The sequence below is a fragment of the Aotus nancymaae genome, unplaced genomic scaffold (genome assembly GCF_030222135.1).
Source record: "Aotus nancymaae isolate 86718 unplaced genomic scaffold, 86718_ANA_hifiasm-v0.15.2.pri h1tg000019l, whole genome shotgun sequence".
Taxonomy (NCBI): Eukaryota; Metazoa; Chordata; class Mammalia; order Primates; family Aotidae; genus Aotus; species Aotus nancymaae.
In genome coordinates this window covers 35,741,020-35,880,490 of record NW_026988431.1, presented here as the reverse complement: position 1 = coordinate 35,880,490, position 139,471 = coordinate 35,741,020, and the positions used below count along the sequence as shown (strand labels likewise).

Here is a 139,471-nt window from a genome sequence, read left to right as displayed (position 1 = left end):
CAATGACATCATTTTAATCCCAGGAACCAGCTGTACCTAAAGCCATGTAATTTTTTGGTTAAATTGATTTGCCTTAGGTTATTTTCACTTGTAACTAAAAGAGTCCTGACTAATCCAACTAGTGAACACACGCCCTGGTTTGGAGACACAGGCCTAGTGAAAAGAATGTTGGGACTTCGGGAGGGGATCAGACGGCAGATGGGTCCTAGCTTGCCCACAAACCTGGTATGTGATTTTAGAAGTTGGGTTAGGTAGTCACCAGGGTTTCTTCCAACTTTAAGATTCTGTGCCTAAAAATCTTGTAGAGCTGAGGGCAGTGGCTGTAATCCCAGCTACTCGGGAGGCTAAAGTGGGTGGGAGAACTGCTCTAGCCAAGGAGTTTGAGTTCAGCCTGGGCAACATAGTGGGACCTTGTCTTTAAAAACGAACACAAACAAACCACCCCTCTCCACAAACAACAATAAAACAAAACAAAAAACTCTGTAAAATTGAAAAGTAAATTGACTGTAGGCTTGGGGAGAGATTCCTAGGCTGAAAATCTGAAAATTCTCTGTATCTGGGCAGGGCTTAGAGATCTGTATTTTTAACACAATGTCCAGGTAATTTTGATTCATAGCCAGGTTTGGAAACGACTCAAATTCTTAAATTCTTCCTGAAGCAGCCATTTAAAGTCCTCCAGTAAGAATTTATTGAACACCTACTATGCGTCAGTGGCTCCGTTCTCTGACAATGGCCTCCTTGTTGGGTGGGGGGAGTGACCTCTGTACTCATGCTGGACTTTCTATAAAATCCCAAAGGTAGCTCTGAGAAAAACATACATTACTGGCAGCATACTTCCTCCAGTCATTCACTTGCTTCATAAACGGCATTTAAAGCTTTTATTTATGAATAAGCTATTCAATGTCCAGTTGGTTCATTTATAAATAGCAAGTAGATTAACATGTGCATTTATGTTGCTTTTGCTGTTGATGTCTCATTTAAAACCTTAACGAGACTGTGCCCTAGCAACTGTAACTCACACATTACTAGAATTTAAATGGCTTATTATCAAGATAAACATTTATTATATTAAGGTATGCAATATTAGTGTCATATTTTATACACGGTTACTTGTAGCATAGTTCAGCTTGGGGCCAACACCATATTGAATTATTTAAAGCCATTTCTCCCAGGGTTATTAAAAAGTTCAGTAAAATATATATTAGTGTATAAAATTTTAATGCATAGTTCACATTGCAGTGTTTGCAAGCTCTTGGCCTCTAGAAGAGGGAAGCCAGGGAAGCAGAGCTCCAAACAGACCCTGTCTTTGAGAAAGTGCTCACAGCGCTACCAAACACAACCTCCACTTTGTCTCAGCGATGACTTCAAGCCCTGCAAAACTCTCTTTATAGAAGTTACAGGCGAGGAGGCCAGAATAAGGTGAAGCCACCACTCATGGCTCTGGGAGAACTTTGGGTCCTCAATCTCAGTGACTTTGACTCCTGCTGACTTGAATACAGGGAGGGAAACCACCAATTGTCTCTGCTCTCCAGGGCCCCCATATGGACTGCGTTACTCAGGTGGGCAACTAATTTGGTATTTGGCACACTGTTATTAACCCATTGTGTGAGTGTTCGCTGTAGCTTCTCTGAATTGCACCTTCCCTAGAAGGGCTGGGTGGAGCTGAAGTACATGGTTTTGAAAACTCAGCCCTAGAGAAGCCCTGTTTGGGTCCTGTCAAATGTAGGGCCAACTACTGCCAAAGTCCCCTCCTTGCCATCCAGAGCCCCCTATATCAGGGCAAGAGACCCTGCTGGCCAATGCGTGGTCACACCAGGGTTGGATCAGGTGACCTTCAGCTTGAGCAAGTCACTGCATTCCCTTGAACCCTAATTTTCCCAACAAATGCCTGAGGATGTGAATATAGAACATGTGCCCCAGACTAGGTGCTCCGCTATTGTTCATTCCCACACCAAGAATGTTGATTTTCTTCTCCTGAGATCTGGGTCGTCAGCACCTTCTCATTTTTCTTCTTTATCCCCCAGATGGCTGTGGGCCAGGCTGGCCTCACAGCAGGTGCTCAGTAAATAATTGTTTTATGGTGGTAAAATGTATTGCATTGTTCATTTCTCTTATCCTCTTTGTGGAAGAGACTCCAGAAGGAGGAAAAAGTCATTTTTCTTTCTTCTCTTTTCTTTTTTAACAGATATGGGCAGACTAGATCTGGACTCCTTTGCCTCTGGAGCTGTTGATAGCTTTTGGGTTTCAGAGCCCAGAACTGAAGCTACCAGGGCTCCTGGGTTGGGGTTCCCTGAAGCAGACCTCAGGTCAAGAGTTTGGGGGCAATCTGGGAAGTGGTGAAGTGGAGAAGTGAGATTAGGCATGGAGGGCAGCTAACACAGGGTGTGCTAACCAGCAGGTTACTGCTGAGAGCACCTCGGGTTTCATCCCACTTGGATGTCTGGGAGATTGTGTGAAACGTGCTCCCTGTGTGCTTCCACCATAGGGGCCAGGAGCTGACGCATTTATCCTCAAGTCATTGACTGAGGTTGCTTCCAGGTCATTAACTTCCAGGCACTTCTGGCTTGCACAGTGAGCTAAGAGCACCCCTGTTACTATGAAAGCCCTTAAGCAGAGGCTTAGGAGCTTGTAGGCAGAAGCCGTTGGCATCCCCAGAAAGGTGAGTTCTGGGGTTAGCAGCAGACGCCTAGAGTGACTGCTACACCTGGTACCCAGAAGACAGCCCTTTCACACTAGGGGCTCAAACTTGGTTCTGCCTGAGGAGGAGGTGGAAGCAGTGCTTGGTGCTTGGGGTGACTCCTGGAGGTGGAGGAGAAGAAGGTGATGGTGAGGTCCGTGCATGGTGACAATGGCTCCTCACCTTCGGGTCAAGGCCTCCAGGGGATGATACACAGTTGTCAGTGATTGGGCCCTTCAGGATGTGATTTTGGGAGCAGCAGCTAACAAACACTGCACCCTATATAGACAGTAAAATGTGACACCACCCATTTTAAATAGACAACCTGGGCAATGCGAATCTTAGCGGTAGGTTGAAGACCAGAGAGGTGCTTCCCCAAGTTTTCAAGACTATGTGAGACTCACTGGCTTCTTGGTGGCCCTGGGGAAGAAAAAGTATCCCCAGTAGTGAGTTATGCTTGGCATCTCACTGCCTAGGGACGTAGGGACTGAGAGCCAGATGGAACTTGAATTAGGAAACAAGAAAGCGATGCAATATTTCTTGCTCTTGAGTGTTGTGGTACAAGTGCAAATCTATTTCAGTAGTTGGAGTGAATACAGTGAATCAGAGATGAGGGAACCCTGAAATGTGAGGCCACAATCCCGATGTCAAGCACAGGCACACAACAAGAGGGGTCGTCTCCTTTGCAGTGAGAAAAAATAGCATCAAGAAACTAGAGCAACAGCAGGGGATAATTTTTAAGTAACAGAGACAAAAAAGGTGCCTCTTTCATCCTTAGAGACTTACAAAGTGTGTGAAATAATGGAGGAGATGCAGAATAGGACTTGGATCTCATGGCAAAAATCTAGACACTCGGGGGAACTTTAAAACACAGAGAAGGAAATCCTATTTCCCCAAGGGCAACCCTGTCACTTTGAGAGATAGCACAGGCTGGATATGGAGACAGGTTCGAGAAGGGGTAGGAGGAATTCACAACTGGCAAAGGCAGGCACGTTACTTGAAGAATAAAGTTTGGGGCACCTGTCTCTGATTGAAGGACATTTATGATCCTCACAAAACCACCACAGCCAGTGGAGTCATAAGAAAGGGCAGGCCAGTGGGTCTGAGGTGACAATCTATAAGGACCTCTAAGACAGCAGAAGAAATGGAAAACATGGTATTAGTTAACCCAGATGTCTGCACTCAACTCCACACAAATGTGGCAAAATCTGTACCATGGTCCACTTCTGTTGAGACAGAAAACATACTGGGGGAAATTAAAATATTCATTGAGAACACTCATCTGACACATATGGAACAAATATTGTTAAGCTATGGAAGGGGCCTCACATTCCTTACCCTGTCTGAGACATGCACATGTCTCAGGCAAACCCTGAGATAATATAACTATTGGCCAGGCATGGTGGCTCATACCTGTAATCCCAGCACTTTGGGAGGCTGAGGAGGGTGGATCACCTAAGGTCAGGAGTTCGAGACCAGCCTGGCTAACATGGTGAAAACCCATTTCTACTAAAAACACAAAAATTAGCCAGGTGTGGTGACAGGTGCCTGTAGTCCCAGCTGCTTGGAGACTCACTTTAAGTGAGGCAGGAGAATCACTTAAACCTGGGAGGTAGAGGTTGCAGTGAGCCGAGATCATGCCGTTGCACTCCAGCCTGGGTGACAGACAAGACTATGTCTCAATAACAAGAAAAAAAATTCTAACTCTTGGATGATCACGGTGGCCAGACATGTCTACCTGAAAGCAGAGTCTTCCTGAGAATGGGTGGGAAAGGCATCTATATCTCCACCAAAGAGAGAGAGTCTGGTGGGAGGAATCATCCACCTGCCCATGCAGGTCAGTGAGTTCTCATACCTGTATGGGGCACCCATAGTTCACCAGGTCTGGAACCTCAGGAGGTAGATCCTTCAGCCATGCCATCTAGCAGAGGGGACCCTTCCCTCTGCCTACCCAACACAGGTGGCTAGTTTGAAGAATTTATTTCTTTTAGAGGAGATAATGAATGTAAAGTGCTTTGCATAGTGCCTGGCACAGCATGTTAACAGCAAAACCAGATAAGAGCCATTACAAGAAAAGACAGCTACAGACTAGTATTCCTCACAAACATAAATACAAAACTTTAAAACAAAATGTTAGCAAATTAAATAAAAATGTGTAAAAAGAGACAACAAATTATTACCAAGTAGGGTTTATCTCAGGAATGCAAGGTTAGTTTAACATGTCACAATTGATTAATGCAATATTTTCCATTAATAAACTAACAAAACCAGATGTGGTGGCTCATGCCTGTATTCCCAAAATTTGGGGAGATTGAAGCCAGGAGTTCAAGACTAGCCTATACAGCATAGTGAGACTCTAGGTCTACAAAGAAATTTTAAAAGTAGCTGGACGTGTGGTATGCATCTGTAGTCCTGGTTACTGGGGTGGCCTAGGTGGGAGGAGCTCTTGAGCCCGGGAATATGAGGCTGCACTGAGCTATAATCCTGTCATTGCACTCCAACCTAGGCAACAGAATGAGAGTCTATCTCGATAAACAAACTAACTAACTAACTAAACAAAGCAAAACCATATAATTATCTCAGTACATGCAGAAAAACATTTGATAAAATCCAATATCCACTCCAGATCAAAACTCACAACAAACTAGCATTTCGTCTAAAGGGATCTTTCTCAGCTTGTTAAAAGCCATCGATGAAAAACAGCTAACATCTCATTTAACAGTGAAAGACTGAATACTTATGTCACTAAAATCAGGTATGAAACAAGAATGTCCTTCACTGCTTCTATTCAACATTGTGCTGGAGGATCTGGCCGATGCCATAAGGCAAGGAAAAGAAACCAAAAGTGTCTTGATTGGTAATGAAGAAGTAGAGCTGTCCTTATTTGCAGACACCATGATCAATTACGTAGAAAAACTAGTGAAATCTACAAAAAGACAATGGAACTAATAAGTAAAAATTTTCTACTGTGGCAATGTTGGCAGGATACAAGATCAATATACAAAAATAAATTGGTTTTCTATATGTCAGCAACTAAGAATCCAAAGCAGAAAATTACCTAACAATTTACGATGACATCAACGAATATTAGCTTGGTGCAAAAGTAATTACGGTTTTTAAAACGTAATGGCAAAAACTGCAATTACTTTTACACCAATTTAATATTAAATAATAGGGGGTGAATCTTTCAAAAGAAGTGCAAGGCTTTCCACTAAAACTACCAAACACTTTTGGAAGAAATTAAAAAAGACCTAAATAAATGGAAAGGTATATTTTTTTCACAAAGTAAAAGACTCAATAATGTTAAGATGTCAGTTCTTCCCACAACTAATCTATAGATGCAATGCAATTTCTATTGAAATCCAAGTAAGTTTTCTTTTTGGGAGATATTGACAAGCTGATTCTACGGTTTACATGGAAATACAACAGACTTAGAATAGTCAAAATGACTTTCGTAAAGAACAGGGTTGGAGGATTAATACTATCGATTTCAAGACCTATTATAAAGCTACCGTAGTCAAGACAGCATAGTATTGGAATCAGGAAAGACAAATAGATCAATAGAACAGAATAAAGAGTCCAGAAAAAGACCATACACATAGGTACAACTACGTCTTTACAAAGATGCAAAAGCAGTTGGGTGGAGAAAGGATAGTCTTTTCAACAAATAGTGCTGGAACATTGGGATATATGCACTCAATAAAATGACTTGGATCAATTCCTCTAAGGTAAAATACACAAAAATTTACTTGAAGTGGATCAAATACCTAAATATGAAACCTAAATCTGTAAAATTTCTGGGAGAAAATACAGATGAAAGTTTTGGAATCATGAGTTAGGCAAAGCTTTCTTTAATAAGACACCGAAAGCATAGTCTATAAAAGAACAAATTAATGATTTGGACCTTATCAAAGTAAAAAACTTCTGTTCTTGAAAGACACTGTTAAGAGAATGAAAAGACAAGACACACACTGGGAGAAAATAAAGCAGTATCTTATAAAGAATATGCATCCAGAATATGTAAAGAACTCTCAAAACTTAATTAAAAACACACAATTAAAAATGGGAAAAAGATTTAAACAGCTAGTTCAGCAAAAAAAAAAAAAAAAAAAGATGTATGAGTGGTAAATAAACATATGAAAAGATGCTCAACATCATTAGTTATTAAGGATCTGCAAATTAAAAACTCAATGAAATACCACTTCATACTTAAAACTACAAAGTCTGATCACATCAAATGCTGGCAAAGACGTGAGGGAACTAAAACCCTCGTACACTGTTGGTGGGAATGTAAAATGACACAGCTCTGGGAAGCAGTTTGGCAGCTTCCTCAAAAGTTAAGCATACACCTCCCATATGAGCCAGCCATTCCAGTCCTAGGTATTTGTCCAAGAGAAAAGAAAGTCTGTGTCAGAACATTAATGCTCACAGTTGCCTTATTTGAAATGGCCCCAAACCAGAAGCAACCCAAATGCCCATCAACGGTGAGCAGACGAACTGTAGTATATCCCTCCAATTAAACACTACTTAGCAACAAAAAGCAGTAACTATTGCTACACATTTAAAAACATGGATAAATCTTAAAATAATTATGCTGTTATTTATCTGCAAGAATTCAGGTAAAAAAGAGTACAGAAGAACTAGTATGTTCTTTAGGAATCAATAATGAAAACCAGATATTAAACTCAAAGCTTGGACACCAGTTAGTGCAGAACAATTGACAGCAGAAAATAATTAGGGACTTGGGTATCAAATCAGGGAATCTTATTCTCATTTTCCAAACTTGATGAGAAATTGCAAGTTGATTTAATCAGTCAGAATCTCCTCGATTATAAACTCATGTAATCATATGTAAATGCTCAACCTTCCAAATCAACTCACCTGCAGAGAATTCCTTTATTATAATTATTATTGTGGGGAATTTCAAACAAGATTAGAACAAAGAGTATAATAAACCCATGTTCTCATTACCCAGCTTCAACAATTTTCAATTCATTGACAATTGTGGTTTTGTTTTGTCTCGTTTTTTCTTGAGACAGAGTCTCGCTCTGTCTCCCAGCCTGGAGTATAGTGGCACCTCTGCTCACTGCAACCTCCGCCTCTTGGGTTCAAGCGATTCTCCTGCCTCAGCCTCCTGGGTAGCTGGGATTACAGGTGCCTGCCATGATGCCTGGCTAATTTTTGTATTTTTAATAGAGACAGGGTTTCACCATGTTGGCCAGGCTAGGCAGATCTCGAACTCCTGACCTCAAGTGATCTGCCTGCCTTGGCCTCCCAAAGTGCTAGGATTATAAGTGTGAGCCACTGTGCCCGGCCTTGAAAATTCTGTTTCATCTTTATATCCCCATCCATTCTTCTTGCCCCTAGTCCCAAATATCATGCCATTTCATCTGAAAATATTTGTTTGTATTTCTACAAGAAAGTGATTTTTTTTTGGTCCCTGTTTTATATTTCTAATAATTCAAATCCAGTCCTGGCAACTTCAACTGAAAATTTCGGAGCAATTGGTGAGGAATATGGGACTGCCTACATGTTGAGAAAAGAGAATTGATTTACCTGCCAGGAGAAAAAAAAAGAAAAGAAAAGTCTTATCTTCTTTGTTTACAAAAGAAAAAAAAAAAGACTGATTTTTCTCTAGCTAGTGGGCAGTGATATCCTGTTTAGCTCTTTGGGAAAATCCCAGAGGCTGTTGTGTAACATGATCATTATCCAGGAAAAGAATGTGCATTTTAGATGGAAATTTGCAATTCTAGAACCTATGGCCTGTGTGCAGTCGGGCTCCTGAGGGCACCTACACTTGCTTTATAGGAGGTCACTTGATCCAGGGAGTCACTGCACAGATGTTCAATTCCTGTGAGTGCTTCTAGGACGTCAGCTCTGGGAGTTGTTTTCACTGGACAATAGGATTCTTTGTTCTTCAAAACCTTCAAGTCTCTCAGATGCCTTTCATTTTTCTGCTATGGAACCATCTCCTTGCTCAGATGCAGTTACTGCCAAGGGAAACACTGCGTTGAATCCAAAGAATTTCCAGTGGGAAGGTAGTAACTTTTTAAAAACAGAAGTTTGCAGATATTACTCCTCCCTCCTCCTTAAAAAAAACTCAGGTGTACTATACTAAACAAAGTACACGAATCCTAAATACATAGTTTGATACATTTTTACATATGTATGTAGTCATATAATCATTACCCAGATAGAAATGTGAAACTTTTCTAGGACCCCAGCAAGCTCCCTTAAGCTCATTCCCAAAATCATAACATGCCTCTCTCCCTCCAAAGTAACACTATTTTGGGTTCCGTGATCACAGAGAGCTTTAACCTGTTGTTGAATTCACCTAAGTGGAATCATGTAATCTTTCCTGTGTAGCTTCTTTTAGTCAACATTCCATGAGCTTCATCTATGCTGTGTGTAGCTATAGTGTGTTTCTTTTGTTGAAAATTGTTGTATAGTATTCCATTGTATGAATATGCTACTATTTTTCTTTATTACTAATGATGCCATTTGGATTATCTCCAATTTGGGCGTGTTAAGAATACTTGCTTTTATCACTTATGTATACTGCAACTATCTTTCTCTCAGACTGTGCCTGGCCTTTCATTCTCTTACTGTATGTACTTCTTAATGAAAAGGAGTTATTAATTTTAATGAAGTTCACTATGCTAGTCTTTTTCTTTATTGTTACTGCATTATCAAGCCCGGGTATTAAGGCTGGTACCCAATCTGGGCTTATTCTGTTGATAGTTTCTTTTGCTGTGCAGAAGCTCTTAAGTTTAATTAAATCTCATTCATCAGTGTTTGCTTTTGCTGTGATTGCTTTCAATGTCTTTGTCATGAAATCTTTGCCCATTCTTATGTCCTGACTGGTATTGCCTAGCTTGTCTTCCTGGGTTTTTATAGGTGTTTTTTAGGTTTTGGGGCACATGTGAAGAACATGCAAGATTGCTGCATAGGTTTCCTTGATTAGTCCCAAGGCAAGTATCTGGATGTTTCAGTTGAAGGTGTTGTATGTACTCATGCCTTCTGTTCCTCTCCATGACAGCCACACACACTAGCTGCTTCTAGTCGCCCATCTTGGCCTGCCACTGTTTTCCTTTTCTAATATTGTTACAGCTATTTTAGGCCCTTTGCATTTCCAAATGAATTTAGAATCAACTTGTCAATTCCATAGCAAACCTCAGAAAATTTTTATTATTATTGTATTGACTCTACAGATTACTTCAGGTAGAACTGACATTTTAAACAATATTGAATTATCTAATTGACATGGTAGATTAGAGCCTTCTATTTCTTTAGTTCTTTCATGTCTTTTGCCAGTGTTTTATAATTTTCGTTGTAAAGGTTTTGCACATTTTTCTTTAGATTTTTCTATTTTTGTTACTATAAATGGCATTGCTTTACATTTCATATTCTAACTGTTGCTAATATGTAGAAATACAACTTCTACAATGTTGGCCTTGTATCCATATTTTCTAAATTTCTTTATAAACTCTCCTAGTTTCCTATACATTTTACTCCTATGTATACAATGATGCCATTTGAAAATGATGGTGGTTTTATTTCTTTCCTTCCAATTGTTATACCTTCTAATTTCTTATTTTTGGCTTATTAAACTGCATAGGGTTTCCAATACAATATTGTGCAGAAGTGGTAATAATGGACAACTTTTCTTGCTTCTCATCTCAAAAGGAAGCATTCGACAATTTATCATTTAATATGATATTAGCTGTAGGTATTAGCTGTAGGTATCTCAGATATCCTTTATTAGCTTAAGTAAATGTATCTCATCCTAGTTTTATGAAAGGTTTTTTTCAAAATCACAAACAGGTATTGAATTTTAGCAAATAATTTTTCTACATCTATTGAGATGAGAATTTAAAAAATTTGGACAATATGATTGTATCACTTTTTGATTATTAATCCAAACTTGTACTCATATAATAAACCCACTTTGATCATGAGGAGCCTATATATATATACCCCTAGGTTTGATTTGCTAACATTTTAAGATCTTCGCATCTCTTTTTTGAAACAGTGTCGCTGGTAATGTTAAGTGCATGCTGGGTGCCCAGGAATAGTCAGAGGTATAAACTCTCATGCCTGGGTCAGAGTCCGTGTAGGTCATTGCTGTGAAAGCTTTGTCGAGGCTTGGTTTCCCTCACTCTCATCTACTCTAAGCCAGCTTATCTTCATCACTCATCAAGGGACATGTCAGGAAAGGGGCCGTGGTAATGTTAGGCCGAGTGAAATGTGCTCAGACTTGGTAGAGCCCCCAAACAAGGTCAGAATGATATGTGGTAATCCCAATCTCAGAAACTTAGTAGTATACAGGAGCCAGCTCATACTGGCTTGCAAAAGCTGATGGTTAAAACTTTGGAAATCGTTCAAACTGGCTATGGATTACAGTCATTAAAAAAAATTAAATTCTATAAACTTACAATTAAATAAATTACATTAAAAACAACTAATAAATACTTAAAACTCATCACTTTGTAGTTATTTGACTACGTTTCATTATTATCTTTGCTCTTGAGATAATTTACATCTACCCTATCTGTATGATTGGAAACACTCTATGATAGTTGGCTACTGATCATCTTTTCCCAATCTGCATTCAGTGGCATCACGTTGGAGCTTAAAATTGGCTGTGGTGGGAGTATTTACATTACGGAAAACAGCAAACTCTACAAATCAGGGCTTTTTACTTATCCCCAGTGAGATGGTTGTTAAACATTTACAAGAACTCCACTGTGGCAACCCAGCCATCTGCTCTCTCTACTCTTCCCGGCTTAGCATGCACGTGGGATACTTTACATTTGCCAGGTTACCTGTCCAGTTCCTTTCCTACTAGACTCTCCTGCTAGAGTATAAGCTCTCTGAGGGTGCAGATTTTATATTTGTTTTCTTTATTGTAGTATCCTCTGCATCAACAGCAGTGCCTCACACATAGCAGGCCCCCAATAAGTGTACTGTGAACAAGTGAGTGAATGGATTATGAGTGTCCTCACTTCTTTTCTTGCCAGAATCCTATATGTACCAAGTCACTAATCTCTGTGGACTTGGCCTGTTTGCACCAGCTCTCTCTCCTAGCCACTACTTCCAAGGACTTTATGCCTTCATTCAGGCCCTCCTTCTCTCCCTAGCACCAACAGCCTTAAAACGTCAGGTTCAGTAGCTCACGCTTGTAATCCCAGCACTTTGGGAGGCCAAGGCGGGTGGATCACGAGGTCAGGAGTTTGAGACCAGCCTGATCAACATGGAGAAACCCTGTCTCTACTAAAAATACAAAAAATTAGACAGGTGTGGTGGCACATACCTGTAATCCTCGCTACTCCGGAGGCTGAGGCACCTGGGAGGGGGAGGTTACAGTGAGCCAAGGTTGTGCCATTGTACTCCAGCCTAGGCAACAAGAGTGAAACTCCATCTCAAAAAAAAAAAAGTTTTTCACTTCATCTCCTTGCTTGTAAAAAAAAAGAACCAACAGTCTTTCCCTCAATTTCTTTTTTTTTTGAGATGGAGTCTCACTCCATCACCCTGGCTGTAGTGCAATGGCACAATCTTGGCTCGTTGCAACCTCTGCCTCCCAGGTTCAGGCAATTCTCCTGCCTCAGCCTCCCAGGTAGCTGGGGTTAGAGGTGTGGGCCACCACACCCAGCTAATTTTTGTATTTTTAGTAGAGTCGGGCTTTCTCTATGTTGGCCGGGCTGGTCTCAAACTCCTTACCTCAAGTGATCTGCCCTCCTCAGCCTCGCGGTAGTGGGGTTACAGCCATGAGCCACCATGCCCACTGCCCACCTCTACTCCTGCTGACTTGCTAACCCTCATCCAAAGCCCCTGAAGGAAGGCTGTACAAAAACACAGAGTGGACCTCATCATTCCTACTTCAAATCCTCTGTCGCTCTTGCAACAGCATTTACAGAAACTAGTTCTAGGCTCTGGACCTGCCGCTTTGTGTCATACATTTGGGTTGTGCTTCGGAAATTATGTAATTTTGATGATAACCTAAGGCTCTTTGGAGATGCAGCAGGCGTTTAGCATCTGATGTTCAGGTGAGAGAGGCACGGGAGTGGGGTTCAAAAGTCCCCCACCCACATTTGAAACAAATGAGCTTTTCTTTATGCACTCAAGTTTTGCGTTTTTGCAGTTTTGTTTGTTTATCCTGTAGATAAAGTCTGCTGCACATTGTCTTCTCTTGATACTCATCCACTCTTCCTCCTCCTCTGTGTGTAGAAAACTGACCTCTGTGGATGACACCCATCAGGTTCCCTTGTCTGCTGTGCTCCTGAGTTTCAACCAGTGGGAGGCACAGACAGGCGATAGGAGGAAGAGCAAGGGCAAGTGAGAATATTTATGCCCTGCTTCCTCCTTGCCAGGCTGTGGCTGGCAGTGGCTGTGTTCCTCCATCTGAGCTGTAACTCCTGTAGGGTGGCTGTCTCCTACTGCTACGGTTTGTTCTTTTACCAGTCACTGCTCCCTTTTCCTGGCCCTCTGAGCCTAGGGATGGTAATGGTTTTTCCTCCCGGTGTTGCCCACCCAGGGTTCCTTACGCTCAGCTGCTGGTTTCCCTGAACTCTGCCCATGCCTCCGTAAATAGTCCCTTTCTTATTGAACTCTCTTCAGTCTACCATTTCAGCGTGCTAGATGTTTCCTCCGAGAACCTTGACCCGTACTGTTATGGACTGACTGTGTCCTTCCAAAATTCATAGTTTGAAATCCTAACCCTCAACATAATGGTGCTAGGAGGTGGGACCTAATTAAGTTGTGAGGGTGGAACCTTATGAATAGGATTGGTGCCCTTATAAAAGAGGCCCTAGGGAGCCCTCTTGTTCTCTGCCACGTGAAGACACAATGAGAAGTCAGCAGTCAGCAACCCGGAAAAGGGCCTTTGCAGAAATTGACCATGCTGCCACCCTGATCTTGGACTTCCAGCCCCTAAAACTGTGAGGAATATTTACATTCCTGTTGTTTGCAAGCTATACAGTCTGTGGTACTTTGTCATAGCAACCCCTTATTCCTGAGTGTGATTTGCAAGGCCCCACCCTTCATAACTGCATACCCCCTCACACCATGTAGCTTCGCCTCTGTTGTCTGGGACTCCTCAACACTCCCCATCACACTCTAGGCCCTCCACACTCCAGCACTTGCTTCTGTCATGCCTTCTCTCCACTGGCCGGCCCTGTTGCCCACCCTGTCGGGTCGGCAGGCAATTGACACCTATTTGCCTGTCAGTCTCCCTGAGGTGTTGGGGTGCTCTCGGGCAGCAGGAGTGTTCTTGAGCTTGCGCAGAGCTTGGTACAGAGCCATTTGTTGAATCAGAGTGGCAAGTAAGACACCTCTTTTTTTCGAATGCCATCACTGTGCAGCAAATCATCAACATATTATCTCCCTTGGATGGAAATCCCCAGGCACAGGAACAGTGTTGCCGAGGCCCCTGGGGCCGGTTGGAAGAAGGGAAATGGCCTACCCTGATCCTCCTTCCTGGGCTAACTGGGCTGCACTCACCCAGTAGCAGGCCTCCTCCCAGGAAAAGAGCCCGGCTTGCTGAAGAGCCAAAGCAGCTGGGGACACTGCCGCCAAGCCAGGCTTGGCTCGTTCCTGGCTCATTTTACTCCAAAACCTAGAAGTGTGTGTGAAGGGCATAATTTTATAATTATAACTATATAATTTATACATACAAATATAAACATAAATTATAAATATAATTATAATAATAAGCATATAATTTATAATTTTTATAATTTGTTATTGGGCAAATGTGTTACTTGGCCTTAAGGAAACAAGGTTTTGGAAACGCTGGGAACCAAACCATTCGCTCTCTCAAATTCTCATAATCTCAAATTCTTCTATTCAAAGTAGCACAGTGAAGACCAAGCCATTCTCAGTCTGCCCTTCGCTTCTGAGTCTAAGGTTATTCTGATTGCTTGGGACAATGCTCTCCGGGAAGATAGCCCCACACCATGGGCCTCACAGGGAGTGAGTGAGGTTGGAGTCAATTTGTCAAGAATTGTGTGGGTTGTTGTTGCTTGTCCTTTCTCCCCCATGCTCAAGAGCACCCAGCTCAGCATTGCTGGAAAGGGGAAAGAAGGGCTGGGAGGGACTCCCTAGCTTTGGCCACACTGGGGACCCCCACCACTCAGCATCCCCTCGGCTATGGGAACGCAGGCAGCCTGGGCCAAGGTTTTCTGGTCTAGGATGTGTATTCTCACAAACATCAACCACCTCTTCAAGGAGATGACTTAATTAAGTGCCTTATCCAGGGGTTCTCAGCCCTAGGTGAACATTAGAACCATCTAGGATTTAAAAACTGCCATGGTCCGGCCCTACCCGCAGCGGTCCTGACTTAGTTGGACTGAAGAAGGACCTGGGCACTGGGAGATTCTAACGTGCAGCCAGGCTGTCTAATCGTGTCACTCAGCTCATCACAAATAGGCCCTGAGAATTCTTGCCCTTGTCCTCTAGGAGTTCACCATCTAGCCAGGAACATATGGGTTTCTCTGGTAGCTGAGTAAAGATCCTGGGTGTCTGTGAGCTTGAATATTGGTGGCTGAGGCTGGAGAGACTTCAAAGGCAAGTGCAGAGCTAGCAGACGCTCCCCTCCTGAGCCCTCCCTTGATCGAGTGTGTGTGTGTGTGTGTGTGTGTGCGCGTGTGTGCATGTGTGCATGTATGTGTGTGTGTGCCTATATGTGGGTACTTATCACCCACTGATGTATCTTACACCAATAGTCCAGCGAAGCAAACTCAGAAGCCTTAGCCCAGATGCAGGGAGTGAACCCCCTTGAGGGTGGCGGCAGCGAGAGGGCCCAATGCTGTGTTACGGGAGGGCTGGACCACAGAACACAGGTCTCTTCTTAAGAGGCCGCCACCACTCAGCTTTGGCCAACCTCACCATGAAGGAATGTGGACCTGGCTTTATCACATCTTCCCGTTTCTCAAGAGAAGTCTGAAATTTGGACTTTTCTGTTAAATTACTTGATTTTTCTTTATTAGGCTCAATTTTATTAAAACACACACACACACAGAGAGTAGCATAACAGAACAAATCTGTAGGCTGGAACAAGATCCGAGCATCCACAACTAGAGGCAAGGGTGGACCAATTTTCTTGTGTTTTGGACTAAAATTGGGCATTTCCACTGCTTGTTAGGGACCTGAAGAGTAATGCTATGTGGTTCCCTGTTCCTCCGCCTTGGCACATATGTGCCCCCTGTTCAGAAGCTGTGGCTGGGACCAAGGCCCTGGGAACAGAGACAGCTGCCCTGGCACAAATCAACTGCCATATAACGGGTTATTTGCTGCCACTTCTGTGACACCGTGAGGGTGAGATCTTTGTTTCCTAGTGAAAGATAACCCACACAGGAGCCAGCTGCTAGTGCAGATGACAGAGGAGGGAAGCAAGGGAAGGCGGGTGGCTTTACTCAGAAGGTGGGAATGTCAGATGGGGTAGAGTGAGCCGGGGCACTTATGGGGATCATCAGATCTGTGGGGGACGGTGCCACTGTATGCTCCATTCATAGACAAGTGCAAAGTGACTAGCAGGGCTGCCTTGGCAAGTACCCCTGCTGGAAATGGGTCGTGGAGAGGCCAAACTTTAGAGAATGTGCCAAACATAGGGAGGGGGCTGGGCCTGGGTTATGATGGACACTGGCACTGGGGGGTGGTCATGAGCTCCCAGGATGTCTGCTGGGAGAGGCCCTTGGTTGTGTGTGTGTGTGTGTGTGTGTGTGTATGTGTGTGTGTGTGTGTAGATGCATGCCTGCAGGGAGCACAATTGCACAGCAAGGCTGGCGGTATGTGGGGCTCACATACACAGGGACGCTGAGCTGGAGCTTGGGCGGGACTGGCAGCACAGTGGCTCCCTTTCCTCACCTCAACTCACTGGGACTCAGGAGTTTCCTCTTTGAGAAGATTGGGAGAGCCAGAAGTCCCCCTCGACCTGGAGCTCCATGCCCTTTCAGGTGTTCAGCTCCCTCTCATTTCTTCAGTATTCAGCATCTTCCCAGAGGGCCCCCCCATCACACTCAATTATTGCGTCCCTTCTGCTCCCTGGCTCTAGCCCACCCCCTGCTCATCTCCACCCTCTGACATCATCCGTTTCTTTTCTTGTGTGCCCTGTCTCTCCCTTAGAATGTGAGCTCTGATAGGGCAGGGCCAGCTTTCCTTATTCATGTTCTCATTATAGTGCTGAGTGCATGAAAAGTGCCTCATAAGTACTTGGGAAAAGGTGAGGGAATGAAAGGGCAAGAGATCCGGGAGGCCTCAAGGCCAGGTTCTTGGCTCTGGGAGGATCCTCCCCTCTGCTCCTCCTTGCAGTTTCCCGTGATCATCTCAGCTGCAGGGCAATTCCACCCGCCCCTCCATCTTTGCTGAGCCCATGTGTCTGGTCTGAGCCGTGTGGGAAGGAGCAGGCAGAGGCCCTGCCCGTCAAAGGTCCATAGCTCCCTGGGCGGATGAGACCACAGGCAGAGGAACTCAAGTCCCAGTGCTCAGGAGAGGGTCCTGAGCCCCAGATGTGGCATCCTCAGGCTGTGATACGAAGAGCTGAATTCTCAGAGCAGGCAGAGATGGGGGAAGTGGTTAAGGAGGGCTTCCTGGAGGAGGGCCACTCTAAACCAGATCCTGGAGAGGGTAAAGATGGGGAGGACATTGTTGGGGTGAGGGAAACCACATAAGTGAGGCTTGGAAGCCAAGGTAAGACAGATGCATCCAAGCTGGAAAGCTGGTGCTGAGACGTGGACTCCATGAGCTGGGAGAGGAGGAGTCCCCAGTCACTGGCTACCTGGCTCAGCCAGACAGTGTGCACTGGAAGAAGCAACTTTCCCAAAGTCACAGCACGTAAGCGATGAAGCTAGGACTCAAACCCAGGCTTTCTACACACAAAGCCTCCCTGCCTCTGCAGGAAGCGGCCTCTGGCAAACGAAATGACTGAAAGCTGCCTGAGGCAGAGCCCAGCCCTGAGGTCAGAGCAGGGAACATTACCCCTGGGGGCAGGTGCCGCAAGTCTGGTCCTTTTGGTGATCCTTGGGAAGGTTGTCTGCCCTTAAAATAACAAGAGGGAAGCCTTCCCTTTATACTCTATTCTCATCCACCCCACTTCAAGAGCTCCTTCTCACTTTATTATGCTGTACTACGTATCTCTGGGGATAAGACCCACCAGCCTGGGCTCTGGGTCCCTGGAAATTGCCATCGTGCGTGCTGTTGGCTGGTCTGCTAAGTGAATGCTATGCCAGTCCTTACACAGACCCTATCTGGACTCCAACTCCTGAACCGCCACCAGCCCTGAGCTTGGCCTTACTTCACCCTCACCCCTCAGCAATTTGCACTGCTCCTTGGTGACAACATGCATTTGCCACAGTCACATCCGGCCCCACCTCCAGTCCACTTGGAAACTGGTGTTGCATAGGGTTTGCCCTGCCTGGCCCTAAGTGCCTTTGCAGAGCTGCCCCTTGACTCTGGCACCAGGAGGCTGAGTTGTTTTTCCACCATTAAGGTCAGCTTTGCAAGCAGGACCCAGGCACAATCTCTCTTCCAGGGCAGGCCTTTGCAAAATAGCTGGAGTTTGGGCACAGGCAGGGACCACAAGTCAGACGAGACAAGAAGAGTCTGAAGAGGGATTCATGCACCTGGCTTCTATGGGTCTGAGGACAGACCGACTAGTTTGATGGAAGAAGCTTTCTGGGTCCCTCCCCAAACATTTAATACGCAGCTGAAGGACTGAATGACAAACTTTATTAGAAACGCTCCTCATTCATCAGTCAAATTCACATTAAAGTGGGGGCGGGGGGCGGGGAGGGAGAGGCAGTGCTGTCTGGGGCTCTGATATCCCACTGCTGTGATGATTTCCAGTTAAAAAATGAGTGTGGGCGGAGAGTGTCTGAAACACACATGAGGTGGCGGCAGCGGTGGTGGCGGCGGCATTCCTGCGAGAGGACCAGGCTTGGAGCAGGTGCAGAATGCATCCCCCACATCCACCCTTCTAGTTACAAGGCTGCCCCCATGGACCTCAAGCTGATAAATAAACAGCACATCACACACACATTTGAAGCAGGAAACAAACTCGTAGAAGTCTCCTAAAGTGAAAAAATAATTTGCTCAAATAAAGCTTTGTGACAGCCATGCTGCACCCGGAATGGACATTGCCCAGAGACCCTGGCCACTGCAGGAAGGCCCCCCCAACCCAGGACACATCAGACTTGGGTGTCACAATGCCTCTAGTTCCCCCGTTAGCACCTGTGGACTAAGCACTGTCCTCTCCACATTCCTCCTTTAAAATACAAATGCTACTTAAAATAATGGTAAGGATATACTCTTCCCTGGGGTGAACCAGTCAGACTCATCTTCCCCGAAGACAGGTGTCTGGGCATCCAGAGAACGGTGAGCCAGTGACTGGGAAGGGGGGAACGTGGAAAGGGGCAAGTAAACAATGTTCATTCAAAGAGGTAAGCCGGAAGGTGTCTCCACACTGCGCTGTCCACTCGCCAGGTGTGTGGTTGGGCCTCCTGGAAACAGTCTCTTCAAGTGGCCCAAAGTCCTAAAACAGCATGACAATCCTGCTGCCCTGGCAAGGGGTGTGGGCCAGGAGGGGCACGGCGTCAGGCTGCTTTCATCATTCATTATTCAGAGGCAATTTTCTCCCTGCACAGGCTAATTTCTCCCTGGCCCTGTCTGCAACAAGGCACACAATAGAAAGTCTCCTGCCCAAATGTTTTATTCATTCTCTTGAATAAGGAAACAGGCTCTCTGATCAATACGGTGGCTGCTGTGTCCCGGTTGGTGGCAGGATTTCCAGCAGGTGCAGGCTCCAGGCTCTCTGTGGCTCTGAAGGAGGTGTCTGACTTGGGAGGGCTGCCTTGAGGGCAGTAAATCTTTTGGTACAGACCTTTACTTTCCAAAGTTGGTACCGTGTCCTGGCTTTGAAAGAACGCAGTGTCCTGGGGAGCCGGGGGAAGGGTAGATCCTTTCCCCTATGTGCCATGAGACTGTGAATATGACAGGCGGGCTGGGCCCTGCAGTGTGTGTCTGTGCTGCCCCTCAGGCCTGGCTCACTGGTACTGCAGATAGTTTTTGAGAGACTGAGGCAGGGGCAGGGAGTTGATGTCCCGCAGGCGCTGGCGGCCCAGAGCTGAGCGGACGGATCTCCGGCACAGGTCCATCAGTGGCAGGGGCTCGGCTGCAATGAGAGGGAAGCAGTTAGAGTGTGGCCTGCGCCATCCTGGCACCTTCTCATCCCGCCCCCACTGCACACCGCCTGCCTGCCTGATCCTCGGAGCTGACCTTCAGGGTCCATGGCTTCTCCTCTGAGAAGATACCTCTGGTTACATAACCTGAAGACCTAGAGCAGTGTTCATCAGACTGTGGAATGCAACCAGTGAGACGAGAGTCACGAAATCAATTCAACGGGTGGTGACCAGCAATGTATTTTTTTTTAAAAGAAAGAGAAAATGAGAGCAATACCCATAGCAAGGATAAACATTATTTCATGAAGTCCTTGTCTCTGATGTAGGTGTTTAGTGTGTTTTAACGTGAAAAGTACTTCTCACTGCAGGTAGTGATGGAAAATGTTTAAAAGCTGCTGGACCTGCAGTGGGGTTTCCTCTTGCAAACAGGTTAGATGCTGAGAGGCTGTCTAAATGCCTGTGAACCCTGAAACTTCCCCCATAGTTTTCTTTGATGGTCTGCAGAGGGTTGCAGTTTCTTCCAGCATCTAGTTCTGGAAAAATTTGTAAGTTAAAATCCATAAATAATGGAAACTTTGGACCCAGGGCCAGTTAAACCGAGTTTAACTAGGTTTATTGCAGACACCGTTATTAAGCTCTTATTCTTGTCCAGGCCCTCTGATTAGCCTTGGGGATACAGGGATAACTAGAGGCAGCTCTGGAAAGGGGTGAAGGGGCTCATGGTCTGGGATTTTAAATAGGTCAATCATTTTAATAGAGTGTAATATATGCAATAATTCCTAAATACACAAAAGTTACAGAAACTGGAAATTTCTTATATAGAAGAGCTGTTTGAAAGCTTCAAAGAGAGGACACCTGATGGGGGTTTTGAAGTGCGACTAGGAGTGTTAAAGGCACATGAGGGTGGGGAAGGTATCCTAGGCAGAGAGAACAGGCAAAGGCAAAAGCGGAATAAAACAGGATAGGCTGGAGGTTTGAGGGGAGAGGAACAGTGCTGATCAGCTGGCATCAGCTGGAAGGAAGATGATGATGGTGGTCACAGGCCATCTTGTATGGCTTGTACAGGTCTGCTTTCCCCAATCCTACAGTAATACGCTAGAGGCCTGAACCTGCATCTTTTTTTTTTTTTTTTTTTGAGACAGAGGTTTGCTCTTATTGCCCAGGCTGGAGTGCAATGGTGTGATCTTGGTTTACCGCAACCTCCGCCTCCTGGGTTCTCCTGCCTCAGCCTCCCGACTAGCTGGGATTACAGGCATGTGCCACCACATCTGGCTAATTTTTTGTATTTTTAGTAGAAACGGGGCTTCTCCATATTGGTCAGGCCAGTCTCGAACTCCGGACCTCAGGTGATGCACCCGCCTCGGCCTCTTAAAGTGCTGGGATTACAGGCATGAGCCACTGTGCCCAGCTTGAACCTGCATCTTAATACGTTTTTTGGTAATAGAATAAATGATATTTAATAAACATCCTATAATGTACTAAGATACAATAAAACCGTTGAGTGGCGAATACTAACACAAGAACTGTGACAGGAATAATACCACAGAGGAAGGCCCTCTGCAGATCCACCCGAGGCCTGCAGCTTTCCAACATTTTTTATCACGACCTGCAGTGAGAAGTACTTTTTACATGGGAATGTAGTCCAGAGTCAAGAATATGTTCTGCAGAAATTTTTATTTACCTGAGCTGCAGAGTTAATAAAGGGAGCCATTAAAATTAAGGTGGGACTCGGGGGCACGTTCTTTGAAGCTGTGCACAGGAGTACATCCAGCTCTTCTTCACTTGAGGTAAGATCCCAAGACTATTGGAAGGGAGCATTAATGGCTTCAAATACTGACCTCCGTATCCTCTTTTTTATAATCTTTTTAAAAAAGATTTAATATTTTTTATTTTTATTGTATAATTTTACTTGTACAAAATCTCCAGAATAGTCAGATATGGAGAGTATATTGATCCTCATACAAAACGAGGCTGGACAGGGAAAGCCAAGCCATGCCTTATTTCCCAGGCACAGAAGGCTGATCAATCACCTCCAGTTGCCCAATCACTGTGCCTAGGCCAGCATTTGACAACCCTCCCTTAGCGTGTCCCCATCTCCTCCAGCAACACCCTTGTACCCAGCTCTCGCACTCCTTGTCCCCCATCTTGCTTCAGGAAAACTGAGCTGCTAAAGTTTCAAAATCTCTAGCAGACCTTAAGAGATTTTCTTATCACTTTAATGCCCTAAGCACATAATAGGAATCCAACATCCAAAACCCAAAACGCTTAGCCTTGTCAGCAAACCCAACTCCCTGTGTGTTCCCTGCCCAATTAGGAGCTGAAGAGGACAGAATGCCTTTTATCTTCATCTCTCTGCAGGCATTGAAATCAATCTTAAGCCTAAATTCCAAAGGAAGAAAGAAAAGGAGTTCAGAGCACGTTGCTAGCTCTAAATGTGAAATCAAATCATCTCTCCTCACTTCTGAGGGGAGAGTAAACTCACAGTCCCAAAGGGCACAGAGAAAGTCCTTGGGTTGCTGCCCCCACTGTGGAACGTTAAGAGCTCGGAGAATGCCCAGAGTTGGCTGTGCCCATTCCCTCGGCCCTTCTTTCTCACCTTCCCTGGCTTTGAGGCTTTCCTTAGAACTACCAAATATCAAAGCTTGGAAATAACCACCTAGATAGGAAGGGAAGCACAGAATTTTCCAGTATGGGAGCTATTCTTAGAACTATGTTTTTGACGAAAGATAAAACTGAAAAAGAACTATTGTTCACAAAGGTGAATACCCAAGTTGCCAATAAACATATGTAAAAGTGCTCAACTTCATGAATCATCAGGAAAGTAGAAATTCATACCATAATATGCCTCTACTACATGCCAACAACAAAGACTAAAGTGATGATTTCCTCTTTCCTGCGATGCCTGGGACTGAAGTCTGAAGTGATGAAGACCTCTCATAGGATCTGCTTAGAAGTTGTCAAATATTTAGCCAAAATTCATACCCAGAGTTAACTGTATGGCCTGTCCTCCAAACAGCTGTGGTGACTCAAAGGTAGTCTATGAAGACTCAACTGACAAACAAATAAATGTCCTGACACTGTTAGGAGCTATTCATTTTATCTTTTCTAAAAATAGACATTTCCTCTACTTTTTATTGTCTACTTATATTTAATTTATATATTAACGTAAAAGTGAGGGCTCATATATTGGTCTATTTCTAAATTTTTATTCTGTCTGTAACCCTCAGGCATAATTAAAATAACCTAATGGAAAGAAGTGGCAGGCCACTGCAAATTCTGTGAGACAGGCAAAAAACTCCTGTGCTCTCTTGAAAGCGCCACCTCCTGGCTGGAGGCCAACCAACTCAGGACATTATAGCAATTCACGATAGAACAACCTGGCTCCAAGGAAGGAGAAAACAGGCGCTAATTCCACTGCCTGCCAAATCCTGGCTAACCAGTGGTCCCAAGTCTGTCCATATCACAGCTTCACTGCTAGCATAACCAGCACTCAAGAATGCCAGCACACTAAACATCTATAACCAAAGACTCTCACAGAGTCTATTTTATTCTCTTGCTACCTCCACCAGAGTGGGTACTGGTATCCATGGCTGGGAGACCTGAAAACAGATCACATCACAGGACTCCTTGCAAACATTTTCCAGCATCAGTCCAGAGTCTGGTAGCCCTCCTGCATGGTTAGACCCAGAAGAGCAAAAGCAATCATGGCAGTCCAGCTCTCAGGTAGCCCTGTCCCTAGGGAAGCAGGAGAGCACTACATAAACGTGGATAAAAATCCACCAACCAAGTATCTGCTGTCTTCAAGAGACTCACCTAGCACATAAGGACTCACATAAACTTAAGGTAAAGAGGGAAAAGAGATATTCCATCAAATGGAAACCAGAAGCAAGCAGGAGTAGCTATTCTTATATGAGACAAAACAGGCTTTAAAGCAACAACAGGTTAAAAAGACAAAGAGAGGGCCAGGTGCAGTGGCTCATGCCTGTAATCCCAGCATTTTGGGAGGCTGAGGCAGATGGATCACCTGAGGTTGGGAGTTTCAGACCAGCCTGACCAATATGGAGAAACCCTGTCTCTACTAAAAATACAAAATTAGCCGGGCATGGTGGTGCATGCCTGTAATCCCAGCTAGTCGAGAGGCTGAGGCAGGAGAATTGCTTGAACCCAGGAAGTGGAGGTTGTGGTGAGCCAAGATTGCGCACTGCACTCCAGCCTGGGAAACAAGAGTGAAACCCTGTCAAAAAAAAAAAAAAAAAAAAAGACAAAATGGAACATTATATCATGATTAAAAGATCAGTCCAAGAGGAAAATATCACAATCTTAAATATATATGCACCTAACACATGAGCTCCCAAATTTATAAAACAATTATGACTAGACATAAGAAATGAGATAGAAAGCAACATAACAATAGTGGAGGGCTTTGATACTCCACTGACAGCACTAGACAGTTCACCAAGATGGCGTCAACAAAGAAAAAATGAACTTCAACTATACCCTAGAAAAAATGGAATTGACAAATATTTATAGAACATTCTACCCAACAACTGCAGAATATACAGTCTTTTCTTAAGCACATGGAATATTCTCCAAGATAGATTATATGATAGGCCACAGAACAAGTCTCAATAAGTTTAAGAATATCAGAATTATATCAAGTATCCTCTCAGACCACAGTGGAATAAAATTGGAAATTAACTCCAGAAGGAACCCTCAAACCTACACAACTACATGGAAATTAAATAATCTGTTCCTGAATGATCTTTGGGTCAACAATGAAATCAAGATGGATATTTAAAAATTCTTTGAATTGAATGATAATAGTGACACAACTTATAAAAACCTCTGGGATACAGCCAAAGCAGTGCTAAGAGGAAAGTTCATAGCATTAAATGCCTACATCAAAAAGCTGAAAGAGCATAAATAGACAATCTAAGGTCACAACTCAAGTAACTAGAGAAACAAGAACAAAATAAACTCAAACTTAGAAGAAAAAAAAAATAACAACAATCAGAGCAGAACTAAATGAAATTGAAACAAAAAATACAAAAGATAAGTAAAACAAAAAGCTAGTTCTTTGAAAAGATAAACAAAATCAATAGACCATTAATGAGAATAACCAAGAAAAGACAAGAGAAGATCCAAATAAATTCAATTAGAAACAAAACAGAAGATATTACAACAGATACCACAGAAATACAAAAGGTCATTCAAGGGGATTATGAACATTTGTACATGCACAAATAGGTATATTACATGTACAAATAGAAATATTTCAAGAAATTCATTTATCTCCTCCAGAGGTTGAAATATACAACCTTCCTAGATTCAATCAGGAAAAAATAGAGACTCTGAACAGACCAGTAACAAAGTAGTGAGATTGAAATGGTAATAAAAAAATTGCCACCAAAAAAAAGTCAAGGACCAGATGGATTCACAGCTGAGTTCTATCAGGTACTCAGAGAAGAATTGGTACCAATCTTTCTGAAACTATTCCAAAAGATTGTGAAAGAGGAAATCCTCCTTAAATCATTCTATGAAGCCAGTATCACCCTAATACCAAAACCAGTAAAGGACATAACAAAAAAAAAACTACAGACCAATATTCCAGATGAACATATATGCAAAAATCTTCAACAAAATACTAGCTAACCCAATCCAACAGTATATCAAAAAGATAATACACCATGATCAAGTGGGTTTCACACCAGACATGCAGGGATGGTTTAACATATGCAAGTCAATAAATGTGATACATCACATAAACAGAATTAAAAGCAAAAATCATATGAGCATCTCAATAGATGCAGAAAAAGCATGTGAGAAAATGCAGCATCCTTTATAATTAAAACTCTCAGAAAAATTGGCAGAGAAGGGACATACTTTAAGGTAGTAAAAGCCAGCCGGCGTTATACTGAATGGAGAAAAGTTGAAAGCATTCCCCCTGAGAACTAGAACAAGACAAGAATGCCCACTTTCACCACTGCTATTCAACAGTGTACTGGAAGTCCTAGCCAGAACAATCAGACAAGAGAAAGAAATAAAGGGCATCCAAATCTGTAAAGAGGAAGTCAAACTGTTGCTATTCACCGATGATATGACTATATACCTAGAAAACCCTAAAGACTCATCCAAAAAGCTCCTCAATCTGATAAGTAAATTCATTTAAGTTTCAAGAAACAAAATCAATGTACACAAATCAGCAGCGCTGCTATACATCAACAGTGACCCAGCTGAGAATCAAATCAAGAACTCAACCCCTTTTACAACAGCTGCAAAAAAAAAAAAAGAATGAAGTTGGATCCTTATCTCTTATCTTATACAAAAATCAACTCAAGATGTATCAAAAACTTAAATCTAAGATCTGAAACCATAAAAATTCTAGAATATAACATAGGAAAAACGCTTCTAAACATTGGCTTAGGCAAAAAGTTCATAACTAAGAACCTAAAAGTAAATGCAATAAAAACAAAGATAAATAGATGGGACCTAATTAAACTAAAAAGCTTCTATAGAGCAAATGAAATCATCAGCAGATTAACACAGAGTGGGAGAAAGTATTCATAAACTATGCATCTGACAAAGGGCTAATACCCAGAATTTACAAGGAACTCCAGCAAATCAGCAAGAAAACAAACACAAAAACAATCCATCAAAAAGTAGACAAAGGATATAACGAGAAAATTCTCAAAAGAAGATATGCAAATGGCCAACAAACATACGAAAAAATGCTCAACATCACGAATTATCAAGGAAATGCAAATTAAAATAACAATGAAATACTCCTGCAAGAATGACCATAATTTAAAAAAATAACAGATGTCAAAAATAACAGATGTTAGTGTGGATGTGGTGAAAAGGGAACACTTTTACACTGCTGGTAGGAATGTAAACCAGTACAACCATTATGGAAAACAGTGTGGAGATTCCTTAAAGAATTAAAAGTAGAACTACTGTTTGATCTAACAATCTCACTACTAGGTATCTATTCAGAGGAAAATCATTATATGAAAAAGACACTTGCACATGCATGTTCATAGCAGCACAATTCACATTTGTAAAAATATGGAAACAGCCTAAATGCCTATCAACAAATGAATGGAGAAATAAAATTATATATATATATATAAAGTCACATGTTGTTATATACACACACTTTGGAATACTATTCAGCCATAAAAAGGAACAAAATGATGGCGTTCAAAGCAACCTGGATGAATTTGGAGACCATTATTCTAAGTGAAGTAACCCAGGAATGGAAAATCAAACATCTATGTTCTCACTTATAAATGGGAGCTAAGGTATGAGGAGGCAAAGTCATAAGGATGATCTAATGGACTTTGGAGACTTGGGGAGAAGGATGGGAGGGGGTTGAGGGATAAAAGACCACAGATTGAGTAGTGTATCAAAATTTCAGAAATCACCACTAAAGGCTTTTTCCATGCAACCAAAAACCATCTGTTCCCCCAAAACTATTGAAATTAAGAAAGAAAAAAAGAATGACTAAGATGAAAAAGATAGTATTAAATGCTGACGAAGATGTAGAGCAACTGGAATGCTCACAATGCTTTACTGCACAACCACTTTGGAAAACTAGGCACATCAGCTAAAACTGCTGAATCTCCTGGGTAAACACCTAACAGTAAAGCATATACACATTCACCAAAATGTGCATTCACAAACGCTCATAGGAGCATTACTTGTAACAGCACCAAATTGGAAGTAACAATCTTACTGTCCATAAATAGTGGAATGTAAAAATAAATCGTGTGATTTCATATAGAACACTAATCAGCCACGAGAATGAAGGAACCACAATTACACGTAAAAGCGTGGAGGAATCTTTCAACATAATTTTGAGTGAAAGAAAGTACATTTTGTGTGACTCCTTCTGAACAGAAGCAAAAGCAAGGTGATGGAGTTAGGGCAGAGGTGACCTTAAGGGAGCAGTGATGGGGATGAGGAGGCATGAGGGACTCCTGGGCAGGGGTTGGGGGCGCTGGTATTTCCTGCTGCTTAAATTGAGTTCTGGTTCTACTAGTGTGTTGTTTGTAAACATCAAGCAGCACCCTTAAGATTTGTATGCTGTATACTTATATTTTATACTTCAAAAACAAGTTTACATTAAAAAGAAATAAAAAATCATGGACAGAAGTACCTGGTGAGACACAACACAAGTGAAGCATCTGCCTTGCCTGCCCTAATGGGAAAAAGTAGGGGGAAGGAGCTGGCTTGGAATCCTAGCTTCTGCTCCCACCACCCATTTAATAGAGGAGAAAAACGTGGTGCCACATTTTTGTCATCTGTAAAATGGGAATAGCAACACCTCCACCTACGGGCTGTTGTGATGATGGTATGACAAAACAGGCCCCTTACCTTAAAGGGCTCTCTCTAAAGTGTGTCTTATCTCAGGCCATCAGCCCAAGAAGTACCTTTAAAAATAGTCATAATTTACTTATTGTGGTTCTAAAAATGCCTCAGTACATCATCCTAATTGACAACAATGTTCTGCTCTTGATGAAGATTTGCTGGAGCCAGGGCTGGATGTCTGATTCTGTGCTAAAAACATCACAAGGCAATCATTTCAAAAGTTCTCCAGTGACCTGAATAGTCCTTAATTTTCTATTACTAACCTCCTGCACAACCCTAGGTGAACCATAGGACTTCCCAGGAACTCTGTTTAGCTATCAATAACATGGGGGAAGTTTGAACATCCAGTTATGACGGTCTGTGTGATGAAAATGGGTGGAGATCTTGGCACAGAGACTGGTGGCTTAAGCTGCTCCCCTAGACCCTCTGAAGTCTTCTCTGCCTGCAGTGGGAAGATGCCAAGGCACGAGTCACTACCCTACCCCAACCCTGTATTTATATTTTGAAAAAAGATCAATACCTTAGGGTCAAGATGTTAAATTCTCTTGTAATTTTAGACAACGGTCAGCAGATGGGGGAGGGTTTGAGTGACAGCCCTGAAAGCTGAACTCAAATGGAACTGGACACTGTTTGTTTTCAGGGAATGAAACGAGGAGGAGCCACACACATATGCAGGCACACACACACTGTTTGGCAGACATGGTGCTCATCAGTCATCCACAGACTATGGTTTTGGTGTCTGAAGCCTCAGAATTGCTTTCATGCCTCTGAGCCTCCCCTCAGGCTGCTCCTTTTGCCTAGAAGACCATTCCTTGTACTTCCTGCCAGGAGCATGTCTCATCTTTCAGGACTCAAATCAAGTGTCACCTCTTCCCCAATGGCTTGGCTCCTCTGTCCTCAGAGTTTGCACCCATTAGGTATAAATCCACTTACTTACTCATGCAAATTGTCAAGTGTATCATTATCTATAGTAATGCTACTTCTAAAATGTGGCATCCCTGTACCGACTTGGCCCCGACACGGCCAACAGAGACCTCAGCTCCCATCTAGGAAGCATTTGGAATCTGGAGAATTTGCTGTTGACAAGCTTCACTGTTTCCCCAGCAAAAAGGGTTGTGACTACAGCTGGGACACAAGCAGCATCTTCAGATGAACTCTGCGCCAACAAGCGTCATCGGCACAGATGGTCCCCACAGCCCAGGTGGGGCTCTCATTTTTCCCTGGAATAGGGAGCGATCAAGTTACTTCTTGTGCACAGAGGAGTGTTGCACAGGAAAATAGTCCTAAATAATGCATGGCCTTCCCTAGCAACGCTGCAAAGCAAGGACATGAGAAACCTCCAAAGGGGACAACTCAGAACAGGGAGTGCTTGAAAAATTCCATTCGAATGTTGCAGCTGAACTGTGTGGGGCTGGCTGTTCAAAAGATGGAGGCAGTGTGCTCGGGGGGCAGCCTGGGCCCACACACTGCACGCCTCCCACCCATCATCTCTCTGAAATGATGGAAGATTCGCTCATGTGTGCATGTGTGAGCACGAGGGACAGGATAAGAGTGCTGGAAAACAAGAAAGGCCATCAGCAACCAGACATTACGGTAAATACCAGGAAGACAGGAAGCAGGTGCGACAGAATGGTGGAGAAATCAAGCAGCGAGACCAGTAGCCCTGTACACCAGGGATGAGCAAGGCTCTCATCAAAAGAGTCCCAGAGAAACCCCAAGCTCCAAGGAGCAAACATAGGGTAATCCTTAAAGAACTGTAATCCCAACATCTGGGTCAGTTGTGTTCCTGTCTCTGCCCCAGCTGCAGAGCCCAATCCAGCTCAGTTCGAGCAGGGCAGCCTTTGGGAGAGGCTCCTGGCGATGTCAAGGTCGAATAGAGAAGCTGAATAGAGCATGGGCAAAACCTCCACAGCAGAGGTGGGCAGGACTTGTGGAAAAGACACCTCCACTTAGATGACGAACTCAAGGGTCTGGCCTTCCCATCAGCTCCCTGACTCAGTACTGACAGGAGTGTGTCTGGCAAAATATTTTTCAACCAAAGACTCCTCATCCTCCCAGGCTAAGGGGAGCTACACTGTTGCAGAGCAAACAGCAGCTATCTTTTTGGATGTGTGCAGTGGCTCTGAAAGAAGAGCTTTTGTGCACCTAGTCTGAAAGTTACTCAAGGAGGCACTCCAGAAAAATGAAAAAGAAGCCCTGGAAACAGGATGGCACCACCTCCAGAAAAAGAGGAGAGGGAACGCAACACTGAAGTGAAGGAAGTAGAATGGAACGATGTGAACCACACGGGAAGGGGGATTTCTCACAACCAGAAGGTGGCGGGGAGGTTTGTACGTGGCAGGGGAGCCAGGAGGGGACCTGCCCTGCCTCCACGACTGAGTGAGCATGCAGCCCCCAGAGAAGGCGGAGGGGCAGCGGGTACTGGGACAGAGTGCTTGGTTCAATTAAGGCAGTGCGAGGAGCTCTCAGAGAAGAAGCTGGGGTTGCAGTTTTCTGTGTGGGGAGTGGCAGTTCCAGAGGGCACAGTGGAAGATTTGAGTGGTGGGGAAACTGAGGGCTGGAGTCAGAGGTAAGAGGGCACAGAGTGTCATGGGGGGATGGCTCTTTAGCAAAGTCAGCTGCTAGAAAGAGGTTCCACTAGGTATTAAGAGCCAATAGAACTTCACATAGTTCCATTCCCCCTTCCCTTGTGGTTCACACCACTTGGTTCAGTCCTCACCTCACTCCTTGATGCTGTCATCCACTGACCGCTGACCCCGGGTTTGTCAGGGCTTTGGCCTGGCCTCCCACACCCCCTCTCCACCCACACCTGCCACTCCTGATGACTCCTCCACAGGGATCACTTTCTTATCACTAGGAACTAGGAAATGAGCTGGGAACAAAGAGCATCTGGAATTCAGTTCAGTTCTCAGTTCTTAGATCTCAGTTCTACCGCAGGGCCTAAGAGAGGAGTTGTCCTCCTTTCCCTGACCTGCCATGCAGCTGAGCAGCTGAGCAGCTGGGAGCCCTGGCCGCCTGGCCAGCCTCAGCCACCAGCTGGCAGACTGGCCTCGCCTTCCTTCTCTGGCCTCAGTGTCTCCATCAGAGTGGCAAATGGCTTGGCATGGTGGCGGAGGCTCCTCTCCACTGGGTGACATTTGGCAGAACAGCAGTGGAAGGGCCCTGACTGTACCAAACCAAATTAGATTTGATAGAAAAAAATGCACATGAAAAAGTGAATGGCAAGGCAAGTGGTGCCTGTGAGATAAATATCAGAGGAGCCTTGCAGACCTGCGGATGTGGCTTCTGAGCTCCAGGCAGAGGCCAGGCAGGCTTCCTCGGGGAGGTGGGGCTGAACCAGGCCCAAAGGCAGAGCTGGCTCTAAGTTGCTATTATTATCACAGGCAGGACTGGCTGAACTGAGGCCTCACTCAGCTTTACAGGTGAGGCTCATTTTAGCCATGGGCTTACACTAGCATTGTCAAAGGAACAAGGGGTCTGGAGACCTAGACCCCTCTCTGGGGGCCTTCCTTTCACAGGCCTATACCTTTCTGGCCAAGACCTCAGCAGGGCTCAGCTGCCTGTCCACTGCTGGCTCGCTGCTGCACCCCAGCCCTGCTGAGCCACATGGGTGTTCACTACTGACCCTCTCCCAGCTGTGAGGAAGAATGACTGGCTCCAGGCTGGCGCTGGAGACTCAGGTCCTCCTGGGGGTTTGTGTCCTGGGCCCCTGTTGGGTATTCTTGACCTTGAAGCATTCACATCTTGGAGAAACCTCTGTGTGTTTGGGTTGGGTGGAGAGTGAAGAGGTGGAAGAAGGTCCCATCCCTTGCCCAGCCTTTGAGAGCCCGGACTGGGGCCTGGGGGGCTGTATTGGAGGCGAATCCTAGCTCAGCCCGCACCGTAGTGCAAGGCCCAAGCCAGACTCTTTCAGTAGCCGCCTACCATCTAAAGCAGAGGCAGATCCATCACTAATGCAGGATCTCGGGCCCCACCCTGACCTGCTGCATCAGAAGCAACATTTGAACATGATCTGAGTGATTCTGATATAATACCTTATGCTTACAAGGTCCCTCAGGCAGACAGAATTAATAACAAACTGCATCAGTTCTTGGTCTGGTAGAGGATGCTGCTAACTCAGCTGAAAAATCTTCCCAGAAAATCTGTGTTTAACTTGGAGCCTGCCCCGGAGAGCTGCACAATGGACACGCTGGCCTCGGATGGGACAGCCCTTGTCACAGGGGGAGAGTCGGAAGTGGGGGTGCCTCTGGGCTGGCATGCACCCCGCTCCACAGCTCTTCCCAACCTCTGCAGTGTTCCCTGTCACTGCAGCACTGGAACAACCCAGCCGCCCCTACAGGAACTGAAAGAAACATGTCCGACATGGGAGACCGGGCGGGGGAAGCAGGAGGATGCTTGCAGAGACAGTCAGTGCTAATTTCATCCAGGGCAGGGTGGAGTCCTCAGGAGTAGGTCCCCGATTCCCTGTGGCATCCCCTTCTAAAAAGGAATGAGGAGTGTGGGGACAGCAGGACTCGCCTGCCAGATATCAGGTTACTTGACGCTGTAGCAATGACACTGTGTGGTACTGGCATAGAAGTAAGCCATTTAGGAAGTTGCAGAACAACCAAAATGAAACCAGGCATTGTTGAGGCACACATCTATGTACAAAATGTCTATAAGGAAAAGAGCAAAGGAATAGTAAACAAAATTCTAAGCGTGGTTGCCTTGCAGCAAGGGTACAGATTGGCAGGGGCGACACGAGGGGCACAGAGGGGCTAGATTATCAGTGCTCTGGGCGTGGTGGATTCATGGGTGTGCATTAAACCATAAAGGGGTAAATACATGAATATAAATATAATAGGGGACATTAGCATTAAAGAGGGCTGTGCATGGGACCAAAGATGACAGTGTATTACAGCTAAGGATTATGTCTAAGCCAATTCTGTGTATCAGAAGTTCAGTTAAAAACAGAGAGAGAACAAAAGTGAATGAGTACGTTATGAGGCAGCCCCGACCAAACTCATAGGACTTGGCCATAAGATGAATTATAGTTAAATTCTAGCTAAGGAGTAATCATGGAGTCACTCTTGCCTGCTTAGAACTTAGCGTGGCTGGGCGAAGGCAGCGCTGGAAGAAAGAATCAGCCCAGGCCTGGACTTAGAAGATCTAGAGTCAAGTTCTGGCTTTATAGGGCAGGCTGCTTCCCCTGTAAAATGGGAACATCACCTGCCTCATGGGGAAGTGCTGGAAGGATTAGAAGAAGGACAGAGTCAAGGTGCCCAGCATAGGCCCTATCCTTTGTGGGCAATCAGTCAATGACAGCTATTAATATTTCAGAGAAGTTAGTGCTCTTTGGGACAAGGTAAAAAAAAAAAAAATAGGCAGCTGGTGTGGGGAGCTGAGGACTGGACACCTAGGTAGGATGCCTCTACATCAGTAACCACAGATAATTCCAAACGGAGGCCTGCTCAGGACACAACATCTGATGCATCTGTGAGCCGGAGCTCAGATCCGGGGCTCGGAGCCAGCTCCAGGTGACCCGCAGCTCCTACCACATCCATCAGCCTGCTCCACTCCTCAGGATCCTCCTTCCAATCTTCTCATCAGAAGCAGAGGCCTTGGGAAACTCATGAGTGTTGACATATGTTCAAAGCCCATCCGAGTGCTCTTACTGGACTCTTCAGCTGATTTTCTGGCAATAGTAATAGTAACATTATAGTTGTAACAAGGACTTACACAGCACTTCCTCTGTCATGAGACGCTCTAAGCACTTTCTTTGTCCTACTGTATTTAATCCTCACAATGACCCAATGAGGTAGTTACTATTATGAATGCCCAGCTACAGACTGGAGGAAACTGAGGCAGCTGAGAGGATAGGCACTTGCTCAAGGCCACAGTTAAGTGGTGAGAATGGGATTGGAACTGGGGCAACATGGTCTGGGGTGCACTCTCTGTTGCCAACTCCCCTGAAGAAGCGGGATGATGGTCACTGCAAAAGAGACCTCTCTGCCGGCCCCACCGTTCTGTTCCTGAGTCCCGGGGGCCCCACGGCCCTGACCCTCAGCCCGGCTCCATGTGCTGGTGCTAGCTGGTTTTCCAAGCTCAGCTATAGTGAGGGACCCTGCCTAGTCGGGGGCAGCAACTAACGGGTTCAATCCACCTAATTCCAACTGGGATTTGGCCTGAAGAATTTGGAAAGGGAAAGGAAGCTGACACAGACTCCACGAGGATAATTAGTGATAGTCACCTCCAGTCCCAGCCACCAGAACCACCACCATCAAGCTCCCTTCCTGAAGCAGGCTGGGGCTATGCTTCACAACCCCTGAGACTACCTGGCACAGTTGACTCCTGTTTTCTAGCAAATAGCTATGCTTGAGCAAACTTCCTCTACTCAGAAACGCCATCCCTTAGCCTCTTGCTAAATAGTGTAAGCCCCAGGGGCTTAATATGAAGGCCTTCTAATGGATTTATTGTGTTTATTTGACCTTTCCAAGTGTGAGCTCAGAAACAGGCCCAGAGGAGGATGGTGGAAGCTTGTTTTTCTTCAGTTAAGCAAAACTGATGAGTAAACTGAATTCTTGGATGGAGTTCGCCCAGTTTTCTCACCCGAGCTTCCCTCCTCCTTTAGTCAAATGATCCAATTAGGCCCAAGAGGAACCCAATACTTATGAGATACTCCAGAAGAGGAAAATTGTGTCTAAGAAGTGGTAAATGATGAAGTCTGAAATAAATGTTTTCAGTTTATAAACAGCCATGACACAAAATAATAGTTGGCAAATTTTTAAACAGCTACTTCCAATTCTAGTTTCAAGGCAAATGATTTTCTGTTTTAGATAAACTTTTAAAAAGTTAATCAGTGCGTTAATGAAAACTATCTCAAGTGCCACAAATACGTTTGCAATTTAGAGCAGAGGCTGCAAACTCCAGCGTCCATGGTGCCAGGCAGGTAACCTAAGTGAATAGTGGGGAGCAGGTTTAAACTATGGACAATGGGCATTTCTTGCTCTTTCCAGAAAACTCCAAAATTCAGGTTTTCATTTAATTTAGTATGGCCAAACAAAACATTTCTAGGCCCACATCCAGCCCTGAACTGATAGCATCCCTTCTATTGTAGAGTAAAGCTAATCCACAACCTTATGGGATGTCAGTACCTGCCAACTCTACGTGGGGACAGCTTGTCCCTCAATAAACTGTCAGAGATCGGATGCAACCGCAGAGCCCCAAACACAGTTGGATCTGGGAATCTGACCATTCTTCGTCCATACCTCAACCAACTCTAGCTCTGATGTCCGTAACTATGTAAAAAACCGGAACTGCATTTAAACCCCATTTGGTGTCTCAGTGTCCAGACTGGGAAGTTCACTTTGCACCGATGCCGGCCGAGCACTTGACCTACAGTAACTCACTCAGTCCTCCTCACGCCCTATGAGGAAACTCAGGCACAGAGAGGTCACGTGATTTCCAAGGTCACGCAGGCAGCATCGGCTGGGCGGCTGGCCTCACCGGACACTGCCCAACGCCCAGAACATTCACATATTTGATGTACAGTGCCTACGATATCTACCTTTTCCATCAATCAGACGCTTCCTTTCTTATTGTAACCGTAGACAAGGGGTAGCAGACATTAGAGGTTTATGGACAAAAACGTATCGGTAGAGAAAAATGACAGAGAAAATGAACTTTTTTTGAATTGGAAAAAGGCAGAAAAATACCTTAGTCCAGGCAGTGGCAAAAGCAGTTTCTCAAAAGACCACAGACCAAGATGCCCTTGACCTTGGATAACAATGATAATCACTTAAGACCAGCAGCAGCTGCCCTCTGCTGAGCCCTGCCAGCGTGCCCAGCCTGGCCATGGTGGTTTATATCCATCCCGTTGCTGGGCCGGCACAGTGGGTCCAGACTTGGCCTCATCATCGTCCCATGTTACTTCACAGTGAGGAAAACTAAGTGCTGAGATTAAGCTTCTAGCACAATATCGGAGCGCCAGTGAGTGGACAGGCGTGCTGTGCATGTACCGTGTTTCGTCAGTTACCCACAGGAGTTAGTTCCAAATCTCTTAAGGATCTGTCATGTCCCAGATCAGGTGCAGGGGAGCTGGGAATGAGTCAGATGCCCCCAGCTGGAGGAGTGCAGTTTCCTGGGGTCATGGGGAATGAAGGGTGCTCCCCCAGGGCCATGCTCAGGGCAATTGACTGAGTTCACCCTGGGATTTTCCACATGAACACAACTGCTCTGTTGACTGAATTCTTGTGACTTCTTGCACCCAATTTATTTATCATTTTTAAATTGAGGTGAAATTTACATAAAGTAAAATTGATCATTTTTTTTGAGACAGTCTCACTCTGTCACTCAGGCTGGAGTGCAGTGGTGTGATCATAACTCACTGTAACCTCAAATTCCTGGGCTCAAGGAATCCTCCCACCTGGGCCTGCTGAGTAGCCAGGATCACAGGCATGCGCCACCACGCCTGGCTAATTTTTTATAGAGACGGGGTTTCACCATGTTGACCAGGCTGGTCTCGAACTCCTGGACCCAAGCGATCTGCCCGCCTTGGCCTCCCAAAATGCTGGGATTACAGTCATGAGCCACCATGCTTGGCCAAAATTATCTATTTTAAAGTATACAATTCAGTGGCATTTAATGCATTCACAGTGCTATGCAACAATCACTTCTGCCGAGTTCCAAACCATTTTTATTACTTCCAAAGGAAGCCCTGCATCCATTAAGCAGTCATGTCATCCTCCCTCCCCCAGCCCCTGGAAACCACTAATCTACCCTCTGTCTCTATGTATTTATCTACTGTGGATATTCCATACCCAGAATATGAATATGGAATATTATATGATTATATGGAATCATATGAGAGCTTTTGTATCTGGTTTCTTTCACTTAGCACAATGTTTTCAAAGTTCATCCATGTTGTAGCATGTATCCGAACTTCATACATTTTCATGGCTAAATAATATTCCATTATATCAACATGCTACATTTTGTTTGCCCATTCATCTACTGGCGGACATTTTGGGCTGTTTGCATCTTTTGGCTACTGTGAATCGTGCTGCTGTGGGTATTCATGCATACATACTTGTTTGAATACCTGTTTTCATTCCTCTTGGGTATATACCTAAGAATGGAATTGCTGGGTCATATGGCGATTCTATGTTTAACTTTTTGAGGGACTGCCAAACTCTTTTCCACAGCATCTGCATCGTTTTACATTCTCAACAGGAATTCCTCCAAATCTTCCCCATTTGTTATTTTCTGTTCCGCTTGTTTGCTTTTTAATTATAACCATCCTAGTGGGTATGAAGTGGCATCTCACTGTGGTTTGGATCTTTGCACTGAATTTAAAGCACTGCTTCCTAACCTTTTGCTCAGCATGAGATACAAAGAAGATGGGTGAACAGCTGGGGTAACCTGGAGGGGCTCTGTCCAGGCATCTGTCCAAGACGTGGTCAAATAATTCACTTGCCTGTTGTCCTAGCTACCTAAAGGGGCCTTGGAGGCCCCTGTCAGAACCCCTCTCTTGGGCCACTTGCTGAGAGGCCCTGGAAAGACTCCTTGAGGCCAGAAGGGGTCCGTCCATGGACTCTACTGCCCCATGCTTTGCCTGGCCACTCTGAGGACTGAGAGGAGCAGGGTCTGGCACCCAATAACTCATCCAGGGTCATGATGGGACGGCCCAGTCAGCAGGCTGAGGGCAAATCCATGAATTTAGTTGAACAAGATTCCTCCTCTCTTTTGGTAGAAGGCTCAGATACTGGCTCTACCACAAACTCACTGTGAGAAAATACTAGTAACAGCCAGCATCGCTAGTGTGTTCACTGCACGAGGCACTGTTCTAAGAACTTCTTGTAAATTAGCTCATTTAATCCTCAGAATGACCCTTGACATCTTCATTTACAGGTGAAGAAAGTGAATCACAGGGAGGTGGCCACCGCCCTAAAGGCATCCTGGAGCCAGTGAGTGGTCAGTCGGGATCCCACCACGGTCCCAGCCCAGGTTCTGCCTGTGACGCATGGTGCCTCCCTGGGCTGCAGTTCTCCAGCTGGGAGGAGAAGGACGGGGTTTTCTCCAAACAGCGGATCCCTTTGCCAGATGAGATTTACACAGAAGTCCAGTCTATTTAGCAGAGAGAAGGGAAGCTGTTCAGAGCGGAGGGTGAGGTCTCAGGTTCCAATCGTAAGGCAGGGCTTCAAGGTCTTCTGAGGAACAAGGTTTTGGGTTTCATGCTTCTGAGAAGTGAATATGACAAAACCCTAGATTCTGGCCCAATGGAAAGGGCAAGTCACATTTAATAAGTGAGAAAACAATACCTTATACTTACAAAGCACTTTGTCTGTTTCCAAGGACCCAAACACTCCAGTTGCTCTCAGAGTGAATCATTCCAAAACACTGTAGAGGATTAATAGGGCCCTAGAGAACGTCTATTTCCTAGGACAGAATACTCAGGAAACCGAGAGACCCGCTGATGTGGGTTCTGTGCAAACTGGAGCGTTCCCACTCTTCCTTGCTGTGGTTTCAGCTCGTGTGGCAGTCTCTTGCAGCCCAGGAACCGAAAATAACCACCAAGCATGGAGCACTCACTATGTGCTGGGCCCTGTGCTCAGAATTTTTGACATTATCATTTCCCTTAATCCTTATGATGACCCTAGGAGGGAGTTACTACAAGACCATCATCCCTCATCCAAAAAAAAGAAAAGAAAGTTCCAGAGTTTAGGTTGCATATGCCATGTACTGTATAATGTATTGTATAACATCTCAGCAGACTGCAATCAAACACTTTAATATTTCTACAGTGAAACCTATGAATATTCATACCAAGTGAAATAAGAAATGACTATAAATAGTCTCACCCCAGTTCAAGTTGAGTGTGGCTGCCAAACAAGTTTGCCCCAAACTTATGAATAAAGTTTTGGTTTTCAGAACATAGTCCTGCACTAGTGTCTTCCTTTAACAAATCAACAGGGCTCTGAGAAGTTAAATGACTTACTAGCTAGGATAACATAGCTGGTGAAGACTGGAGGCAGAGTTCAAGCCAGAAGTATGACGTTACAGCCCAAGGCTACAACCACTTTGTTACATGCACAGTTTTCTGGGGGAAACAGCTGACGGTTCAAATGCCTGCTCTGTCACTTCAGAGCCGTGGGATCTGGGCAAATCGCTTCACCTCTGGGACTCTCAGCTTCTGTGGAGGTCATTGTGGTTGTTCTCAAATATTCTGGCTCTTGCCCTCTGAGCACATGAGCAGCTTACCCTTCCCTACTTGCTTGACGTTAGGTGTGGCCATAAGACTTGCTTTGGCTAAGGAAATGGCAACAGAAGTGATGTATGTCACTTTTGGAAGCTTTAGGAGCCAGTGTGAGCTTTGCTGCCTTCACTTTTCCATTAGTCACCACCAGGGGCTGTTCCTTCTGCCCCGGACCCCAAGTGAGGACACGCTTTGTGGAATAAGGCCTCCTGCTGAACAGCAATGGGCACACAGTATGGGCAAAAACAAACCTTTGTTGTTTGAAGTCAGTGAGGTTTGGGGACTGTGTTACTGCAGCAAAACCTGGCCTATCCTGACTGGCGTAGGTTCCTTCTCTATAAAACAAATGGTGTGAAGGTTGAATGAGATGGTACATATAAAGCTCCAAGGCAGTGTGTGGCAATGGGTATCTGCTAATTCCCTCTCCCATTCTCAGCCTCAACGTCCCCAACTGTAAGAAACAGTTAACTTCCTCTGTTTTAAGGAGTGAAACTGCTTGTTAACCTATGAGATGTTAATGGAAAGAATTTTTGGATCACCCACAGAAACCTGGATACATTGTCTTACACGTCCCTCTTACCACTCCGGCTTTGATGGGGATGCTGAGATGAGGTGGTGGGAGGATGGGGACAGAATCCCAGCCCTGGGGTGGGCACCCTCCTGAGGACTCTGGGTTCCTGACTGAAGCATCAGCTGTGGACCAAATATCCCCAAAGACAGGGCTGCAAAGGGCAGGAGTGCGTCAGGAAGAGGTCAGAAGGGCCACCTGCCTGCTGACAGCTGCTGAGCACAGAGGAGGCACCGTTTCCTCCTCAGGCCAACAGATGGAGGGAGTGAGGCTGTGGGGCAGAGACTCTCTGTGATGAAAATGTGCAGTTGCCACAGGACGTGCATTAAAGCCCCATTTAGCAACACCGATTAAGGAGCTATAAATAGCACCAGGGCTCTCTCACAGGCCATAAAACACTCTTCTCTGCACTGCTCCCAGCCTGCAGCCTGCCCTGCTTAATTGGGGCTCAAAATAAAATACCTGGAAGGCCGCTTTTTGATGGAAGGCCCTTGTTGCCATGGTGACCAGTTGCTGGGACCAGGATGTGGCAGAGGCTTGATACAAGGCTGCTGAGAGGTAAGGTGGTGAGGAAGAGGAGGAGGAATAGGGGAGAGAAAGGGGAAGTGAGAAAACATTGATAAAGATGACTGTGGAAGTCTAAAATCACACATCACAAGGCTGATGGGAAACACCAGCCTCCGCCCATAATGGCTACAAAAAATGGCAGCCTCACCCAGCGGATGGGCTAGCAAATGCAGATCGCCGTACCGGCCAGGAAGTGGACCTGGCTGGCCCAGGGCGGGTATGGAAGGCAGAGGAGTGAGTTTCAGGCCTGGCTCAGTCCCAGAACATCCGGTGAGCTGGAGCTGCTCCCCGCCTTCTCTGGGCCTTTCCACTGTTAAGACTAGGGGCTGAATGAGAAGGTCTCTAAGCTAGGACTAACAACTAAATTCCCACCATTGTCAAGAAGGTGGAAGCGCTCACGTGCTGAATAACCTCTGCTCACGTGCTGAATCACCTCCCAGATACATGAAGTGATGGAAGCAAGGTGCACATCAGGGTGCGAGTGGACTGCTGCTGTTTGTGTATTTGTGGGAGATACCTCAGAATACACAGGAGTCTGACAGCATTGGTTGCCTCTGGGAAGGGTGGCTGGAAACATGGATGGGCAGGAGACTGATCACGGTCATGTTGTAATAAAACCTTATTAAATGTATTCAAAATAAATATAATCTGAATTTTAAAAACTGGACTCCAAGAGGCGCAGCTTCAGTGAATGAATAAATACCAGATAGAGCAGTGGGGTCACCCTCTATGACCTGGTCTCTTTGCTGACTGCTCTCTACCTCATATGCACCTTAAACTTCTTGCAACCTCCTGAACGCCGCTGTGCAATTAAAAGCTGCTGTGCCTTCACACGTGCTGTACCCTCCCCTGAAAGGCCATTTTTGGTCTTCTCCATCTAGGGAAAGGGATATATGAGTCTTTAAATCTCAACCGAAATATTTCTCCTCTGTTTGCACTTCCTTGATGCCACCGCTGACCCAAATACTTGATATTCTCTCTCCTGCACGCCTCCTGTACTGCCCAGAGCCCTTTATTAACGCTCATCTCCTTGAATTCTCATTATTGTTATTTGTGTGGCTATTTGATAAACTATGGACTCTCTGAGGCAGAGCCTGGGTCTGATCCTAGGGAAGTACCCCAGGCCCTAACACAGAATGCTGCTCAGTAAATACTCTGCACTTCTGAGAGACCAAATGCACACAGAACATCTATCCCAGGTGGCTCCCTAGTGGTCTGTCCACCAAAAATCAAGTCTTTTCTCTCATTCCACCTCCCGTTTGGCCTCATTTGAATGCTGGGAAAGTTCATTTTCAGAATTAGCCTGAGCAAAATATAATTAGGAAGGGAAGCCCTGCAGCAAGAAGCGATCTCGGTAGATGCACCCGGTAGCGCGCAGGGAAGGGCCTGCCCCGCTGCTCTGCCCACTGCGGTAATTGATTTGGTGAGTTATTCATAGCAAAGCTGTCATCTGGGCCTTCACCTTGGCTGCCTCTCTATCTGCCTTCTTGGGAACCCTGTGGCAACGAGACACCCATGAGAAGGGGCTGCCAGGCAGAGGCTCCTGGGCTTGGGGATTTACCTAGCTCTGTGAACTCAGTAAGACCCTGACCCTCGCTGGCCCCCATTCACAGCAGAGGGGGCTTGCACCAGAGTCCCTAAGGCCCTGCCCACATGGACACTCTATCTGGAATTTTAAACATTAGCCCAAGCAGGACAGAACAGCGGAAGATGCCACTACAGAGAAACAAATAAAAATCTTATTTATTTATATATTGCGACTAAGTCTCCCTCTGTTGGCCAGGCTGGACTGCAATGGCACGATGTTGGTTCACTGCAACCTCCACCTCCCGGGTTCAAGCGATTCTCGTGCCTCAGCCTCCTGAGTAGCTGGGACTACAGGCATACGCCACCACGACTTTTTAGTAGAGATGGGGTTTCACCGTGTTGCCCAGGCTGGTCTTGAACTCCTAACCTCAGGTGATCCACCCATCTCGGCCTCCCAAAGTGCTGAATTACAGGCATGAACCACCGTGCCCAGTCAAAAGGGGATGTAAGGCCATCCCACTAGTTATAGGATCATATTCACATGCAAGATAGACTCCCAAGGGGAAATCCAGAAACCAAAGGAAATATCTCTCTTCTTAGGACTCTGAGTTGAAGGCACTGTTGAAACATGCCTTCACCAACACTGTCCACGCCCTGGATGGAGGCGTAGTGGAGATGACAGGATGTAGGCCAGGCTCAACTCTTGTTTCCTCTGTCACTGAACAGACTTCTCTTTTCTTGTTTATTTATTTGTTCCTAAGTCTTCTGCATTCCTAAGAACACACCTTTCCAGTGGGTGAATCAACATTACCATGAAGATTGTCTTATCACTCTGATTTACTCAAAAGATAAATCATTTATGAACTTCCATTCTACGAACCTTTATGTCAGTTACTAATAGATTTCGGATGGTTTTGCCTCTAGCATCCTCCACCTACCCGTTAGGTAAAACATTTCAGTTCCCTTGGGGAGATCCCTGAGGCTTTGCCCCATCCCAACCCCAGGCGTGGAGCCTCTGACCAGGCTGAGCCAATCAGCACATTCCAGTCCAGTGGCCACCGTGATTGGTTCAGGGGTGGGCCTGAGACCCAAGTGGGGCCCATGAGAACGCATTCCAGGACTTGTGCTGAGCAAGGCCTGCAGGAACAAAGAGCAACAGGTGGACCCAGGGGCTCCTTGAAGTCATCTGGGTACCTGAGAAACTTGACCCCATAGAGGGGCCTCTAGAACATGTATGTAGGAGGGGTTCAGGAGTGGTGGTCTGTGAGATGGAGATCTAGGAAACGCTGTCTACTTAGATCGTGTTATTTCAGGTAGGTTGAGGGTGTGGGCCTAAAGCCCCATAAGACACCCCTAAGGCGACACTAGACCTGAAGATAGAAGAGCTGAGAAATGGAGAGAGAGATGCCAGACCCCGCCAATGGTGTCTGAACCTGGGATACAGGTGAGGCTTAAGCAACTAGAACTACTCAGTGATAAAAGCACATATATTCCTTTTATTAACTTCAGGCAGTTTGAGGTCAGGCTTCTGTTCCTTATAAAATAACACAACTAACAAACCACCTCTGCTGTGCTACGCCCAGCCTAGACCCTGAACTTGGGTTCTTGAACTATGATCGGCGGTAATTCCTGATGGATACCCTAGGGTGTGGTAGAGGGGCTCTGGTCTGGTGAAGAAAGGCATGGGGTGAGAACTGGAGTCAGGGCAGATCCCAGGGTTGGCCAGAAGCCATAACGGGCTGCCCTGAGCTGCCTGAGGCTAGGCCGAGGCGCACACTTAGAGGAGGAGGTGCCGCCTTCATGGAGTGGTCCGAGGGCTCCAGAAAGCCTAGCTCCACATATCTCCCCCACTGATACCTCCAAACCCACCCGAGCATTTTTCCTTGAGTTCAGTGCAACATAGGGGACAACAAAGAGTCAGGGAATGACGAAGTTAGGACACCAGCCCACACAGGAGCTGCATAAAAAAGGATCTGCCACCTAGAGGGCTGGAGTGGCTGACTCAGTGCCACCGCGGCCAGTCTAGGGTAGAGCATAGATTAGAACCCCTGAATTCTCACTTCCAAATTGTAGTGCCTTCGACTGGCCCATAGCTGTTGTCTTTGCTACTGATTTACATCCCGTTATGCAAAATCTCTACCACCAGGTGGCGATGTAGAGTTACCGCAGGTAGCGTGGAATTGCAAGTGGCCATCACGGATTCGCTTTTATGAAAGTATACCTTTATTTCATCTAAAAGATAATAAGTATTTTACCAGGAAAGGGAGATGGAAAATAAAAATTTTAAATACTTTTTTAAAAAGGTAGTAAGCATTTAAAACTGTGATCCATTTTATTATAACTTAGAAGGCAAAGAAAAGTATTATAATCATGATTACTTACATTGTGTCTTCTTTAACAATTACTTGCCTCTTTCTAACCCGTCAATAAGGGAGTGGAGAAAAGCCATTCCTTGAAGTCACACCCGCCTGGCTTTGAAATCCAACTCTGTCATGTATTAGCTGTATGTTTTTCGCAAGTCACTTCTCCTTGAGCTCAAATGATCCATCTGTAACAATGAATTCAATACCACTCCGCAGGGGGCTGCTGCATCCTCTAGGGACAGCATATACTAGGTGTTCAGTAAATCTCGAATGTATGAATGAATGAATGAATGAATGAGGTACCTAATGGGATGCTTGGCATAATATAGCAAGCGCCCAATAAATGACACTTATTACTAGAGGCCAAAGGGAAACAAATCTACCAACGAAATGATAGGCCATGGGCAGTAAGAAAGGGGGCTTTGTAGGAGGTGTGGGAACTCTGTGGGAGGCCAGGAATCACAGAGCAATGGTGGCTGCCCACCGGCTTACTGCACAAGGTGGATGTCTTTCAACTTCAGTGTGTAACATCCCGTCTCACCACGCACCTCAGCCTCGAAGCCCCTCTGGAATCCCTTCTGCCTTGTGGTGACGTTCTGAAGGAGAATTCCCATCCACCCTTTCCTGTGGGCCTCTCTGGCCTCACCTCTGAAAAAGAGGCTGAAATGTTCCTGAATGTATGGTGCTAAAGGAACTCAGTCCACCTGTGCTTTAAGGAACTCAGTCTCTTCATTCATCTGACGCCATCGCCTTGAGGGCTGAAGACTTTCCAGGCTCAGGCTTCATTCTCTACTGCAAAACCCCAAGCCAGCTTGGATGGTACCCCTCCCTTCCAGAGGTGGGATCCTGGGTTTACTACTCCCCCTCAGGCTGACAGGCCTTCCCAGGGGCACAGAATTCTTTTAAAAGGAGCATTGGTTCACTTCAAACCTCCTCAACTCTAATGGCGCAAATTATGTGACGCTTTATTTTTCCCAGCTTGAATGGGTAGAGCTAGCACCTCATAAAGTGACAGGGAAAATATTTGGCTGGTTTCGTAAACCGGGGCCACAAAGGCTCACTTGTGATGGGCAGCCTTGCAGCCTGTGCCGGCTCCCAGGACGCCCCGGTGGGCCCCGCCCAGGTCTGGGCAGCAAAGTCTGCAGACACCACTGCCTGCCTGACACCGGCCACCTGTGTGCAGGCCATGAGGCCTGGCAGCCTTTCAGTCCCGCCTGGCCATCTCCTCCCACAGACTTCTAGAATCTAAGCTGCCAAAAATAACCCCAGCCATCTGCCATGCAGAGGAGATCCTTGGGGTGTGTCTGGGAGGTTCTCAAAGAAGCGTCTGCAGCGTGTCCGTGTCACAGTCTGGCCCCAGCAGGCTGTCCTCAAGGAATCCACAAACTTCCCGCTTGCTAGACTCATGGACTTTCTCCCCTTCCCCAAGAAACGAAGCACTTTCCAGCCTTTGCTCCTGCCATTCCCACTGCCTGGAGTGCCTTTCCCCTGCTCTCTCCCTCCAGCCCATTCCTGCCCCATCTCAGCACTGCGCAAGGTCCCCCTCTCCGCCCAGTCCCTCTGCAATTCTGCACACGCAGGGACCCGCAGGCGCTCACTGCCCATACCCCTCATTAGATAATCACACCCTTCTTGGGGCTGCTTTATTGTTTAATGCTGGGGTTATTTATTTCACTGCTGAGATCATTTCACTGACACCTCGTTTATTAGAAACCGTTGGGGAAAGGCTTTCTCAATGAGTGAATTTGCCTGATCAACTGTCCTTTTAAGTGACCAATCTACTTTGAGCATGATCTCTTTGAGTGGGAATTTTTCTAAGACTCATTATTCCCTCTTTTTTTTTTTTTTTTCCTGAGACAGAGTTTCGCTCTGTTGCTCAGGCTGGAATGTAATGGCACAATCTCAGCTCACCACGACCTCCGCCTCCCGGGTTCAAGTAGCTGGGATTACAGGCATGTGCCACCACACCCGGCTAATTCTGTATTTTTAGTAGAGACAGGGTTTCTCCATGTTGGTCAGGCTGGTCTCCAACTCCTGACCTCAGGTGAACCGCCCACCTGGGCTTAATCTTAAACCAATCGCCCTAAACATAAATGAATCCATTTTGGAGGATTCAGAATTAGAAAAAAAAAAAAGAAAAAAAAACAGTCATTTTTGGTACTGCAACCTTGCTCTGCCTGGCTCCGGAGGGCTGGGCCTCATGCTCCTTTGCTGATGGCTCCGGGCAGATGCACTTTGAGAATTCTTGCTTGCTGTGGCTGTTCTGTTTCCTTGAGTGGGTAGTTAGTTGGCTGTTGGGGGGCTGTGGCTGGTTTGCCTGTCTCTGGCCTCAGCTACCCCTCATTCTCATTTGCGGTTTCTGTTGTGTGGAGGGAATGAGAGGCAGGTGACCAAGCAGGTGTAAACGGCAAAACAGCAAGCAAGTAGCCCCTGAGAAGACCTTTCTTTTTTTTTTTTTTTTTTTAGCAAAGTCTCATCACTTGGTCGCCCAGGCTGGAGTGCAGTGGCGTAATCTCGGCTCACTGCAACCTCCGCCTCCTGGGTTCAAGTGATTCTCATGCCTCAGCCTCCTGAGTAGCTGGGACTACAGGTGCCCACCACCACGCCAGCTAATTTTTGTCTTTTTAATAGAGGTGGGGTTTCACCATGTTGGCCAGGCTGGAGAAGACCTTTCTTTAATACACTTTAGGACAGAAGTTGATTGCTTCCCAGGCACCAAGTGAGTGTTTTCCGTTCATTTTCAGGGTCGGGATTGTGAAGAGCTGAGGGCACCAAATGTGTGTCCTGTTCCGATGCTGCCATCTCCTTGGGTTGATGAATGAGCCGGATGGGAAGCCCCTTGCTGCCTGTCGCAGGGCCCCTCTGTGTCCACACTTGCCTGACCTGGAGTAGCTCAGTAACAAGTCCCAGCTGACTTGCCTTGGGGAATGTGGCCTACCCCAGGGTTCACCATTATCAGCTCTTGCTTTAGAATGAACTGCATCTTGAAAGGGCATGCTAGACTCGCAAATAGAGCCCGCTCAGAGAGGGGCCATGGCTCCAGGCCAGTGTAGGCTGCTGTCTTCAGAAGCTTCCCATCTGCCCCTGGGATTCCTAAAGCCTGGTTGCTAACAATCAGGTATTGGGAAAACAGAGATGTCAAACAGTTTTATGCAGCACACAGGACAGGCACAGCCATTTGGGAGCCATTCCTTGTTTTGTAAGTGACCGTATTTGATTTGGGCTGCAGGAAATTCTCTTTTACGGTCTGAGAATAGAGGGGAGTCCCTGGAGCCCAACTATGAGGTAGAGGCAGAGACGCGGCCTCTTCAAGGGCAAGGTGAAGCCTGGCTGCGCTGGGGCTTGATGAGTCCTGCCAGTGTTCTCCTCCTGGCGATGCTTCTTGGAGCAACCTCGCTGACCTCCAGGCGTCTCAAAGGGGCCACTTACCTGTTAGTAAGTCTGTAATTTTGCCCATACCCCAAATTATCCTTACTCAAACTTTTCATATATACAAAGTTTCTGTTCCTGCTTGGTTCCTTTATCCTTTGTGAGACCCTGCCTGCTTCCCCAGCTTTTTATCCTGCCATGCCCCCTCCATGTCACCTGCCACCTGAGTTCCTAAACAGTACCAGGCTCCCTTGTGCCACAGGGCCTTTGCACATGCTGTGGCTGCTGCCTAGAATACCTTTTTCTTCATCCCTTATCCCTAAGCAGGCACCTCGCTTGTTAATTCCTCCCTTAAGCTTAGAGGTTCCTTAGATTGGCCTTCTCTGGCTCCCAAGACAGACCAGCCCCTCATCACACGCTCTCCCAGGACTGTCTGCCTTCCCAGCATGCCACCCTGCACACTAGGAACCACAAGCTAATTTCTGTAATCGGTTGTGCGTGTGTCTTCCTTGCTAAGTTGTACGTTCCATGGGGTGGGATCCCTGGCTACCTGTTCACTGCCTCATCTTCCGTACCTAGCACAGGGCCTGGCCACAGCACCTGCTCTGTAAATGTCACTCAGTGACTACACCCTTCACTCCAGCTCAAGCCACACCGAGCTGCCCCAGACCCCGAGCCCTCTCATAACTCCGATTTCTTACTATTTCTGCCTGGGTACACCTTTCTTGCCTGAGTAATTCCTACTCTTTGATGAAGGAATGAATGAATCAATGAAGGCATGAACAAACAATTAGAACTTTGGTGATTTATGGGAGAATCCACTGCACAACTGGAAAGGCACGAAACGTGGGGCTGGAGGAGACTTCTTGGAGGAAAAGGCCCTTGAGAAGGAGCACTGCCTTCAGGGAAGCATGAGGACTTTGCGAGCATCCCCCACCTGCTTCAGGGAAACCTACAAGTCTCCAGTGAGCAAGGCTGGTGCGTGGAAATGAACAGGCAGCACTCTGATGACTAACCGAAGATGCGCAACGCGTTGTCGGGGCATCTTCCATTGAGTGTGTGTTTCCCATTAATAAATGGGAAATAACCTAGGTGTCCATCATCTGGGGGATATTAGGCAGGTGACGGTGATCATCTCTGTGTGCCAGCACCGTCCTGGGCAGTTTATACCCATTCTATTACTTAATCCTTAGGAGAACTTTGCGAGGTGGGGATTCTTGTCTCCATTTTACAGATGGGAAGACAGAGGCTTGAAAAAGTTAAGTAACTCAGCCATGGTTCCAGAACTAGCTTGGGGCAGAGCTGGGCTTTACCCCGGCAGCTGGACTCCTAAGTCTCTGCTGCAGCTGCAGTGTGAGGGGCTGGGCAGAGGCCACCAGGCAGGTATTCCCAGGCTGAAGACAGAAGGGCTGTCATGGAAAGAAGGTTCCCAGTCCCTGGTCCTGCCAGATCTGTCTCTCCTGACCTCCCAGCCTTAGTGCAGGGTGGAGGGGAGGTGCAAAGGGTGGGCCCTCAGGTCACTCTGGCCAGGTCACGACAGCATGGCAGGATCAACCTGGTGGGGGCCGTAGCAGTCTCCAAGGGGCAAGAGTTGGCTCTAAGGTAGGTCTACCCACCGTTGTCCATAGGGCACTCCTCCACTGCCAGCCTCAGAAGGTCCAGGTGGCATTTTGTAGGGCCAGTGCCATCACCCATGACAACTTGTACCGCACCCTTCCACACTCACAGAGCCACACGTGGCAGGGGACTCAGCCCTCGGCTGCCTGGAAGTTTCCATTCCCTTCTTGGCCATCATGCATCCCCACCACCAGAGGGGCAGCCACCTGGCTTGGGCCCTGGAAAAAGGGGCCTCCAACCACTTCACGGGGACCCTTTGTTGAGTTTATACAACAACCATTTATCAGAGGGCCACAGTGTGGGCACCAAGGACACGCCCCTTCTCTCCTTAGGCCCCTGCCCATGATCAGGGCTACCACACCTCAGGACTCCAGGGACCCACTCCACAGGCTCTCTCTCCTCTCCCCTCCTGCCCCCTCCCCACCCTTGGTCCCACCTGTTCAAGCCACCATGACAAGTCATTCCTGAGCAGTGGAGAACCTTTGCTTCACATTGGCTGAGCAGATGTACCCTAACCCTGTGTATCAGTTTCCTGGGGCTGCCACAGACTGTGTAACTTCACAGAAACTTATTGCCTCACAGTTCTGGAGGCTGGAAGTCCAAGGTCAAGGTGTCTACGGGGTGGGTTCCTTCTGAGGAGTGTGAGAGAGAATCTGTTCCTTGCCTCTCCCTTAGCTTCCGGTGGTTTACTGGCAATCTTTGACTGTCTTTGGCATCTAGATGCATCTCCCTGGTCTCTGCCTTCGTGTTCACAGGGCGTTCTTCTTGTGTACACATCTATGTCCAAATTTCCCCTTTCCATAAGGACACCAGTCACAGCAGATTCAGGCCCACTCTGATGACCTCATCTTAACTTATGACATCTGCAGCAACCTCCTTTCCCAATGAGGTCACTTTCTGAGGTGCTGGGGGTTAGGACATCAACAAATGAATTTGCAGGTGGTTTGTGGGGGGGTGGGGGGGGGGTGACAGAATCAACTCATAACACTTCTATCTACTTTCTGAAAGGGAAGACAAGGGTTGCCAGGGAAGAATAAGGCACAGCCCAGCAGCTGACGACAGGGCAGTCAGGGTGACCACCGGAGAGCAATGAGAGAGAATGAGTGAGAGTAAGACACATGTGCGAAGTCAGCACAGAGGGCAGAGCCATGGGGAGCCAGAGGAGGAGGCCACGTGGCTGCTGTGTGGCTGATGACAGCCACTGCCACAAACTTGTGGCTTCTTAGGCCTGGAAAAGTCCAGCCAAGACAGTACTAGGGCATGTGTCTGATGGTTGCATGGTTTATAACAGTCCCTAACGGAAGGGGATTCTCAGAAAGAGGGAACAGAGGCTCTGTTTGATTGACCTCAGGTTAGAGGGGATGGCCTCAGTACCAGCACATTCTGGTGCCACAGCGTCTTGTTCTTAACTAAATCTAAGCTCACAATAAAACACCTTCCCAATAAGACTAACATCCAAGCTCACACAACATGAATTCCCTACTAAGGAAATCACCCCACAATCCTAAGATTCTGCAAGGCACTAACCAACATCTGAAGCTTTGAAGTATACACTTTGGTTAACAAGACATCTTTTCTGAAAACTCAGATGGCATTCAGCGTCAGCAATGTCAGAAACAGTTTTATTCCTTGACTCATCATTTTTACTCCTAACAATCTAACACACGGATATAAATAACATGGGTGGAAAATGTATAAGCAAAAGCATTCCCTGCAATATTACTTATAAATTATAAACTATACATACAAAATAAAGGACATTAATTGGATTATGGTATAACCACATGACGGCATATTATTTAGTCATTAAAAGTTGTATTATCCCCTTACTATGGTTTAAATGTCCCACTAAAACTCAACGTTGATATTTAATTGCCATTGTAACAGTATGAAAAGATGGGACCTTTAAGAGGTAAGAGCTCCTGAGGGCTCCACACTCATAAATACGTTAATGCTGTTACTGCAGGAGTGGGCTAGCATCTCGGGAGGGGCCTCCTGATAAAAGGCTGTCTGGCCCTCATCTGGTCTCTTTATCATGTGCTCGCTTCCACCTTCTGCCATGGGATGACCCTTGCTGGATGCCAGTGCCATGCTCTTGGACTTCCCAGCCTCCAGAACAGTGAGCCAAAGAAACTTCTGTCTTTATAAATTACCCAGTCTCTGGAATTCTATTCTAGCAGCAGAAAATGAACTAAGGCACCCACCAACACCACTATTACCTTTCACTGTTCTGGATGTATTAGCCAAATAATTACATTTAAAAAAAGAAGGCGAAATCGTTACTAACTGCAGATGATTTGATGATATGCCTAGAATACCCAAGAGAATCAAAAGAGAATCTACTAGAGGAACTTAGAGTTCTGTGAGGCAGATAATTACAAAATTGGTAACAAAAAATCATCAGCTTCCCTCTAGACAAACAACAAGTTAGGAAATATAATGAAAGATAGGCTTCCTTTTGTAATAAAAACAAAAAAGATGAAATACTTAGGGATAAACATAACAAGAATTATGTAACACTTGTAAGAAAAAAAATTAAATATACTAAAAGATATAACAAAATCTGAATAAATGGAAAGATATTTATGTTTGGATTGGCATACCCAACAATTTAAAAATATCATTGATCCCTTAAAATAATCTATAAATGCCATATAATCTCAATAAAAATGCCAACAGGATTTGTGGGGACCATACTAAAATAATTAACTAAAATTCATCAAAAAAAAAAAACACACAAAAGAAGAAACAGAAAAATATCTAAGACAAAGAGGAGTAAGGTAAGAGTGGTTCTGTCAGCTATTAAAACAGATTTTTAACCACAGCATTATAGTAATTAAAACCATTTGGTACCAGTAAAGGACCAGATGGATCAGTAGAATACTGCATTTCTCTGAAAACTGGCAAATAGTTGCTGGTTAGTAAGAAAATGGTTTGGTGAAGAAGGAAGGGCATGGATTTAGGAACCAGACAGGTCTGAGCTGTCCTCCCAGCCCATGTGACCTTAAACGTATCTGGTATTTGCTCTGAACCTGTTTTTGTTTCATGTGAATATTATGGGAATTAAGTAGAATAATGGATGTAAAGTGCTCAGACAGAACTCCAATATAGTGGCTACTCATCAAAGGGTCACTATTATTATCAATAATGTTCTTATTATTGGTTATTATATTTTCTTTTAAAATTATTTCAATTATTGAGTATTGTCAATCTGCCACCCAATCAGAGGCTCACTGATCTTTTGCTCTGTGGGACCAGCCACATCTCAGTTCCCTGTCAGGTCCTGCCCTCCCAGATATAGCTACCTACAGATCCCAGAGACCATCCCTCCCTCCTCATTGAAGAGGAGGGAGGCCAGTCTTTCCCCTTTGTAGAAAACAATCAGAAAGTCAAAGCGAAGAGGACTTAGGAGATAGTTCTCAGAGAGGATAAAAAATATAGGAAATGTGTGGCTAAGTGTGGTGGCTCACGCCTGTAATCCCAGCACTTCAGGAGGCTGAGGCGGGTGGATCACCTGAGGTTGGGAGTTCGAGACCAGTCTGGCCAACGTGGGAAAACCCTGTCTCAAAAAAAAAAAAAAAAAGGAGAATATGGGAAATGTGTGTGTTTAGAGAAAAACACGGGCAGTCTCAGTAATAAACTTTCTATAGTTTGAAAGCCTTGGTTGAAATACCATCCATGGGTCCAGGATGGTGTTGGTGAAGCTCTTCCCATTCTCAGGCTAGGTAAGAGCAGGATCGATGGTGGAAATGAAGGAATCAGTATGGCAGGTCCAAGGGCCAACAAAGGCCCTGGTCAGACTGCAGCAATGGCCTATGCAAGGGCAGAGGGACACTGGGTCACCTGGGGGCTGGGAGCTGCTGATGGAGAGCCCCCATGCAGGCTGAGTGGCATGGCCTGGTTCCAGTCACCATCACAGACTGTCAGGAAAGGGTGAAAATGGAAAGAACGGGTATTTCATGGTGATGAATTTAGAAGCCATGCACAAAGACAACAGATTGAGAACAAGGAAACCAGAGGCAGGACGGGTGGCTGGGATGCTCATTCAGCTGATCAGGACGCAGGGGAGAAGGCGATGGGCCCGTTTCAACCATGGGACACTCATTCCAGGCACAGGGCTCTGGACTACATGTTTTTCAAGGGCCTTAAAAAATGTTCGAGACATGGGATGAACTTACTGGTTCAAAAACTACTGAAAGAAAATCATAAAATTAAATTAATATGTTTTAATTAAACACCTACCAAAACAAGAGCATTATGTCAAGAAGTCACGTGCAACTTGGATCACAGTTACAGGTCAGATCTATTTAATGGAGGATGCTATATACTTTAATATGTTTACTATGATGTTACCAAATGCGTGAGCAGCACATGCTGGAAAAAGAGAGATAACACAAAGAGCATGGAATTAGAAACCCAATGGTCTCCATACTCTAGGAAATCTGGCATAGTGCAGTTAGATGGAACCCATTAGGGATTCCTGTAAAATCCTGCTTTTAGGCCTTGGAAATCAATCCAGCTGGCAGGACAGGGAGAGTTGGCCTAGCAGTATGTTCCATGAGAGAGTCACAAATTCTCTGAGACAGGGCAATGTGAGCTGGCTGTTCAATCAGCTAAGACTAACCAAGGCGGCATCAAAAGAAGTATAAGGTCCAGATGATGGGAGGTGAGGGTCCACTACAACCTGTGTTTTAGGAGGTCCCTAGTATGTGACACATCATGTACCTCCTTTGGTCCCTAACCTCATGTGCCATCTAATTAACCTATTTAGCTGTTTCCCCCCATGGCCCAGGGTGGCTGTCACATCCTAGGTTTGGCTCCTCTTCTACAAGGAAGCATAATAAAAGGCTTCTGGCTGAGGCAAAAGGTACCTCTGGTTCTTCCGTCTCAGGTGTTATTCCTACCTCTGCTCTTCCCCACTCACGCACCCGCTCCCTTCCCGGCTCCCCTGAGACTTTGCTGGGACTTCATGTTGTCAAAAGCCATACAAATCCTAATGTCACCTGGCTCTGTTGTCCACCACGGCCCCGACATCAGGCAGAAAAAGGGAGTTTCCACTTTTCACTATGAGAAGGATGGATGGGGAGGGACTGTGCTCTTCCTGCCCAAATCTAGGCCTTGGGCCTCAGTCCAGACTTGCTCTCAGGAGTTCCTGGCTCCCCACTGAGTCTGGACCCAGGATCTCCAATAATCTCTGCCACATCTCCCCCCCAGGCCTCCCTCATCCTGGGAGAATACCTCTGCCCACAGTGCCAGCTCCACCCTGGTTAGCCCCAGGCCCAGACTCATAAGCAGAAAGCACCGGGGTAGGTTATCTAGAATGTCCCGAGTGGACAGGACACAAGGGGTCCAGGTCCTGGCAGCTTCCCAGGAAGTTCAGGTGGCACAGGCCCTCCCCATCCATCCTTCTCACACAGAAAAGTAAAAACTCCCTTCTTCTGCCTGATGTCTGGGGTCATGGGGGACAACAGAGCCAGATGACATTAGGATTTATATGACTTCTGACAACACCAACTCCCAGCAAAGTCTCAGGGGAGCCGGGAAGGGAGCAGGTGGGTGAGCGGGGAATGAATGAGTCTGTTCTGCGCTCCAGGACAGGCTCTTCCATTATGCATTTGTATTCATTCCGTAGCCATGGTGCTCCAGGCAGCCGCCCAAACAATACAGAGGACACAGCTGTTGAGGAGCTTACAGTCTCAAATTTTCCGCCTCAGAGTAGCCGGAAATCCCTTCCTGAACATGCCTTCCACAGCCGCGGCAGCAGAGCGACTCTCTGGGGACTGCGGAGGCCGCGGCTTCACCCTCACGCCTAGCATGGCAGGCACATTTCTGCAGGGTGGCTGACGTGGTCTTCACCCCGGCCCCTGGCCTGCCTCGGCCTCTTCCCCGCTTCTAACTCAAATAGGGACCCACGAGTCACACCCGTTTGGCAGCAGAATACAGCGCCAGCCAATAGGAGCCTTTTCTCTCGTAGGATACAATGCATCCCTCGTGGCCTCTAAGGCACTTCTAAATCTCCCATGTTCTCCGGGAGGAGCAGTGCAGCCACAGAGAAAATGGATGAGGTCTTGGAGGCAAGGGAAGCACGGGCAGGAGAGTGGAGAAGTGACATCAGGGAGGACTGTCCTCAGCCAGCTGCAGGGTGAGCCAACATGAGGAGCAGGGCAATGGGGCTGGGGTCTGTGTACACCAACCCTCCAGACGGTAATTGAGGGCCGCCCCCAGGGGGCAAAGTGGTTGGTGGGGGGCACAAGAGAAAACCTTCAGGCCAAGAAACAAGCCAGCATCTCAGTCTAGCAGACAACCAGCTTCCTCCTCAGGGTGCAATAACGCAGTTTCCACTTGAAAGCATTTTGTTACAGGACTTTTGAGGGGGCATTTAAAAAAAGGCCCAGGAGTAAACACAATATCCAACCCATGTTCTCTTCAGGCTGTCATTTCAAAATTGCCTCCTCCAAGAGGCCTTCCTTGAGTCTCTCACTAGCCATTCTCCAAGTTCAGGGCACAAAAGCGCATGCAACAGCTCTCCAGCTCAGCTCCCTCCAAGGCAGCTGACAGAGATAAGGAACTGCCCCATCTCCCCATGGTCACCTGGAGAGGGCAGGAGTGGAGACTCTCCCCTGGATGTCTCATGGCAGCCAGTGCAGATTTGGAAACAGCCAGGCACAAATGCAATGACTCGTTCATTCACCAAGTTCCCATGCACCTCCTCTGTGCCGGCCCAGTGCTGGAGGCTAGACGTGCACAGACCAACCAGGCCCACGGTCAGGTGTGGAGGGTCACGGCGGGAGAAGAGTGGGAGCTGCAGGAGCCGGAGGAGGAAGAGAAGGTGGACATGAGCAGTGTCAGCCTCAGGGCAGACCACTGAGCCCCAGCCCACCCCAGGCAGCAAGGCCACGGCAAACTACTTTAGAGATATGGCAAGCATGCCCGGCTGCCAACAACTACAGGGAACTTGGCCAGGCCAGGGGGGTGCATTTGCCTGCTGGGACCTGGCTGGCTTTTTTTTAACAGACATCTCATGGGGCCGGTGCTGCTAGTCCCCACTTCCTAGAAATGGAAACAGAGGTTCAGAACACAGCAACCACCAGAACAAGGTCACATGGGCGATCCATGTGGTATTAGAAGAGGGGGCCGTTTGGAAGGAGTTCAGCAAGGCAGGTTCAGGCTCTGGAGGGCCGGGGGAGTGGGCACAGGGCTCTTCATGCCCAGCTGGTGAGGAGGACCCTTGGCTTCTGGTCTGAGGCTGCTGCAGAGGTTGGACTGCTCATCAGAGCCTCTGTGTGTGATTAATATGCATGTGGGACGAGGGGAGGGAAGCACAGCTGGGCCTTGGCAGCCAGCATGGCCCTTCTCCCACGCCGCAGGGTGGGAAGGTGGCTCTGGAGCTCCGGAAGCTGCACTGGCTGTGGCTAATCCACCATGGGCCTCCAACCTGGCTTAACCTCTCTGGGCCTCCTCTGTGTCACCTAAGACTGAACACTGTGATGGATTACACCACGGTGGGGCAGAATGAGTAAGGTTTGGGAATGAGACAGACCCACGTTTGGATCCTGGCTCTGTCACTTATTAGTTGGGGTGACCTTGGGCAAGTTATGTGACCCCTCTGAGCCATCTATAAAGTGCAAAAGAAACTAAGGCCTACTCTGCAGATTTGCTGGGAAGATTTACAGTATGAGAAGTGCTTACCGCAATGTATGGCATCACTAGATATTTTATTATTGTTGTCATCAGATTCAGCTGGCATTTTTAGGTGTAAGTTCCAAGCTTTGATTTTTTTTTCCCTACAGACTCTTTTATGAAAGAGAACCATTTCGCCTCCCTGCACTCCCTTTGCAAATGTTCCCTCAACCCTGCAGCTGCCTCATCTTCCACCACCTCTTCCCATCCCATCCAGGTATAGGGCTCCTGACACCTTTTTCTGTCAGGCAGCCTCAGCCTCATTGCCACCCCCTCCCCAGAGCCACCCTGAAGTCTGCACTGCAGGCCAGCAGCCCTGGTCTGAGCACAGCCTACTCTGAGCAAGGCCTGGGGAGGGACAGAGGCAGGCAGAAGGAGCAGAGCCCAAGCATCCGACTAGCCTGGAAACAGCTGTGTGGTCTTGGGCATGTCACTTTACCCCTCTGAGCCTCGTAAAATGGGACGAGCAGCTCCTCCCTGCAGCAGCACAGGTGTGAGGAAGTTGCTAAGACAGTGAGTGTGCACTGGCACATAGGAGGTTCCCTTCCTGTGCCGGGAATGTTGCCTCCTCGTTCCCTGCCTTGGGACAGTCCCAGGCTGCTCACCCGGCCTCAGCAGCAGTAAACCTCACAGCAAGAGCCTAAGCCCCCATGCCAGTCAAACCTCCAGAGGGCCAGCTGGTGGGGCAGTGCAGGAAGGGGTGTCCAGGCAAAAATAGTAGATGCCTGAGCAGGCCTCAGCTGCCCAGAGCTGCTCTTGCAGAGTTGTGCTACATCCCGGCCTCAAGGCGCACTCCTGGAGCACAGGGGCACATGGAGATATGAGCTGTATCAATAACAAAGGCCTTATGTGTAGTCAGTTCTAAGGAATACTTCTTTTTTTTTTTTTTTTTGAGACGGAGTTTCGCTCTTGTTACCCAGGCCGGAGTGCAATGGCGCGATCTCGGCTCACCGCAACCTCCGCCTCCTGGGTTCAGGCAATTCTCCTGCCTCAGCCTCCTGAGTAGCGGGATTACAGGCACGCGCCACCATGCCCAGCTAATTTTTTGTATTTTTAGTAGAGACGGGGGGTATTAGAAGAGGGGGTCACCATGTTGACCAGGATGGTCTCAATCTCTTGACCTCATGATCCACCCTCCTCGGCCTCCCAAAGTGCTGGGATTACAGGCGTGAGCCACTGCGCCCGGCAGAATACTTCTTAACTGATCAGCTGTTGATAGTCAAGAAGGTAGATACAGTTAGTGAAGGAGAAGGGCTTAGGTTAAAGGTAGGTTGATTTCACCCTGACAGTCATTCTTTTGTTAATATGCTAATGCTAATGCTAATGCTAATAATACTATCTACTATTTAGCAGGCCTTGTGTGTGCCCCTCACTCTACATTGTTATTTCTAATCCTTGAACAATGCTGAGAAGCGAGGGTTACCCTCCCATCTTGCAGAAGAGAAAGCCGAAGCTCAGAGAGAGGAAATGACTGGCCCCAGGTCTCCCAGCTCAGGATAAAGGAAGCTGAGATTTGAACCTAGCTCTGTCTGATTCAAAATCGACATTCCGCTTCCCACAAACCCAGACCTTGCCTGTCCCCATGCTGCTGGCTCTGGGTTCATAGCTTCCTGCTCCCTGCTGTATTCGATGCTCCATTGACTACTGAGAAAAGCAGCATCTGGGCTGAGCAGGCTCCAGATGGCGCAGGCTTTGCTGAAGGGAGCTGGGAGGGAATGAGCTCTACCTGCTCATCTGCCTTCCAAAAGGGAACTGCCTGACAAAAGGAATCCTCTCTGCCCTGCCACCGCCTCTGTAGGTCGCAGCCTGTGTTCCCTAGCCATTTTTAGCATGAACCTGGGCCCCTGGTACCATCTGTAGTGGGCAGTGCCATTGGGCTGTCCTGAGCAAAGTTAGCATCCACATTATTGCTGGCAAACAGCACCTGCACTACTTTAATTAAGTCATTTGTCAGCATTAACAGGCTGTGGCAGGGAGATCAGAGAAGCAGGAGTCTGGAATTTCCACGACAGCCCTGGCTCTGTCACCAGCATGTGGTGGAGATCTGGGCACTTAGCCTCTCTGAACTCAGGGTTCTCACCTGTCAGATGGGGAGAATTATGTCCTGCCTTATTGCCCAGGGCAGTTTTGATGGTCAAAAATAATAGAAAATAGATTCAAAAGCTGAAAAGCACTTATAAGTAGACAGCATTATGCTTGTTGACACAATACTTTCTGTCATTAATAGAAACTCATGTTTATGGTACTCTTACTCTGTGCACTTTATTACATGTACTGTCTCACTAATCTCCATGGCAACCCTCACGAGGTGGTTAGAGCTTTTATCCCTATTTTACAGAAGCAGAAACTGAGGCTTGGTTTCTAAGCATTGTAGTGCCCAAGGGCTTGGCGCTGGGACCTCTTCTCTCCAGTAGCCCCCCTCCTTCGCCAGGGGCTTTCATGCTACATCACAACTATTTAAAAAATCTGTATGCTTGATGTCTGCCCACACAGCATGTCCTCTGGATGTCTGATGGGCATCTCAACCACAGCATGTCCAAATTTGAGCTCCTGCTGGCCACTCCCCAACCTGCAGTCTTCCCCATCGTGGTGAATGGCCCCTCCATCCTTCCAGTTGCTTGGGACCAAAACCTTGGGCTTATCCTTGACTCTTTCTCTTATCCCTTGCTGCAAATTATGTTGGCTTCACTTTCAAAATAAATCCAGCATCCAACCACTTCCTACCATCATCACGGCTGCCATCCTGATCCAAGCCAATAGCATCTCTTACCTGTACTGAAATAGCCTCCTTCCTAGCTGGCCTCCCTACTTCTGCCCTGGCCCCTCTACAATCTAGTTTCAAGATTGCAGTTAAAGTGATCCCTCTAAAACCTATGACAAATCATGCCTCCACCTTCCCAAAAGTCTGTAGTGACTCCCCATCTCACTCAGAGAAAAAGCCCAACATCATCCTTGATCTGCTAGCCTCTGTGCCTGGCTCCTCTCCCCTTCGCTTTTGAGTTCTAGCACATGTGACACAGGGCCTTTGTACACGCTGTTTCTGCTGCCTGGATAGCCCTCCCCAGAGATACCCACATAGCTCACTGCCTCCCCTCTTTCACATTTTTTTGCTTAAATGTCACTTTCTCCACGAGTTTCTCAACCATCCTATTTAAAATTGCAACCCCGCCTCCTCCAACACACTCTAGCCCTTCCCTATTTTTTCTCTACAGCACTTATCATTAGCTAACATTTCACTGTTCGTTTATTGACTGATTTTCTGTCTCCACCTACTAAAATACACGCTTCATGAGGACAGAGATTTTTGTCTGTTTCATCCCTGCTGTTTCGTATCCCCAGTGCCTGGAATAGTACTTGGGACGTAGTAGGTACTCAATTAACAAGCTGTGGCAAAGAGATCAGAGAAGCAGGAGAGAGATCAGAGATCAGAGAAGCAGGGAATGTGTTACTATGTTGGCATAGCCCAGAATTTAAACTCCCAACTCCACCACCATGTGTCCCTGAGAAAGTCCATTTTTAGATTCACTTAATCTGCATATTAATGCAGATTGGGAGTGTAAATTCTGGGCTAACACCAACATATTAATACATTCCCAATTCAGGAAGCAGGAGAAGAGAGGCAGAGAAGAGGGGATGAGAAAGAATGGGATGCTCTGCTCAGCCTTGCCCTTCATTTGTAAGCCGTCTGGAAGGGAGGTAAGAGCAGAAACGCAGGGACAGGGGAGGCGGGGAGTGGCCAACACCGACCGAGACAAGTGTTCACGGATCTCCCCATCCCCCTGCAAGATTTTACCAGCTGCTTTTAAAACAACAAAAAGAGCAATTCCAAAGCAGGACCTACAGGGACTTCCTCAAGGTCACCCTAGCTGATTAATGGCAGAGCTGTCAACACCCAAAAATTGTGAAATGATTTCTGTGAAATCCCTGAAAATTGGTTTTACAAAGATAACTGGCTTTTGACAAATTCCCCCAAACAATAAGGTAAGAGGTTGTCCAGATGTGTCCATCATCTCATCTGGTTTCCCAACCCTGAGGCTGCCGGCGCAGGCCTGGCTGCGAAAGTCTGTGATGAAAGACTTCACTGCAGTCCAGGAAAACTACAGGCAGAGACGGAAACACCACCTCTGCTCACTGCCTTACCTGCCCCACACCCACCTCCTCCCTCCACCTTTGCTCACACTGGCCCCTGGTCTGCCTTGCCTTCCCGCTAGGCTGCCCCTCCTCCTCCGAGCTCTGCCTCACCTGGCAAATACCCAGATTTCAGGACTCAGAGTGTCCCCCACTCCGCACAGCCCTCCTTTCACTCCCTTCTCTGTGTCCTGTGCCTCCTTTTTGAGGTCTGTGGGCCCCGGGTCCTTACTGGACTGTTCTACTCCTGCTGGACATATGGACTGGAACCGTGTTGGCCAATCTCTGTGGCTGCAATTTCCCGTCCTGGTCTGGCCTGCCAGCGCAGGTGTGGAAGGTCAGCCAGTGTTTGGATGCTCATGCACCTGAAGAGGACAAAAACTTGTCACACACACCCCTTCCTTAAGGACCAGTAGCCTCTGGCTTGGGTTGGTTCCAACCTTGGGGGATGGGGGTGACCCCCTAAGCAGGATTGAAGCTGCCAGGAAGGGCTCCTTGACCTGAAATTCCTCTTGCAATGTTTCATTCAATCACGAAGAAAGCGAGTTAGATTGGTGAGTACAGTGTGGTTCCGTTTGTACTTTGTGAAAAAGGAAGTGTACACATCAGTGTTTGGATATGGACACAGAAGTGCTTACATATGCCTAGAATTTGTCTGTGGAGCTCTATGAGAAATTGGTCAGAGTGGGCCTTAGTTTGGGTTCCTGAGACAAAGATGTGGATGTAGATAGCTTTGTGGGGGATCTCAGGAGATGAAAATGAGAGAGGGGGAAGTGAGACGGGGAAGGAAGACAAGAGGGAATGTGTCAGTGAGCCGCAGACTACTGTGGCCAGCCTGGGCTCACTCACTAGGATTCTCTGAGCACCTGTGGAGGATGAACTCAGAGCTGTCCCCTGGAGGCTGGGGAGCTGGGGCCACTTATCGACAGACTCCTGTCTCCGAGTCACTGAGGGGTGTCCCCAAGAGCGTTCACTCCCCTGTACATCCCGGTGCTGCCTGCATCCGGCTGAGTGGCTGCCTGCTGCTTAGGAGAAAGCAAAGTTGACTGATGATGCCCGCAGCCGGACCTAACCAGGTGGGCTGAGGGGATGTGGTGGGGGCACCCCAAGAATCTGCTAGGAAGTGGGGATGGAGGCACTTTAGAATGTTCACAACTATGTCCTTTCGTATGTGCTGATTTGGAAGTACCTAAAAGCACAAAGAGGCAGGAAAATTCACCTCTTATCCTGCCACCTAGAAGTAATCATCAACAGCCTGTTTGGAATATACCTTCCAGCATGATTTTCTGTAGCATGGATGTCTGCAGTACATTTAACTGTGTGCCCTTTTCTGTGTCCCTGAGTACCGCTGGCAGTACCTTCCCCTGAAGCCAGCACTACCAGCCCCTGCAGTCCAGGGGACGGGCGGGAAGCTCCTGGGTCCATTTCCAAGAGAGCCCTGTGGGAAGGCGTTTCAGAACTAGACAGAACTCAGAGAGCAGGGAGACCCCCTTGGCCCATTCACCACCCCACTGCGCACTAGGGATTTATCACCCTGATGCTGTGGCTCAGCTATTAAACACGGTGCTGCCCAAATGGCCAACAGGGCTTTAAATCTCCGCTCAAGGGTCACTTCCATTTTCCTGCTCACTGAGCACAACCAAACTTTTGCTTCCTAAAGAAAAGTCTGTCATTTAAGGTTGTGGAGTACAGAAGCATCTCACCACTCCCCACCCCAACCACAGACAAGACCAGAATGCATCCGGCAGCAACTCCCCACAGGCAGCTAGAGACGCTCGGCATCACCCCCTCCCATTCCTCCTCTCCCTGGCCTGCATTAGCCTTGGCGGGCAAGCGGGGAATGCAGGACTCTGCGGCTTGGTACGCAGTCCTGGGCCCTGGTCCAGCTCTGCCACTCCCTGGCCTTGCAACCTCAGGCCGCCACTTTGCCTTCTGAGGCTCTGTTTCCTCATCTGGAAATTGGGTACATCACACACATTTCCCAGGACTGTCTGAGGATCAAATGAGATCCTAGATGTAAAGCAGCGACCACAGTGCCTGATGTCATTGGGACCCCACAACTGGGGGCTCCCCCAGCACATGCTGGACATTTTACCCCATGCTTGGACCCTCTCCCTGGGTTACCTCCCTACATGCCCTGCCTCCCTCCACCTTCTCCAATTTTGTTTGTCCAAGGTCCCTGGTGCTTCCCACCACTTTACTAAAGAAGAATCCCCTAACACCTGGCTTTCATCGTGCTCCGCCAGCCTGTCCCACTGCTCCCACTGCCTCCAGGCAGTCTAAATTCTGCAGCCTCATGCTCCAGGCCTGTCTCCTCCTGGCCTGTCAACCTACTGTAGCCATGCTGCTGTCCACACTGCCTGCTGTGCCAGCCCAAGGAGGACAGACCCTCTCAAGACAGGCTCAGAGAGCTCATCCTCCTGAATAAGGGCCAGGGTCCTGCATGCAAATCTGGCTGTAAAGGCTTGGAAGCCCTGTGCAATGTGAGTGTCATCTTCCAGGGAGCTGACCCTGAAGCTCTGGGCCACCTCTATCCCCTTCCTTCTGCTCTTAAACCCAGGGCCTGCTCCTCTACAGAATCGGCGTTCCCGAGCAGGACAGCACAGGCTCTGGGTCAGCTGACCCAGGAGATCAAATCTCAGCTTCCTTTCTCACCAGCTACATGACCTTAGGCAAGCCTCTGTGCCTCAGTTTCCCCAAGAGGAATGTTAACACCACCTGCCTCTATAGTGTCCTTATGAGGTAAAAGAGGTGACACGTATAAAGTGCTGGTAACAGAGCCTGGGACACGGTATCATCATTATATAATTATATCATCATTATATAATCTTCACTGTAGTTCTAATTTAATGGGTATGTCTTATGTGGCAGAACTTCACAGTTATTCTGTCAGTAATCCTGACTCTGCAAGGCAAGTCACATTATCCTTGTTTCAAATAAAGAAACTAGGGCTTAGAAGAGAAATTTACCCAGAATCATAGCCCAGACCTGTTGGATCCAAGTACTGTACCATGACCAAAGAGCTGTTACCACTCACACGTCCACACTGTGTGTCATGTCTTAAGCCCTTTACGTATATTGGCACATGTACAGGCCTCAAAACAGCCCCATAAGGTGGGTACTATTATGATCACCTTCATTTTACAGGCAAGGAAACTGAAGCACAGAGAGGTTCAGTAACAGATTTATGATCACACAGCAAGCAGGAAAGCTAGGACTGGAACCCAGGCAGTTTGAACACAACCTGTACCCCTAATTGCTACTCTCTGTGTCTCTCACCTGCTTTGCCCTCTTTTATTTAATGTGAACCTCTCAAAAACCCTTCAAGGAAGATAGCATTACCCCCTTTCACAGCTAAGGAAACTGGGCTCCGACACACAGCAGGAGTGAAATTCAACAGAAAGACAATGTGCATTTCCAGGTGTGAAAATAAAATGGCTCAGAGCTTCCCTCATTCTTTCTGCATTATTGCATTCTGGAAAACCTCTCACCAGGGGATGAGGCTGCAGCTACATTAGTGACATCATATTTCCTTCTCTTCCTCCTAATTCACGCTCCAACCACACAGACCATTCTGCAGACTCAAGCCCTGGTGAAGGTCAACGGATGCCTTAAGGAGGCTGCAGATCAGAAAAAAAATCAGACTGCAGAGCACCAAGACACCCTTCCCCTAAATTCTGCTCTGCTTTGGGGCTTTGGAGGATGGCTGGCCATGTGCCAGCTCTGTTTGCAGGAACTGCACCAAACCTTAAGAATCCCTAGGGAGAGGACCTTTTGCAGAAGACCAGCAAGACACATGCTATTGGCTCCAGGCCCACACCAAAGGGAGGCATCATTAATTGATCACAGTATTCTTTCCCACAGAATTAAGATTGGGCAGCAGAATCCTCTGCAGAACAATGCTCTAGGCAGAACCTACTGATCAGAACTGCATCTCTCAGCTTCCTTGCACTAAAAGTGGCCATGTGATCATCTTTTGGCCATTGGGCTATGCACAGAAGCAGAGTATCGCATTTCAGAAAAATCTTTTAAAAGATGAGACGTGGTTTCCTTTAGCTCTTCTGTTCTGCTGCCTGGAATGTGGGTGCAATGGCTGACACTCTAGCAGCCGTTCTGGACAATGAGGTACCTATGGGAATGGAAGCCACAAGGTAGGAAGGTGGAGCAGCAGGCAGAAGGAGCCTAGGGCAGTGATTATGGAGCCCCACAATATCCCTGTACTGCCTGCTTCCAGACTTCTTTTCCATGAGAGAGAAATTCTTGTTTAAGCCCATATTATTAGGCATTTTTGGTAGCAAACAAGCAGACCTAATTCTCACTGATACAGTTCCAACTTCTCATTTTCCTCCCTAGGTGTACTTCCAGCATGCTGTCCAACTTGCAGCTTCCTGAATCCATCCAGTTGCTTCCCATCCTGTGCCTGTGCCTTCCTTCCACATGCTGTTCCTTCTGTCTGAAGCACCCTTCTGCCTCCCTATCTATTTGGAAAATGCCAACTCATCCTTCAAGGCTCAGCTGAAGTCCTCTCTGGAAAGCTGTCCTGGATTCTGACATTGCAGTGCATCCATCTTGAGTTCCCACAGTGCCCTGGCCTTCCTGCTCAATTACAAGCCCTATCACCAATTCCTACAGGTATCTGTATCCATAGCTGTCTCTGGGACTTACTGACAGAAGGGGAGTGTCTGATCTTCCCATGGGCCAAGGCAGATGAAGCACAGTAAATGTTTGTAGAAAGAATGAACAAGGTATGAATGAGCATCTGGAGGGGTCAGACATTCTGACCTATAGAAGCTCCAGCAGCTGCCATAGTGCGGGAAGGCTTCTTGGAGGAGGAGGGAGAGACAGTGGCACAGGGAATGCCAGCTTGTGCTACTGGTCCAGGTTAATGCCTGTGCCATAACAAGTAGACACCACAGACCCTCCAGAGATCTTTATGTGGCTTAATGGAATATCTCCAAGATGGCCCCTGGGGTCTCGGAGAGGTCACAGCCCCCAGCTGCTGCCCAGGCCTGGATCACCAAGTGTTTGTGATTGACAGGGCAGCTGCCTAAAAAAGTTCCAAGCCCCAGGGCAGACAGGGGGAGGGGGACCAAGCGTTGCTGGAAGCTGAGCTTTCTCTGTGCTGGCATAGTACAGCCATCTGGTTTGGGTCAAAGGTCTCCAGGGACCCGTTTGATTTATAGGCCAGTGCAGCCACCCAGGCGGCATGAGGGTGAGGGCACGGAGAGGCCGGGAGAGGGGTGTGGGGGAGGTGGAGGGAAGGGACGGTTAGAGGCCCCTTTAGAGACTGAGCAAGCCCTGCACTTCTGCTCCGGGCCACGGAACGCCTCAGGTTGCTTTTAAAAGAAACATCACAAAAGAAAGTATTTAAAAAGTCAAGAAGAATTTACTGTGTGCCCACATCTCTCTGGGTCTGCATGGGATGCCGTTACTCTCTGGGAGAGGAAGTGAATCCACATGATCCAGCCACATGGCCTTTCCACATTGAGGCCTCATCCACCTCTCTCTGCCATTAGCCACATTCTGCAGATGAGGACACCAAAGAGCAGAGTCCCAGAGCCTACAGTGGCAGAGCTGGGAGTCAGACCCAGGCTTTCTACCCCCCTGCAGTCTTTCCTGTCTATTGTACAGGGCCTCCAGGCGGTTCTGGAGTTCAGAGGAGAGGGAGGTAAGTAGGGGCCAGAGTCCAATGAGGAAGCTCAGAGAAAGGCTTGTGAGGATTGCTCACTGAGAAGGGGCCTGTGCCTTATAAAGACCACACAGACCCCCTTCACCACCGCAAATATGCTCTGGCAGCACAGAACAGAGTGGGCAATATGGACTAAGGTCATTAAGGTGGCATGGCTCAGAGCCTTCAGAAAGGATGGCATTAGACAGGTGGAGAAGTGGGGCTGGCATCAGGCAGGGTGCACAGCACAAGCGTGCACCGGGGGATGTGGAGACTGCACTGGGGGCTGGGAGGCTGCACTCCTCTGCTGGGGGAGGTGGAGAAGCAGGCTCTGGTGAGGGGCGTAACACACAAAGGTCATCTCCCTGGCTTTGCCCAGAGAAAGGGGCAGAGCTAAGGCCCCTTCCTCCCAGCGGCAGCCTCCTCCTGGCAGGAGGCTGAGAACATCAGCCCAAGTGGGGCTGGGGCCTTTCTCATGTCTTCTGCCGGACATGTCCTGGGACCACGAGGGGCGCCACCCAGGGCTCTACAGAGGGTGGCGGGTGGCAGTGTGGAGACAGCAGTGATTGTCTCCTTGGAAAAGCCACAGTACACAGTCCCCATGGGCCCCCCAAACCAGCCGGTGAGCCATGCACGTGGCACTCCGTCCCTCCATCTCCTCTGTAAAACAAGCCAGCTAGGCAACCCCACTATCTACTGAGGGCACCTGGGGGTCCCGTGGTGGACACAGGTCACATAGCTCAGCAAAACCTGGCCTTAAACCCAAATCTAAGGAAGCCCAGATCACCACGCTGAGGCCAAACAAAGAAAGCACGGATGGGTAGAGCGTCTCAGATACTTAGAAAGCCTGGAGCAGCTCATCGTGGTCAGAGCAAGACAGCAGGGGAAGGAAGGAGCCCTCGGAACATCCTGGAAGGGAGGCTTTGAGCCTGAAATCAGACAGACCAGAGTCCAAATTCTAGTTCCAGCCCTGAGACCTTCAGCCTCTTACAGCCTCAGTTTCTGCAGCTGTGAAGTGGGATAATATTAACACTCCCCATATGGGGCTAAAATGATTTAATATATAGGTAGAGAGCACCTGGGTTGGGGCAAGGAGCTAATCATCAAATGGTTACTTTGGCTTTTCTTCACCCCAGTATTGTTGGGAAGCACAGCAGTTCTGTGGCAGAAAAAGTTTCTTTGGCAGGATTCAAACTCCTCTCTGTGTTCTGCACGTCTATGGCGTGGACCTCATGAAAGCCAAAGCCAGACCTGAGCAACGAACCCACCCCGGGTTAGAGTGTAGCCAACAATCCATCATCAAGAAGTTGGCCAAAAATGCCACCTCCCAACCAACCATGGATGCGGGTGACAGCCTGCCCCAGCCTGGGGAGGGGCCGCCTGATGAAGCCTGGCACTGGGCTACCTCCCGCCAGGCCCACTCCCTGGGACCTGGCAAAGCCCGGCTCTGGCCTTTGACCTCTGCCCTCAAATTGTTTTCACATGGTGGGGCTCAGGTCGGAGCCCATGATGGGCCATGGGTTCAGTAAATGACAACCAGACCCAGCCAGATGCACACATGTGTCAGGGACAAGGAACGTGTTCAGCAACTCTCGGGGCAGGAATACGGCCTGGTGAAAGGCTGCCGGGTCAGTAGGAAAAGGGAAAGACATGGGCTCCCCATGGGGCAGCCGCCAGTGCTGTTCACGGCTGTCGGGGGCACAGGAGGAACATGGCCGCTCTCCTTCTCTCAACCATCTAGAGCCCCATCTGAAAGACACCACGCACACCCCAGAACCTTAGCTCGTAACTGAGGACAGTCTAGGATTCCAAGCTGAGATAAATGATAGCGCCAGATGAAGTAGCCCTAAGGCTGCCCGGCCTAGGTGTCGCTGTTGGGGCCTTGCCATTTACAGAGGGCTTTCACAGGTTTTGTTTTATTTCATCTCCATAACAACCCTCTTTCTTATTCTTCCCATTCCACCCACAAAGAAATGGAGGTTTGGCAGGCTCAGGGACTTTCCCCAAGGACACAGAGCTAGCAAGAGGCCTGCTGCAACACTGGCGGTGCTCTGCACAGCCGCCCTCCCCCGGCAGCTCCTGGCCCCTGCTGCACCCCAGGCCCTCCTCAGCATTCCTGGCATACCTCCTGTCAGAGGCCACCCCCCACCGCCCAGGACCTTTGACATTCTCCTAAGGTTCTCTGGTCCTGCAGGCTGACACTCATCGGTCAGTATCTGGGCTACATCTTTCTCCTACGCCCACCCCCCTTGAACTCGTTCCTTGGGCCCTGGAGTCACTCGGGTGACCACTGGCCCAGAAGAAGTCCCAGGGCAGAAACAGGGGGCTGTGCTCTCTCTATGGGCTCCCCAGCTCTCCAGTGGCTTTAAAGCAGCCCTGTCCTCTAGAACTTTGAGCCACGGTGGGAATGGTTTACATGTGCTCATCCAATAGGGCAGCCAGCAGCCACGAGTGTCTGTGGAGCGTTTGGATGTGTCTAGCACAACCAAGTAACTGAACACTCAACTATTTAATTTTAATTAAACAGCCACATATGGCTAGTGGCTACCACACTGGATAGGGCAGATGTGGAGCTGATGCAGCACCACAGTGTAAAGTGTTTGTCATCCAAAAGATCCAGAAGTGCAGTCCCTTGATATCGATATCAGAGACTGTGGAATTATGGAGACCGTCTGAGGTCATCTAATCCAATCCCCTCCTTGCAATGGAGAAACTGAGGCACAAAGCGAGGAGCTGAATTACCCGAGGTCACAGAGCCAGTGCCCAAGTGGCACCCGCCGGGCCAAGTTTCCTGGCTCCCATGCAAGTGCTCTCTCCAGGACCTGTCTGCCTCCTCCCTCCTTTATAACCCCACACCAGACTCTTAGTACATCAACTCAGTTCAGGTGGAGAACGCTTTTGCCACTTTCACACATCTGAAAGGTCCATTTTGGCAGAACACCTTAAATATCCAAGGGAGGCTGCCTGTGTCAGCCAAAAAGGAAATACAAGCCCTCAATTCACCACTTCTCTCCTGGGTGGCTTGCCCAGCCTGGCGGTGACGAGCGCCCAGGCCAGCTTGAGCTCCACCATCCCACTGACAAAAGGGGAGAGCAGGGCTTACCCAAGCAGAGCCCTGCCATGGTGCTGCCCTTCCCAAGGTCCAGCCAAGGATGTGGAGAGGCTGCAGCATGACAGACAAGGCACGGGACCTATGTCACAGCTACAGAGGTCAGGGTGGGCTCCATGCCCTGGGTCACCCACTTGCCCCAGGTGGGGAAGACTGACACACAAATGGCCTGCTGAAGAACAGGACAGAGTTGAGACTTACTGAGTCTCATGCTGCATTCACTGCTTTACTGAGGCCCCTTTTCTTGGCTGGACTGCCAGAAGGTTCTTAGTAGACCCAGAAAATTTTATACTTTCTTAAAAAGCCTAGAAGTCAGCTTCTGGAGCAGTAGCGAGACGGAAAAGCCCCCGACGTGGGTTCAAATCAGCTCTACCACTCACGGTGCAACCCCGGGCGAGTCTTTCAACCTTTCTGGGCCTCAATCAACTTGTCTGTAAAACGCGAATGGGCACATCCACCTCAACCAAAGGCCACCCTGACCAAAGTTCCAACAACGTCCCATTTCGTAGCACCAGGGGAGACCCGTCCCAGCGGAAAAAGCGACCAGTAGTAAGAATTGCTTCTTTAAAATGAGGTTATGTATAACTTAAATAGTGGAATGACTGGGGTCTGAAGGACGGAAAGGGATGCTTGTGTCTCCCTGCTGCTGAGCCCTGGGCCTCGCCACCCCCACCCTGTCCTCCAGGATCCCCAGCCTTTCCAGCCACTGGCTTGCCTGCTGGTCCCCACTGACTCACCTTCTCCCAGATCTTCACATGGCTCCCTCCGCCTCATCATTTAGGTCTCTCTCAAGTGCCCCTCCCCAAAGGGGGCCACTGCAGCAGCTGACCTCGCTCCCTTATTGTATTCTCCAACTTTGTTCCATATCTGGATTTTCATAAGCATTTATTCTTGTTTTTTTTGGTTTCCTCCATGAGAGTGGAAACTGGACCTGCCTTGCCCACCACTGCTGCTGGCTCCTGGCTGAGGGTCAGCACATCGCAGGCCCTTCACAAACACCAGTGCAGGGATAGATGACCAGGTGTCACTGCGCTCCCCACGCCGATTGACCTAGCAGGACTGCATGTGATTGAGGAAACCGCAATGGCTTCTTTAAACTCATATCAAATTCGGTAGCTATGGGCAGGGTGCAATGAATTTCAATTTACTATTCGTAGCTAACAGGAAATTTATCAGGATTCCCTACTCCAAAATTTCAGTGAGAAGTTTGTCTATACGTTTTCTGTTTTGTGGGATGCTGTAGGAGGTGGGCAGTCTTTCCCTGGGCCTCTGCCACCAAGCAAATGTGCTTTCATCCTACCGTGTGGCCTCTGAGCGACCCACCAGCTCATTCAACAAACACACACTGAGAACCCACCACATGCCAGGACAAATAGGACAGCCCAGTCCCTGCTGTCGGGAGAGGGGCAGTGACAGGGAGGACTCGAGACTGTACTACACAATCTTGAGGGTGCAGAGTGGAGCACGTGAGAGCACCATCATCCTGGAACTGCAGTGGAGGGCCTGGCTTTCAGCAGTGCTTCCATGCACTGCCACTTAACCCAGAGGCCCCTCAGGAGGCCCCAGGAAGAAACAGGGAAATGGAGCTGCTTTTTCAAATCAGAGCACCTACCACTGGTACTCAGGTTGCATGGACACATTGTTTTCCCTTTGGAGAGGAAAGCAGCTGAATTCTGCTAAACACACATTTCCTTGGTGGCAGAGTTGATGGAAAAGATCTTCAGGTCCTCTAAGCTGGTTCCAGCCAATACCGAGAGCCTGACCCTTGCTTCTGCCCTGGATCGAACTCCCTGACCAGTTCCTGGGAACCTGGAGCATCACAGCTCCCTCCACCATACCCTGCCCCAAAGGACCTTGTACTCCTCACACCCTCCTTCCAGCCAGGCATTCCAGGCAGCTGACTTCTGGCCAGTGCTGGGACTGATGGCACAAGTCAACTGGGAAGCTTGTGACACACACGTTCCAAGCCCTACTGCAAGAGTTTCTGATTCGGTAGGTGAGACACAGCAGAGATCTGTGTGTTCCACATGCGCCGAAGGATGCTGAGGTCCAGGCAGGTATGCTAAGGGCCAAACTCTTCCACAGCTGAGGAGCCAGCAGCTAGGCCCACCCCAGCCAGAGGGCTGGTGGGAGCCTCTGCCTGCACCTGAGGGTAGAAGCACTGGGCCCATCAGACACTCACAGGACTTTCAACCAAGATCTGGGAACACAGCATGCCAGCTAGCACATTATTAAAGTTGCCAGGGCCACTGTGAGCCAAAGCCAAGGGGCACCTCAAATTATGAGGGAACAGAAAAGATAAAGGAGAGGTTGGGAGTGGTGGGGGGACCGGGGCACACGGGCAGTTGATGCAGTGATGGGGTGCCTGAGAGCTTTCTCGTTCCTGGACCACCCGCTGCCTCCCACAATCCACATGCAGCCTGAGCACACTACTTCCCTGAGGCAACTTGTGAATTCTGGGCTTCCAAAGGAGCCCCCACTAAACAGCCCACCCCCACTCTCAGCACCCGCCCTGGCCTCTGCATAAGCACTGTGAGTGGCCCTCAGCTGTGACCCTGGCCCCTCACTCCAGAGGGGTGACCCTTCACCCTTAGGAGGTGAATGAGATTGCCCATGCTTCTCCTCGAGAGGCCCAGACGTTGGGCAGAGAGCTGTCCTGTACCCCAGCAAACGCGCTCTCACCCTGGGACCGCCTCATGAATTGCATTTTGAGACAGAAACATCAACAAAGAGGGCAAGATCTGGAAGTCAGCTGTGGCTCCCTGGATCGACTCAAAAGCATCTACTTAATGACTTCAAAGCTGGGACGATGACAAGATCTTTGCTGGCAGTTCCAGCCCCCTGCTGCTCTCCAGTGAGATCATGGGCCTGGGAGACAGGAGGGATGGGGGACACCAGGTGCCCACTGGGGCTCCCAGCAGGCGGGTCACGAAGCAGAACTCACGGCTCTATTTATAGAAAGCAGCCGCCGAGAAGGATGAAGAACTGGGGAGAGCCTGCACGGCAGTATTTTCCAAGCTCACGCTGTCTCGGCTTAATTTCATCCCAAGCAAATAAATCATTAAGGAGGCACCAAGTCCTGGAAGATCTGACGAAGGAGGGCCATTAAATGGCACAGACTTAGCTTGAATTATGGAAGGCCTCAGACAAGCAGCCTTATTAGTGTCTGGGCGAGGCCGTAACTCAGGCTAACCGCCCCCTTGCCTTAACCAAGGGACAAGACTGGGCGAATCAGCTGGCTCCCTGCCCTGTAAATAAAGGCAGCCGCCAGCCTGGCAGGTGTTGGCTCTCCCGGCTCACTTACACTCCACCCCCCGCCCCGGCACATTTGCTTCCTTTATTCAATGCTTTCCCAGCACCACCCACTCAGAATCATCAGCAAGTCCAATCAGGAGTTCAGAGTGAATGCAGTTTGCTGTAGTGTATTTAAGGGTATCTAAGCGCTTTGGTACTGGGGGTTGCCAATGCTGGCTTCAGTAAACTCTTGTTCAGCACAGTCAATCCAAAGCCTGGGACCACCTGCAAAACCACTGAAGACTCAACGTGACCCTGAGTAGCACAGAGGTTACAGCTGTGGGCGCTGGAGTAGGCCTGGACTCAGGTTCAGGACAGCTACCTCTCAAGCAAGTGCTCGCCCTTCATCTCCCTCAAGCCCAATCTCCACACGTGCAGACTGTGATACCAGCACTTCTCCTCACCCGTGGGGATTAAATGAGTCACCCCGCATAGGGTGCTGACGAGCCTTTCTGCAGGGCCTTTTCTGCAGGGCAGTGGAGCTGGGTAGTGTCTGGCCTTTTGTGAGTGCTCAATCAATGACTGTTTAACAAAGAGCTGTTTCCATTTGCAGTAATCCCTGACCAAACAAAGTCACCCGCACAGGAACATTCATGGATAAGAGTGTGGATTTACTCGTGTACACTGCATTGGCAACTGTAAGAATGTGGGTTCCAGGGCACATAAACAGAGTCAGCATGGGGGGAAGATGGGTGGATGGTGGGGCATGGGGACAAGCTGCGATTGGGGGTCCTTGCTTTGTGCCACACTCTCAATATGCATATCATCAGAAGCTTGTTAGAAATGCAGAATCTTGGGCCCAACCCAGTCCTACTAAGTCAGAATCTGCATTTTAACAAGGTCACCAAGTGGCTTAAATGCACACTGAGTTTTGAGTAGCATTGCCGACAACAGCTCTATGGGATAAATGCCATTGCTGTATCCACGTTACAGGTGAGGATATTAAGGAACTGCCAAGTTGGGAAACCTCTGCCCGGGTCACACAGGTACTAAACAGGCAGACCAGTTCCTATGCTGGGTCTCTGTGACTATGCTACCTGCTGGTTGTATGGTCTGAGCAGCGGCCAGAGCAGGGTCTCTGACATGCAGGAGGCACTGAGAAACTGTACAGGGCCTTCGTGTGTGTGTTGTGGGTCTGAACTCTGCCCAAGCTTCAAGGCTTCCCCTCAGAAAGTCCCTCCGACCCATCAGCGTCATCCCCGGCCCCCATGACTCTCCTCCTAAGCTCCTACATCCTCCCACAGCTGTGTTTTTCAATATAGACTCATAAATTGCATTGAATTCTCACTCTCTTGTTTCTGATGGGGAACATTTTCAAGGCGGACTGGAGGCCTAGGTTTTAGTTCAGTTTCTGCCACTAACTGGCAGGTAACCTTGGGCAAAGCCTCCCAGCTCTCTAGTCCAGTCAACTCCCACTTGTAAAATGTGGGTCTGGGCCGTGGCTCATGCCCATAATCCCAGCACTTTGGGAGGCCGAGGCGGGTGAATCACCTGAGGTCAGGAGTTCGAGACCAGCCTGGCCAACATGGTGAAACCCCGTGTCTACTAAAAATACAAAAATTAGCTGAGCATGGTGGCAAGCGCCTGTAATCCCAGCTACTTGGGAGGCTGAGGCAGGAGAATTGCTTGAACCGGGAGGTGGAGGTTGCAGTGAGCCATGAGTGAGCCACTGCACTCCAGCCTAGACAACAAAGAGCAAAACTTGGTCTCAAAAAAAAAAATGTGGGTCTGGCATTGGCTGCCAGACATCATCTCTCTAACCCTCGTGTCTGGGCCCTAACTTCACCCTTCTGCCAGGGCCTGAAAAGGTGAGACCCTTTACCTCTTTCCTTCCCATAATGGCCAGCCCATAGCCAGACCAAGTCACTGTTTTGCAGAGGTGGATGCTGGCCCTCAGGGCTCCCCCCTCAGCAGCCCATCCCTGCCAAATGCCTGCCTGCACACACACAGCAGGGGAAGGTGCTGCTTGTTTGGGTATCCTTGTGAACATGTGTCCACCGGGCAAGTCACCACTGGGAGCTGTGGCCTTTTAGAGAAATGCTTGAATAAGACATGCAGCCAGAAACATTTGAAACCGCTCACAGGGAAGGCTAAACACCCCCAGCTCATTTGCAACAAACTCACAATGGCCTCTGAACCTCAGGTGGCATTTCTATCACGTATCTTAAAGAGAAATGAGTCCAAAACCTCCCGAAGTTTCACAGATTCCTTCCTGTGAAATCCTTCAGTTTCACAGTGTGGACACAAATTTAGCCATTTTTAAACCTACCACTTTTTCAGTACCTATATTCTAGGTACTAGACCAGTCACTTTGTATATATTAACCCATGATCCTGACACTTCATGGCAAAGTAAGTTTCTATTTTTCAGATGAGAAAATGAAGGCTTGGGCATGAAGCGACTTGTTCAGGGTCACAGCTAATTAGAAGCCAAGTCCGGACTGAAGCCAAGCCAGGGCCAGAAGACTCCCGAGCCCGCTCTTCACACGAGACCAAGCTGTGGCCCACGGTGACACTTGTCCTGACCAAGCCTGATTTCGAATGCTATCACCTGCATTTCAAAGCCACCTTTCTGCAGGCCAGACTTCCATGAACCTACTTACAACTATGTTAATGTGAAAACCTCCTTCAAAGAAGGGCCACAGCATCTGATCCAGGCCTTTTCTCAACTGGGAGTCTGTTCCTTTCAAACAAAGTGTAGGGGCCGGTTTCTGAATGTCAGGATCCTGAATTGATATGGCTGACCCATCAAGCAGCCTCTGCTTGGTCTGTGTGTGGGGACAGATGTGCTGTACACAGGATACAATGAGAGGTGGGAAAACGGTCACTCAGGGGTCAGGCTTCAAGTGAGGGGCGGCTCATAGCCAGCCCCTCTGCTCCAGCCAACTGTGACTCAAGTCCCTCTGTGGCAGAGGAAGGAAAAGCTTATTCTGGTGGTGCGAGGCCAGGACATTAATATACATTTATTGAGCACCTACTATGTACTCTATTCCCAGGACTGCTATAGGGTGGTTGAAAAGGCCAAGATGCAGTCACCATGGCAGAGCCACCATTTGCAGCATTAGCAGCAGCAGCAGTAACAGAATAGCAAAACACACACCTTAGGAGCCTATTCTGTGAAGTAAAGGGCTAGGTGTCTTATGTTGACTACACACCATGTAAGGACCGGCTGGATTAGACACCTCGGATAATCTTAGTCCAACAATGTGACTGAAACCTCCTTAATATCAAATTAATAAATTTCAAAAAGAGAAAAAATTAATGGGATTCTACTGTATTGTAAACTGGAAACAAAATCATTTACAAGCATTCATCAGGTACACAAGATGAGCTCAGGACCGCAATCAGAAATTCAGGATACACATATCAGTATTAACCTACTGTGAGCCACATGCTGGCCCATGCTTCATTTCTGCATCACTTCTAATACAGCAACTCTGCAAGGTACATATAATTATTCCCACTGCACAGATGGGAAAACTGAGGCTTGGGGATGTTAATTAGCCAGAGGGGGCAGAAATGAAATTTCAATCGAGATCAAAAGTCTATGCTTAAAGGTTGGAAACTGTCTAAATGTTCAAATATGGGGATCTGAATAATTAGAATATAACACAACCATATCATGGACCCATGCGACTGTTAAGAAAGCATGAAGCAGTTCTACATTAACTGATATTAGATCATTGCCAAGGTCCATTGAGGACAGAAAACAAGATATAGGGCAATGTTTTCAGTACAATCTAAAAATTATCTGCCACAAATATCTCTGGAAAGACAAGAAAATGCTAATGGTGGCTGCCAGCAGGAGGGGATGGGGGCCACGCTGCAGAGGAGGGGCTACTTCACCATACACCCTTTCGTAGTATTTAAATTTGTTGCCACGTGCATAGCTTTCCTTTCAAAAATAATGTGTTAGTCTGTTTTGTGTTGCCATAAAGAAATACCTGCCAGGTACGGTGGCTCACGCCTGTAATCCCAGCACTTTGGGAGGCCAAGGCAGACAGATCAACTGAGGTTGAGAGTTCAAGACCAGCCTGACCAACATGGAGAAACCCGGTCTCTACTAAAAATACAAAATTAGCTGGGTGTGGTGTGTATGCCTGTAATCCCAGCTACTCGGAAGGCTGTCGCTTGGAGAATCGCTTGAACCTGGGAGGCGGAGGTTGTGGTGAGCCGAGACTGTGACACTGCACTCCAGCCTGGGCAACAAGAGCAAAACTCTGTCTCAAAAAAAAAAAAAAAAAAAGAAAAGAAAAGAAAAAGTATCTGAGGCTGGGTAATTTATAAAGAAAAGAGGTTTATTTGGCTCAGGGTTCTACAGGCTGTACAAGCACGACACGGCTTTTGCTGATGGCCTCAGGAAGCTTTTACTCATGATGAAAGGCAAAGGGAAAATAGGTGTGTCACGTGGTAAGAGAGGGAGCAAGAGAGATGCCAGGCTCTTTTAAACAACCAGCTCCTACATGAACTAAGAGTGAGACTCACTCATTACTCCAAGAGGGTACAAAACTATTCATGATGGATCTGTCCCTATGGCCCAATCACCTCCCACCAAGCCCCGCCTCCAACATGGGGGATTGCATTTCAACAGGAGATTTGCAGGAGACAAATATCCAAACCATATCAAGTAAATAGGCACATATGACTTCCCTAATCTTCCCAGTTCACCGTGCATGCCTCCTGGGTCTCCATCCCTGCCCTGAGGAACTTCTCAACCACTTGGGGAAAGAAGGCATATGCATGTGGATAAATGAGTGAACCCTGCAGATGCAGGAGAAGTCAGTGCTAAACTCCCATTACAGAGACAGAGTCCTGAGCTGAGTCCTAGGGGTGAGCTGGGGTCAGGACAGATTGATAGGGGATGAGGGCAAAGGGGAAACCAGGCCCAGAGGAGCCAAGTCCAGATGACCTGGAGGCCGGGGGTACCTCACTACCCGGGGAGACACACGGGAGTCTAGCGAGAAGGTCTCGAATTCAGCCCTGGCAAGGAGATGGTGCCCTTGCAGTCATTGTGAGAGCAAACTCTCTCTGGCCTTCATCAATACGAGAAGCTTTGGCTAGCTGCCAGCCTCCTCTGCTCAGCCGTTGAACCAATAAATACTTCGTGGCAGATCAATTAAACCATCTAGGAAAGATGTCTGGAAATATAGCTTCCTCGGCTCTGTGCAGGGGACAAGCCCTCAGCCAGTTAGGCCCAAGATACCTGCATTTCCACTCTCCACCCTCTGAAAGTCAGCCCTGACACTGGCGTCCACTCTGTGGATTCGGGCCATGCTCAGTGGTGGGCAGGCTTGGGCAGGTTGGCCCAGGCATCGGAGGCAGGGCTGGGTATAAGCACAGCTGTATGATTTGCTAGCTGCATGGCCTTGGGCAAATTCTTTACCTTTCCAAGACAGTTTCTTTGTCTATAAAATGGGGATAACAACGGTCACATTGCCTCATGGCTTATTGTGACGAAAAGAAAAAAAATGAGTAAAACGCTCAGCCCAGGGCACAGAACATGGATAGTAGCCAACAAAAGTGTCATCAATACCCTCAGATCAAAGCTACCCGGGACCCCAAGGCCACTTGTCTCTGTCTGAGACTCCTCTCCACTTCCTGTGTCACTCACACACCACTCACCACCCAAGAACTCCCAGATGTGGGACAAAGCCAATCTGTCAGCCTTTCCTCCACCAGCATGTGGAGAGAGGAGCTGGGGAGCCGCGGAGCAATTCCAGAAAGCAGCCCAGAGTGGATTCCAAAGGCCTGGCCCACCGCAGGGGCCCACACTTCAAGGGAGTCGAGACATTTGCAGTGGCATTCCCCTGTTAGTGATCAAGCATGCCCGATCCATGGCCACCGCTGGGGCTGCCTTTATGCAACTTAGTGTTTCAGAACACCCTGCGGAGTTCTGTGCTGAGCCAAGAGCTTTGAAGGCTGACGGTGAAGTCAGCCGGAGGAGGAAAAATGACAGGGATGGCATCTCAGGGACTCACCCAAACTCACTGCTAAAGGCAAGGACCTGGCCCTGGGCTGCACGGTCACCAGCCAGATGGAGCAGATGCTCCTGCACATTCTCTCCCCGCCTTGGCTGTAAACGTCCCCACAAGGTGCCGATGTGTGCCTCCATTTGAATCCAGGCTCCCTCAGTTACTTGTAGTGTGACCTTTAGCAACTTACTCAAGCTCTCTGTGCCTCAATTTCTTTGTCATATGCTGAAGACGACACTATAGGTAGTATTAGTGCAAAGAGTCATTACAAAAATTAAGTGAATTAAAATTTGCAAAATGGCCAGATGAGGTGTCTTGTGCCTGTAATCCCAGTGCTTTGGGAGGCAGAGGTGGGAGGATTGCTTGAGGCCAGGAATTCAAGACCAGCCTGAGCGACATAGTGAGACATTGTCTCCACAAAAAATAAAATTGTTTTTTAAATTAGCCATTACCTCCTGAGCCATATGTCACCAATCCTGGCATATATATATATATATATATATATATATATATATATAAAATTTATAATAAAAATTTGTATATGTTATATAAATATATATATATTTTTTAAATTAGCCATTACCTGCTGAGCCATATGTCACCACTCCTGGCATATATATATGTGTGTGTGTGTGTATGTGTATTTATATATGTGTGTATATATATGTGTGTGTGTGTGTATATATATAATTCATAATAAAAATTTATATATGTTTATATATTTAAATTAGCCATTACCTCCATATATATATATATGCCAGGAGTGGTGATATATCCCTGCAGTCCCAGCTATTCAGGAGGCTGAGGCAGGAGGATCACTTGAGCCCAGGAGTGAGAGGTTACAGTGAGCTATGGTTGCACCACTGTACTCCAGCCTGGGTGACAGTGTGAGCTTCTGTCTCTAAAAAACAAAAGAAAAGAAAAGGAATTTTTAGAATGCCACCCGTCACCCGCTCAGACTAAATGCTACGTAAGTGTTAGTTGTTGTTGCTATTATTGCTATTATTATTATTTGGACCCTGGACAACCTGGGACAGCTCCCCCATTTGCCTGGCTTTGGCTCCATTCTTCTCAGTTCACTCAGACGGCAGAAACCCTGAGCGTCCTGCAGCTCTCTGTAGTTAGCTTTGAGATGCTGAGCCATTTTACTCCATGGTGTAGCTAAATAATTCCACTTGCAGAAGGTTTGACAATGTTATGCATTTGCAATAGGAAATCACGCCTCCAGGAGTGCCTGCCCTCAGCAAACCCATGCTTCCAGAGTTAAACGTAGTGAGCCCTTTCTAAGTCTTACTTTTACTGTAATAAAAATTCAAAAATTGAGAAAATGATATCCATTACTTACTTTCATTATGTTAGAGGAAAAGCCTCTATTAAGGCACTTTGCTTTAAGTCACAGGTGAACCCCGGAATTTGCCTTAGCTCACCCAGTTAATCAGCACAAGGGCACCAATTGCTATGTGTCTGCTCTGTGCCGGTGAGCTTTATCATCCTCATCCTTTTTCAAAGGAGAACACTGAGGTTCAGAGAGGAGGCACTCACCAATAGCCATTTGTTGAGTGTGGGGCCAGGGTCTGACCTGGTTCTGAGAGGGGCCCCGGGTAGAGTTTGCTCCTCCTATGATCCTGTGGGGAAGCAACCCCAGAGAGCTGGTCTGTCTTTTGCTTCCAAGCATGTCTCAGACTCTGGTCCCTCACAGCCCAATCAAGTCTGAGTTTGGGGACCTGCCACCATATCCACAACTGACGTTAACTCAGAATCCTTTCCATCCATGGACTCCACCTTGGGATTCCTTCCCTGCTCAGGGACTCCCTAGAGCCAAACTAGTCCCAAACCTGGGGATTCATGGTGGACTGCAGCCCAGGACACAGGCTATAGGCATCACACAGTCCCTTCCCAACTATCCCTGTGAGCCTCCACTGCAGCTTCTCCTACGGCCCACTCTGGAGTCAGGGATTGTCCCAGGCTAGCCATGAATAGGCCTTTCAAGCCCAGAAAAGCTGAGCTTCCCTTTTCTGTAGTCACACCCTTATCTGAGATAGAGAACATTACCCCTATCTAGAGAACAGGCTACTGCCGTGGCAGATAAGCCAACCCTATCACTAAATGGAAGATGCCCCAGGCTCATATCACATGACATCTGGCCTCTCTTGCCTCCTAGATTCAGTATTCTAGATTCAGCCACCCTGAGAAATCACTGCCAGTAAGGAAGAGAATAGAACACTTCGCATTTCAGTTCCACCAAACTTGTTCAACCACCTGAAGGACCCATAAGCTTAAAATACCCCAAACACAACTGCCCTTCCCACCCAACCTCTCTGAGGTAGATCCCTGCTCCTGATCCCAATATGCATGGCCCCAGTGGGGGCAACCCTGTTAGCACCTTAGTTTTGTACCTGAAAACCAGGCAACAAACAAAATCCAAGTGTAAATTAGTAGCCAAGAGGAAGCCTACAACAGGAGTGTAACTGTTGGCTTTGGTAGCTCCCACTGGGTGTCGATGTCAGGCCTTAAATCTCAGCTACCATATGATTAGTGCTACTGTACAAGAGCTTACAGCAGCAAAAAGGGGACCTGATACTATCCCATTTTACAGATGAGTAGAGTGAGTCTTTTTGTTTCTTTTTTTCTTTTTGAGATGGAGTCTTGCTCTGTCGCACAGGCTGGAGTGCAGTGGTGTGATCTTGGCTCACTGCAACCTCCGCCTGCTGGGTTCAAGCAATTCTCTGCCTCAGCCTCCCAAGTAGCTGGGACTACAGGCATGCGCCACCATGCCCAGCTAATTTTTTGTATTTTTAGTAGAGATGGGGTTTCACCATGCTGGCCAGGCTGGTCTTGAACTCCTGACCTTGTGATCCACTCGCGTCAGCCTCCCAAAGTGCTGGGATTACAGGTGTGAGCCCACACGCCTGGCCGAGTAGAGTGAGTCTTAGGGAGTAAGAGTGACTCAACAAGGACACAAAACCACTGAGCACTTGGAAACAAGTCACATCAGACTCCAGAGCTTTGGTACACCAAGGCCACTCTTCTCGTCCAGTGATTAATTCCAGCAAATAAATTTTCCAATTCCATTAAACAAATATTGTTTGTTGTTTCTGCTGGTTTTCTCATCACTAGGATTTGCCTGGTCACAATGTCTCAGAGGGCTCCAGACGCTTTCCACAAGGCACTGTGATGACTAAATTAGCCCTTCTCAGGGACATAATCATCAGTTCCTAGATTTAACCCTTTAAACAGAGAAAATGGAACAACACTTTGCCATTCAATGGCAATTGTAGGCAACAACCATGGAAATAAAATATGAACAAGAATATCGCCAATTATACCAGAGTGCTGAGCATACCAGCCACTTTCCCGTTAGCCTGCCATGCTTGGAAACCATCAAATGTCCCTTTCCTGTGCTCCAGTAAATAGAAATTTTGCTTGAGTAAAATCTTGTCCTTGACTTCTTTTCTGGAGAGTTATTCTCAGTCCCTCATCTAAAGGGGAGAACATAGGAAAAGAGTGAACTTTGGGGGGCATCAGAACTGAGGGAACCTTGATTCTGCCTCTCTGAAGCTCTGCTCTTAAGTGTTCTTATTTTTAAAAGGAGGATCTGCCTCAGGGGCTGGTAATTACATCTCTTATTTAGAATGAATAAACTGGAAATTCTAGCTTTTAGAATCCCCTCTGAGAGCTTCATTAGGGGTGTGGCAGGAAGTCTGGATGGGTGCTGGTGGGCTGATGTGGGGGAGTGTGCAAGTCCACAGGTGCCTCACTCCCGGTCCCTCAGCTGGGATTCAACTCAGGACAGGCAGCGCCGTGTGCCTCTGTCCAGAGGCCACCCTGTCTCCCTGAGTGGCTCCCTCCAGAAACCAATAACTGTCTTTGCTCCTATAATTTTTATCTTGCAGGATGGCTGTGTATATTAAATGAGAGGAAGCTGTAGAGCTGTCAGGGGTCAACCCCAGCAGCCTATGGGCTGGTTTGTAGCCTGCACAGGTATTCTGTTTGCCCACATAGAGTTTTCAGCCTCTGTCAACTTGAAAAATTAGAAAAGTTCACTCTCTCTAGATTTCTGGGACCTCTTGGAAAAAGTCACAAGATTCCACAACCGAGGGTGTTCATTCCCATGAGATGACAGTGGGCTGGAGATGAGAGGCAGCTGCCCCCTTTAACAGATGGCCCGTAAGAGCTGGAATTGGGGTGTTCAGCCTCTTGACTACAGTAGGTGGCCAACAAAGGATGTTATCACTACTTATTACTTACCAATAACTTAAGTACATGGCATTCAAATGCAGGGACTAGGTACTTGTCACTATCCTCCCACTGTGACTAGCTTGGGTCATTTGCTACAACCTTTGTACAGACTGAAAGACTGATATTTGGTAACTGGCATCAACATTCAAAGCCTCTATTGGGTGCCAGTCACTGTTTTGAGCACTTCACACATATTATCTTATTTGACTCTCACAACTGTGAGCTAGATTACTGTCATCGTGATGCTTTGCTGATGGGAGAACTAAGGCACAGCCCCAAATCACCAAGCCAGCAAAGGAGAGAGCCAGGATGAAACCCAGATCCTGGCGATTCCTCTACACTGCAGGATCCTCCCAGCTGCCCATGGGGGCGTGGCCTGCCCTGCTTCCCTAGGGCCTGGCAGCCTCTGAAAGCCCTGCTCCCAGCCCGGTAAGCACACTTACGGTCAAGGCCGTTGATGTAGCGCATGGTGACTTCGCAGTGGCCCCACACGGCACTCACCACCGGGTATAGCTTCTTGCCCTTGAGGCCTCGGAAGGCCACGCCCAGGTACTGGCCGTCCACGATGAAGCTGAGCGTGCCCTCATCCATGTCCAGCACCACAAGCAGCGAGTCGGGCAGCGCGAATGCCTCGTCAGGCCCCAGGAAGGCCGGGTAGGCCACGCCAGGCCGGTTCTTGCCATCGTGGTAGAGGCGGCTGCGGCCCAGGTCCCAGCCCCATGACTCGGCGTCACTGCCCACCAGCGCTGTGTAGCCCACGGAGTGCAGGGGAGCCCGGGCCGTGGCCACGCCAACCACAGCGTGGGTGCCGCGCTGCCGGGCCGGCCAGTTGATCTGCCAGGCGTGCAGGCCGCGTGCGTGGCCCACCTTGCCGCGGATGCCGTCGGTGCTCTGGGCCACCGGGTGCCGGTGGAAGGTGAGCCGGTCGTCGTCCTTGACGAAGACGTTCAGCGAGCGGTCCTCAGGGTTCCACGCGTGCCGCAGCTGCACAGCCAGCCCCGCCGCCGGCATGTCCAACAGCTGGTCCAGCCGCGCCGGCCGCCCGGGCTCTGCACCCCGTAGCTCCCGTTTGGCGGTCCGCAGCGCCGGCTCTCGCACCTCCACCGACTTGAGGCTCCCGGAGAGCTTCTGGCCCATGCTTCACTGCGGGGAGGGGGCTGCTGCAGGCCACCGCTACCTCGTGGGAGCCTCCACTCCCCGTAGCCAGGAATGGGCCACGGGGCTGGGAACCAGGCTTCGGGACGGTAGACCTCCACAGCCTCTACCGGGCTGCGGCAGGGGCCCAAGCTCCTGGAAGGAAGCAAAGGGCACAGATTATAGCAGCAGCATCAACAGCCAGGTTGCCAGTCCCTTCATTTATGCCCATGCCTTGGCTGGGCCCTTTGCATGCACAATAATAGTAATAATTCGCACACTCATATCTGGCACGAATCTAGCACTTGCCATATGCCAGACAGTGTTCTAAATGGTTTATGTTTATTAGTTCGTTTAATCCTTAACACCTCCCTGTAAGAGATATACATTATTATTCATGTTACAGATGAGAACGCTGAAGTGCAGAGAGAGGATAAGTGACTGGCCAAAGTCCTACAGCAAATAAGTGACTGAGCCAAGATTCAAACCAAGGTCATCTGTCTTCAGGGTCTGTGTTCTGCATCTAAAACAATCATAGGGAGTTTGATCTGATTTGATTTATTTTAAGACGTTGTCTCACCCTGTTGCCCAGGCTGGAGTGCAGTGGCATGATCTTGGCTCACTGCAACCTCTGCCTCCCGGGTTCAAGTGATTCTCCTGCCTCTGCCTCCAGAGTAGCTGGGATTACAGACACGTGCCACCACACCCGGCTAATTTTTGGTATTTTTAGTAGAGATGGGGTTGGCCAGGCTGGTGTTGAACTCCTGACCTCGTGATCCGCCCACCTCAGCCTCCCAATGTGCTGGGAAGGTGTGAGCCACCGCACCTGGCCCGGGAGTCTGATTTTAGAAATAAGGAGTGAGCCCAGAGCAGTTGTGACTTGCTCAAGATGAGAGACTGGATGAGAACCCAGGTGCATCTGATCCAAGGGGACAAGCCCTGTGCCAAGGCTGCAGGGTACACAGCTTCTCAAAACACAGGGCTATAGGGTGTGGCCTAACCGGACTTCCCAACCCTGGAGTCCTGGGGATCCTAAATCACCTCCTAAAATGTAGCCAGGCTTAAGAAGCAAGACACAGAACAAGGGTGCAGCGGGGTCACCAGGGACATGGACATCAGGCAGCGTGGGAAAAGGGGGTGAGGGCTCCATGGGAAAGTAAGTGGAGGTAAATGGAGGTGAGGAGGAAGGTTAAGGGAGCCAGTGTCCAGGCTCTGGAGCCAAATAGAACTGCATCCAAATCCCTCTATCCATCTCTTACTGTGCGTCCACAGGAAAGCCTCCTCGCTTCTTGGATACTCCCCATTCCTCGCCAGTAAAATGAGGATAAAACACCTCCCTCTGGTGATGGGGAAACTTGAGAGACCATAATATAAAGGGTCCTGGAACTCTGCTGGCAGGTTCTCCTCTCTGACTCCAAACTCTGACCATCCCATGTGGATCCCCTCCCTTTGGATGGGTGAGCTCTTTCTTCGGGCGTGTAAACACCATTAACAGCACTGATCCCAGACTGCCTTCCCTGAGGCAGGATCCTGGTTTTCATGGAGAAGGAATTTGCTAACATCACTAGAAGACCAGCCAGAACCCAAGGAGCTTGGACTACTTGGATGGGCCCTGAGTATGGGGAGAGATGGAGAGCCAAGCCCTGTCCAGAGCAGAGGCATGTGCACTCCTCTCCCTGGCCTGAGAGCTACTGGGCCCAGAACAACTTCTCCTGAGTCAGAGGAGGAGATGGATGGGTGTTTTTCATGCCCTGCCCTCCCCAGCCTCAACCTCCCACCCAGACAGTGGCACACCCCCAGTCAAAGTCCAGGTAGGCAAGGAAAGAACTCTGTTGCCACTCAGCACAGACAAATATCCTATAGGTTTCTTTTTCACTATTCCATTTTATTCTTAGCTCTCATATTCTTTCCTTTTATTGTCAGATCCCAGCTTCAGCAGATGTCAATCCTATTCCGAGAGCTCTGGCTAATGTTCAATCTGAGGGAATACCAGAACACATAACAATTTGCAACACTAGACAGTTTTAAGATAGCAGAATAACGTTACTCCTTTTCATATCTGAAATCACCCAAAATCAACGAGAAAAAAAGAAATGCAAACTCCTTCTTCAGCAAAACTAGAACACATTTGTAATCTGAACCATAGCTTATAAGGAAAGGCTGCCAAAAACAGGCAAGGGCTGCCAAAAGCAGTGAAGATAAAAAATACTGTCAGAAAATATCTAGAGAAGACACCTGTGGTGGCAGATCTCAGACAAAGCTGGCAGAGCCAGCCAGCAGCTGGCATTCCCGAAGGAAAAGAACTAATGATCCCTTATCAGAAACAATGGGAACAGGGCATGTGGTCTGGCAGTGGGAACTGCCTCCCACACTTTGGAGGAAGGGGAGGACAGGGCCAACAGAGGAAACAGACCCGCCATCTTGACAGGAAGAAGTGTGTTAGTGAGGCAGAGTGAGAGGAGGGCTCTGAATTGGGAGAAGCCCACAGCTGCGGAACTCTGCTGACTGAGTAGAAACAAAGGCTAAAGGAAATCACTACCACAACCCTGTGAAAAAAGTTCTTGGGAACCAGGGAGCAATCCTGCCCTCTTCCTGGTACCTCCTCTACATGCATCTCCTGCAAAATGCTGATCCAAGAAGTTTTACATATTTCAAAGAGAAACCAGCACAGGATATAGTCAAAGATGCTATAGAAGAAATAAAAGAATAAAAGAACAGGACAAAACACAGCAAACCAAGCAAACTCACCTGAAAAAAGCTGTCATAAAACAGATAAAAATTGTAACCAAATTTGTAAACTAATTTTGTGATTATTTCAGACAACTAGCATGGTCTCAACAAAAGATTAAATCCATTTTGCCTAGTTATAAAGGTAACCTCCAGAACTAAAAATAAAATACACATCTTGCAAATACGAACCTTGAACACAACACAAAATAAAACAGACCATAGACTGAAAGATTTTGTTTGAAAGCAAGAGAGGCAAAAAGGCATAAAAATATGAAATATGATAGTAAACAAAGACCGAAATATTAACCATGTCATTGGTTATAAAAACAAAACAAAACCAATAAAGCATATAAATTATTAAAGCTAATCATGTAATGGCATATTACATTATATTACTATATTGCTATTATATTAATCTATCACGTTGATAATATGTACCCTTGATATGATATAACAAAATGGCACTTGACCTCTATGGGCATCTTCCCCCAAGCCCATAACCTCACTTTAATTGTGAGAAAAACAAAGGACAAAATCCATTTGGAGGCCCACAAAATACCTGACCGTTTATAAACTGGCAAGGTCATCAGAACCAAAGTCTGACAAACCATATAGTGAAGAGGGGCCTAAGGAGACCAAACAATTCCACGTAATGTGGTATCCTGGATGGGATCTGGAACAGAAAAAAGGATATTAGGGGCCAGGCTCGGTGGCTCACACCTATAATCCCAGCACTTTGGGAGTCCAAGGCAGGTGGATCATCTGAGGTCAAGAGTTCAAGACCAGCCTGGCCAACATGGTGAAATGCTGTCTCTACTAAAAATACAAAAAAAAAAAAAAAAAAAAAAAAAAAAAAAATTAGCTGGTGTGGTGGTACATGCTTGTAGTCCCAGCTACTTGGGAGGCTGAGGGAGGAGGATTGCTTTAACCCAGGAGGTGGAGGTTGCAGTGAGCCAAGATGGCAACACTGAACTCCAGCATGGGTGACAGAGGAAGAAAAAAAGAAAGAAAGAAAGAAAGAGAGAGAAAGAAAAAAGGATATTAGGTAAAACTGAAATCTGAGAATAAAAGGAAATCTGAGAAAAATTGTTAATATTGTTTAATTATTAATATTAATTATTAAAATAAGTTAATAATAATGTATCAATACTGGTTCATTAGTTGTGCTAAATGTACCATACTAATGTAAGATGCTAATCATTGGGGAAACTAGGTTGGTAAATGGAGTGAGCATATGAGACCTCTCTGTACTATCTGTTTAGTTTTTCTTTAAATCTAAAACTATTCTGAAGAAATAAAGCCTATTAATTAGAGAAGCTTAAATAAATTTCTAAATGTTAGGGAATACTAAAAAAAAAAAGGACAAAAACTAGAATTTGCCTCTTCCTCTTATCTCATTAACCAGATATAAACATTGTCAGCATTTGGAGGAATCTCACCTTATTCTTTTATTTTTTTGTCTGTAAATTATCAGTAAATTTTCTTTTTAAAAATTGGTAACATGGGCCTTTATTTAGATTATTTCACCTAAAAATTATGTAATTAGCATTTTCACGTATTACTAAATATACTTTAAATGCATAACTTCAGTAACTAAATTTTTTAAAATACATAAAAAGCATATAAACCATTTGATTATTTAATGCGGGAGAAGATAGGAATATGTAAAATAAGAAATGAAAATGGGAAATAAAACGGCGTAGCTAAAAGCACTCATGAAAGAAATTAGACTTGTTTGTTGTTTTAACATAGTAAAAAGTTTGCAACACAAATTACCAACAAATATAAATTACCCACAAATGAATACAAATACAAAATGTGAAAAGATAGCAACAGTTCACACAAAAACAAATGGTTCCTTGAAAAGATACTCAATGTATACTGAAAAAAGAAATGAGTTAGAACTCCAATGAAATGCCATTTTTGTTATCAGGTTATCAAAGGTCAAAAAGTTGGATAACGCATGCTTGGAGAATGTGCGGAACAAAAGACAAACTTATACTAAAGTGGATAGAAACTGGTTTAGCCTCAGCGAATGGCAAAATAACACCATCTTTCAGAACTGCAAATGCACAGACCCTTTAACCTAGCAATTCTACTTCCAGCATTTATCCAGCTGTGTTCTCAAACGCACAGAGAAGTATCTTCGTACACAGCACATGCATACATATGCAGCACAGTTTGTAACAGCAGAGTATTACAAACCTGCTATTACGATAGCAGAGTAATAGCAGAGTATTACTAGTAATAGCAGAGTATGGGGAAAACCCAAACAGAAGACAGGCTATTTAATGGTAAATGCATATAATGGAATACTATGCAGCTGAAGAAAAGAATGCACTGATATGGAAGATCCAACAGACAGAGGAAGTTGAACAAACCAGGTGCAGAACAATGTGTGGTATGCTGCCAGCACTATGGAGGGAGAGGTGGAAAAAAGAGGAAAAAGAGGGGAGGTTATTCAACACAAAGGGCCCAAATGGATCTGAAGACCAGTTGTGTCTATAAGAAAACTAGACACCCCAGTAAAGTTTTAGAAAACAACATGCTATTCTCGGCTCACTGTAGAGCTTCAAACTGACCTTCATCCAAACCTTGGGCCTCAACCAAGTTATAAGAAATAAGCAAGATAACATGTGAAAGGTGTAGGGTGTGTACTAGGGATTCCATCAGTGCAACCAATAAGCGTCCAGTGCTGCCTCTGTAAGTTTGTACGGGCTGCCCAGAGGTACCTGAATGGGAGGTGAGTGGAGGTAGGAATCTTCCACTTTCATAATTCATTTGAAGACATCTTATGCTTCCATTCTAACAGACCAGGAAACTGGGGCTCCGAGGGAAGCAGCCCGATCAAAGTCACTCAGCTAAAAGATGGCAGAGGGGTGCTATCCCGGGCAGCCTGAACTCAAAGCCCCCTCTGCTTTTTCTATCACTAACTTCAACCATTAGCACTTACTCTGTGCCAGGAAGCATGCCAACTGCCTCACAGGCACGATGAGGCTGACGTCATATGCCCCTTTATTCAAAAGAGGGAACAGGCTCATAGAGGTTGCATAACTTGCATAACCTAGGGTCACACAGCCAGGAAGTGGCAGGCCTGGGATCAACCTCAGAGTCACCATATGACAAGCCTGTGCTCTTACCTCTTCCTCCATGTGGTTTAGAATAATGCCCTCTCCATGGCAGTGACTGTAACCAGCACTGTGTGGCCCACACAGAAAATTTCTAAGGAAAATTGCTTTATCCTTGCCCACAGCCATGCCAACTTTGGAGCTGCTGTTGTTGAAAGATACTTAAACGTGTTTGAAAGCAATAGCCAAGCAGCAGCCCCGGGGAGACCTCTTACTAGTACTTGGGTTGGCCCATACTGGGTCATTGAAGGCACAGTGCTCTCCTTTGCAATCATAGTCTAACAGCCTCTCTCCCTACTAGTGGCAGGCAGAGATCCTGAAGGGTGCTCACACTGTGGTGTGACAAGGTGGGCATGTAAACAGATAGCCCTTTGCTGCTCCCCCAGTTCAGGGCACACAGCAGAGTGCTCATGTCCATGAATGGCAAGCCGTTAAGGAAAACTAGCAGCTGGGCAATCTAATGAAGGACAGGAGACCTGGATGTGAATCCCCACCTGACTGTTGGGCCCTAGGCCAGGACTTAATCTCTCTGAGACTAGTTGGAAGTGCTGCTAACTATGTGCTAACCTTGCCTGCCTTTGAAGTATCAGAGCAGACACCTGTAAAGTCTGGCACATCACAGGGCTTCGAGCAAGTGGTGAGTGCTCTTTTAAACTGTGGATGTCCTCCAATATTGCCGTTTCACCACTTGAATGTGTCTTAGTATGAACTGATCGTGTCCTCCCCAAATTCACATGTTGAAGCCTGATATAGGTTGGATATTTGTCCCTGCCCAAATCTCGTGTTGAGCTGTAATCCCCAGTGCTGGAGGTGGGGCCTGGTGGGAGCTGTCTGGGTCATAGGGGTGAATCTGTCACGGCTTGGTGCTGTCTTAGGGATAGTGACTGAGTTTTGGAGAGAGGTCTGCTCATTTAAAAGTGTTTGGCACCTCCCCACCCCCATTTCTGGCTCTGGTTTTCACCATACGACATGCCTTCCCTCCCTTCACCTTCTGCCATGATTGTAAGCTTCCTGAAAGCTCCCTAGAAGCCAAGCAGACACCAGCACATGCTGCCTATAAAGTAGAACCATGAGTCAACTAAATCTCTTTTCATTACAAATTACCCAGTCTTAGGTATTTCTTTATAGCAATGCAAAAATAGCCTAATACGAAGCCCTAATCCCCAGTGTGACAGAATTTGAGTTGGAGCCTTTGAGAGATAATTAGTCCATGAAGGCGAGCTCCACCTCCTCTAAGAAGGCTGCCCTGATCCATGGGCCTCCAGGGTCCTGCCCTTTACCTCTGTCCACCCTTGAGCCAGCTAGGGGGGAGACCTTTCAGGCCTTACTGATCTGCTTTTTTCTACTTTGAGGGCATTCCTCTGATGGCAGGAAGCTTTCGCCGGCACTTCTGTGTCCCCAGCCGCTGCCCCACTCCCTCCATGCACAGACACAAGCCCAGTACTTTGAACATGGGGCAGAGCATACATATGGACTGTGGAGAGGATGTGCTGGGCTTCAGGGAGGGCTCATGCTCTGCTCTTTTTCAGAGGACGAAGCAGACAAAGGGCCAGAGCTACAGGCAGGAGATGCGGACATGGAGCCCAGTAATGTCGGACTCTCACTCCTGAGCAGCTGACTCTTGGCTGTATCCAGTCTGCTCCTTTATTAGCTACTGCTTTGCATCCTTCCCTGCTTCCAACCCTCATTTATTCGTTCAAAAAATGCTTAGTGCCATGTGCCAGGCACTGTGCAGCTGAGAGCGAAGGACACAGCAGTGGCCAAGTCAGGCTCATCCCTGCCTTCTCCCTCCAGCCAGAGGGAGTGGGCACTTAGCACACGTCTCCTCTCCTCAACTCCACCACAGCACGCTGCGCTGGGCCAGGCACGTGGAACATACAACAGCAGCCACCTTCCTGATAGAAATAATATCATCTCTCAACCCAGTAAGCAGCCAGCATCCTGAAGAATGCCAAAGGGTGCCTCCGTCACTTTCCCCCCAAACCCAACCTAATTTCCTATGCCATGCTTGGATGAGGATGCTAATGACATTATCCGGAAGGATCTGCTCCGGGGCTTCAATCGTGGCTGAGCAAGAAAACAAAAACTCTCATTTGCTAATTGCCCTTCCCAGGACCCTAGCGGATGTTCTTACTGGACAGGGAAATGAGGAGACATGAAGTGGCAATGCCACACTGTTTAAGGAGCCTCATTCGTTTGAAAAATATGACGCACAATCTTCAGAGGCCCAGCACCCAAAATCACAGCCACAGAGGCCTGTCTGGCTGAGCTCAACGGGCATGGGGTCTGCAAGAGGACATGACTGCTGTGGGGATTGGTAGTGACTGGGAGAATTGCCCTTCTCTCTGTATGGCCTCCGGCTTTGGACTTGCTGGAGCCAGAGGTAGGGGCAAGTCTGTCTCCTTCTTTCATCTAGCCAGCAGTAATGATGCCTGCCCTGGGGATCTCAGGCTGCTGGAAAGCATAAGACTCAACCACTTTCCCTTAGGGAGAGAGCTTCCACCAAAGAGGTCAGACTCCGAGACAGATCTGAATAATGACAAAGACTGTAAAAAGAAATCCAGTTAGATACCACTGGAATTCCTTTAGTCGACTGCATATTCCTTTCAAATATATGCCACAGCACTAGTAAAACTGCGAAGTTGATCTAACCACATGCTTCTGCGCAAAATCCTCCACAAGTTCTCCGAGGCTTTCAGGATAAAGTTCACTTCTAACCCTAACCCTTCCAGAATGTTCCATGATGCTTTCCCAGCCCATCCTCCTCAGGGAACTTCTTCTTCCTTCAACCTCCCTGCGGTTCCCTGACGTGCTGCTGCCATCGTCCCTTCCCTCCCTCGGCACCTCCTCTCCTCAGCTATGGAACTCCATTCAGCTTGGATATTACTGATTCTGGGGAGCTCCCAGCCCCCTGTGCCCTCAGAGCCCTTGTACTGGTGCCCACCACAGCACTTAACACAAGGGGACATGGTGTCTCCTTGGCTGCCTCCCTCCCGTCGGACTGGGGCAACTCAGGAGCAGGGGCCAGGTCTCCCTCATCAGAGTCCCCAGGTCTTCACGTGGGCCTGGTTTAGACAAAGTGGTGGAGGAATGTCTGTGGAATGCACAAGCATGAACAAATGAAGAAAAGCAATACACTGCCTTAGAAAGAACCACCACCTAAGAATGAACTGGGAATGCAGAGCACTGTGAGCTCAGACTGCTCATTTCATGTCTTTGTTCCTCAATTTTCGACTCTGTTGAAAGGTACCAATGACAGGTGTCTGACTTTAGTTTGACTGGAATGTTTTTAAGATTTTTCCTGTGCAAATATTAAGTAGGGAGGCTGTTTTATTAAAGATGCTCATTCAGAATGAACCCATCAACAATAAATGAACTAAAGAACCCCCAAGGTTTGTTCATAGGCGTTCATTAGCTTTTCCCTGCTATACAAACATGGATCTCACGCTACAACTGGCTGGGCAAGCCCTTTCTTCCCCAAGAGCTCACAAAGAGAGCCATCTGTCCAGTTCCAGGTGAAATCGTCTCACGCCTGTCTTCCTGGAGTGAGAATCAATGAGGCTTCCCCAGCCTCTCCTCCTCCTGGGGTTTCCATGGGAATCCTCCCACGGGTGACTGAGCTAGAGGCCCCGAGGGTGAAAGCTCAGCTGTCAGCCAGCAAGGAGAGCAGCGGATGGGATGAAGGAGGTTTGCTAGGCTGTGACCAGGGCAGCAAGCTCTGCAAGGTCATTTGAAAGAGACACACCTCTGAGCCAGCGAGGCCATGTGCAGTCCTGGCCAGCCTGGTCACTGCAGCTGCCCCTGTGCCCAGAGGCCTGCCCCAGGCACATGTGGTGGTTGTTTGCCAGACAGCTGGCCTCCCTGAGGCCCAGCTTGTCTGGGCTGGGGCAAAGCACGAAGGGAGAAGATGGGAAGGTGCCACTTCATGAGGCCCTCTGGGGAAAACGATGATAAAAACATGATAAGGTTCATGTCCAACCCCTCATTTACCTCCCAAGATGAACCTTCCCCACTTGGTATAACTTGTTGTCTGGAAACAGAATGCCTAAAAGAAAAGCAGAAATATTCATGCCTCTGGCTTGAGCTACCTCATAATAGGGACCTGCTGGGATTTCTGAATAACCCTCTGTTAAGCCTACAGTATCTCTGGGGGCATTTTTGAGATACTAAGGAGGAAAGGAGAAAGAAAGGGAGGAGAAAGGGAGCTGGATGGGGGAGGGAGCTGCTCCAGTTCCAGGAATCTGTACAACCTGCATGAATGCAGATAACAGGTGGATATCTCCTGAATGTAGATAACAGGTGGAATGTCTCTGTGGCCAGCAAACAGGGCCAAGGCCCACTCGCTTCTGGAGAAAGCAGAGCTCCAGTTCACCATAAGTGACATTTCACATTAAAGACCAATTGGATGACTTTGGCACTGCTCCGGCCTCTCCCTCCACACATACCAGCACAAGGAAGTGTAGCGCTCACCACAGCAGCTTTCCTGCCTCCTCCTGGGCTCCAGGGTCTTCCTGCCTACCCCATCAATGGGGCACCCCCAAGTCCATGCCTTCAACTTCAGTTTCTGCTCCTCACTGTCTCTCCATGCATCTTCTCTTATGACCTGCCCCCTGCAGACACTCTCAAGCTGGGTCTCCAATGCTGCTTTCTCTCCTCAGCATGAGACCCACCTATTAGAAGCCTCTGGCCAGCCCTGCCTGCGTGTCCTTTCAAATGACCTTGTAAGGCCAGCTGATCTCTTTCCATCATAAGCCTCCCACCATGGACACACCCACGCTCTCAGCCCTGTGGGACATCTGTGGTCCGTGGGCACCTTGGAATCTGCAGGTGGGCTGAAGCTGGCCCCTTCCCTCTCCCGCATGGCAGGTTCCTCTGCATGTCACTGTTCCTGCCATGGATCCGGTCTCTCGGTCCCCACCACTCAACACCATCAGCTTTCCCCTAGTTCAGACCTTGCCTGGATTACTGCACAGGTCTCTTAGCGTGCTTCCCTGACTCCAGTGTTTGCCCGCCAACCCAATCTCCATGCTGCCAAGGGGTAAATTTGACCAAGATGCCCGCTAATCTCTTCATTCAACCCTCCAGGCGGCTTCTCCAGAGAGAAGCTGCACCTCTTTGCTTGGCACCCAAGGGTCCCCAGACTGCTCTGACTTCTCCCACACTGTCTCTCATCACGGCCACCTCAGACCAGTCATGCCAGACTCTCCTCATCAGCACATTCTATTGACATCTCGGTGTCTGGGGAGCCTTCCCATCTTCTCTGACCTAGCTGACATTCTCTCACTCCCCTGTCCCTTCTAGCAGAAGCAGAGCTGGGCACCCCTCCATGGCAGCCCTCCAGCCCACTGCATCCTCTTCCCTCCGCCCCATTGCATCCTCTTCCCTCCATCCCACTGCACCCTCTTCCCTCCATCCCACTGTGTCTTCATCTCAGCTGTTAATTTCTGCCGATGTCTCCTGCACTGCATCTGCATTTCTTGGTGGCGCCAGCGCCCAGCCAGGCTTTATCTCCAATACTCATACACAGCCTTGTACCTGCCACCTCTAGCTGCATTAAGAAGTGTTTCAGACTGAAGAAGGAATAGCCACTCTACACTTCCTGCATGCTTCGCGTTTTTAACAACAAACATTTTTCGTAATTATACATTTAAAATGGAGTAAATTCTGAACTCAACGTGTAAAGCAAAAATCACATGCAATCATCAACATGGCTTAGGAAAGTTCTTCTAAAGTTATACCACTCTCTTTCCCAAAGGGCACACCACCCACAACTGTTTTTCCTGCAGCCTCAAAACAACTCCCTATTTCTTGAACTGACCAGCAGCAAATAAATTAGTTGGCTCATGTAGGTACCATTTTTCATTAAAAATGAGTTGCTGGTTTTTAATTTCTTTTTTTCTTTTTGAGACAGAGTCTTGCCCTGTCGCCCAGGCTGGAGTGCAGTGGCGTGATCTTGGCTCACTGCAACCTCTGTCTCTCGGATTCAAGCAATTCTCCTGCCCCAGCCTCCCGAGTAGCTGGGACTACAGGCATGTCCCCCCTCACCCTGCTAATTCTTTGTATCTTTGGTAGAGACAGGGTTTCACCATGTTGACCAGGCTGATATAGAACTCCTGACCTCGTGATCCACCCCTCTTGGCTTCCCAAAGTGCTGGGATTACAGGTGTGAGCAACTGCACCCAGCTGGTTTTTCAATTTTTTATAATTGATCTTTTTTTGCCACAGATGGTCATGATCACATAAATCAAGGGTACATACTATGTATTTATATAGTACATATACAGGCAGAGACTTCTGGTGACCTCGATCTAGGGCCCGCCACCTTCCTGCTTTTCATGCCTGAGACCCTTCACTCCTGCGTTAACAGAGAAAAAAACCTTTCCAGAGCATGGTTGTGTGACAACAGGTTGGACAGCTCAGGGAAATTAAGTAGCTCCTGTATGGTGAGTTATACTAGGTCTTTCCCCAAAAGGGCAAGGAATTCTGCACTGGCCACTGTGGCTTAGCCACTTTCTGGGATAGCAATAAAGCCCTCCCAAGGACAGGTCTATATAAATGACGAGGAAGTTCCAGTTGTATTAAAAATCAGGAGGAAAAGTATTCTAGGCAGAGGGAACAGCAAGTGAATGAGCCTTTGGAATGCTGGAGCAAAACCAAAAAGGCTGGGGTGGGGTGGGGTGTAGGGAGTGAGAGAGGAAAATGGTGAGGAAGAGGTGGAGGAGGGTAGTATCAGACCTGGAGAGCCCTGGGATCATCTAGATTTTACTCTGTGGCAGCCTTAAGGAGGTCCTGAGCTAGGGAGAAATGTGATCTACCTTTTTTTTTTTTTTTTTTTTTTAGGTAGAGTTTTCACTCTTGTTGCCCAGGCTGGAGTGCAATGGCCCTATCTCGGCTCACTGCAACCTCTGCCTACCGGGATTCTTTTGCCTCTCAAGCGATTCTCTGGCTGGATTCTCTGGCCTCAGCCTCCCGAGGAGCTGGAATTACAGGCATGCGCCACCACGCCCCACTAATTTTGTATTTTTAGTAGAGACCGGGTTTCTCCATGTTGGTTGGTCAGGTTGGTCTCGAACTCCTGACCTCAGCTGATCCACCTGTCTGGGCCTCCCAAAGTGCTGGGATTACAGGCATGAGCCACCGTGCCCAGCCGTGATCTACATTTTTTTTAAAGAAGCTTCTGATAAATGGGTATGACTACTTGCTAATTTCATACATTAAAAATAAAACCTTGTAATTTTAACTTGCATTTTTCTTTTTGAGGTAGGGCACCTTGTCATACGTTTTAGTATCATTTCTATTTTATTTCGCATGTGTGAATTGCCTATAGTCTTTGCCCATTTGATCTTTTGCTTGTTGACCTCGGGAATCTTTTACATGTTTAAAGAGATGAGCCTGTTGTGATAGGAGTGGCATATGTCCAATGTGACAGTTTGTCATATATCTTTTGACTGTTTCTGGTGAATTCTTTTCCCTGAAGATTTTATTTTTATGTCACTAAATGTATCCTTAAAATAAACAAGAAATACAAACTGGAGAGAGATTTGAGTAGAATGGCCAGTAAGTTGAATTTTGTTTGTGATTTGTCAAAGGTGGCTTAAATTCTTTTCATTACCATTTTTAAAGAACACTTTAAAAATGGAATAAATTAGAGGGTGTGTGTCTCAGAGGAATATGCCCTTGGGTAAAGGATGTTTATATCATACTTTTACACACTTCATGTCTTCCAGACTTAAGCTCATCAAATTGCGGGAGTGGGAGGTAAGGGGGCAGAAAGTGGGTGGGAGGATAGAGGGCTCAGAGTCTGAGAGAAGGGAACTCCTATCTTCATCCCCCAACCCCCCAAAGAGGGCGCAGAAGAGGAAACTAAGCTGGGGGAGGCTAGAGAACTTGCCCAAGGTCACACCGCGAGCTGGTGGTGGAGACAGATTCGAACCCATGCCTGCGTCCAGAACCGAGAGCTCTCCACCTCGCGAAAGTGGTACAGAAATGCCCTCCTCTCCTTCCTGTCGGCAGCAGCCTGCGCTTGGCCATGGGGCGGAGGGAGCAGCCACCACTCCCCCGCCCCCCCGCGCCCCCCGCACCGCCCCCCCCCGGTTCTCCCGGCAGTCAGAGGTCGGGGGCTTTGCGTCCTCTCCTGGCTTGGAGCCTCTGGTGCGTACAGAGCGACCGGGGTGGACTCATTTGCCGCGCTCAAGGCTTTGGCCCCATCCCTTCTTCCCAGAGCCCCTCTCCCAGGGCTCCATGAGCTCCCAACCTCCTCCCTTCCCGAGCAAAGACAAGTTTGTCTCCAAGCAAGGGCAGGAACTGGTCCCCGAGTCGCTCTCGAGCCAGGCGACCAGCTTCACTGCCCCAGCGTCATAAATAAACGATAACAAGAGCCACCAGTGCCTATTGCGTGACCGGGGCTTTACTTCCACCTCTCCGAATACCCCGGACGAACAGATCCCCAGGAATTATTGTCCCCATTACACGGCGGAGGGAACTGCTACAGCTCCGGAAAGTTGGATAACAAGCTTGGGCTCGCAAAGCTAATAATAATACTAGCTAACGTATGATTGAGTGCTTCCTGTGTGCCCGGCACAAGTCTACCTACGAGCACCATCCCACGATCTTTCCAATACCCATATAAGATGTGCACAATTATCATTCCCATCCTACGGATGAGGAAACCGAGGTTTGGCGCCTTGCCCAAGGTCACCCAGCCAGTGAGTGAAGGATCCTGGATTCAAACCCAAGCCAGTGAATCGGGTGGTAGTTTTTTGTGCAGTATCCACTATGCAGAGAAGCAAAGGGCTTAGAACCCATGGTACCAGCGGCCAGGCCCCAAATGCCTCAGGGCTGCGCGAAAATCAACCATCTCGAACTGCCACAACCTGCAGAGAGGAATTCTCCGGGACTGAGACGCCAGGAGCGCCAGCTGTGTCGAGTGCTGGCCGGCACAAAGTCCGTGCAGCCGGATCTCTGCTCCCGGCCCCCGCGCGCCCCTCACCAGGAGCTGGAGAGTACTCACCATAAAAGAGAGGGCAAGCGCCTGTTCGGGAAGAATCCCCAGCGCTGGCAGGTCCTGGACTACCGGGAGAGGCGTCTGCTGCCGCCGCCGCCCACTCAGGGGCGCCCGAGCGACCCGCAAATGCCGGCTCTCTCCCTGCGGCCAGGGGCGCGTCCTCACGGCTGATGCCCGACAGCAGCGCCCCCTTTGCGCTACAGGATGGCCTGGAGTTAGGAGCGTTCTTGGCGAAGTTGGGGCTCCCGCGCCGGGGGTCGGGCCTGGAGTGGGGAAGCGCCTTACTGAGCCGATCCTGAGGGCACTCCGAGGCCCGCGCTCTAGCAGCTTGGAAGCGAGGCGCCTGACCCAGAGGACGGCTAGTCTCGCGCTCAGGGCGCACGGGCCGCGCCTCAGCAGCCCGCCCTCAGCGCGGCGGGCGTCTTCTCCAGCGCCCTGAGCGCACGCAGCGGTAGCAGAAGCTGGGGCCCCGGCGCGGGATGCGGTGTGTTCATCGCCCTCCCCCGGGGCTGGGCGCCTTTGTGCGCGGGGCGCGCCGGCCGCCACGGCGAGCTCTGGATGCTGCAGCCGCCGCCTCCTCCCCCTCCTCCTCCGCCGTCGCCCGCTCCCCGCCTTCCCGGCCGGCCGGGAGGCTGCAGCTGAAAGCCGATCTGGCTGAGCTCATCCCTGAAGGCCACTAATCCAATAGCCGCGGAAGGCGCGGTCGCCGGGAACGCCCCTTCCCCCACCATCCCGCGCCCGGGCCGTCCCAGTTCGGGCCGCTGCCGGCGCTGCCACCTTCTCGAGGCCACCAGCTGGCGGGAGAGGGAAGTGGAGCCCGGGCCCGCGCCCCTGTGCCGAGGCGGCGGCGCGGTCGCCATGCGCTCGCCCGCCCGCTCGCCCGCGCACTCCCTAGCTTTCGCACTCATTCAAGCGCACGAGTCCTTCCCGATTCATTCAAGCGCTACTGGAGCGCCAGAGTGGGTGCCCCTGAGTGGGAGGAGACACCCAGTTACTAGGCAGCTTTGGTGCCTTTACTCAACGCACGTGGGAAATAGCAGTCGGGGGAAAAGAGGGTGGTTTAATATCTCGCTTCCTCAGACATACACATGTCCACACTTTATTTTTGAGATCAAGCTCCAACTTATCTGTTAAAGTCCAATTTCAAACCGCACCTGCTCCAGGAGCTTTCCCCGCCCACCCGAGGCGCAGGAAGTCCGTCTCTTTGCTCTACCAGCGCTGATGGTGGGCTGCCTCATTGGGAGCCTGAGCTGAGCGATGAGGAAAAGGGCGTGGCCAAAACAAGCCGCGAGGGTGCTTCTGGTAGCTGCGCTTCCTTGAGGAAATTGAAAGTTCAGTTCCTGGCTTGGTGGCCCTCGTCTGTGCTCCCAGAATTGACTTCAGGTCCATTACGCAGTCATTTGCTGACCCAATCCCTCTCTGTGTCAGGTACCAGGCAAAGAGTGTACATGCAGAGTGTCCATTTCATCAAGGACGCGTAAAACAAAAACTCTGTGAGGGGAACGTTTTGAGAGAGGTTCTGAGGCGAATTTGTCAGACTGGAAAGGGCAACTGGGAAGGTTTCCTAGTAAGTGTGACTCCATGAATTAGCTCCTGGAGGCAGGGGTACAGCGTGGTCACTTGGCATGCTACCTATCAACAGCACAGAGCCTGTGGTATCAGCAGAGGGGGTATGACAGAGCTGGAGGGATAGACAGTGTCTAGAGTCTTGGGTGGGGACTGTATCAAGAGCTTGACCTTCCCCATCACTTGGAGGCCTTTAACCAGGGTACTGACCTTGTCGGATTTGCATTCCAGAAAGATCTCTTAGCAACCAAGTGGATGGATGGATGGAGGAAACCAGCTTGGCAGCTACTGCAATAGTCTAAGCAAAAGATGATGATGCTTTATGAACCAAGATCGCCAGCGTATTGACACGTATTTATTGTGGTTATTCTAACATTTCATGATTGTCTGTTTGCATGTCTGCCCCTCCTAAAACTGTGAGCTCCCTGGAGGGCAAGTATAGGTACCTCACACATCTCTGGATGTCCTGCACCAGCACAGGATAGAGGCTGAGGACAGTGAATGTGATTTGAACTGCCCTAAGTGGCAGTGCTGACCTACATTCACACTTGGTGTCTTTCCTTCCTGCCTCCTATAGACAAGCTCCTGGAGTACCTCTGCTGGGAGCTACTGTGAGGGTTATGGAGGTGGCTGGGGAGCAAGAAAAGAAAATTTGTGGAAAGAAGCTCAGAAGCAAAAGAAAGTTTAAAGAAGGCGTTCATGCTGATAGTTTCTCTACCAATCTGGCTGACAGGCTGGGGGTGTGTGTGTGAGGATCCCGTTGTGTCCACTCTTTGCTGGGCAGCATCACAGTAGCTTCAAGGACAAGGGAGGGAGGGAGCAGTGGCCACAGTTTGAGAAAACAACTACCCTCTCCCTTGGGGGCTCCAGATAGGTTCACCACACTGGCCTTTCCAAATAAGCAAGGGGGCTCCAGATAGGTTCACCACACTGGCCTTTCCAAATGAGATTATGCCCCAGGAACAAAGGAGTGGCCCAAAACAGGGCCTCCTTGTGTCCCTGAAGACCCCCAAATCCTCCAGCCTCTGGATAACAAGGGAAACAACTTGCCCTTTGGGGAGAAGCCAGGATAGCCTGGCTACTAAAATTCTTTAGATTGAGATCAGCAGCTTCTAAATGGCCCCCAGTGATCCCTGACTCCTGGTATGTACTCCCTTGTGTAAACTCTTTCCCTTAAATGTGGGTTGGATCTATTGACTTGCTTCTCACTAACAAAATATAGCAGAGGTAATGGAACGTTCCTTCCAAGATTAGGTTATAAAAAGACCGTGGCTTCTGTTTTGAGCATGCACTCTTGTTCTCTTTTGGATCATCTTCCTGGAGAAGCCAGCTGCCATGTCCTGCAGTGGCACTGTGGAGAGAGGCCCATATGGTGAGTGACTGAGACCTGCCAATAACCACGAGTAAACTTGGGAGCAGATCTCTGCCACCCGACCCTGGACTGAACCTTCATAGGAGACTACAGCCTTGTGTGATGCCTTCACTGCAACTTCACAAGAGATCGTGAATCAGAAAAACCAACTACCTGTGGTCGTGGAAACTGTAAAATAATGTTTTTTGTTTTTATCTGCTAAATGTTGGAGCAATTTGTTATGCAGCAGTAGATAACTAATACAAGACGTTCTTAACTGTCCAAGAGTGATTCTAAAAATACACCCTTGGAAAACTAGCCACAGTATTGCTCTAAAGAATGTACAGTATCTCATGGGCATAGTCAGACAGCCCTGGGCTCAAATCTCAATTCCAAGTCTTTGGGTCCTAGCTCATTTGTAAATGGGAACAGAAGAATGTCCCCAGAGTACAGTTGTGTGTTGTAGCTTGTGTGTAGTCGGTGCACGATAAATCTTTTCCCTAAAAGATTTAGGAAAATCTCAGCAGTAGACCAAAATCTGTAGCATTCGTGGGATTCTTGGACTAAGGCAGAGTAATGCCTGGGGCAGAAGGTCCAGTAGGGAGCTGCTGGAGTCAGGGGCCCAGAACTCCTTGGATAAAGCAAAGCGGTGAACCTCACTCCTCCTGCCTTTGCTCCCACAGGGCGTGGTATACAGTCTACTTCCCAGTTTTTAGCTATTAAAATCTTCGACTCCTTCTCTGTCTTACAAAAGTACTAACGATGGTTTTACTGAAGTTGGAGGAAACACTTTCAGTTCTGAAAAATTTTGGAGCTTGAAGCTTGCTCCGAGGAGGTTTGTGGCAGGAGAGGTGGTGTGTGAGGTCTGAATGTCCTCCGCCCACTCCTCAGGAGCAACCCTGATTGAGTCCAGCCTGCAGTGCGGTGTTGCCCATCAGGTACTTCGCTCTTAAATTCTGCTCCTCTTTACAGCTCAGGCATCACCATCTCTTTCCTTAGCAGTTATAAGCAGCCTCCTCACCTCTCCTCTACTGCTGAGCTGTCTTCATAAAGGAAAAATCACCCCTGCCACTCCCTTCAGAGGTACCTCATGGCCCACAGGATAATTGTCACGCTTTTCCATGGAATCTGGCTCTTGCCTACCCATCTAGATTCACCTCTTCTCATCTGCACTCTGGGCCAGGCCACACTGGGGACCTCTGAGCTCCTCCAAGCTCTTTCTCCCTGCCACATGCCATTGTACATGCTTACCTTTCTCCCTGGTACAAACTTTCCAGATAATCCAATTCATCCTTCATCTCTCTGCCTGTATGCATGTCATCTCCTCCAGGAAGCCTTCCTAACATGGCAGGCACAACATGGTGCCCTCCTATGTCCATCTCAAGCCTGTCCTCGCCTTTCTCACAACCCCAAGTCCCACTGTTGTGGCCTCTTTCCTTATCCCTCACTCTAGGATATGAGCGTTTCAAGGGCAAGGCTATCTTTTTCATTTTTATAGCTGTTACCCCCAACCACATTTTCTTCTTACTAATTTATCAAAGCAGGAAACTCCACAGTCTTCCCAAATGCCCAGGCTGGATTAAGGGCCCCTTCTATAAGCCCTACCGCACCTAGTTGCTTGACATCTGTCATAGCACCTTGAAAACCTTTGGGAAATTGCCAGACTCCTGCAGCACATGGTGACTCTTTAGGTCAGGACTGTGTCTGATTCATCCCAGTGTTCCTAGTTCCCAGCCTAGGGCATCGTATATAGTCAACAGACAGTGATGTTTGTGGAATGAATAATTAAAGGTAAAGGAGAAGAAAAGAAAGACAAAAGCAGGCAGGCAGGAAGGAACAAATGGAGGAAAAAAGGAAGGAAGGAAGAAACGGAGGAAAAAAGGAAGGAAGGAACAGAGGAAAAAAGGAAGGAAGGAAGGCAGGCAGGCAGGCTCCATTGGTTTTTCTCTATTTCTGTCTTACATTTAAGGTATTGAATGATTAGAATTGAATTAATCATAGCCCTTGATCATGACACATTGTCAACATTAGCCCAAGTATGGCACTTATTCATTTATGTATTTATTCATAACACAATGAACACACATAAGCCCACTATTGAACCCAAGACCTAGAACGTTTCCAACACCTTTATCTTCCCGTGTGCTCCTTTCCTAGCCCATCTTTTTGCCTCTCCTTCACACAAAAACACTATCCTGATTGCTTTTTTTTAGATGGAGTCTTGCTCTATTGTCCAGACTGGAGTGCAGTGGTGTGATCTCGGCTCACTGCAACCTCCACCTCCCAGGTTCAAGCAATTCTCTGCCTCAGCCTCCTGAGTAGGTGAGATTATAGGCACCCACCACCATGCCTGGCTAATTTTTTGTATTTTTGGTAAAGATGGGATTTCACCATCTTGGTCAGGCTGGTCTTGAACTCCTGACCTCGTGATCCACCTGCCTCAGCCTCCCAAAGTGTTGGGATTACAGGTGTGAGCCACCACGCCTGGCCACTATCCTGACTTTTATAGTTTATCATTTCCTTGGGTTTAAAAATACATCTAACATGAATTTATTTAGCTTTACTTGCTTTTTGAACTTTATTAAAATGTACTATACTGTATATCATTTTCTAGGAATTGCCATTTGGACTTAACAGGGTTCATCCATGTTGATGCATATAACAGTAGCTCCTTCATTTTCATGAAGGCTCTGTAATAGTTCGTTGAGTGAACATACACAATTAATTTTTCCATTCTCCTTCTACAGATGTTCAGATTGATTTTAGTTTGGAGCTACTATAAACAGTGCCGCTATGAACATTTCCAAACAGGTTCCGTGGTGCATCTGTGCTAATGTTTTCTTTTTTTTTTTTTTTTTTTTTTTTTTTTTTTTTTTTTGAGACGGAGTTTCGCTCTTGATACCCAGGCTGGAGCGCAATGGCGTGATCTCGGCTCACCGCAATCTCCGCCTCCTGGGTTCAGGCAATTCTCCTGCCTCAGCCTCCTGAGTAGCTGGGATTACAGGCACGCGCCACTGTGCCCAGCTAATTTTTTGTATTAGTAGAGACGGGGTTTCACCATGTTGACCAGGATGGTCTCGATCTGTTGACCTCGTGATCCACCCGCCTCGGCCTCCCAAAGTGCTGGGATTACAGGCTTGAGCCACCGCGCCCGGCCTGTGCTAATGTTTTCTTGGGTCTATTGATAGGAGTGGAATCATTTTATCTTGTTGTCCTCTTCATCACTGTCTAGCATGTGTCAGCCTATTCAAATGAAGGGCTAAAAACTGTTTCAATCTATCCACAAAACAGGGAGGGTTGTATGTATCAAAAGTAATTTGCATCATCCACAGGAGACAAAAATGTTCTACCAAAGGATCCCAGCTCCATTTCCCTGGAATGATTTGCATGCAAATAAATGATTTGCATACTGACAGAGCTTCAGATCCCAGGCCATTCCATTCCCTGTCCCATTGCCCTTTACTTCTTAGATAATTAGACCTAGTGGGGCCCTGAGGTCTCAGCCTCCCAGGAGGACTCTGGAAAAGACCTGAGTTAGTCTGTAGTAGGAAAGAAGACAGTCAAGGCTCAGTGACAGATACTCAAATTCATCCAGTGATCATCGATTTTTGTGTAGGAGAAGGTATTAAGGACATACACACACACGCACGCACAGAGGTCCGGAGAGTTCTGCTATAAAATGACATGGTCCCCTGGGAGGAAGCATCAGGGTAGGCATGGCAGATCATGGCAGGGTTGCATGTACCACAGGATTTTTAGCTTTTAATTAATTTCTATAATCGTCATTTTTTTCTTGTATGAAATGGGGGCAATAATATCTACCACATAAAATTGTAAAGATGCAAGGAGGTTATGTATATGAGGGCCTGGCAAATGTTCTTTGGGTTGTGGTCGTACAAAAGTTACTAAATGTCTAGGAAATTTCAGTTTCCAATGTGTAAAATGGTACTAATGAAAGTACTTTCCTCTATTGGCATTTGTCACTTTTGGACCTTGAGCAGCTGAATTCTCCTGCCAAAGCTGGGGAATTCCCCACCACATTACTCTAGATAGGAAGCCCAGCATTCAGTCATGACACAACTCTCAAAATCTTTTGAAAACCCTCTTCACAATTTGTTTTTGGTAAAATCAAATAAATAAAACTCTTTGATTTCCTAGCCTCCCTTGCCACTGGATATGTCAGAGGCCTCTGAACCAGAGCAACTCCACCCATGGGGGCTGGGTAAAATGAGAAGGAGAACTGTGGGGCTGCATTTCCAGGAGGTTAGGCAATTTTAGACACAGATGAGATAGGAGGTTGGCACAAGATACAGGTCACAAAGACCCTATTGATAAAACAGGATACAGTAAAGAAGCTGGCCAAAACCCACCAAATCTAAGATGGTGACGAAAGTGACCTCTAGTCATCCTCGCTGTTCATTATACACTGATTATAATGCATTAGCAGGCTAAAAAGCACTCCTACCAGTGCCATGACAGTTTAGAAATGCCATGGCAATGTTCAGAAGCTACCCTATATGGTCTAAGAAGAAGAGGAACCCACAGTTTCAGGAAATCCCCACCCCTTTCCTGGAAAACTCATGAATAATCCACTCTTTGTTCAGCGTATGATCTAGAAATAACCATAAAAATAGTTAACCAGCAGCCCCCAAACCCCAGGGCTGCTCTGCCCATGAAGTAGTCATTCTTTTGTTTCTTTACTTTGCTAATAAACTTGCTTTCACTATACCTTATGGGCTTGCCCCCAAATTCTTTCTTGCACAAGATCCACGAACCCTCTCCTGGAGTCTGGATCAGAACCCCTTTCTAGCAACCAATTCAGACGTCATCTGGATTCTGTGAATGGACACACTGATCTGACTCAGAAGTGAGCTACCTGAAGAAAGTCTCTAGGCCTAGAGCATCCACCCTGGCTGGTGTGAGGAAGAAGCAACTCTTGTTTGGGGTCAGTGGCAGGAGTAGCAGCTTCCTAATCTTGGGTATAGCAGAAGCTCCCTTACCACATCAGTTCTACAGCAAAATGACAGGTATATTCCTAGAAACTCAGTTCAGACCTACATTTTAACAACCCCAATGATTCTGTGAGCTAGTCAATCTTTTATACTAAGTACCTATCTGAATGTAGCAGTTGGAGTGAATTCTATTGTTAGCAACCAAGACCCCTTACTATTTCAGCCTTCCTGACACTTTGACCAATCAAAACCTCCCTCTTAGGTTGTGAAGCTGGGACCAGCCATTCAAAAAAGCGAGAATGGAGAATTTCTTCTGTTGGGGACAGGGTTGGCAGCAGACCCCATGGCAATGTTAGTTTGGTGCTCACCTCTATATCCAGTGGTCGGTGCTGGAAGTAGCTGTAGTGGTCCTCACCAGAATTTGTTGTTGTTCCTGTTTTGTTTTTTTTTTTTTTTTTCCTGTATCTGGTTTTCCAGCCTTCCCAGTCCAATCTGTGAATTTCCCAACTTCCTTTCTTTTTGAGTCTGTTCATACAGAAAATTGCATTAATTGAATTTCAAATGTGAAACTAGCTTTGTATTTTTGAGCTCAATCCCACTTAGTCATAATTCATTTGTTCTTTCAATATATTGTTGGGCTCAATTTGCATCTATGTTCATGAGGGATATCGGTCTGTGTTTGTCTTTTCTTGTGACATCTTTGTCTGGCTGTGGCATCAAATTAATGCTGACCTTAAGGAATTAGTTAAGATGTGTGCTTTTTTCTTCTATGTTCTGGAATAATTTGTATAGAATTGGAGTTATTTACTCCTTAAGTGTGTCATAGAACTTAGCAGTGAGGTACTATGGACCTGGAGTTTTCTTTGTGGGGAGGTTTGTAAGTGAAAATTGAACTTCTTTAATAGATACAGAGCTCTTCTGGTTATCTCTTTTTTCTTTTCTTTTTTTTTTTTTTTTTTTTTGAGACGGAGTTTTGCTCTTGTTACTCAGGCCGGAGTGCAATGGCGCGATCTCGGCTCACCGCAACCTCCGCCTCCTGGGTTTAAGCAATTCTTCTGCCTCAGCCTCCCGAGTAGCTGGGACTACAGGCGTGCGCCACCATGCCCAGCTAATTTTTTTGTATTTTTAATAGAGACGGGATTTCACCATGTTGACCAATATGGTCTCGATCTCTTGACCTTGTGATCCACCTACCTCGGCCTCCCAAAGTGCTGGGATTATAGGCGTGAGCCACCGCGCCCGGCGGTTATCTCTTTTTTTGTGTGTAAATTGTAGTAGTTAATGCCTTTCAAGAAATCTGTCCATTTCGTCTAATTGTAGAATATATTGACATTAAGTTGTTCATACTGTTTCTTTATAATCTTTTAAATACCTGTGGAATCTATAATGATGTCACCTTTCTCATTCCTGATATTGTTAATCTGGGTCTCTCTCTTCATTCCCCTATAAACTCCCAGCTCTCATTCTCACTCTTTTTTGTCTGTTCAGTCTGATTAGATTTATCTATCTTCTCAAAGAAACAGCTTTTGGTATTTATTTTCTCTGTTTTTCTGGTTTCTATTTTATTGATTTTTTTTTCACTCTGATCTTTAGTATTTCCTTTATTCTGCCTACAATGGGATCCATCTGCTCTTCTTTTTCTATTTTCTTGAGGTGAAATCTGAGATCATTGATTTAAGACCATTTTTCTTGTCTAATATAGGCATTTAGGGCTATACATTTCCTTCTAGGTACTGTTTCAGATACATCTCACATATTTTGCTATATTGCTTTTTTATTTTCTTCAAATTCAGCATACTTTGCAATTTAAAAAATTTATTCTTTGACTCATAAGTTACTTAGAATTGTGTTATTTTTTGCAGATATTTGGAGATTTTTAAACAGCATTCTGGTATTGATTGCTATTTTGTTTCTGTTATGATCAGAGAGCACTCTGTATGATTTGAATAGATTTAAATTTATTTAAATGTATTTTGGACTCAAAATACACTTGAACTTTATAAATGTTTCAGGTGTACTTGGAATGAATGTGTATTCTGCCATTGGTGGGTGGAGTGCATTGGAAATGGCAATGAAGTCAAGTTGATTGTGTTATTCAGGTCTTCTATATCCTTAGTGATTTTCTATCTGCCTGCTCTGTCCATTACTGAGAGAGCGATATTGAAATCTATGACTGTACTTATGGATTGATTGTCTGCTACTCCTTGTAGCTCTATCCGTTTTTGTTCCAGGTATTTTGAAGCTTTGTTTTAGGTGCATACACTTTTGGTTTGTTATGTCCCTTTAGGAAATGGCCCTGTTTAAGCCTGCTAATACCATTCTGAAATCTACCTTGTTTGTTAATATAACTACACTAGACTCTTTTAAAAATTAGCATTAACATGATATTTCTTTTCCCATCTTTTTGCTTTTAACACATATGAGTCCTTATATTCAAAAAAGGTTTTCTTATAGTCAGCTTATAGTTGTGATTTGATTTTGTTATCTGATTGGGTAATCTCGACTACTCTATTTAATGTGATTATTAATATGGTTGGGTTTAAGTCTAACACCTTGCTATTGGTTTTGTATTTTCCCCATTTGTTCTTTGCTGCTTTTCCCCCTTTTCTGATTCTTTTTTATAAATCCATTTTATTTTCTTTGTTGGTTCATGGCTATAAGTTACTGTGTTATTTTGGTGGTTGCTTTACAGTTTATATTAATAGGATACATATTAACTTGTCACATAGTCTACCTTCAAGTAATATACCATTTCATGTATAGCATAAGAACTTTACAAAAGTTTTATTTCCATTTTTGCCCTTGACTTTTATGTATAGTTGTCATTCATTTTATTCCTACGTATGTTATAAACTCTTTACTATATTGTTATTTTTGCCCCAGATGGTTATCTTTTGAAGAGATTTAAATAATGTTAAAGTGGTTATGTTTACTCACATAGTTGCCATTTCAAATACTTTTCATTCCATTGTATAGATTTGCATTGCCATCTGGTATAATTTGTCTTCTGCCTAGAGGATTTCCTTTCAGCATTTCTTATTGTGCAGGTCTGATTGTGATACATTCTTTCAGCCTTTGCATGTATGGAAAAGTCTTATTTTTGTCTGAAATTTTTAGTGATATTTTCCCTTAGTAAAGAATTTAGGGATGATAGATCTTTTTTCTTCTTTCAGCACTTCAAAGATGTTGCTTCATCGTTTCTGACAAACAATCTTCGATCATACTCATCTTTGGTTTTCTGTAATATGTGCCCCCTTCCCCAAGGCTACTTTTAACATTTTTTCTTAATTAGTGGTTTTAATCAAGGAAATTATGATGTGCCTTGTTGTAGTTTTCCTTATGTTTTTGTACTTGGGTTTCATTTAGTGTTTGGATCTGTTGGTTTACAGTTTTTATCACATTGGAAAATTTTTTAGCCATTATTTTTTCAAATACTTTTCTTCCCCCTTCATTTTCTTCAGAGACTCCATTACACATATATAGGCTGCTAAAGTTGTCCGGTTTTTCTGAACCTTTTTTTCCTCATTTTACTCTGTGTGCTTCATTTTCAGTAGTTTCTATTTTTATGTCTTCAAGTTCACCACTCCTTTCTGCAATGTTGAATCCGCTATTAATCCCTTTCTGCATATTTTTTATCTCCGATCTCGTAGTTGTATTTCTAAAAGTTCAAATTGGGACTGTATTATATTGTCTATGCCTTTAACTTAACATGTTCAGTTTTTCCTCTAGCTTCTTGAACATATAAAATAGAGTCAGGATACTTTTTAAAATGTCTTTGTCTACTAATTCCATTATCTGTGTCATTTTTGGGTCAGTTTCAAGTGATGGATTTTTCTCCAAATTTAGGAATGTATATACCTGCTTCTTTGTATGCCTGGGAGTGTTTTCCCACTATGGAGCAAGATTCCTCTGAGGGACTGAACTCAGTGGCTCACACCTTTAATCTCAGCACTTTCGGAAGTTGAGGTGGAAGGATTGTTTGAGCCAAGGAGTTCCAGACCAATTCTGGCAACATAGCGAGACCCCCATCTCTTCAAAAAGTGAAAAACGTAGCCAGGCATGTTGGCATGTGCCTGTAGCTCCAGTTACTTGGGTGGCTGAGGCGGGAGGATTACTTGAGCCTGGGAGGTCAAGGCTACAGTGGTCGAGTCAGAATCGTACCACTGCACTCCAGCCTGGGCAACAGAGACCGTCTCAAAAAAAAAAAAAAAAATCTTTCTGAATATTCCACCCAGAGTCCACTCTGGCTGGTAAGACTTGGCACTATTCTGAGTCCTATGTGATCTCTACTAATTGTTCCCTCTAATGTTTTTAGTTGCTTTTTCCCAGGTCTTGGAGAGTTTCCTCTCATGCATGTGCTGATCTGAACTGAGCTGAATCCTCAAGTGGGGGCTCTATGTAAATCTCAATGTTCCTCCATATGTAGCTTTTTCCTTTCTAGAATTCTGCCTCACAAATTTTAGTCCCCTTGGCCTCCCCTCTCTCAGCTCCATATTTCCAAATCAGGGGACTGCCAAGCTCTGCCTGGCCTCTCCTGTTTTGCACCATGGGCTGGAAACTCCATCCAGGTAGTAAGCTGGGTCAATTGCAGCGTTCATTATGTTTGTTTCTCATCTCACAGAAATCAGTCTCTTATATTGCCTATTGTCTAATATCTTGAGAACAGTTGTTTTATATGTTTTTTTTTTTTTTTTTTTTTTTGCCTTTTTAGTTCTTTCAGATGAGAAGGCACATTTGGATTCTGTTGTTCTATCGTGGCTGGAAGCAGAAGTCTTTTTGCACACAGCCAGAGTAGCGTTCTGGTGTTTACACTGGAGAGCACTGACTGAAACACTACATTACATGATTAATGCGAGGATTAATGAGAGGACACATGTTAAATGCTTAGGACAATGCCAGCACAGAGCAAGTGTTTAATTACTGTTGATGTATTAGTCAGCTTTTGCTGTGGCAACAAACGACTTCTACGTCTCAGTGGCTTGCAATAACATTTCTAGCTCCTGGGTCTGCTGGTCTATTGGTCTGCTTAACTGTGTATGTCATGGCTCAGCTCTGCTTGGCTCACCTTGAGCACCAGGCTTTCTCATTCTGAGACCCACGCTGATAGTAGAATCATCTAAGATGTGCTGTTCTCATGGTAGAGACAAGAGGAAGAGGCCAAATACACTAAGATTTATATTAAACACTTAATATTTCTTACAGAAGAGGGACCTGATAATTCAGAACAACAATATAATTTACCACAGCTGATCTTTTTTTTTTTTTTTTGAGATGGAGTCTCACTCTGTTGTCTAAGCTGAAGTGCAATGTTATAGTCTCAGCTCACTGAAACCTCTGCCTCCCAGGTTCAAGCAATTCTCCTGCCTCAGCCTCCCGAGTAGCCAGGATTATAGGTATGTGCCACAACAGCCGGCTAATTTTTGTATTTTTTTGTAGAGATGGGGTTTTGCCATGTTGCCCAGGCTGGTCTTGAACTCCTGACCTCAGGTGACCCACCCGCCTCGGCGTCCCAAAGTGCTACGGTTATAGGTGTGAGCCACCATGCCCAGCCTGATCATTGTTATAAAAGCCTCTTCTGCAGGTAAATTTCCCTGTATATTTTTGTTAAAAGCAACATACATTTTTGTTAAAAGCAATACTTTCCCAGGAGTCTTGAAGTGAATGCATCTCTGTCCATTAGCATTTCCTTTATCCCAGGTATCTCTCTGTCTTCCACTTGGTTTTTGATTGCCCAGTGAAGTCTGGTTCCTCACGCTGCAGGAGGTGGGATGCTTCATTCATAACAGGCTGGAAGGCCATTGAGGCAGGTGGATGGTAAAAACACAGTTTGAGGGCAAACAGTATCGGTGATCTGAGCACTGAGAGGATAACTGAATGCCTTTCTCAGTCTTCAATGTACCAATTGGGTACTCAAGTCTTTATTTCTTACTAATAGTGCAGAGTAAGAACTTAGGTCCAAGCGTCCCATGATTCATCTGAGAAAATCAGCCCATCCTGAAGTGCCAGTCACTTTTCTTATTTTCCAGGAATTTACTCCACCTACACCAGTCTAAATGGCCTGCCCTTCACTGAACTCCAAGAGCCTTTATTTCAGGGCATTTCACTTGGCAGTGAATTATAAGTCATGTTGTAATAGATCTTCCATTTTATTATTTAACTAATATGTGGTTTGAGGATGACGGAATTTGGATTTTTCAAATGCCTCCTCTGCATCGGTTTCCTTACATGTAGTGCATTTTGAACCTCATGACAACCTAATGATGTAGGTACTGATAGCTATGTTTTACAGGCAGGAAAATAGAGGTAGAGCGAGGCTAAGTGATCATTGAAGGCCACAGAGCTAGGAAGTGGCAGAGCTTGCATTTAAACCCAGCTCTGTCTACTTTGCATTGTGCTTATTTCAGGTCCTTCGGGGCATTTTAAGCTTCTTGAAAGCAGGGGCCATATCATATACTTCTTTGAACCACCTAAAAAAATCCCATACAGTGTCAGGAGACTGGGTGGCTGTTCAAACGCATTTATTTATTTTTCTTTATAAAGAGAGAAGAAGGTGGCTCAGTGCTCCTAGTCTTGAAAGAAATACTGGGTATAGAGTTGGAAAAATTGTGATTCCTTTTGGCTCTCATTCCTCTGGTGGTCTAATCCTCATAGGCGGTTGATGATATATTAGGCTGAGACCACTTTGGGGCTGAGAAGATGGATAAATAGGGCTTTGTCAGGGCACAAAATAAAGCCATGGAAGTCACATACAGAGAGAGAAAGGAACTCATGTTTACAGGGTGCCTGTTAGCCTGGCTTTCATCATTCATTATTCCAGCCGAGGCACATAATATCTTTTGGGGAGAGGATTTCTTACCTTCATTTAACAGCTCAGCATCACACAGCAGTAAATAACAGAGCTGGAATTTAAATACATGTCTAACTGACTCTAAAGCCCGATTGCTGCTGTTACACCCCACGACTAGTATGAATGGTAACAGCCCTATTGAGAGGAAACCAGTTCAAGCCATCAGTGAGGACGGCTGCCCTCAAGCACTTGGGGAATTAATAACCAGGAATGTATTCCACCACATGCCTGAAAGTTACCCACTCCACACTGCCCAAGCGACTGCCACTTGAGACTTGTAAGCTATTACCTGTGTGGTAGTCAAGCATTTGAAGCTTTTTCATTGAATTATCTTATGCCTTGACACAGTTGCTCATTCTCTCAGAAAATCAAGTGATGTATGAGGAAAACTGCAATTACAATGCCATCTATTAAAAGGATCTGAGGTTCCCGTAGAGTTAAAAGGAATATGTAATTGCCAATTAAAGAAAAGCATGCCATTGGCCAAAATCATTGATTGGAAGTAAATCTTGAAAAATTCTATGAGCAGCATTACAGACAGGCTCATTTCCTTTCTCCTAGAGCTAAAGTGACCTGTGAAAACTTGATTTCATGGGTAATCATGAAGTGAAAAGTTGATTTCATAGGCAACATGAAATCACTCCTTTCCCCACCATGTTCTCAAAATAACACCCATAGTGATGTGGCAATCACTATTGATTGCATGCTGAGAAACCTTCCCCATCCCTTTTACATCAGCAGGACAATAGTTTAGTTTTAAATTTGGTCCAGTAGTAATATATACAGACTCAGGAGATGAATCCTGATGGGTGTCAGTCCTTCCTGGCAACCACATTTTCTTTTACCAGTGATTGATCAAGGAGTAGGCAAGTGAGCTAATCCTGGTTAATGAAATTTAAGAACTCTACTGGGACTCTTTGGGAAAGATTTTTCTCCCTTGATAGAAGGTTCATCTTGAGCAGAGGAGAAAATTCCACTGATTTTTGCTTCTTCTTTCTAGCTTCACACATTGCCATGTAAGACAACGATGCTTGAAGCTGTAGACACCTCTCAACCATGAAGACAAGACTGAGAGAATTATAGAGATGCCAGCCCAGTGTTCCCATGTTGTTGAGTCACTAAACCAACTGGGAACCCCATGACTACATTCATATATTCAACAAACATGTATTAAGCACCACAATGTGCCAAGCACTGTTTCTGGCATAAAAGATATATCAAGGAACAGCAACGATTTTTAACCTTGTGGTTTTTAGGTAGGGGTTGGGGGTGGAGAGGTGGAAGGCAGACAATAAACACACATAGAAAATATATAGTATGTTAGAAGGTGATGAGTATATAGGGAAAAAAAGGACAGAAAAGAGGGAAGGTGACTGCAAGTACTGGGGCATCATGGAAATGGTGAGATCGGAGCAAAGTCCCAAGGAGGTGAGTTAGTGAGCCACGCATGTAGCTGGGGGAAGGAATTCCCAGGCACCTGGTGCAAAGATCCTGAATAGGGAATTGCATACTGTGTTCAAGAACAGCAAAGGGCCAGGGGGTGGTGGCTCACACCTGTAATCCCTGCACTTTGGGAGGCCGAGGCAGGTGGATCACCTGAGGTCAGGAGTTCGAGACCAGCCTGACCAACACAGAGAAACCCTGTCTCTACTAAAAATACAAAATTAGCCGGGCATGGTGATACATGTCTGTAATCCCAGCTACTTGGGAGGCTGAGGCAGGAGAATCGCTTGAACCCGGGAGGCAGAAGTTGTGGTGAGCCAAGATCATGCCATTGCATGCTCCAGCCCAGGAAACAAGAGCAAAACCCCAACTCAAAAAAAAAAAGAACAGCAAAGAGACCAGTCTGACCGGTCCCTCTACTGGGATATTCAAAGTAGGGGGACAAGGACAGGAGCAAAATTAGAAGGCCATTAAAGTAGTATTTTCGTTATTGTAGCTTCTTGTTATAAAATAAATAATTACACATTGTTTACTTACTTTTTTTTTTTTTTTGAGACAGAGTATCGTTCTGTCGCCAGGCACCAGGCTGGAGTGCAGTGGCGCAATCTCGGCTCATTGCAATCTCCACCTCCTGGGTTCGAGCAATTCTCCTGCCTCAGCCTCCCGAGTAGCTGGGACTGCAGGCACGCACCACCACGCCCAGCTAATTTTTGTGTTTTTTCAGTAGAGATGGGGTTTCACCATGTTGGCCAGGATGGTCTTGATCTCTTGACCTCATGATCCACCCGCCTTGGCCTCCCAAAGTGCTGGGATTACAAGCGTGAGCCACCGCGTCCGGCCTGTTTTCTACTTGAGCCATTGACGGTAATCCATTGTTTGCAATCAAAATGATTCCTAATCATTATCATAATCTTGCTAATTCATACTCTAGCCATAGTGCTGCCTTGCTAAAAAAAACCCTCCTTGACTGACTTCCCATTGAATAAAATACAGACTTCTTGGCTTGACATAAAGGTCCTCCGTGAATGAGTGAGTTTCCTAGCTCCTGACTTAGCTCATTTTCTCAGTTCTCTTGAATCCAAAGTGAATAGGTTTTCCTGCCTATATACAAATAGAATTTGGCTATTAAAAAAATCAACAGCCTGGGCAATATGGCAAAACCTCATCTCTACTAAAATTTTAAAAAAACAATGAAAGAAAAATCAGATGAGGTGGTGTGCACGTGTAGTCCCACCTACTTGGGAGGCTGAGGTGGGAGAATCACCTAAACCAGGAAGTTGAGGCTGAAGTAAGCCGTGGTCATGCACCATTGCACTCCAGCCTGAGCAATAGGAAGAAACCTTGTCTCAAAAGAAAAAAAGAAAAGAAGACTTGTTGGCCAGGTACAGTGGCTCACACCTGCAATCCCAATGCTTTAGGAGGCTTTGGTGGGAGGCTCACTTGAGCCCAGGAGTTTGAGGTGACAGTGAGCTATGATTGCACCACTGTACTCCAGCCTGGGTGACAGAGCAAGACTCTGTTTCTACAAAAAATAAAAAATAAAAAGAAAACTTGTCAAAATTATTTTATTTTTTGTTTTGTTTTGGAGATGGAGTTTCACTCTTGTTGCCCAGGCCGGAATGCAGTGGTGCGATCTCAGGCTCACTGCAACCTCTGCCTTCTGGGTTCAAGGGATTCTCCTGCCTCAGCCTCCAAAGTAGCTGGGATTACAGGTGCTCACCACTACGCCTGGCTAATTTTTTTGTATTTTTAGTAGAGATGGGGTTTCACTATGTTGGCCAGGCTGGTCTTGAACTCTTGACTTCAGGTGATCTACCAGTCTTGGCCTCCCAAAGTGCTGGGATTACAGGCATGAGCCACTGTGCCTGCTCTAAAAATTATTTTAAACAAGAATGAGAATTGAAAAGTTAGGACCATTACTTTCTTATATTGCTGCTCGTGGGGAAAAGTAGTACCATCACAGGAGGAGAAATTGACATCTAACAAAATTTCGTAAGCATTTACCCTTTGATCCAGATAATCCTTTTAGAACTTACCCTGAAGATACACCTCAAATAATATGAAAATACATCTGCACGAGGTTATTTATTGCAGCATTATTTTGTATTATAAATTATGAGACACCACTAAAATGCTAAGAAATTAGTGGAACAAACTGTGATGCATTTACACAATAGAGCATTATGCAGCTATAAAGAAAAAATGCAGAAGATCTTAAATTCATGGCTGAATATGGTAGCTTATGTCTGTAGTCCCAGCACTTTGGGAGGCTGAAGTGGGAGGAGCACTTGAGGCCAGGAGTTTGACAACAGTCTGAGCAACATTGTTAGACCCTGTCCTTACAAAAAATATTTCTAAAAATTAGTCAGGCCATGGTGGCACATGCCTGTGGTCCCAGCTACTCAGGAGGCTGAAGTGGGAAGACCGCTTGAACCCAGGAGTTCAAGACTGCGGTGAGCTGTGATCACACGACTCCCCTCCAGCCTGGGTGACATAAGAGAGCGAGACCTTCTCTAAACAAACAAACAGAAAAGATCTTTATGAACTCATATGGGGGAATTTGGTGATATATTGCCAATAGAAAAAAGCAAAGTACAAAAGAATATGCTACCCTTCATGTAAAAAAAGGAGTAAATAAGAAAATATATATGTACCTGTTCATTGTTTAAAAAAGCAATACAGGAACGAAAACTAGAAACCACTGAAATTGGTTGCTTAGACAGGTGGGCAGGAATGAAAAGAAAAGGATGGGAAGAAGGAGTAACATTTTACTGAGTTTAATCTTTTGCAAAGTTTTGGATATTGAAAGTATGAAGGAGTAACATTTTACTGAGTTTAATCTTTTGCATAGTTTTGGATATTGAAAGTATGAAAATATTTTTGCATATTCAAACTAATCTAAAGTAATTGAGGGAAGACTAAAATGGAATACAAACAGATAAATGAACCCAGCTGTATCTCAAAAGAATGTCCACAGTGAAAGGGAAAAAAAAATGAATTTAAGTAATTTTTCAGCACAGTATTTTGACTATAAACCTTCAGTTTATCAGCAAAAAGAAGTGCATAAACAAATAAATCTAATATTCACTGTAATAGATTTTGTATTCTGTAGCAGTGTAAGAATTCTGAAACTATTTTCCATGATTTTCAAGTCTGAACTAATAAGCGAATATGCTAATGTTGTTGATAACCGGAGTTCTTACTGTGAAAATAAGGAGACATAACTATGAAACAGGCAAGGCAGGTACGACCTTACAGAGGGGACTTGGAGTGAGAGAAAATTACTATTTCTGGCTTTGTCCAGCCAAAGACCCAAAGTGCTGACATTCTAGTGACAATGAGCATCCTCGAACACACAATTCTTGGTTTCTGAAAACCCTTTTCTTCTGCTCAGGGGAACCAGCAATTCTTGAAGAAATGGTTGATTCAAGGACTAGGGCAGGAAAAGTGTAAGTCTGGAACATGATGCTATAACAGAAATTAGGAAATAATGGGAACATATCAAAAGTACGCAAGACACACCCGAAGACACTAAGCATCCAAATATAATGCAGTAATGGATTATGAGCAACTGAATATAAGAATTCATAAATATGTACAAATGCATACATACACAGAAAAAGAACAGTTCTTCCTTGCTGTAGAATGCCAGCTAATAAATGCAGAAGAAATAACACTATTAGAAAATCACCATTTTGCTACCATCCTAGTAATAGACACAGGCCACAATTATCAAGAAATGCTAAAACATGTGGGTGCAAGTTTGATGACGATCAAGATATTTGAAGTCCCAACAAAGCTCTCCACAAACATAATTATTAATTTGAAAAGGAAAACTAGAAACTCGGTAGGCACCACTTTAACATAGGAATGGAGGTATCCCCTATGAAGCAAATCAGCATCATGTGCTTTCTAGTACGATGCAGTGACAATAACATATCACTTCTGTGGTATTCTGGCAAAAAAGTATACAATCCAAATCTAATAATGTGGACATATAAGACAAGCTCAAATTGAGGGGCATTCTGTGAAACAATTGGCCTGACCGTACTGTTCAAAATATCAAGGTTGTAAAAGGTAAAGAAGGAGGAATTGTTCCAGATTAAAGGAGAATAAAAAGACCTGACAATCGAATACAATATATGATGCTGGATTTGATCCTGGCCTAGAAAAAAAAAAGTTGCTCTAAATGATATTATTTGGATGATTGGTAAAATTGGAATCTGGATTATAGATAACAGTGGTTATCAGTGTTAAATTCCTGCTGTATTGTGGATATGTAAGAGAATTTTTGTTTTAAGAAATGAACTATTTCAGATGATGCAAATGCTAATTACTTCAATCTAATCGCCATACATTATATGTACCAAAATACCACTATGTACCCTATGAATAAGTATAATTGTTATATGTCAATTAAAAGATAAAATTAAAAAGAATTGTTTTGGAATGTATATGAGGAAGTATCTAGAAGTACAGGAGCATAATGCATGCAACTTACTCTCAACGGGTCCAGATAAAGAATGATATAGCAAATGTGGCAAATGCTAACAATTGGTCAATTGTTGTATACTGCTGATTTTTTGCTACTGCTCTGATTGAAAGATGGAGTCCAATTTCCCATCTTTAAAACTGAACTGGCTTTTTTTTTTTGAGACAGAGTCTCAGAGTCTCTCTCTCTCTGTTGCCCAAGCTGGAGTGCAGTGGCGTGATCTTGGTTTACTGCAACCTCCGCCTCCCAGATTCAAGGGATTCTCCTGTCTGCCTCCCGAGTAGCTGGGACTACAGGCATGTACCACCACACCTGGCTAATTTTTGTATTTTTAGTAGAGATGGGTTTTCACCATATTAGCCAGGATGGTCTCAAACTTCTGATCTCAGGTGATCCACCTGCCTCGGCCTCCTGGTGTTGGGATTACAGGCGTGAGCCACCCGCCCGGCCTGAGCTGGCTTTATTGACTTGTTTGCCTAATAGAATGTGGGGTAACTGATGCTTTGCAACTTGCAGGACTGTCATGAGAAGCTTTACACTTTCAACCTGGGCCTCTTGGAACATTTTGTCTGGGAACCTTGAACTGCCATAAGACATTCAACTCCCTAAGAGCACCGCACTGAAGCTGTCTTGTGTAGATGCTCCTGTTGACAGTTCCCGTTGGACCCAACCTTCCAGCCATCCTCACCAAGGTGCCAGAAGCTTTCTTTGATTCTCCAAACCCATCCACCCACTTGCCAAATACTATTGTATGACTTCTTTGAACACTACATTGACTGTAAGTCACTAAACTGGGCTCTGCTTAAATTCTTGCTATAGAAAATCATGATATATACTTACAATGGTGCTTGTTTCAAGCCATCAAGTTTTGGAGTAGATTTTTATACAGAAATTGATAACTAGCACTAGGTGATTGATAACAAGGATGTTCTTTGTACTGTTTTTGCAACTTTTCTGAAAGCTTGATATTATTTTTAAATTAAAAGAAAAAAAGTTAGAGCCAGAAATTAATGGCTAAATTAAGTACGTATTTCTCCTTAAACCAGAGGCTCTTTTTCCCAGCAGGAAACTCATTCAGCAATTTCTTAAATCTATGCCAATCTCTGGATGGATCCAAGTTGAGCTCTCTGAGTGAAACATTGTGAATCTAAACCATGAAGGGGTTTGTTGGGCTTAGATCCTCAGTGTGAAACTTAAGATTCATGCAAATGGAAACATCCTATCAGAACAGTTTGCCTCTCTGCTCTATTCCCGTGGTTCTTCTACATGTCCACCGGCTATCTCAGAGGTATTGCAATTCAACATGTCCTAAGTCAAACCCAAGTTTTCACCTCCTTGAGCGCCCACCCCCACCAAAACAAACAAACAAACCAAAAATAACTTGGGTCTCCGCTAGCATTTGCCGTATCGGAGAGCAGCTGCTCCTTTCTATTTTGTTGTCAGAACCGGAAATCCAGGAGTCACCCTTGAGGCATCCTCTCTTATTCTCCATTACCAGTAATGTTGGTTTTGCCTCCTAAAATCATCCCTGTTTGTCCTCTTTCTAGCCTCAGCTACCATCATCTCTCACCTCTTAAGAGCTTTCCCTGTATTTAATCTTGCTCCCCTGAGATTCATTCTCCAGTTCTCTGTGCAGCAAGTCACATTTAAAACACAAATCAGATCATATGCACTTCCATGCCGGAAACCATTCAAGGCTTTCTTTGGTGTTAGACTGCCTTCAGGAAGCCATAAAGGAAAAATTTAAGCTTAACTAGGTAAAATGTATAGAAAATTTTAAGGCAAAAAAGAATGTGTGTGTGCCTGTGCTCGTGTGTGTGTAATCCTAAAATAGACTGAACACAGCAAATTGAAGGGAAATATTTGTAACTCCACATAACGGACAAAGAGCTATACTCTTCATTATATAAAAAGATCTTAGAAATCAATAAGAAAATTATTAATATCCAATAGCAAAATAGATCTAGAATATATAAATTCAGTACAAAATAAAAGAGAGAAATGGCATATGAATACACAAAAAGATTCTTAGCTGCCATAATTAAATAAATATGAAACCAAGAAACAAGCAAAAGAGTTGCTTATGATATTGGCATAAATAAAAAGTTTTGAAAATGTGCAAGCTGATGAGAATATAAGGAGGCAGGCAAGTCCTACATAGTTGTACAATTAAGGCTGTTTTTAAAACCTCAACAGATCTCAGGCACTCTTACTTTTGGAAGCCATATCCTACAGTATGTCAAATATATTAAACTACACATGTATCCATAGTAAGGGTAATTTTTGCTGATATTGAAAGGTTTTCTGAAGGGTTTTTAAAATAATTTTTCTTTTGAAATGTCTTGGCTAAGTAATTCTTATGATGGGCTATTTAATTTATAATAGGCCATTTAACTTATGCTAGGCCATTTCTCAACAGTCATTATACATACTTGTGAATTCTTGCAAAATGAGTGAAATATATAGCCTACAGATTGTTTTCAAATGTAATGAACTTTTTAGGAATAATAACATTACAAGCAATACATTGTAGATATGTTTGATGAAATATTTACTGATCTCAAATTTGCAGTTTCTTTTTGTGTTAGGAAGCTAATACATGCTTTTCAGAGCCCATACCTGTTCCTAGACCCCTGATGATAAGCTATGCCTACAGAACATTTTAATGATAAAAGGGCCCTGGACAAACGTCTCTGGGGGACAATTATGTAATGTCTATCAAAATTGTAAATGTGCATACTTTTTTCACCAAGAAATTCCACCAAAATTAATTTATCCTACACACACTCAAAAAAGGTACTGAAATATTTTTAAGTATATATATATATTAATTATTTTACTTTAAGTTCTGGGATACATGTGCAGAATGTACAGATTTGTTAACATACGTTTACATGTGCCATGGTAGTCAGTTGCACCTATCAACCCGTCATCTAGGTTTTAAGCCCCGCATGTATTGGGTCTTTGTCCTAATGCTCTCCCTTCCCTTGCCCCCCACCTCTTGACAGGCCCCAGTGTGTCTTGTTCCCCTCCCTGTGTCCAAATATATCTTAAGAGTGTTCATTGCTACATTGTTTGTAATGACAAAGACTATATTCAGGTCTAACATAGGTATAGTTGGAGTCCCAGAGGAGAGAGAAAATGGAGCAGAAAACATATTCAAATAAACAACTCCTGGAAATTACTCAAATTTGGTGAAAAAATATGGGTTTGAAGATTTAAGAAGCTTAGAGAACCAAAAATAGAATAAATAAAAAGAAAATAACATCTAGGCATATCACAGTTAAGTTGATGAAACCAAAGATAAAGAGAAAATCTTGAAAGTAGTTAGATAAAAATGATACATTATTTATAGAGGAAGAATGATTTGAATGTCAATGAGTGTCTCATCAGAAACTGTGGAAGCCAGAGTCCAGTAAAACATTTTTTTAGAGAGAGAAAAAAAAAAACACTGTCATCTCAGAATTCTACATCAAGTGAAAGTATTCTTCAGGAAATAAAAAAAATAACTAAGATATTTTCAGTTAAAGAAGACTAAGAGAACTTGTTGCTAGCCGGATTATATGACCAAAAAGGGCAGAGAAAATTCTTCAAGGTGAAGGGAAATTATACTATATGAAAACTGAGATATTCAGGTAGGAATAAATAGCAAAAATTGTAAATATTTGTGTCTTATTATTATGGTCTCTTATTTCTTCTTCAAAATGCATAGATCTGCTTAAACAAAGAAATGTACTACCTTACATGATTTATAATATGTGTAGAAGTAATGCTATGACAACGATGGCATAAAGAATGAAATTAGGTGGACTCAGACATAAGAGGCTGCAAAATATTGTCCCATATTTTCCTGGAGTAGTACAATATTAATTCTAAATAAACCATGAAAAGTTAAGGATATATATTGTAATCCCTAGTGCAACTAACAACAAGAAATGCAAAGATGTATAGATAAAAGCCAATCGATGAATTTAAAGGAAATGCTAGAAAAAGGACTTAATATGAAATAAAATAGAAAAGGGGGAAAGAAAAATTCTTTAAAAATTAAAAAGAGAGGAGACAGAAAACAAATCATAAAGTTACTAATTCAAACTCAACTATATACATAACTACACCAAATGTTTTGAGTAAGCCACTAATGAAAAGGCTGAGATTGTTGAAGTGTACTTAAAGAAAGTGCAAACTAAGAGAAGCACTTCAAAACTAAGTGCAACTAAGAGATGCACTTTAAAAATAAAAATCCAGAGCGATTGAAAGAAAATGGATTTTAAAAAATATAGCAGGTAAACACTAAGCATAAGAAAGGTATGGTGGCTATTTTAATGGCAGAAAAAGTGCGGCAGAGATTAAAAAAGGGTCATTTCGTAACTATAAAGGGGTCAACTAATCAGGAAGGCATGAATTATATATACGTATATATTCAACATCATAAAATGAATAAAAATGTATATACTCATCATTAGAGCTTTACAATTTATGAAGCAAAACTGTACAGAATTAAAGGAAAAATAAACAATTTCTAAGTTATAGGTAAAGACTTTTATCCCCCTCTCTGAGTAAATGATAACATAACCACAAAAAACTGCAAAGACAAAAAAATACTTATTATTTTTCCAAGTCCGTAAGGTATGTTCAGCAACATAGACCATATAATGAGCCACTAAACAAGTTTCAATATATTGACGTCACACAGAGATCGAGCAACATGAGCTAACTGGCATTTGTAGCACACTGTACCCAAAAATAGTAGAATACAGAATCTTTTCAAGTGCTCATGAAACAAACAGGAAAATAAACCATATTCTATGCCACGAAACAAATCTCAACGTGTTTACAAAAAAACACCATCATAAAAAGTATAATTATTTGAACAAAATTAAACCAGAAATCAGTCAGATATAATCAAACAGAAAGATATTTGAAACATATACAAGTATTTGGAAATTGAGCAGCACATTTCTTAATAACTCATAAGTCAAAAAGAAGTTACAAGGAAAATTAAACATATTTAAAAGTGAATGATAATAAAAATAAAACATATAATCTATAGCTTTTACAATGAGAATAGTGCTTAGAGAGAAACTTACATTACAAAATGCTGATATTACAAAACAGAAAGGGCCTTAAATCAATAATATCTTCTTTTACATTAAGAAACTAGAAAAGGAATAAAGTAAGCCCAAAGCAAGCAGAAGGAAGAAAACAATAAAGAGAATAGCAGGAATACATGAAATTGAAAACAGAAATAATAAAAATAAATGAATTTTTTTAAAAAAAAGATTCATAAAGTTGATAAACATCTAGCCAAACTAATCAAAAGAAGAGAAAAGACACAAATTATCACTATGAGGAACGAAAGCGGAGACATATAGACTCAATAAATACTGAAGGAAAAAGGAAAATTTTTATGCTACTTTTATGAACAACATTACAAACAACTTTGTACCTGAGCTCAGGAAGTCCACCTGCCTCAGCCTCCCAAAGTGTTGGGATTACAGGCATGAGCCATCGCCGCACCCAGCCCCAATAACATATTTTAAAAGACAGTACATCATGACCAAGTAAGGTTTATTCCAGGAATGCAAGATTGGCTCAATATTCAAACATCAATTAAGGTAAGTCACAGTATCAACAGACAAACGAACAAACAAACAATGTAATCATCTCAATAGTTGAAAAAAAGCATTTGACAAAATTCGATTCACGTTTATGATTTTTAAAAAATTATCAACAAACTAATAGAAGTGAACAGAGAGAAATTTCTCAACCTGATTAAGAACCTACAGCTCAATATATTAAGAACCTACAGCTAAACTCTTGGTGAAAAACTGAAGGCTTTCCCCCAAGAATGAAAACAAAAATACTCATCTCAGCACTCCTATTCAACATCATAGTAGAGAGTCTCACAAGCTCAATGAGACAAAGAAAAGAAATAGAAGGCATTCAGATTGGAAAGGGAGAAATAAAACTGTTCTTATTTGTCAACATGATCATGTAGGTAAAAAATTCCAAAGAATCTGCCAGGCACAGTGGCTCACACCTGTAATCCCAGCACTTTGGGAGGCTGAGGTGGGCAGATCACAAGGTCAGGAGCTCGAGACCATACTGGCCAACATGGTGAAACCCTGTCTCTACTAAAATTTAAAAAAAAAAAAAAATTAGCCGGGCATGGTGGCGCGTGCCTGTAGTCCCAGTTACTCAGGAGACTGAGGCAGGCGAATCGCTTGAACTTGGGAGACGGAGGTTTCAGTGAGCCGAGATCGCACCACTGCACTCCAGGCCTGGCAACAGAGTGAGACTCTGTCTCAAACGAAAAAAATTCCAAAGAATCTATGAAAAAACAGTTAAGACTATTATGAGAAATTTAGCAACATCAGAGGAAACAAAGTCAATATACAAAAATCTACTGTATTTGTATATACTACAAATGAGTAATTAGAAATAAAAATTTATAAAACAGTACCATTTATCAGAGCATAAAAACATAAAATAGTCAGCATGGTGGCTTATACTTATAATCCCAACACTTTGGAAGGCCGAGGCAGGCAGATCACTTGCACTCAGGAGTTCGAGAACAGCCTGGGCAACATGGTGAAACCCCATCTCTACAAAAAATAGCCAGCATTGTGGTGTGCACTTATAGTCCCAGGCTGCTCGGGAGGCTGAGGTGGGAGGATAGCTTGAGTTCAAGAGGCAGAGGCTATAGTAAGCCAAGATCACACCATTGCACTCCAGCCTGAGCGACAGAGAGAAATCTTGTCTCAAAAAACAAACAAACATAAAATACAAAGAGATAAATCTTAATAAGTATGTGCAAGATGTGTATGAAAGAAATCAAAGAAGACTTAAATAAATGAACAGACATGTTATATTCATAAATCAGAAGACTCAAGATTAAAACATCAATTCCCCAAAATAATGTATAAATTCAGCACAATCCTAATCAATATTTCAAGAGGATTTTCAAAATTTAAAGTTGATTCTAAAATTCATATGGAAAAACAAAGAACCGATAGTAGCCAAAACCATTTTGAAAATGAAGAACAAGTTAGAGGATTCACACTACCTGGTTTTATAACTTACTGTAATAATCAGGACAGTTTGGAGCTGGCATAAGAATAGACATACATATCAATGGAACAGAATAGAAATCATAAATAGACCTACACATATATAGTCAATTGATTTTCAACAAATAATATTAAAGCATTTGGACTTCCACATGCACAAAAAGAATCTTAATCTTCAACTTGAACCATATACAAAAATTAATTCAAAATGGATCCTGAAGTTAATGTCAAATCTTCATCTTCCTGACTTTAAGACTTAAGCAAATATTTCTTAAAGAGAATACAAAAAGCATGAACTTTAAGAGAAAAAACTGATAAATTGGACTTCGTCAAAATGAAAAGTTTCTGTTGTTTGAAAGACTGCTATGACTATAAGATAAGCCACAGTGGCAGAAAATACGTGCAACACACATATTTGGTAAGCAAATTGTATCCCGAATTTATGAACAACTCTCACAGCTCTATAATAAGAGAACAAATAACTCAGTTTAAGAAATGGGATCGGGTGCTGTGACTCCTGCTTGTAATCCCAGCACTTTGGGAGGCTGAGGCGGGCAGATCACTTGAGACTCTGAATTTGAAACCAGCCTGGCCAACATGGCAAAACCCCGTCTCCACTAAAAATACAAACAAATATTAGCTGGGCCTAGTGAGGTGTGCCTGTAATCCCAGCTACTCGGGTCTCTGAGGCAGGAGAATCGCTTGAACCCAGGAGGCAGAGGTTGTAGTGAGCCGAGATTGCACCACTGCACTCCAGCCTGGGCCGCAGAAACAAGACGCTGTCTCAAACAACAACAACAACAACAAAAAAGGAAAATAGACAATGAAATGTATATATACAAAAAAATAGAATGTTAACAGAAGTATAAAATATCCTTTTGGATACTTATAGGAAAACAAAACGGGGTCTTGGCAGCTTTAGTTCTTCTTTCCCTGGTTGGAGACCCTCGCTGTTTTGAGGGTGGGCTGGGAAAAGCGCTGGGAACGCTCAGTGGACCATGAGCATGTGTTGTAACTTCCAGAGTTGCTGGACGGTCAAGATGCTGAGGTGGTTTCTTTGCTGAGGCTTGCTTTCTTTCATTTGTGTGTTTCCTCTTCCCTGGCTCTGCCTCCAAGGCCCAGTCATGTCTCCTGCCCTTCCCTGTGGCCACCTGTACTCCGAATCTTCATTCCCTCTTCTTCCTCACCGTGGCTTCCTTCCTCCTCTCCGAAGCTATCGAATTCAGCTTCCTGCATCCTGGCCAGAGATGTGGCATTTCTCTTCTTCTCTATGGCGGGGAGATCTCTGAGCCACTGTGGCGCATGCCTGGACTGCAAATGCCACTTGTTAAAAGAAATTACAGGGTTCACAGGCTTCATCCACACAGAGAACAGCTGCTCTGTGTGCGTTTAACAATCCCCCTTATCTATTATTTTACTTAAGCCTTAGGAGCGCCTTCTGCAATAGGATGAGTAATATCCCTGCTTTACAGGGAAGGAGGCTGAGGCCTGGTGGGCCTTTCCCACTGAGGTCACATTGCCCGTCAATGAACCAACAACACAAGACGTACAGCCACAAGGCTCCACGCCTCACAGGGGACTGGGCGAGCCTGTTGAGGCGAGCACAGGCTTTGGAGTCAGAGAACCCCGGGTCTGAGTTAGTCTCTGCCATTTGCCAGCTGTGTGATTTAAAGCAAGTCACTTACCTTCTCTGAGCTTTCCTTTCCTGGGCCCTGGTGTGGTGATAAAGTGACCTGCCTCACAGGGTTATCAGTGACGGTCAAAGGCACAATGGAGGTAAAACTCTTCTGCAAGGAACTCATTTGGTTTCTTTCTCTGTGAAGACAAATCTGTTTATTGTGATTTTTTTTTTGGTGTCTTGCTCATTTTGTTGTGAAATATTAAAACCTAAATGTTCAAAGCCTCAGATTGTATCTGCAAATTAAAATGGGACTGTTTCCCCCAATTATTCGAAACTATTCTTTTCTTCTCCAATTTTCCTCCTACCCTCCCCCGGCCCATGTACATAATCACACATCCTCTGCCCACAGTTCTCCCTGTGCAGAGCCTAACTCAGAAAACATCCAGAGTCACTGCAGCAAAATTACACGGAGGAACTTCTTTAATGAAAGCCACCTAAACACGCACGATGGGCTGATGACCAAAAAGGAGGAAGAAGGACAATACCGCGCAGGAGACAGAATTAACTCAGCAACATTCTCATAAATCCGGACACACTCGTGCCTCCAGGCCTGGTCTGCTCCCGCACGAAGTCAGAACCAGCCCAGAGAGGAAACAGCGCGGAGGCAGGCCTGCCGTGGAGCAGCGAGGCAGCAAGGGAGTCCGGGAGGCCGCGTTTCCCTGGGGTCCCCTTCAAAGTCCTCCGCAGGGGCCCGGGCCGGCGGCGGGAGGGCGCAGCTGGCGTCCTCGGCATTGTTCAGAGGGAGGCCCTGGGCAGCCCGAGCCTGGGGAGGCGGAGCAGGCTGAGCCCAGATGGCAGACGGCACCCTGGGCCAGACAGATGGTGAGTAAAGGGCGCGCACAAAGGAGCCAGAGTCGGAGCACAGCTCCGTCCCCGCCAAGAGCCCCGACCTGACCTGCTGCCCCCGAGCGTCCACCGCGCCGCAGTCCAGCTCCACACAGGAGGAAAGGGACTGCCCTTTGCGGCTGGCCCGCCCGGAGCTGGGAACAACCTAGTTTCCTCCTCCAAATTTCACGGCCACATTCTCATTCCCATTTTACAGACGAGGACAGGGCTTGTCCAAAATCACACTCACGATTTAAACTAAGCAGTCTGCTTCCAAAGCCTATCTTATTATGTTTTTCTTTTTTTTCATGACCATAAATAAGCCAAACACGTTACTGCTTAGCTAGACAATTCTTTTCTTTTTTTTAACTTTTATTTTAGGTTCAGGGGTACATGTGTAGGTTTGTTATATAGGCAAGCTTATGTCACAGGGGTTTGTTGTACAGATTGTCTCATCACCCAGGTACTAAGCCTAGTACCCAGGTTACCTTTTCTGCTCCTTGCCTTCCTCCCACCCTCTACCCTCAAGGAGACACCAGTATCTGTTGTTCCCTTCTTTGTGTCCATGAGTTCTCATCATTTAGCTTCCACTTATAAGTGACAACATGCGGCATTTGGTTTTCTGTTCCTGAGTTAGTTTGCTAAGGATAATGGCCTACAGCTCCATCCATGTTTCTGCAAAAGACATGATCTCGTTCCTTTTTATGGCTGCATAGTACTCCGTGGTGTATATGTGCCACATTTTTCTTTATTCGATCTGTCATCGGTGGACATTAAGGTTGATTTCATGTCTTTGCTATTGTGAAGAGTGCTGCAGTGAACATTCACTTGCATGTGTCTTTATGGCCAAATGATTTATGTTACTGATTGTACACCCAGTAATGGGATTGCTGAGTTGAAAGGTGGTTCTGCTTTTTAGCTCTTCGAGGAATTGCCATATTGACTTCCACAATGGTTGAACTAATTTGCATTCCCACCAACAGTTTCTGTGTTCCCTTCTCTCTGCAACCTTGCCAGCATGTGCTGTTTCTGGACTTTTTCATAATCACCATTCTCACTCACGTGAGATGGTATCTCATTGTGGTTTTGATTTGCATTTCTCTAATGATTAGTGATGCTGAATGTTTTTTCCATATGTTTATTGGCTGCATCTATGTCTTCTTTTGTTTTTTTGAGACAGAGTTTTGCTGTGTTGCCCAGGCTGGAGTGCAGTGGCATGATCTTGGCTCACTGCAACCTCTGCCTCCAGGGTTCAAGAGATTCTCGTGGTTCAGTTTCCCCAGTAGCTGCCACCACAGGCGCAAGCCACCGCATTCGGCTAATTTTTTGTATTTTGGGTAGAAATAGGGTTTCACTATGTTGCCCGGGCTGGTCTTGAACTCCTGAGCTCAAAGGATCCACTGGCCTCAGCCTCCCAAAGTGCTGGGATTACAGGCATGAGCCACTGCACCTGGTCCTGCTTTGTTCTTTTTGCTTAGGATTGCCTTAAAGCCTATGTTCTTGATCTACTTCACCGGATTCTTTTTAGAGGGTAGATGTTGAGCTCTTGGCCTCTGCACGTGACTTGTATCTAAGGTTAGAAAGATGAAACACTAACAATTCCTCAACCTGTGTTATCACAAGCCAGCATGTTCAGTAGGGAAAAACGAATCACGATGCCAAACTGCTTGACTAGAGATATTCATGTCATAATAAGATGTGTGTTTTTAGATGTTTGCTTATTTATTTATTTATTTTAGAAACAAGGTCTCGTCCTGTCAACCAGGCTGGAGTGCAGTGGCACAATCATAGCTCACTGCAACCTTAACTTCCTGGGCTCCAGCGATCCTCTTGCTTCGCCCTCCTTAGTAGCTGGGACTACAAGCACGCACCACCACACTTGGCTAATTTTGTATTTTTATTTTGTAGAGATGGGGTCTGGTTATGTTGCTCAGGCTGGTCTCAAACTGGCCTCAAGCCATCCTTCATCCTCTGCCTCCCAAAGTGCTGGAGTCACAGGCATGAGCCACCATGCTTGATCTAAAATAATTGTTTTTGAAAAAGAGAGTTTTTGACCACACATCTTTGTGCTGGAGCACAACCAACCTGGATGACTAAATGCATTTTGTGAACACAGAGAGGTGGCCTAACCAGTTTCTGTGTAGCAGCCCCACTTCCTACGGTATTTTGCCAGTTCTAGGGCTCTCTGACATCCCCAAGGAGGAGGGTGGTAACATGAGGTGGCTATCATGAGGCATACACATACCAACTCAAAGGGAGCCTGTAGCACCATCTCTGTCTCCACATAGGGAATAGCAGTAGAACCAACAGTGAGGGTGGAGGTGAGAGCAGTTATGCTGATCACGTTACTGAGTGCTAGGAACTTTATAGATCCCATTGACTCCTCAGGTAGACAGCACTGTCCATTTTACAGATGAGGAAATGGAGGCTGGAGATGGAGAAGTGTTAGATGGTGAAGTGATAGAGAGAGCTGGTGAAGTGATAGATGGTGAAGTGATAGAGCTGGTGAAGTAATAGATGGTGAAGTGATAGAGAGAGATGGTGAAGTGATAGATGGTGAAGTGATAGAGATGGTGAAGTGATAGACGGTGAAGTGATAGAGAGAGATGGTGAAGTGATAGATGGTGAAGTGATAGAGATAGTGAAGTGATAGAGAGAGATGAAGTGATAGATGGTGAAGTGATAGATGGTGAAGTGATAGAGAGAGATGGTGAAGTGATAGATGGTGAAGTGATAGAGATGGTGAAGTGATAGACGGTGAAGTGATAGAGAGAGATGGTGAAGTGATAGATGGTGAAGTGATAGAGATAGTGAAGTGATAGAGAGAGATGAAGTGATAGATGGTGAAGTGATAGACGGTGAAGTGATAGAGAGAGATGGTGAAGTGATAGATGGTGAAGTGATAGAGATAGTGAAGTGATAGAGAGAGATGAAGTGATAGATGGTGAAGTGATAGATGGTGAAGTGATAGATGGTGAAATGATAGAGATGGTGAAGTGATAGATGGTGAAGTGATAGAGAGAGATGGTGAAGTGATAGACAGAGAAACCCTCCTGACCTTCTCCTGACTAGCTTCCTCTTCTTCCTTGCCTTCTTTCCTTCTTATCTGTTCAGGAAATTTCCACGTTTTTAGCCAGTTGGGTCAAGTGTAGAATGTGAGGTCCTGTTCCAATCAATGGAAACTGGACACAGCAGTAGGGTGATTGCGTCAGGTTATGAAAGTTATCAATGTCCTTGTCTCCTTTGTTCAGGTGTGCTCTCGTGGCAAGACTGCCAGTGAGTTGCACGCTTCCTGCAGGAAGTAAACTAGTCTTGCTGAGTGATCCATTGTCTCAGTATGGATTTTCCTGACATTATAAACCCGTTTCCAACAACGGCGAAACCCTGTCTCTACTAAAAATACAAAAATTAGGCCAGGCATGGTGGCTCATGCCTATAATCTCAGCACTTTGAGAGGGTGAAGTGGGTAGGTCACGAGGTCAAGAGATCAAGACCATCCTGGTCAATCAATATGGTGAAACCCTGTCTCTACTGAAAATACAAAAATTAGCTGGGCGTAGTGGCACGTGCCGTAGTCCCAGCTATCCAGGAGGCTGAGGCAGGAGAATCACTGGAACCCAGGAGGCAGAGGTTGCAGTGAGCCAAGTTTGCACCACTTCACTTCAGCCTGGGTGACAAGAGTGAAACTCCATCTCAAAATAAGAAAAAATAAAGTTTTGTCCATTAACTATTTGACTGTTCTGAAACATAGACCATTCAGTAAAGGCAGAGTTAATGCTTGATTCTTTTATTTATCTTTTTTCAAAATGACTTATTCCCCATCAATTTTAAACAAACAAGAAACTCTCAATACACCCTGATATCATCACTATATGATCACTATATATTTTATAGATCAAAACATCACTGTGTACCCCATAATATGTTAATTATAATACGGCAATTTTAAAAAATGAAAACAAATAAATAAAATGCATTTATTGGCCAAAAAAGTAAGCTTTCAAGTATAATTTAAAGAGGATTTCTAATATGTATGATATTACAGTACATCATAATCATTATTATTTTTGATGCTCAAAGTGGCTCATCTTTGGCCACTGAGAGCTCCTTCAAGTTGGACTCTATATCCTTCTGACACAGCCTGGTAGTCCTGAGAACTTCCCTGCTCGCTGGCACAGGATGTCTCAGGCTTATAGGCTTATCTTGTATGTATCCTGCCCCAGCCCGGGAATCAATCATTTCTCCAAGGAGCCCTGGTTCCTTTTGGTGGTAAATGGTGCTTATGCGAACACAGTCATTAAAAAAGCACTTCCTCTCTGGAAGTGAAGCAGAGGAGCAGTTCACACAATCACTGATCAGATCTTTCCTGGTGCAGCCAGAGGAGGCAGATGCTGCAAAGCGACTTCACTATGTTCAAGATTTTGGCCTCTGGCTGGCCCTGCCGGAAAGGACTGTGGAGAAAAGCCCAGAAAAACCAAGGCCAGCTGTCTTTGCATCCTTCCTGGCCAAGAGCTGACAGGTGTGAGGCTGGTGTTTTCCTGCAGACCTGCTCTCTCTGCTCTTCCAGCTGTTATCTGCAAGAAAGCGTGCTGGGCTTCCTCCCAGAGCACTGGACAATGCTCTTGTGAAGTGTGCAATGGAAAGGGGAGCGAGGTGGGAGGAGAGGGGAATGGTCACTAAGGGCTTTTACAATGTCTTATTTAAACCTCACAATGACCCTAGGAGGTAGGTACTACTTGTATCTCCATTGTACAGATGAGGAGAATGAGACTTAAACAGGCTCAGTCACTTGGCTAAGGTCACCAAATATTAATAATAAGTAAATGGAAGGGTTATGGTGTGGCCCAGGTCTCTTGGACTTCATAGCCTTTGTTCATTTCATGACAATGGGCTCCCTGAGCCTGGGGAGGGAGGTACTTGCATACCAACAACACCAGCAGCAGCCCCAGCTGAAATTGGTAAATGCCGCCCTAATATCCTTTCTCCCTTCCTTTCTTATGGAATTCTGCTCTTATGGTGGAGAACAATGTGCTCAGCTTGAAAACTACATTCCCCAGGTTCTCTTGCAGTTAGGGGTGGCAAATGTGATATGAGTAGAAGTGGAATGGTACTTCTGAGTAAGCTCCTTATAAGGGAACAGATAGCCGCGGGGCACCCTATTGCCTTCCTCCCCTTCCTAGCTTCCTGCTTTGACTGTGGCCATGATGACTGGAGCTCCAATATCATCTTGGATCATGCAACAGCCCTGAAAATGGAAGCCTGGCATTAAGGATAGGGAATAGGAACAGAAGGAGGCTGGGTCCCCGATGGATGACCATTAGAATTGACATGCCGGCCCCAACTGCCTATCTTTGGACTTCATTTCTGAGAAAGAGAAACAGACTTCTGTTTGAGCCACTTATTTGGGTATTTTGTTCCAGGCAGATGAGCCTGATTTAAATCCATATAAACCACAGCATCAAAATCAGACATGATGCGGAATTCTGGAACTTCAATGGTCTTCTAGTTCAGAAGGTTTCAGCCTTCCTGATCAAACTTCCCTTTGTATAACAAATATTTTGCAAGGCCTCCTTTATCATCTTGAAAAAAAATTTACATGTAATATACCCCAATCAATATAATGTCCTAATTCTAATATAAAGGAGAAATAAAAGGAAAGTAATTTGTAATAATATGTAGTTTAATATATAGGTGCTCAGGCACAGTTTCAGCAACAGATATGATGAAGCAGTCAGATGCCAATACATACAGGTAAACTCACTGTGAGTAAGGCAGCTTCACATGCAGGCTGATGGGGTGGAGCGGTTATTTGTGACTCAGATACAGGAGTGATAGTGTCATTGGTGTTGTGACTCTCTGAAATGGCAAACAACTCTCGGTAAAGTTTCGGTCAAACGAATTTTGCCTTGATTTACACAATAGATGCATTTCTAGAAAACACTGTATCTTGAAATCACCCCAAAATACTCCTGTTTATTTATAAAACAGAGTTCTAGGATCGGCTAGTTATGAGCAGGTGGTTCACCTACGTGAATTTCTGGTAGAATCCTAAGAATTCATGTGAAGTGCACGACAGTTGTGTTGTTACGGGACCGTCCCACACTTTGCAGGGCTGCCAGCAACCCCCGCCCACACCCACCATGCGTCCTCTTCTCCTATCAGCCTGAAGGCGGAAAGCGCCGCTCAAGCCTCCTGAGTGCCCCCTCGTGCACAGTCCCATCCTTGCTGAGAATCGCTGGCACAGCGCATCTCTCTGAAATGCAGACATCTCTGCAGCTTCCAGAATGAGAGCAAAATCCCCACCAAAGAGTGTCTTCTCCTTCATACTTCTTCTGGATCTCAGGGACGACTCTAGGGGTTGGATATCATTGTCCCCATTTGCCAGATGAAGAAGCAGAAGACTTTGGAAATGACTGATGCTGAAACACTTGTACCCTGAGCACCTCAACAATTGAATTCCAAATCTCTAAGACAACTAACAAAGAATAAGGACGTCTGACTATCTACACAACTGTTTCTGTTTTGTATAGAAACACTTAACTAATGCTGCAGGTTTTTCTCATGAGACACTTGCCATGCCAAGTAACTTGGGCTGGGATAATGAATCCCTGCATAATACGAAATTATAATCTCACGATGCTTTGCTAGTATCATAAGAGTAAAGATGAAATGCCTCTGTGTCACTCTTCTGCTAACAACCACTCACCCTGAAATGCAAGCTGCATGAGCAGGGACTCCCTTTAAGCACATGGTCCCACAGACTGCCCTAGGGTGATAGTCACCTGCAAGAAGGAATATACTATGGGAGTTCCTAAGAGCAATGGCATGAGAGGAATCAATATGAAAAATCCATATTTATTCTACCAAAAACGTGACCAGTTTATTCTTACCTTCCAAATTGCGGTTTGACTTTGGCTTTGCAGCACTCGAGGCAAGGTGAATTTACACTGTGGTTTCTTTCCTTCATACTGTAGGCACCGGATGAACACTTGACTTACTGATAAAGTTTCTCTCATTTTCTCGTATATATATATATATATATATATATATATATATATATATATATATAAAATGAGTTTCTCTCATTTTCTCGTAAAATCTTAAAATAAAGAAAAATATTTTCTTTACCCAATTTATCTCCTTTCAATGCTCATTTTTTTCTTTTTCTTGGCAGAGGAAAAGACTAAGGCTGGCAAAATTTTCTCTAAGCATACGTCAGGCAATTAAAGTGTTTAAATGAAAGTGCAATTGATCGCTTTCCTCCAGCTGTGCAGGGGATTGGGGTGGGGTGCAATGAAGGACCCTGTACTTACCAGCCTCTTACAGTGTATCAACCCTTCTCACAGGCTCTCATCAAGTTTAATCCTCACAGCAACTGTGTTGGTCATTATAATTGTCATCTTATTGATGGGAAAAATAAGAAGATTACTTGCTCCAGTTCCCAAGCAGGTGCTAGACTCAGTATTTGAACCTAGAGCTGTCCGAACGAGGAAACCGTAGTGATTTTATACCCTCTGGTATCCACTTGTTTGGATAACCTTGCCCTCCTCCACTGTCTAACACATGACATGGTGTTCACTGCCCAACTGGGCATTTTTGAATTATTATTTTTAGAGACAGGGTCTCGCTCTGTCACTCAGGCTGGAGTGCAGGAGTGTGATCATAGCTCACTGCAGTCTCAGACTCCCAGCTCAAGAGTTCTCATCTCAGCCTCCTGAGTAGCTGGGACTACAGGCACACACCACCATGCCCAGCTAATTTTTAATTTTATGTACAGACAAGGTCTCACTATGTTGCCCAGGCTGTTCTGGAACTCCTGGTGTCAAGTGACCCACCCGCCTCACCCTCCCAAAGTACTGGGATTACAGGCGTAAGCCACCACAACCAGCCTTGGCATAAGTCTTTGCGTGGCACAAAGAGCTAGACTTTCTGCCCTTAGAATTTGTCTCAGTACCCAAATCTGAAACCTCAGGGAAGCAATTTTAAGTGGAAACTCTACTGGCAGGGGCCTTTAGAGTGGAGCTCTTTCTCCTCTCAGCTCTGTCTCTCCCACAGATACAATGGTAAGCACAGCTTTAATGGTCTTTCACTATATACAGCGAAGAACTTTTGAAGGAAGTTCTAAATTTCAGCAAGCTCTGCCATGATTTCACTATAATTCAGTAAACATTTGCTGAATATGAATACAAGAGTAAACAAGAAAACTGATGACCGTATTCTGTGCTTCCGCAGCCTGAGAACACTTTCTCCGTGAGTGAAGACTAAGGGAGTGCTGGAACAGGCCCGCTGCGGGCCTGCGCTCTTCCCCTCTTCCCACCTGCTTTAAAGTGAAACCCTCCAGGAACAGAGAGGAAATTGCACCAATAAACACAATATTACTTTAAATCCTTGATTTCCTGCATGATAGAGCAAAGCATTTGCTCTCATGCCCACTCAAGTCAGCATGAAATCCCATCCCAAAAAAGTGAGGAGGAGCTAGAGGGAGATTAAAAATACAGCATTTATCACAACTGCAATTAGAATCAGAATCAAATTGTTTTAAAGAAACAATGTCAATATTTTACAGGCTATTCTTCTATGAGGTAGGGAGTCTGGGAGCACCCAGCTGCTGTTTTCAACTTCATAATCTCATTCTAGCTAAATTATACCATTCAATCACAGAAGTATTAATATGCAGCACAGACTTGGATATATATAACAGTACTAAATAGTATGTTAAAGGGCAAGTACCTAATGGCAAATGTGTTTATTCAAATCATATTTAATTTGCCCTTTATCATCACAGAAGACTATAAAACCATTCTTTATTTGGAATCTATCAGGGTCTTGGGCATGTTGTGAATTTTGATAGAATGTTAAGCTAACAGATGTTCGGGGCACTCCTCTGTAGGTCGTTGCTGTCTCCAGGTTCTGAAGGTTCTCAGAGCCTGCTCCTCAGCTCAGAGGGGAGGAACCAATGTGGACACCCAGACAGTGGCTCCAAACCCCACAGCAGATGCTGGATAACACCTAGTCTTCTGAAGGGGCAGGACGCCTTATTTCTATTTAAGTCTCAAGCCAATTCTGTTTCTAAAACTTTTTCAATTAGAAATAGGTTTCGATTGGGAAAAATGTCATGGTGGATTTTTTTCTAAACTGTTTCTCGCCTAAGTTGAAAATTGGGTTGCATTTATAATTCTTTTCTAGTTGTTTCAGGAATAGAATTAACCTTGCAGCAACACAATATCCCTTCTGTGGTATTCCTTCCCAAAGGTGCATAACCTCAATCTCATCATAAAGATACAATATAACAAATCCAAATTGCAGGTTATTCTACAAAATAATTGGTCTGTACTTTCAAAAGGATTAGTGTCTTCAAAGGGAAACTGAGAATAGCTCTGAACTGAAGGAGACTAAAGAGACATGAAAACTAAATGCAGCCTGTGATTCTGAACTGAATCTTTTTGTGACAATCAGCAACGCTTGAATATGCACTGTACATTAGATAGCAGCATTGCGTAAATGTTCATTTCTTCAGATTTGATCATGGCATTGTAGTTATATATGAGAATGTTCTTAATCTCTGCAATTTACTGAAAAAAAAAACTAAAACAAAACATTGAATGAGGATATTTAAATAATATGCACACTATATTAGTTTCCTGTTGTTTCTTTAACAAGTTGCCAGTAACTTAGGGCTTTAAGTAGCACAAATTTA

The 139,471-nt window shown here is 46.0% G+C and overlaps 1 protein-coding gene across 1 annotated transcript; it reads right to left on the bottom strand.

Annotated features, from left to right (window-relative positions):
- Window positions 1-18,378: 18,378 nt before the first annotated feature.
- SPSB4 (splA/ryanodine receptor domain and SOCS box containing 4) lies at window positions 18,379-100,199 on the bottom strand. The gene is made up of 3 exons (XM_012437167.2): window positions 99,554-100,199; window positions 83,995-84,841; window positions 18,379-19,841 (listed from the first exon to the last, which is right to left on the bottom strand). Exons 2-3 carry the CDS (start codon window positions 84,686-84,688, stop codon window positions 19,714-19,716), a joined length of 822 nt encoding a protein of 273 aa, XP_012292590.1. The 5' UTR covers window positions 84,689-84,841; window positions 99,554-100,199; the 3' UTR covers window positions 18,379-19,713.
- Window positions 100,200-139,471: the final 39,272 nt, after the last annotated feature.

Excerpts from the sequence above, each read along its gene's own strand:
- SPSB4 (XM_012437167.2), bottom strand. The coding sequence starts at position 84,688 with ATGGGCCAGAAGCTCTCCGGGAGCCTCAAGTCGGTGGAGGTGCGAGAG. Across the intron at positions 19,842-83,994 it reads CTACATCAACGGCCTTGACC|CCGAGCCCCTGCCACTGATG; the intron begins GTAAGTGTGCTT and ends CTCTCATTGCAG.